Raw genomic sequence first — 135,220 nt, 5'->3', positions numbered from 1 at the left:
TCAGCGCCATCACCTCCTGGTGCCCCCCCCACAACCTGCCCTGGAGGAGGAGCGCGGGGGAGGTGCTGACCACCATCTCCCGACACGGCCTCAGCGTCAACGTGGTCAAATACATACACGGTGAATACAAATTGTGTGTGTGTGTGTGTGTGTGTGTGTGAAATGCAAGCAGATAACAATCAAAACAGGTCTTTCATGTGATCACATTAAAATTCTCCCTTCGATACGATAGAACACGGCCTAGTTGTTCCTACCAAGTCTTCTTTTTGACCCCCCCCCCCCTCCGTCTACAGAGAAGGAGTGCCTGGGCACGTGTGTGCAGAACATGCAGCAGTCAGACGACCTGTCGCCGCTGGAGATCGTGGAGATGTTCGTCGGCCTCTCGTGCTTCCTCAAGGACTCGAGCGGCGTGTCTCAGACGCTGCTGGACGACTTCCGGATGTGCCAGGGTTACGCCTTCCTCTGCGACCTCATGCTCAGGTACCACTCTGCCCCCCCCCCCCCTCCTTGTAGAAGACCTGCTGCTTATGCCACGTGACTGTTGACGCGATGCTCCTCTGTCCGCGTGTAGACTGGAGCAAGCCAAGGAGGACGAGTCCAAAGATGCGCTGAAGGACCTGGTCAACCTGGTCACCTGTCTGACCACGTACGGGGTGACGGAGCTGAAACCCGCCGGCCTGACCACCGGAGCCCCCTTCCTGCTGCCCGGCTTCGTGCTCCCGCAGCCCTCTGGGAAAGGTGGGCACCAATAGATGTAAAATATTTCAAGGATTTTTAATCTTTCCCATATCAAAAACAAGCATTGCATTGTAGGGGAATAATATTGATTATGAGCTATTTGTATTTGTGAGATGACTTTATAAACGTTTATGTCTTACTTCACTGCTTCTGACCGTTTAGATTTTGCTTTGGGTGACTTTTTTTGTTGTGGTGAAACACACATGATGAAATGTTTCCTCTTGTCAGATTCAAACGCGTCAAGCAGCCGGTGGCCTTTGACCCCGTTAACACTGACACCAGCCCCCTCGTGACAACACACACACACACAGCCGACCTCTACCCACCCCCTCACCCCCCCACACACACACACACACACACACACACTTGTGTTTACCCCATAACGACACCTCCAGCCGTGTGCAGTCATTACCAGAAGCCGTCGTGGTGCGAGGGTCCGTTTACTCGCCCAATTAGCCCGCCGCGTTGGTCCAGCGTGTGCGTGGTGCTGCAGGTCAGCGACACGGTTTCTGTGCGTGTCTGTGAGTCACAGTTTGTGCAATGTGTTTGTTATTCAACCCCTGAAATCAAGGTCAGATTGTGTGTGTGTGTGTGTGTGTGTGTGTGTATTTTCATTTGTGGATAACAAGCTTTAATTCAGCTCAAACCATCACCTCAAACATTTAATGTGATTCTCTGCTGGAATAATAAAATCAAATATATATATATATATTTTTAAATATTGAGAGAAATCTGAAGGAGCAACAAACACATCTCGTGCCCCCCCCCCCCCCCTCTGATCAAACCGTCCCATCTGCTCTCTGCCCCCCCCCCAGGCCACACGGTGCGTAACATCCAGGCCTTCTCGGTGCTTCAGAACGCCTTCCTGCGCACCAAAACCAGCCGCCTGGCCTCCATGCTGCTGGAGGCCATCGGGAACATCTACTCGGCCGAGCCGGCCAACTACTTCATCCTGGAGTCGCAGCACACGCTGTCGCAGTTCGCCGAGCGCGTGGCCAAGCTGCCCGACTCCCAGGCCAAGTACTTTGAGCTGCTGGAGTTTGTGGTGTTCAGCCTGAACTACGTGCCGTGCAAGGAGCTGTTCAGCGTCAGCGTGCTGCTCAAGTCCAGCACGTCGCACGCCTGCGGCATCACGGCCGTGCGCACGCTGCTGAAGCTTTCCAGGCACGACGCCGTGTTCAGCGACGTGCTGCGGGAGGTGGGCCTGCTGGAGGTGCTGGTCAACCTGCTGCACAAGTACGCCGCCTTGCTCAAGGACCCGGCCACGCAGCAGCCGCACAATAATGAGCAAGGTGAGGCTTTTTTTTTTTTTAAATCTATCTGTTCGTAGCGCTCTTCAAGTTAAGTGCAGATTGACAAACTGTTCATTCTTTAAGGACAGATGAAATCACAAAATGAATTCCACAAATAATTCTGTGACGTCGTCTCCCTCCTCCTCAGCGGACTGTAAGAACAACGCGGTGGCGGAGGAGCAGAAGCAGCTGGCGTGGCTGGTGATGGAGACGCTGACTGTGCTCCTGCAGGGCTCCAACACCACCAACACTAATGCAGGTAGAGCATGTGCACACTATGCCATACGCAAGATCGATGGTGTGGGGCGGGGGGGGGGGGTCTTAAATCCAGGTGTAGGGTCACTCTCTTATTTCAATCTGGAGGGGCCGTTAGTTCTGGGAAGTTCAGGGTTTCAGGCCAAAGACAAGATCGCAGGTTACAGTTTAAATAAGCAGATTGAATTGTTGGATCCCGAGAAACCAACTAATCTTTATTACGTCATCAATTTCACTCCACGGCGACCACGTGATGATCGATATCAGTTTGACCCGTTCACCGTTATCAAATCCCTCTTCATTCTGTAGTCTGCTTCGACCCTTTGGGGAGTTTGTGTCGTCATCGGACTGTTTTTAAAGGGTTACTTTGGCTTGATCAAAGCTGGGCGGGGGTAGACCAGCCAGCGGCGTGCTGTGAGGGGCAAGAGCTCCGTTTGGTGCCTGTTTGACGTTTGCAACGCTTCCTCCCAGCTCTGTTCCGGGAGTTCGGCGGCGCCCGCTGCGTTCACAACATCGTGAAGTACCGGCAGTGCCGGGAGCACGCCCTGCTCATCATCCAGCAGCTGGTGCTGTCGCCCAGCGGGGACGACGACATGGGCACGCTGCTGGGCCTCATGCACTCCGCCCCCCCCAGCGAGCTGCAGCTGAAGACCGACATCCTGCGGGTAACGCACTCAGTCCTTCCATCCTTGTTCACTCATTCACGTGATCTCACACACAATGCAGGTCAATGTCCTGAATATTCCCTGCAAGTTTATTGGCTTCAAGATGCAACGTTATCCATCATTACTGTAGCGACGTTTTTGATTTATTTTTTTACTCGAGTTTTATAGTATTTTGACATTGTGATGTGTAGCTAAGAAAACATGATGTCTGCACCAACAAAAACCTTCATTCAGTTTCAGTAAGAACAGCACGGAGGAAGGAAAATTGGTGTAATTCAAAGAAATAAACGGGCATTTGAAGCTTTGCATACAGTAATCCCAGGAGTGCTAAATCTAAGGTGCACACACACACACACACAGGTTTAGAGGATGGCTGCTCATTTTCTGCAGCATAATTGCATTTTCAACTTCTCCCCTTTCCTTCCCAGGGGTTTTGATTCTCACGCCTTCCGGAGGCTTCGGCCGGATTAAAGCGCCGGCTCTTCGCTCCCTCGTGTCACTAATCACACATTTCAATTATCACAAAAAAAACTCAAGCGAGCTTACATCAAATCCAGTTGTACTAACAATCCCGTCTCCCTGGCTTGTCATCGGGTTTATGTGGACTAACAGACCTCCACATTAAGCCGATTGGCCTCGTAGAGCTGCACATGTGACGCGCTGAGATGCTGCATCGGATTCTCGAGGCCTCGGCACCCAAAACCTACGTTTTACCAGCACTTAGTTGCTGCCTGCTGGTAATTTCCCAGCTGGGAGGACAGTGAGAGGAAGTATTTAACATTCTGTGATTGGTTTAAAATAAGGACAATAAAACCCCACTGTGCTGAGTGTGGCAGTATTTTAATGCAGCAGGAAACCGCTGGCTCAGCTGGAAAGCACCTCATTGTTTAGACTTCTCTTTTATTCCTTCTTCTTCCACTCGTGCTTCGTCTCATCTGAAAGCGCCACGATCATTTTAACGCTCAATATAGTGTATGTAGAAAGAATATTTCAATGTAGACGTGATCGAAAGGAGGAGAAATGCATGTTTAGAGTTATACATTCTTACATAAATCATAACTCCAGGTCCATGTTAGTAGCTCTGTGCATTCTTCAAGCTCAATGACCTGCAACCAGGGTCCTAAGGTGGCATCTGAGCCACCTTAAATCAGCATTGTTTATTTATAAATCATCACAGTGGCACAATGTACCTTGAGATACCACTATATAAACACTGTAGCATATTAAACTGCCATCTTCAAGTTTAACAAATTACCAATCTTCTCATTGAGTCCTATTTGTGTCTGCGTCATGAAATAAGTCCGTTTTTTATTTCTATTTTTTCTGAATGTTGCCGATCGAGAGGAGGTCCCATTATTCCAACAGGAGGCGTTTAAAGCTGCGTTGAAGTAAAAACAAAGCCGGGTGGTGTTGAGCTTCACACACGCCGCCAAATTAAAAACTTTGCCTGTCAAAGTCCTCCTTTGCTCTCAGGCTTCTCTCTTTTTTTCTTCTTCTTTTTTTTAGGTCCCAAAACTCGTATCTAGGTCACAGTTTGAGGTTTTTGTTTAAGTTCTCTTTGCAAATGCAAATCATAAAAAGTGGAATAATTTTGAGGGGAAGAAAATAAATCCAGTCAGTCGCAGAGACAAAGAAATTCCCCAAAGGGGACTCGTAGATGTGACTGGATGAGGAGACCAAGAACACATGAAACCCAAATGTCAAATAGTCAATGGAGAAAAGATGAAACCATCTATAATGAGACTTCAAATATATTTTATGAAAAAGGCTTCATCTGTTTTAGGTCTTTGTAAACAGCTCATTATCTTTTATTTCAAATTATTTACATTTCAATGTTGTTTAGTTGGTTCATTTGATGCTATTCTATTTGATTATTTTGAAATCCCTCCTCAGGCTCTGTTGGCGGTTCTGCGCGAGAGCCACCGGACCCGCACGGTGTTCCGCAAGGTGGGCGGCTTCGTGTACCTGACGTCCCTGCTGGTCGCCATGGAGCGCTCGCTGTGCCAGCCGCCGCGCCACGGCTGGGAGCGGGTCAACCAGAACCAGGTCTTTGAGCTGCTGCACACCGTCATCTGCACGCTCACCGCCGCCATGCGCTACGAGCCCGCCAACTCGCACTTCTTCCGCACGGAGATCCAGTACGAGAAGCTGGCCGACGCCGTGAGGTGGGCGCTCTCTTTGAACGTATATTTAATATTCCACATATGAGCTAAATATGGAGGACACATTCTTGATGCTTTAAGGTCTAGTGCAGATTGTTGTTTCTTTAGTGATAGTTTACCTGTAGACTATGCAGCATAGAGAAAGAACACATGACCGGCACCACAATGAGTGACTATCAGGACTTTCCAGCTGCGGTGAAAGTCCGAATTGAGCGTTTCCTGTCCTCCCTTTGTCTCCCCCCCCCACCGGCAGGCTGCTGGGCTGCTTCTCGGACACCAAGAAGCTGGGCCCCACCGGAGTCTTCCCCTCCAACGCGCAGCCCTTCCAGAGGCTGCTGGAGGACGAGGCCGTCCCCGGGGGCTGCGCGGGGGACAGCGTCTGTCCCACGCTCAAGCACTGCAGCAAGCTCTTCATCTACCTGTACAAGATGGCCACCGACTCGTTCGACAGGTCAGAGGGTTGCGCTCGGCGCAGGGTGACAGATGGCTGCCATGGTGGAGGCAAATATTTACAGCAGCAGTATATCTGGGGTCTTTACTCAGCTGAGACCTGCAGTAATACATAATATAATGCACCATAAATCAAAAGGGCCACAAGCATCTCTTTGCAGGCACTCGGGACACTTTTCTAAATATAGGTGCACTTAAACGTCGACAGCAGTGAGTCACTCCTCCTCCTGTAGATCATTCGTCACACGAGATAAAACTTACTGCTTCTTATTCACCTGACATTCTTCCCAGTGCAGTGACGATCAATACCAGAATGGGATGGATAGCCAACGTGGTACTAAAGCAGACAAAGCTGCTTCACACCCTGCTTCCATACACTGTGGGAGCAGTCAGGTGAAGGTGTAGAAGCTCAGGTCCACAGCTGGTCCAACTCAGTCGACCTCCTCACCCTCACGTATGAGCTTTGACAATGTAACGGCATCGCCGCCCCCCCACTGGGCTTCTGATTAATTCCTTCGGTCACGGCGAGAGGTGATTCACTAACTGCTACAAAACAATGAATGCAGCATTATTGAATCAGCTGATCAGAATCTTTCTCTGATTGATTGACTGCAGGTAGGAAGCAGCCTTCATCTCTTACCGCCCTGCGCTCTCTTCACTGCGTCCGTGCCTGCAGGTCGCGATCGAACAAGTTTATTAACGGAGTCTCCACGACCGCCTGCCGTATTCCAGTTGAAGGCGGCGGCGGCGGTCGTCGTGACAACACCGAGAGCCCGGCTTGTGTAGCTCGAGCTGCATGTTGTTGTCCTGCAGCTCTGATCGTGTTTCTCCTTTCAGCTTTCCACTAACAGCCTCTTTCCTTCTTTCTGTCTTTTCTTCTTCCTCCTCTAACCTCTGATGCCGCTCCTCCTCGGCCTGGTCCGTGTGTCTGTGTGTGTCTGTGTGTGTCTGTGTGTGCGTGTGCGTGTGTGTGCGTGTGTGTGTGTGTGCGTGTGTGTGCGCGGCCATGCAGTCGTGCGGAGCAGGTCCCTCCCTGCCTGACTCATGAGACCTCGCTGCCCTCGCCGTGGGGCACGCCAGCACTCGCCAGGAAGAGGTAGCTACAGCGCTCTGCCACTTTCCTCAGCCCCCCTCCCCCCCCACCCCCCCCCCAAGTGACACTTCGATGATCCACAACACTATTCTTAGAAATAACCTAAATGCTTTATTCCTTACCTTTTGATATATTTTTAAGAATCTGTTCTATGTTTAGCATTTAATGTATAGCATGTCAATAATACAAATAATAACAGGCAAAGTTGAGAATATTCAAAGTACATGAAATAAGAGCTGAAACTCTTAGTCGGTATATTGATGATTCCCCTAATGCTGCTCTCTGCGTTATTGGCAGAGCGATCGATAATGTAGTAAAAGTCCTTTGGTTTGATAAACTGGGACCGAATGAAGCTTTGAATTGTTCTGCAAATATTAAGTGAATAATCATTTCAGTTCTATTCCTCTAATGGAAACTATAAATTAACCTCAGTTGGCTACAAACTTTAAAAGAGGTCCAATATATCCTAATCCTTAATTCTGCTCCGATATGATCTCATAAACTGACCCGTCTCTCAGGAAGAACCGTGAACAGAACCCGTTTCTTTCCCATCGCCTTCCTCCTCCCCTTCCTTTTCTTCTCTTTCCTCTAAGCTGAAGTTTCTCACCCTTAAACTCAGACTCTTAGAATTTCCCTTAAAAGGGGGAAGCTGTTTGGACGTTTTGAAGCTGCCCCCCCCCCTCCCTGCCCCCCCCCCCCCCCCTCGGGGAGCTGCACTGACTGTCGAGGTGAAAGTGCTGCTAAACCAAACCTGAATATTCATGAGGTGGAATAATGGGACAATTATCGATAATCAAAGCTCTTCTTTGTGGATTTAATTGCTTTTTCTGAACAACACAGTCTTTACTGCACTGCTGCCATTCAACAACTTAAAGTTGTTATTTTGTTGGAATTGTAAACAGGTTTTCTGCACCTCGCCATGCGAGGAAGACGCCACGCTTAGATGCTCACGGTTCAAATTCAAATGAAAGCGTCTCTTATGATTTTAATCTCTATTCCAGGTGATGCATCAACATGTCAGCGTGTCACAACTATCGCAAAAAAAGTAGCGGCTTATAGTCCGGATTATCAGCATGCTTATAAATACTGTGTGTTGTTTGAATCGAGACTCCGTGCTCGTATTCCACCAGCAGCCAATCACCAGTCAGCAGGTCTGTGGTCGCTAACCCGCTCCTTTCTGCACAAAAAGTCAAATGTAATTGTCCTGCTTGTACTAAAAAGACCAACAAGCGAAGAACCCCCCCCCCCCCCCCCTGTATGCTGACCAGTCTTTTCCCAGATCTCCTCTCGGTGCTTTAGATCAAACCGACTGACGGCTCCTTCTCTTTCACGAGGCCGTCTTCAAAGTGTTAAATACGACGCGTACACAGATTGAGACTCATTATAAGAATGTTCCTACGGAGCTTTGAACGTTTCTGATCATCTGAATAATTAACGGCCATCGTTGCATATTTTACTGGGATGTAGTCTTGCTGTTGTTGTTCCCGTTATTAGTAAATCAGCCGGGTTTATCGTGGGATAACAAACAAAAGCTCGGTGCAGGTCCAACGTTCTGTCTGTGCTTCTCTCCCAGACAAGGCTACTACGGCACGTCGGGCCCCCCCGCCCCAGTCAAAGCCCTCACTGACCTGAAGCTCCACCTGGCCAACGCCTCCCACCCGGCTTCCTCCTCCTCCTCCTCCTCCTCGTCCTCGTCGGACACGGTGGTCATCCACCCGGGCGCCGTCCTGGCCATCCTGGACCTGCTGCCCTCCGTCAGCTCCGACAGCCAGCCGGAGGTGAGGGAACGCAGCTTCCCACGAGTAGTGGATTCCTCAATGTGCTGGATGCGTAACTCGAGTGTATGATGTCTGTGTGTGTGTGTGCCCCCCCCCCCCTCCTGTCCAGCACGCCCTGGACCTGCAGCTGGCGGTGGCCAACATCCTCCAGCTGCTGGTGAACAGCGAGAGGAACCAGCAGGTGCTGTGCGAGGCCTGCCTCCACCAGCGGCTGCTGCAGCGCTGCAGCCAGGCGCTGGGCGACGAGGACCACCCGCTGCACCCCCCGCTGCAGAGGATGTTCGAGAGGCTGGCGTCTCAGGCCGTGCAGCCCATGGCGCTCAGGTCCTCCTCCCTCCCCTCACTCCCAACTTTTAATGTTCTGATTACCAGGCCGCTTATGTGCTGATGCTAAAGATTTAAAACGTTTAATTTGACCCAATAGACGTTTTCTTTTGGATGCGTAATCCACTTTGACTGCGTGAGGAAGAGAGGCGCTACGTATGCAAACTACAATGAGCCGTTCTCATTTCCCACTTGACGGGTTAAGTGAGGATGGAGGGATGAGGGATGATGGGGGGGGGATTATATGATGTGCACACGGTAGTCTCTTTTTATATGTAAATCCCAAGCTGATGTTCTCCCTCCCCCCTTGTCATTGTGCTGGAGTTTAACATATCTGAGGCTGTCAATCTGTCACCGCCCCCCCCCCCTCCCCCCCACCTTCTCCCTCTTCTCCTTTCACTCTTCCTCCTCCTCTTCATCTCCTATTTCCGGTGTTGCTGTTTTTTTAAGCTGATCTCCAGTATGGTGTCACTTTGCATTCAACTCAGCCGGATCATTGACTTTTAAACAACTAAAACGCCTTGAACCACAGCTGATGATAATAGATGCACTTTTAAAATATAATTAAAAAAATACTGTTCTTTTGATCAACACATTGTTTTTCAAAGCTTATCGTTGCGTTTGAGTCTTATGGAAAGCTTCTACAAATTAACCGCATTAATGATGTAATTGACCTTGTAATGAATCCAGTTGGTTTTCCCAGCATGCTTTGTGGTTCCAGTGATTGTGGTCAAGCTTAGTTTAATTCCTGGGCTCAAGCAGTGCTTCCTCCTTAAAGCCACCGAGTGGGTTTTGAAGTAGTAATTAATCCAATAAATTCGGCCTAAACAAATAATTAAGAGTCCTGTAAATCTGCCGTGTTTAAATGAAAAAACTTCAGTGGCAAGTTTATATTTAGTATTCACTGAATCTCTAATGAAAGCCACGAAATTGCAGCTAGTGTGCAGATTAAAAACGTGCACATTCTTTTGCAGCCTTCTAGTTTTTTTTTTACAGAAAATAGAAACTATTGGAGATGAAATGTTGTTAGTGAAGACGAGGAAACTTTTTAACTGTTTTAACTCCTGCGTCCCGCTCGTCCCCCCCCTGCAGGGAGTTCCTGCGCCTGGGAAACCCTCTGAACTGCGGCGCCTGGGACAAGAAGCTGCTGAAGCAGTACCGGGTCCACAAGCCCAGCTCGCTGAGCTACGACGGCGAGATGAGAAGTAAGACGCCGCCGCCGCCGCCGTGCGTCACCGCTGCTCGTTGTCACAGCGCTTTGAAAAAAAGATGGACCACGCGGTCGGAAGTGTTCCATCATTTAGATGAATGTCACATCAAGTATTCAGTTCTCGGCTGAATGATGATTTCTCTTTTTTTTTCCCAATTATCTTATTGGTTAAATGTTTTTACTTGATAAACGTCACTTCAGAGGTTGAAATAGTAAAAACAGCTCATTTTCTAGCGAAATTTCAAAAAGCAGTGAAGCTTCTGTTAAAAACATTGAATCTGTGTCGGTTGGTAACGGCCAGGAGTCCAGTTTGTTTATGAAATCATCCTTTCATCGGGGGGGGGCGTTCCTCTCCTCCTGGGAGAAGGTTGGATTCCGTGTTAAAAGGCCATCAATCATCTCGCAATTGTGCTTTTTTTTTTTTTTTTTTTCCTCCGGTGAAAAGGCTGTGATTTTGGAGGATGAGCTTCCCGGTGCAGCTGAATTGCTTGTAGATCAGCGGCTGGGCTGCAGGTTTTTCTCAAAGCTTTGTTATTACAGTCTGACTTCAGTGGATTATTGTGCTCCTCAGCACAACTCCTTCAATGGTTAAAAAACATGAGGTGCAGTGGAACATTTTAACACTACGTCAGTAGAATGAAATAGATTATTTAAAAGGATTTTGTAGAGAACACAAAGTAGTCTTTTTGGCCTCTGATTGATCTCCAGCTGATGCTTAAACGAAGGTGGTCTTTCCGCCGCGAGTCTAATGCTAACAGTTTGTTTTCCTATTTACAGCCGTTAATGTTTGTAATTTGCGGGCTCCTCGCTGTGTCCTAATTGCTTATTGTGTCTCCTTCCGGCTGCCAAGAGGCGGCTAATTACTGTTCTCTACGTGCACGCTGCCGCTCGCTGCGTTAGTTCCTGCTCGCTGTGTTCCTCTCAGAGTCCCATCCTCGTCACCGTTAAACACAGGAGTCTGTATTCATTGTTCTGTCCGTGTGAGGCATTCACCACTAATACAGCGTTGATAATGATAATGATAATGAGATGTCTGACAGCATAGAAAGAAAGAAGAAGAACGAAGCCCTGATGGGTTTCGTAAGGGAAAACCATGTTCTAGTGATGGGTTTTCTAAGTAAGACAAATGCCTCTCTGCTTGATTTAGAGCATGAGGAAGTGTGCACCTCTGCCCCGTGTGGCCAGATGGAGTATTACAACAACAAGCCGTTTAATCATTTTATCATTTTCATCACAAGTTTTCTTTCTAACTTCGCTCTCTTTCCTCCATCATGTTCTATATGACCATAAATGATTGGATATGACCATGAATGATATCTACCGATAAACAACATTTCCTGAGGGTCTAATTTAATTGAACCTGTCCGTCCTGACCCCGCAGACAGCATGACCATGTCCATGGAGGGCTTCGGTCCCGACAGCGTCTTCGCCACGCCGGCGGAGGACAACGGCCAGTATCGCATCAGCCGCAGCCTGGTGCGCTCCGCCGAGGGCAGCACCGTCCCCCTCACCCGCGTCAAGTGCCTGGTGTCCATGACGACGCCCCACGACATCCGCCTGCACGGGTCGGCCGTCACGCCTTCGTTCGTGGAGTTCGACACCTCGCTGGAGGGCTTCGGGTGGGTCAAACGTTTGAGTGTTTTACACATCTGGTTCATTTACTGATTTATTTTTTTGACATTCTTTAGCCTTAGCCAGCCATAGAAAAGGGGCGGAGTCACATGCGCTCTACGTGCGGTTTTGAACTGCACATACATACTATCCTAGTTAGCTGGGGTTATTCCTCCCCACTGTTGAACACTATTGAATGTTTTCTCTTCTTTTTTTAAAAACCTCCTTGTGTTCCTGTCTCAGCAGGAGGCTTTTATTCGTCTCCAGTTGTGGAGCCGCGCATACAAATAGGCTCATTTTCCGCCTTTCATGTCGTACAACCCCCCCCCCCGCCCCCCCCGGCCCTTCTGCTGCACGCCGTCTCTTTGTGTGTCGGCGGCCCCGTGGACGTCGGGGGTCAGTGGAAATCTGGGACGGGGGGCTTTGGCAAGAAGCCTCGCGCGCTCAAAGCAACACGTACACGTGGGACCGTAGCTGTCACATGTGCTCATTAATATTCACACGGTTTGAGGAAAGAGGAGGAAGGTCGTAGTCCACGCCGTCTGTCGGGTCAGCAGCAAAGTGCCAAAGGTCACTTCCTGTGACTACCTGACTAGCATTGAATAACTCGTCTTTGATGGGTGTGTGTGTGAGTGTGTGTGTGTGAGTTATAGAGCCAGGCAACAAATAAACTGATCTGTTGCAACCTTTACTCTGCAAAGGAGAGAATTAATTCTATTTGGTCGCGTTGACAGATAAAATGTCCCTGAACTTTTTCCCCTTCAAAGGAAGTGGACGAGCGCGCTGGCATCAGGCGTCACACCAACATATTAAATACACCACGGCCCCCCCGGCATCGGGGGGGTTTGATGCATGTCCTGCGCCACCTGTCACCATTTTCGCCCCGCTCCACATACAGTTGTGTGGTTTCTCTTTGTTCTGCTTCCGCTGTCTGCGGCTAAGTTGTTGTTTGGTTTCAGGATGTGTGTGACATTTGAGGTCATGTTTTGGGGGGATATTTCTTTTTTTATTTGAGATCCCATTCCAAAGACTGAATTAATGAGAATGAGTGAGTCCACTGTGGTCACTTCCTTTCCTTTCAGCTCGGGTTAAAAAACAAATACTCCTGAAATGGAACAAAGAAACTCTTGTGAAAACATACTAGATTTTAATCCTTAATTAGTCTAATAAAACATCTTCAAAAACAGTTCAATCCCCTTTTGAGTCACTACTAGCAGGAACCCCCCCCCCCCCCCCCTTCCCCATCTGACTCGCCTCAGAATAGAACATGGAGTTTCTCCTGAAAACACGGCAAAGCAGCTCACAGGCGACGAGGCGCTGGCCCACTTTCTCCTCCCCGTAAACAGAGGACGCACACACACACACACACACACACTCCCCACAACCCCTCCTTCCTCTCCCATCTGTCACCATGAAATATTGATGCCCTCGCTGCTATTAGGAATCACACACAGGCTTGCACACATGTGCACATCTCCACTCTCTATCTTAACATGACGCACACACACACACACACGCACACGCAGTCGGCCTCCTCACGGGGGAAAGGAAAGAGTCTGCACAAGGGGCTGGTTGTGTTCACCTGGTCTAGGTGGACTTAACTTAAGGACATGGAGGCAGCAGCTGCAGCTGCAGCTCACAAAGGAACCGAGGCTCTGCCCTTGAACGTGACCTTGAGTTTATTGAATCCCTGGCAGATTCAGGCAGGCTGTCCTTGGCCCTGACCTGTGACCTCCTGTCCAGGTGGAGGAATAATAACGGCTCAATTTGGAGCTCAATCAGCGTCTCTTTCAGAAAGAAAGATCAACGATATGATTCATAAACTGTGTTGTGAAGCCATCAGCTGGGTTTGGGGAATGAAACTCATTAACATTAATGATAGAAAATGTCAGACGGGTTTTTATTATTTTAGGACAATGTCTTTGAATTAGTTTTGTCCAACTGAGAGAGTCCAAAACCTAAAAGGTTTTTACTTCCTCTGGTTTGAGGAAGTGGAACCAAAGACGTTTGTTTGATACAAGAAGAGGCAACGTGGACATTGTTTGTTTTTCTCTTTGTCTCTTCTTAACAGACTAATTGTTCCAGCTGTTATCGGGACTTTGTCCTCATGCTGAAGCGATGAAACTCAGAGCTTTTAACGGAAATAGTATCAGTGTTTAATGTGACGTTGCATAACTGTGCTCATTGCTCTGGATTATTGTTGTTGTTGTACTTTGGCTTTTCTTGAGAGAAATAAATAAGGCAAATGGCCGAAGCTTTGGAATGAACTTTGAGATGCATTGAGAAAGCGACACAAGAAGGGGGGGGGGGGTGGGTCTACGTTGTCATCACAGGGCTTCAGGCTTCCTGCTGTCCCCACGGCCCCCACGAATCCCCCAGAACCCCCTTCTTCCTCCCCGACGAAAGGAGCCGAGCGGCAGTGAGTCAGCAGAACGCCGCCTTCGCTGCCATTAGGTTTTTGGTCAAATGATTGTCATCCCCGTGAGTCCTTGGAAGAGCAGAGGACTTCTTCAAATGAAATAAAGCCCACTGAAGGCTTCTATATGGTCATTGCAATCGGTGCAGAGAAGCTGAAGCACAAAGGGACGCATTTTGAAAACGGGGCCACATGTAAGCGCTCGTCCTCCTACATATTTAATCCTCCAGCATCAGGCCCCTTCTCTGGCTCAGTTCATCTCTGGGGGGCCGGACTGATTGAGCAAACAGAGCACTACACATGGAATCCAGCCCCCCCCCCTCCCCCCTCCAAACCCCCCCAATAACACTCACCTGTCCCGTGTTGTGCCGTGCAGGTGCCTGTTTCTACCCAGCCTGGCGCCACACAACGCCGCCACCAGCAACACCAACGCCTCCGGGGTCAGCGACGGAGCGGTGCTGAGCGGGATGGGCACAGGTAAGGGGCGGAGGGGGCGGGGGGGGGACGGGACTGTCGGACAAAGAATCCATAAAGACTGGAAGGAAGACAAAGAAGTGTTTGGCGTTGATGGCAGCTCATTCACTGCTTAATATGGATAAAAAAAGGTTATTTCCCACTGAACTATAAAATGAGTTAAATATTATTACATTGTTTTTGCCCCTCAAAATTATCTTGGAGAAGGGAATGGGTAATAAAACCACCTCTTTACTCGAGTAATGAGCGAGGAAGAAAACCTAGTGTGAAAATGTCCTCCTGCTGAACATCACACACACACACACACACACACACAGTCTGGTGTTTTCTTCCTCCCGGCTTCCTTTTGTCTTCCCTCAGATCTCCTCTTGATTCTCACTTTCTTTCTTCTTCTCGGAGCCGTGTTTTGTTTTTTTGAACCTCTGATGATTCATTGGGATGTTTTTGTTTTTTTTATTATTTGTGTGCGTCAAAGAAAAAACACCTGAAACCCAAAGAAGCAAAAAAAAGACCTGGAGGCAGAAATCCCATTTAAAATGTGACGCTGTGGTTTGTTTCCTAGTCGGAGGCCTTGTTTAGTATTCATGAAGCAAAGCTCGTTTCTCCTCCCTTTAGTCTCCTTTTCTCCCATTCTCCTCCTGTCCTCTCTGCTTTCCCCCTGGTTTGTCCTTCTGTTTGTCTCTCCATCCTCTCCCTCTGAACTCATCCACCCCACTTCCCTCCTGTCGTCTCCAGCCAGTTGCACACTATTTATAGTCCTCGCTCTGTCCCCCCCTCTTCTCTTCTCTGACCTTTTCATTTCTCAGCTTGCCTCCCAACCCACAATCCCTTTCTTTGTCTCACCTCCTCCGCTCATTACATGTTCCTCCTTATTCCGTCTTTGCTTCTATTGTCACTTTTTTCCTCTCCTCCTTCCTTGCCTCGCTTCCTCTCCTTCCTCCCTTCCCTCCAGTATCTCCCTCCTATCTGAGCCATCATCAGGAAGCTCTTTCATCAATGTCTCCCTCAGCCAGCTCACCTTGTTTGTATGAGCCATTGACCAATAAACATAAAGAATAGATTAGTCTGTCTCTGCAGCATTAGAGGAACGAGCAGCAGTGTGTTGGATCATACGCCTTGTGGTTCTGAGCTCGTGTTTATTGCTTATTAAGGCGGTGTTCTTTTTAATTTGCTCCTCTCTGATAACCTGTTGAGTGGCGGCTTGAAGTCACAACGTAGAGCAGAAATAATAAAAAAAAAAAACCTTTATTGCAACTGTCTGCAAACGGCTAGTAGCAAGCGGCCTCACGTCCTGTGGCTACATCTGACCTCCTTTGTCCTCCACAGGGGAGCGCTTGTTCCCGCCTCCCTCCGGCCTGAGCTACTCCACCTGGTTCTGCGTGGAGCGCTTCAGCGCGGCCCCCCAGGCCCACCCGGTGCGGCTGCTGACGGTGGTCCGGCGGGCCACGTCCTCGGAGCAGCACTACGTCTGCCTGGCGGTGGTGCTGTCCGCCAAAGACCGCTCGCTCACCGTCTCCACCAAGGAGGAGCTGCTGCAGTCGCACTGTGAGTCCGGGGAGGAGTTTCCTCACCGAAGATTAATAAAAGTATTCAGAGGGACTCGACTAATGAAGGCATTGAAGAGAAAACGTGGCTTAACTAATTCAAAGAGTCATTTAGTATGTTTGTGAAAACACGACATACAAACACAAGTGTTCAGTCCGCTGCATCGTGTCCATTTTAATAATATCATGACGCGGTCTCTCGTGAGGCTTCATTCAGTCACCTGGTCGTCTTTTTTCTCTATTCTTGTACCCCCCCCCCCCCCCCCCCCTCACCACCAAGCAGCGGATGACTCCAGCGAGGACCCCTCCTTCTACGAGATCCTCCCCTGCTGCGCTCGCTTCCGCTGCGGCGAGCTGATCGCGGAGGGCCAGTGGCACCACCTGGTGCTGGTGATGAGCAAAGGCATGCTGAAGAACAGCATGGCCACGCTGTACCTCGACGGGCAGCTCGTCAACACCGTCAAGGTAACGCGTACGGAGCGGGGGAGGGGGGCGGGGGGGTACCTAAAGGATATCGAATGGGACATTTAATTTGTTTTGGCTGCACTAGATTGACTAAAATATTGAATCTGATGTGATGAAAATGAAGAGGTAAAAATAACCCTGCCTCCATATCCACCCGCTCCAGCTCCACTACGTCCACAGCGCCCCGGGCGGCTCGGGCTCCACCAACCCCCCCGTGCTGAGCACCGTCTACGGCTACGTGGGGACGCCGCCCGCCCAGCGCCAGCTCTCCAGCCTGGTGTGGCGTCTGGGCCCGAGTCACTTCCTGGAGGAGGTCCTGCCCGCCGCCAGCGTCGCCGCCATCTTCGAGCTGGGGCCCATCTACGTGGGCAGCTTCCAGGCCGTCTACCTGCCCTGTGAGTAGTGCCCCCCCCCCCCCCCTCCATCTTTACCTTCAAGCTTTCTCCTTTTCCGTCTCTTTCTAACCGTCTTTTGGTTGTCGCAGGCAAAGACTCGAAGGCGGAGGGGGCCCCGGCCTCCCTGGTGGCGCTGGTGCCGGAGGAGAAGGTGTCCTTCAGCCTGTACGCGCTCTCCGTCTCCACCCTCACCGTCGCCAAGATCCGGAAGGTCTACAACAAACTGGACAGCAAAGCCATCGCCAAGCAGGTCAGATTCTTTTATTCTACAGATGAATAATGAATCCCTGCTGATCACCGGGTCCGATCGCCGGGGTGCTGAAGACATTGACTCAATATGCGAGAATCAGTTCTGTTTATGAAGGACTGAAACATTAGCAGCTCATCCAGCCATGAATTATATAAATAGATCTTAAAGATCAAAACACAAGTGTGTGTGTGTGTGTGTGTGTGTGTTTTTGTGTGTGTTTTGAGTTCCTCCTCCGTCCTTATCTCTCTCCCCACCTGTCATGGTTATTTCCCAGCATGCACTGCTCTCTGCGCTGAGGCGGCAAAGAAGTGCCGAGGCAGCATTTCTGCTGCTGCAGGAAGGGAGAACGAGTCGCGTTCTCCTCTCTGGTTTCTCGTTAGGACGAGGCAAATGTCACATGACTGCGTGACCATTACTCGCTAAATGGTGTTCAGATGATCAGTATTAGTAGGGTTTCACGGTAGTGTGGCGTCTTTCTTTTCCTCCTGACTTAAATTCGGTCTATTTCCTTTTAAGCTTTCCAGAGAATTCCAGATGTTCGAAAAAAAGAATTGTGTGTTGTATTCGCTTACGGATGTGAAACTAAAAATAAATTTCACATGGGCGGGACCAGTGAAACAGTTGCATAATAACCTATAAAAAAATAACACCCCCTAAGTTTTTCCCCCTTCTTTCAGTGCGAGGGAGCTCGAGAGCATTGTGAAAACGTGCACGGTTATGAATCCACTGTGAAACGATGTCCCCAGCTGCTGTACTTTATAATATACATAATATATATATATATATACTTGTATACATTATAAGTCACTATGAGATTACATGTCGTTCCATTTAACTCCAGAAACAGGAACCGGGTCCTTTGGTTCAATGGAAAAACCCGTCTCTCTGTGTTCTTCGTAAGCCCCTCCCCCTCTCAACGGCTTGTCCTCCGTCCCTCTGCAGCTCACCGTGTCCTCGCATGAAAACGCCACCCCGGTCAAGCTGATTCACAACGCCGCGGGCCACCTCAACGGGCCGGCGAGGACCATTGGCGCCGCTGTCATCGGATATTTAGGTAAACACAGTGACTGGTGGGAATCGGGCGGCGGATGCTGCTGGGGGGGGACGACCGCCATGAATACCCTGCGTTTCTCCTCCCTTCAGGCGTCCGCGTGTTCGTGGCCAAACCCGTCGCCACCAACCTGCAGTATGTGGGCGGGGCGGCGGCCATCTTGGGCCTGGTCGCCATGGCGTCGGACGTGGAGGGGCTGTACGCCGCGGTCAAGGCTCTGGTGTGTGTTGTGAAAAGCAACCCGCTGGCCAGTAAGGAGATGGAGCGCATCCGAGGCTACCAGGTTTGACACCCCGGTCACATGACCAGTTCTGAGCACCTCATTGGCTCCGATGGAGTTTGCATTGAACCCTTGGGAGGGACTCACAGCGCTGACTCGTGGTCTCCTCCCCTCTGCAGCTGCTGGCCATGCTGCTGAAGAAGAAGCGCTCGCTGCTCAACAGCCACATCCTCCACCTCACCTTCTCCCTGGTGGGGACGGTCGACAGCGGCCACGAGACCTCCATCATCCCCAACTCCACCGCCTTCCAGGACCTGCTCTGTGACTTTGAGGTGAGGACACGTCCACGGAATGAGGGGGAGAAAAGAGGTGGAACCTTTTTAAGGAGTTTCCCTCTGCCAGGAGGCCACCTCCCCCCACGCAGTCGTCTTTTTTTGTTGTTGCCAAAAGCTACTCGGCGTCACCGAGGTCTCAACCTGCTCCTTCTGCTCCATCTGCTCCTCAGGTCTGGCTCCACGCTCCCTACGAGCTCCATCTGTCGCTCTTTGAGCATTTCATCGAACTGCTCACAGAGTCCAGGCAAGTGTCAGAAACGTTTTCCTCCCAGATTCTCCCTGACTACTGAAATGATTGAAAAGTGAATCACTGTAGTGTGTGTGTGTGTGTGTGTGTGTGTGTGTGTGTGTGTGTGTGTGTGTGTGCGCGCGCTGAAACAGCGAGGCGGCTAAGAACGCCAAACTGCTGAGGGAGTTCCAGCTGATCCCCAGACTGCTGCTGACCCTGAGGGACACGTCGCTGTCCCAGCCGACCGTGGCGGCCATCAGCAACGTGCTCAGCCTGCTGCTGCAGGGCTTCCCCAACCCGCACGACCTGCTGCGGTAAACACACACCACATGATCACACACACACCAGAGGATCACACACACCAGATGATCACACACCACATGATCACACACACCATACGATCCTCCAGCTCGGTGCAATAAGCTGCATTTGATAGACTTCATTGTTCGTTTAATGTCAAAGAAACGGGGGGGAAACGGAGAGAAGAATCCCGGGTGAAAAGAGTTTTTTGTTTTTTTTCTTACCTCACAGGTTCGGCCAGTTCATCTCCTCTACTTTGCCCACCTTTGCCGTGTGTGAAAAGTTTGTCGTGATGGAAATCAACAACGAGGAGAAGATCGATGGAGGTAACGATGAATTCACGACTAAAAGGCGCGATGAATCGTCTTTGGTTGGTTCCGCGCTCACTACGTGGAGTTGTCCGTTTCGTGTCTCCAGGTAATGACGAGGACTTCGGCGGCCTCCTGTCAGCCAGCCTCATCCTGCTGAGGAACCGCCTGCTGGACAACCTGCTCAGGCTGCTCTTCACCACCAAGGAGAAGTGCACCGTCAACGCCCAGTGAGTCAAGCGCTTCCACCGACAGCTCGTGCCATGTGACCCTCTGCACGGCCTGCAGCTGTGGATCAATGACAAGTATTGAACTTCTTCTCTTACTCGCAGGGCGTGCGAGGAGCTGGTGCGCACGCTGGGCTTCGATTGGCTGCTGATGTTCATGGAGGAGCACCTGCACTCCAGCACGGTCACGGCGGCTCTGTGGATCCTGGTGGTGCTGCTCTCCAACCAGACCATCCTCAACCGCTTCAAGGAGGGCCTGTGCGGAGGAGGCTGGCTGGACCACACCGACTCCGTCCTGACCAATAAGATCGGCACCGTGCTGGGTGAGTGCACAAGGCCCGCCCCCAACCCCCCCAACCCCCACACAGTAGCCACTATGAAATGAGATATTTTCAGGCAGTTTCCTTGACCGGATGTGTGCTTTGATCCAAGCTGAGATGTTTTTCATTCTATAAGTTGAACGTGACGATGTGTCCGTACTGTATGTCGTAATGCGGCTCAGCAGACGCCTCTCCTCACTCTGGCGCCGCTTTCCGTCGGAGTTGGCCCTCGTTCAGTAAACAGCGAGCGGCGCAGTTTGTGCGCCTCACAGCCAAGGGTTGGTCTTCTCGTTGTTTGCCTTCCTGCTGCCCCCCCACTTCCTGAGCTCAGTGGTTTTCAACCTGCCAAGTGAGGATCCTTTAGCTCTTCTCTCGTCTTAACCATTCTTCCTATTTCCTGCGGGTGGAGAACCACTGACCCGCTGAGTAGTGCCATGGCCTAACCGATCTACCTGCTGTAGCAGAACGTGTGCTCTTTAAACGAACTTTTTCCATTCAACCAAATCGAGTCCTTTTTTTAAATTCGTGCCGCTAGTCCTGCAGTTTAAATCCCGCCTGATTAGCTCCGTTAGATGATTCCAGCCTTCGGTCACAATTGGGACCGCCGCCTCGATGAAGCAGACATCCGAGTGCCCGCCCCGGCTCTTATCGCCCTGTGGATCCCCCCCCGCAGGCTTCAACGTGGGCCGCAGCGCCGGGGGGCGCTCCACCCTGAGGGAGATCAACCGGGAGGCGTGCCACTTCCCCGGGCTGCCGGTGCTGCAGACGCTGCTGCCCAAACACACCAACGTGCCGGAGCTCTACTTCCTGCTGATGGCGCTGTTCCTGCAGCAGCCCGTCACCGAGCTGCCGGACAGCCTGCAGGTACATGTTAGTATGCCCTCCTTCTTCTCCTTCTCCTTCCACCTGTGCATGCTTGTAGTGATACTCTGTGGAAGCCCTCACAGCCCAATGAGGGAAACGGATATGCAGAGGTTTGAAAAAAATGGGAGACTGGATAATCTTTCCTTTGAAAAATATTGAAAAACATCATTTTTTTCTGGATCTGGCAATTGTGAAGAAAACAGTTTTTCATCAGACTTCTGTCAGATTCCTGATGAAAAGCAATGAAGAATTTTTTTCTCATTTGCCTCACAGGGCTTCCATTTAGATTAGTAGATATTACATTTAAAGGCTGACTGTTACTTGTTTAGTTTTAGTTCTATACCTACTTTTATCCTGCATGGTGAACCACCAATCAGTAGAAAAGCATCTCTCCGCCTGCACTGTGTTCTGACTGCGTATTACCCCAGTGTCTGCTTGTCTCCTCAGTTTGACCTGGACTCCATCTGGACCTTCATCTTTGGCGTCCCGGCCTCCAGCGGGACGGTCGTGGGCTCCATCCACAACGTGTACACGGAGGCGGCCTTCCTGCTGCTGGCCATGCTGCGCAGCATGCTCAACCTGGTGAGGGTCGACTCGAGAACTAGACAGTTTGGACCCATTTGGAGAGAACAGTGGTGGCTTCTTCTTATGGCCCACTGCTGGAGCGTGACGTGCACCTAAAGAGAAGAATATAAAGTTCAGTCAGTGTGCCATCGGACCGCTTTACCCATAATTTGACTAATTAAATGCAACAGCTTTTCCCGAAAGCAGATTTCTCATGTTCATTAGTCCTTTTTCAGTAGTTCTTTATGTTTGATTTCACAGCTGGATTCTGCAAAAATGAGTCTTCTTAAGCTCCATTAATCCTCCGAAAATCACTCTGCACACCAGCTTTTTCCCGCCCTCGCTCATCCTCGCTCACTGGCGGCTTCCTCTGGGAATCTCACAGTGCTGAGAAGCTTCACTCCACAGCTTGACTCTTGTGCTTCTCTTTTTGTTCCTCCTCTCCAGCCGTGGCAGTCGGAGGAGGAGGGCTCCTGGCTGAGGGAGTACCCGGTCACCCTCATGCAGTTCTTCAGGTATCTTTACCACAACGTGCCCGACCTGGCCCCCATGTGGCACAGTGCCGAGTTCCTCTGCGCTCTGGCAGCGACCGTCTTCCCTTTCAACATCAGGCCCTACTCCGAGATGGTAAGCTGGAGCACCTTTACAAGCACAAATCTCTTGTGTCGGGACATTAAATCAAAGCACTTTCTGTCTGAAATTGGGTCTTAAAGGCAGAAAATCTCCTCAGCAGAGCAAGTAATCACAGGTATCGATCAGTAACCCGATAAACCTACTGCAGATATATCTGATTCTCTCTGATGGGGCAATAAAGACGATAACTTCTTGTCCCTTTGGAATGTGAGCTCGACTGCTGCAGTCTCAGGAACAAAGTGCACGATTCTGCACTTCTACTGAGAGAAAAATCTGTTTTTAGAATGTTTACTCATGGCGATAATTGCTTGTTAGGACAAAAACAAGCAAGGCTGCACTTTGGAATTGGAAAAATAAAGCTAGGTTTGTTTCCTCGTACAGAATGTTACGAGGCTGAGGTTTTCTCCCGTAAACAAACCCAACGTGTTCCAGGTCACGGATCTGGACGACGAGGCGGGGTCTCCCACCGAGGAGTTCAAGGCCTTCGCCGGGGACTCGGGAATGAACCGCAGCCAGTCGGAATACTGCAACGTGGGCTCCAAGACGTCGCTGACCAACCACCCGGCCAAGAAGTACGTCTTTGACTTCATGAGGGTGCTGATCATGGACAACCTGTGCACGACTCCGGCCAGCAAGCAGACGCCCGTCGTGGACCTGCTGCTGGAGGTGAGGACGCTGACCCGGTCACCCATCATCAGTCTGTCAATCCATACTGATGCCCGTTGTGTGTTCTCCTGGTACCAGGCCTCCCCGGAGCGCTCCACCAGGACTCAACAGAAGGAGTTTCAGTCCAACATCCTGGACGGCGTGATGGAGCATCTTCTAGCTGCTGACGTCCTTCTAGGTCAGAACCAGAACCTCAGACAGCAGCACCCAGATGCAGCTGCCTGTTTTCCAGTAGTCTTTGTTACGGATGAACAGCAGGTCGCTGATGTCTCCTCACCGGAGCGGCGAGCTGGTAGAGAAGTCAAATCTGCCTCCTAATTTAGAGGCTTTCAGCAGAGAGAGCAGCTGATGATGCAGAAAGCGGCCCGGATGAGCACGCCGCAGGGCAGCTTGGACCGATGTCTTAGTTGGCTGTGTGAGACGCTCCGATGCATCATCATGAGTCAGCAAATCACAGTCCGCATCTTCAGCTCCTTCAGCGCTTCACACGGGCCGCTTTGTTATATTTAGTCTGCAGTCTGTTTTGGTCCAAATATGAACACTACGATGATGTGATTTGGTGTGACATTACGGGTGTTAATGTCCGCCTCCCTCCCTCCAGGTGAAGATGCCTCTCTGCCCCTCAGCAGCGGGGGCAGTTATCAGATTCTGGTCAACAACGTCTTCTACTTCAGCCAGAGGGTGGTGGACAAGCTGTGGCAGGGCATGTTCAACAAGGACTCCAAGCTGGTGGTGGACTTCATCGTGCAGCTCATAGGACAGGTGAGAAAAAAAAAGAACACATTTATACGTCTCTCATTTGATTGACGAGGACATCAAGGTACTTTAACATATTAGTGGAAATAAAGGTGAGAACAGAGACTATTTTGAGTGAAAGTCATGTGACTGGACTTTGTATTCTACTTTTATACTCAATGCCTTCTGTGCCAGCGAGAAGATTAGCAGATTATGTTCTGAAATTAATTTTTTCCAACCATAATGCGCTTTTTGTTTGTCCCGGCGTGCCTAGTGGATCATGTACTTCATGCCAAGGCGTACAGAAGGAATGAGGAATGAGGCATTTAAATTAATATAAATTAATATAAATATCTCACGTTTACAACCTCAACTAAATCATTAACTCGTGAGGTATTAGACGTGCAGGTCGTTGTACTCGGACCTTTCTCATGAAACAAGGGATATGAATAATGTGGAAGGAGTAAGATGTTGATTCCACAGTTTGCTTCCTCTACTTCACGTTGTTGTTTTATTTTAAATATTGTTCCAGTTGAAGTGCTGCAGGATTCCAACAAAGCAACACTCACAGCCCTCTGGGGACTTGACCCAGTTCAGCCCCGGTTGCTCAAACTAATCTTCATTCTCTGCACTGAAATACTTCCACAGCAGCTTTATGTTCGACCCTCTAACCTCCTCCACCCGTTTGTGTCCCTCCCTCCAGTCCAAGAGGCGCTCGCAGGGTCTTTCCCTCGACGCCATCTACCACTGTCTGAACCGCACGGTGCTCTACCAGCTCTGCAGGCCCCACAAGACGGTGGCTCAGCAGGTGGCCCTGCTGGACGCCCTGCGGGTCCTCACCGTCAACCGCAACCTGGTGCTCGGCCCGGGAAACCACGACCAGGACTTTGTGGCCTGCCTGGCTCACTGCTTCATCTGCCTGCACAGCGGGAGGTAAAGGTCGCACGGGGGGGTCACGGGCCAACGAACGGTCCAGATCGGGACCTGCGGGGCTCTCGAGGTGCTCGGTTAAACGTCTTAGCCTGGCTGACCCAGCGCTTTAGTGCAGCCGCTCATCACCGCTTCGCTTGGGTTTTTGTCTCAATTTCCTTTATTTCTCATTGCAGTGAATGTTTGTGCAGCTAAAACAACAGAACTATTTCTGACACATTTTGCTCTGTTATTTTCTGGGACTGGGTAGTAAGCCATTGTACGTTAACAATAAAGGAACAAATAACACAGAATAAGACAAATCAAATCTACAAGAAAAACAGTAAATAACCCCTGAGATTTAAGTATTTTTGCTTTAGTAATGAGGAGGATCAACACATTATCATGTGTCTGCAGCAGCGTGGAGGGCTTCGGTCTGGAGGCGGAGGCCAGGATGACGACCTGGCACGTCATGATGCCCACGGAGAACGAGGCCGACGCCACGCACAGCCACGACGTCAGCGAGGGTAAGAGTGTGTGTGTGTGTGTGTGTGTGTGTGTGTGTGTGTGTGTGTGTGTGTGTGTGTGTGTGTGTGTGTGTGTGTGTGTGTGTGTGTGTGTGTGTGTGTGTGTGTGTGTGTGTGTGTGTGTGTGTGTGTGTGTGTGTGTGTGTGTGTGTGTGTATAAACGGTCACAAACAGCTTGTTTTATTTGCAATTCAAATAAATGTGAACAAACAGCTCTTCACTCATCTCAGTCACAGAAGGAATTGCTCGACAAGCGGCTCTCATATTGTTTTATTGGTAGAAACACCAAAGTAACATCAGAGAACCAGAGGCCACATTAAAATAATGCTGCTACGTTTCACTCTGATATTCTGTCACAACGCTTGTTTCCTTCTTCCAGTGTGCTAAACAAAGTCTGTGTGTGTGTGTTTGAGTGTTAACGCCAACCGAACCAAAAGCAAAAATGCGACATCGTAGCCGCCGGTACCCCTTCCGGTGTGTTTGACTTGAGGCGCATTACAAACGGCGGTCGTCCTCCCGCTGCAGGGCGCCAGCTGCTGCTGAAGGCGGTGAACCGGGTCTGGACGGAGCTGATGCACAGCAAGCGCCAGATGCTGGAGGACATATTCAAGGTGTCCCTGCCCTGCAACGACCGGGGCCACGTGGACATCGCCACGGCCCGGCCCGCCCTGGAGGAGCCGGCGCTGAAGAGCTGGCAGAACCACCTGGGTGAGGGAGACGCGCACACACACACACACACACACAGCCACAAACAGCCCTGTGTGACGGCTTGTTTTCCTCAGTCCACGAGAAGAAGTGCATCAGCCGCGGCGAGGCGGCGGCGCCGGCGACCCAGTCCAAGCTGTCCAGAGTCAGCAGCGGCTTCGGCCTGTCCAAGCTGACGGGCGTCCGGCGCAACAAGAGGGAGAACAGCCTGAACAAGAACAACCTGTCTGCACAGGTAGGTGCACGAGAGTCGCCGTGAGCGCAGCGCGGTGTCGGCCCGCTCGCTTACACGCTGTGCTTCTGGTCCACAGGAGACCTTCCAGTGGATGTTCACTCACATCGCCGTGGTTCGGGACCTGGTGGCCATGCAGTACAAAGAATATCAGGAGGTACTACGCTTCCACCGGTGCCCCAGGGACACAATCACAGTCAACTGACTCAGTTTAATACTGATGCTTCCATGTGACCTCCATCAGTAGAGAGAACATTTCTATGTAGCTGTTCTAAATGCTTTGGGTTCACCAGAACCTCCTTCAGCTCAGAGCCGAAGCAGGACTAAGGCAAACTGTTGGACCCTGCTGCAGTAAGATGAGGTTTTCTTTAGGGACACTACCGCTTCAGTCCACAGTGGGCGACAGAATCATCACAAGACGAAAGTTCCTTTGTTATTAGGTTGTTGTGTAACAATGCAGTCACGTTGGTGCAGGAACCAACACGCAGCACACAGGTTCATTGTCACAGGCAACAATATATATATATAGTATATATTTTTTTGACTTACCACTCTTCGGCCCCTGCGTCTCCCAGCGACAGCAGAACACCCTCAAGTACGTGACGGAGGACTGGGCCTCCATCGAGTACGAGCTGCTGCGGGAGCGGGGCCTGTGGGGGCCGCCCATTGGGTCCCACCTGGACAAGTTCGTGCTGGAGATGACGGAGGGGCCCTGCCGCATGAGGAAGAAGATGGTCCGCAACGACATGTTCTACATCCACTACCCGTACATCCCCGAGATGGAGCCCAACACCAACTCAGCGCAGGTATTCTGCACCGGAGTGAATCCAGAGTAACGTTATGAAGAAGAGAAGTAACGATATTCAGCACCAGTGTGGCACATTACATCACATGTCACTTAGCTGACTTACATTTTTAACCCATCGCACACAGTGTGCAGCCGTCCGTTACCAAGGAAACGGTGTAAAGTGAAAACATCTGTAGTTAAAATGCTTATTTTTATTTAATAGAAGCAATCAGTACAGACTTAATAATAAAGCTAAAGCCATCAATTGATCCCATAATAACAACCTGCTCACGAGACTCAGCAGAACCCTTCAAGGGAGAGAGTTGTGGCTCATAAATTGTCCGAGCATAATTAACTCCAGATTGGCCTGGAGGCCAAATCATAAGCATAATCATAATCTCAAGGCGCCGGGGGAATAGTCGCAGGTCGTCGCTTGTGCCTGAAGCTTAAAACCCATTAATCGCCTTCTGTGTGTTTCCACTGAGCAGCTGGGACACGTTTAGAATCCTGGTACCAGTTTGTCTCTACAGGACAGGCTTTAGCAATAAGTCGTTAAATGACATTTAAGGAGACCGGAAACCTCTCCGTTCTGTTTTGAAGGTGTTTGGTTTGATGTGAGTTTGCATGTGAACGTGTTCTTGGTGCCACACAGGATCTCACATTATTGATCATAAGGGACATTTTGTTATGCTTTTTACTTATGACGAAGTTCCCAGACACAATGTCTCTTGGTTACAGCTTAAAATTACAATGTAGCTCTGAAGTACCAGGCTCGGATTATATTAAATACAGAAATCCACAGTAATTAAAACTTGAATATTATTAACAAGGCTGTGTAGCGTAGATTCATATAATGATGCAGTATTTATGATTATATTGGGATGCTTTAAGCAAAAAGTATTCTAGTATAAGGTCTTAGTAAGGTATTAATCTTTAGGTAGAACCCATACACAGAGAAATGTCACATATAATTCATGTGTCTATATATAATCTGTATTCTGTCTGCCCACAGAAGCCTCTCCGGTACCGGCGGGCCATCAGCTACGACAGCAAGGAGTACTTTGTGCGCCTGCTGTCGGGGAACCCCGGCATGTACCAGCACTCGGTGGAGCACAGCACGGAGGGGGAGACCACGCGGCACGAGCCCGAGCACGGAGAGGACACCATCGCCAGAGTCAAAGGTGCCGACCCGGAACCCGGGAACCGCCCTCTGTTTCTGTTCACGCCTCCTCTCCCTCTAACGCCCCGCCCTCCACCGCTCCTCCCTTCCAGGCCTGGTGAAGGCCCCTCTGAAGAGGTCCCGCTCCACAGCGGACGGGGCGGACGAGGACAGCCAGGAGCAGCTCCAGGAGCAGCTGCTGGAGTCGGGGGGCCCCGAGGAGGAGCAGAGGACCGACAACACGTCCCTGCTGCGCCTCCTGGAGGAGGGGGAGAAGGTCAGCCCCGTCGGGACTCTTGCATCTCAGTGATCCCGATGTCTGAACTGGACGTGACGACGCGCTGCAGTAGTGTTCTCATGTGTTCTTCTTCTGCTTTCTCCCGCTCCAGATCCAGCACATGTACCGCTGTGCCCGGGTTCAGGGTCTGGACACCAGCGAGGGGCTGCTGCTCTTCGGCAAAGAGCACTTCTACGTCATCGACGGCTACACCATGACGGTCTCCAGGGAGATCAGGGACATCGACACGCTGTCCCCCAAGTAGGTGCAGGCGTCCGCTCTTCCCCTCCCTGGTTCAAAACAACAGAGAATGACCTCATGCCTCTGGGAGCTGCAGTGGGAGAGAGGAGTGATGTAATGCTGCTGATGGAGCAGGCGTTGTGCCTCTCAGGCAGAGATATGACGCGTCATTCTTATTTTAGGGAACTTGCTGCGTCTTTTCCTTTGAGACGAAGAAACAGCCAAGCGATGCAGCTTTGATTTCACTGTTTCGCCTCAAGTGTTAAATGGGCTCCAAACATGCCTCTTTCAGGGCTGAAACCAGTATAATAATGAATTGTATTACTTCCAAATACGTTAAATAATTATTCAATAGATGAATGAATAATTGAAGCATTGGTTTATAATGGAAGTTATCAGTCGACCTTCAACCTCAGCAGAGTTCGTTTTGGCCATTGAGATGATATCAACCAGCTTCGCTTGACTTGAATGTCAAGGTGTGAGGAAATAAAGCCCTTCTATCAAAGTGCTTTATGGGTGAAAGGTGGCGTGGAAGTGAGGCGGCGGTTGACGATGTCATCACTGTCTGTGTCCAGTTTGCACGAGGCCATCATCCCCAGAGGAGCCAGACAGGGACAGAGCCAACTGAAGAGAACCTGCAGCATCTTCGCCTACGAGGACATCAAGGAGGTGCACAAGAGACGCTACCTGCTGCAGGTATACACACACACATACACATACACACATGCAATGGGTTGACTCATATTATATTTCATCCTATTTCGCATGTTTTTGTGTCTACGGTTTAAATGTTTCCTGTTTTGAGACAGAACGTTGTTCCCATTTGTAACTTGCAGAGAGACCCTGGAACATTCCAGCTCTCATTAACCTCCTGGTTTCTTTACTATGAAATGTCCCGTATGTCGCCCCCTTTCAGCCCATGGCGGTGGAAGTGTTCTCAGCAGACGGGAGGAACTACCTGTTAGCCTTCCAGAAAGGAGTCCGCAACAAGGTTTACCAAAGGTACTTTCCAAATGAAATTATTCATGCTTTTCCCTTCGATGATTCGCAGCGAACCAACGGCGTGCTTTTGAATCCCTTCCAGGTTCTTGGCGGTGGTTCCGTCGCTGGCCGACAGCTCGGAGTCTGTTTCAGGCCAGAGGCCCAACACCAGCGTGGAACAAGGGTAATCTATTGGTTAATTCAATCTTCCTACTGCTGTGGCAATTAATCTGTGAACGACCTAGATAAGGACATTCTGACTAACTGAACCTCGGTCCTGGGGGGTCAGGTCTGGACTCCTCAGCACGCTGGTGGGGGAGAAGTCCGTGACTCAGAGATGGGAGGTAAGAACCTGAACTCACTGCTCGCCGGTTAAACGTCTCACAGCGCCGGTCCTGTCTGACCCGTTCTCTGCCTGCGCTCCAGAGAGGAGAGATCAGCAACTTCCAGTACCTGATGCACCTGAACACGTTGGCGGGTCGGTCCTACAACGACCTGATGCAGTACCCCGTCTTCCCCTGGATCCTGGCCGACTTTGACTCCGAGGTAACGCCGCGGGTTCCAGGCGAACGGAACACAACGACGTTGAGCTATGCCACTAACCCCCCCCCCCCCCCGTCTGTGTTTTCTGTCCCGTTGTGAAAGCAGGAGCTGGACCTGAACAACCCCAAGACGTTCCGTAACCTCGCCAAGCCCATGGGCGCTCAGACCGACGACCGGCTGACGCAGTACAAGAAGAGGTACAAGGACTGGGAAGACCCCACCGGTAAGGCCCCCCGCAGGAGGTCCAGCACCACGAGGCTTCAAAGACAGAACCGTTTAAATGTAGAAACACCAGCAGCCACAGTTCTGATCGGACCTCAGTGTCAGCGGGTGTGTTGTGTTCCGTGTCCCACCAGGTGAGACCCCGGCGTACCACTACGGCACCCACTACTCCTCCGCCATGATCGTGGCCTCCTACCTGGTCCGCATGGAGCCCTTCACGCAGATCTTCCTCAGACTTCAGGTTTGATCGCAACCCTCCTGCTGCCCCCCCCCCGCCAGACATTTCTCAAACGTCTCGAAATGAAAACAAGAGTTTCTGGAGCTCTGAGGAATAAAATGATAGTTATCCATTTTCTAGGTTCTCTGATTTTAGTTTTGCCAAGGAAATAGTTCTTTCAAAATAAAATCCTGGGTGGATAAAGAAAATAAGGTTTGTTGTTGTAATTATAATTATGGCCACAAGAGGCCGAATTGCACCACTGCCCCATGTTCTAAATGGGACTACAGCCATTCAGGTTCCTTTTTAAGTTGTAAACACAACGTACATCGGATGCACAAGTTGTGTAAATACAATTTTTTACGAGTTCTTTTATCATAAAAAATATGAAGGATAATGATAAATACTGGAGAAAAAAGTTTAATGAAACTGAAAAAATGCAATACCAAAATAACTTGGTTCTTTCGTTCAGCACAGTTACAGAAAGTATTACATCACATTTTATTTTATTATTTAGTCCAACTGCAGACGAAAATAGAACCCAGTGGAAAAGGATCTATATCTTATTGTGAAACCTTCTTCCTGTGTGGCCACCAGGGGGGCCACTTCGACCTGGCCGACAGGATGTTCCACAGCGTGCGTGAAGCCTGGCTCTCCGCCTCCAAACACAACATGGCCGACGTCAAGGAGCTCATCCCCGAGTTCTTCTATCTGCCCGAGTTCCTGCTCAACGCCAACAACTTCGACCTGGGTCAGTTTCCGGGGGGCGTGGCCGACGGCGCCGTCCTCCCCGAGCGCGCGAATGCTAATGTGAAATGTTGTATCCCGTCGCTCCGCCAGGCGCCAAGCAGAACGGCACCAAGCTGGGCGACTGCATCCTGCCCCCCTGGGCCAAGGGCGACCCTCGGGAGTTCATCAGGGTCCACAGAGACGTGAGGATCCGACCCGCTCGGGACGTTTTGGGGCTCTGAGATTTAGTCCGGACCACATTAACTTCTTCCCCCGCTGCTCCAGGCGCTGGAGTGCGACTACGTGTCGGCCCACCTGCACGAATGGATCGACCTGATCTTCGGGTACAAGCAGCAGGGCCCGCCGGCCGTGGAGTCGGTCAACGTCTTCCACCACCTGTTCTACGAGGGCCAGGTGGACATCTACAACATCAACGACCCGCTCAAAGAGACGGCCACCATCGGCTTCATCAACAACTTCGGACAGATCCCCAAGCAGGTCAGACGGGCTCCTGCAGGCTCCTTCGACGCCTTTAAACAGGGGTCCAACAGACTTATTCTGCCGTGTGTGTGTGTGTGTGTGTGTCTCAGCTGTTTAAGAAGCCCCACCCCCCTAAGCGTGTGCGCGGCAAGGCCAACGGCGACGCAGCGAGCGTCCCGCCGTGCTCCAACAGCGACAAGATCTTCTTCCACCACCTGGACAACCTCCGCCCGTCTCTGGCTCCGGTGAAAGGTACGGACCCTTTGCCCTTTGCCCTTTGCCCTCGCCACAGATTCCACATGTTGTTCCACGCCTTGTGTCCCCAGAGCTGAAGGAGCCCGTGGGTCAGATCATGTGCACCGACAAGGGGATCCTCGCGGTGGAGCTCAACAAGGTGCTGGTTCCGCCCGCCTGGAGCAAGACCTTCGCCTGGGGCTACGCCGACCTCAGCTGCCGCCTGGCCAACTACGAGTCTGAAAAGGTATCTACGGGGGCTCCAGAGAGTCGTTACAGGAAAACGCCTTCAAACCTCCTGTGTTAACAGACTTTTAACTGATGGATTTATTGCTCTCCCCACATTCCTGAATCCTCCCCTGCACCACGTGCGCGTGCCTTAATTCGGGTTGAAATGTCTGTCAGAGTTTAAAATGTGAACGTGGGCCCTCTCAGGCGCTGGTGGTGTACGAGTGCCTCTCGGAGTGGGGTCAGATCCTCTGCGCCCTCTGTCCCAACCTGAAGCTGGTCATCACCGGCGGCACCAGCACCGCCATCTGCGTGTGGGAGACGGGGTCGTCCAAGGAGCGGGCCAAGGCGCTGACGCTCAAGCAGGTACCAGTGGGGTCCATTCATTCAGGCCTGAGTGTCCCGCCCCCACGGCGCTCACCGCCCCCCCCTGCCTTCTGTCCCGCAGGCGCTGCTGGGCCACACGGACGCCGTGACCTGCCTGACGGCGTCGTCGGCCTACCACATCGTGGTCAGCGGCTCGCGGGACCGGACCTGCATCATCTGGGACCTCAACAAGCTCTCCTTCGTCACGCAGCTGCGGGGACACCGGGCGCCCGTCTCGGCGCTGTGCATCAACGAGCTGACGGTGAGTGAGGCCACGCCCCCCCCCCCCTCCCCCCTCCCCGAGCGAGGACGGCTCATGGTGGCCATGGAGCTAATGTGTGTGTGTGTGTGTGTGTGTGTGTGTGTGTGTGTGTGTGTGTGTGTGTGTGTGTGTGTGTGTGTGTGTGTGTGTGTGTGTGTGTGTGTGTGTGTGTGTGTGTGTGTGTGTGTGTGTGTGTGTGTGTGTGTGTGTGTGTGTGTGTGTGTGTGTATTCGCAGGGGGACATCGTGTCCTGCGCGGGGACGTACATCCACGTGTGGAGCATCAACGGCAGCCCCATCGCCAGCGCCAACACCTTCACGGGCCGCAGCCAGCAGATCCTGTGCTGCTGCGTGTCGGAGATGAACGAGTGGGACACGCAGAACGTCATCGTCACGGGGCACTCGGACGGCGTCGTCAGGGTAACCGCGGCGTTCTCCAGTCTTCAAAGTGGACTCTTTTCATTCAGTGTGCGTGAAGTTAAAATGGGATGAGAGAGAATCTCTGTTGTTCATCCTTCTGCCTTCAAACACTGTTGTAGTTTTGGAGAATGGAGTTCCTCCAAGTCCCAGAAACCCCTGCTCCAGAGCCGGTGGAGCCAGATGTGCCGGACTGCTGCGGCGAGGAGAAGATCGGTGAGTCCCCCCGAAAAAACAGAACTGCTGGTTTTTCATTTGACGTCACTGTGAGCGTAAAGCGGTCCCTGTGGGGGGGGGTCACAGAGGGCGCCGAGAACCACAACGGCGAGGACGCCAGCAGCGAGTCGGACGGAGACGAGCCGCAACCGGTGCAGGAGCCCAAAGCGCCGCGCAACCCGTCCACGGGCGGAGGCAGCCAGCCGGGCAGCGCCGCGCACCAACCCAAAGGTTCCTCCATCCTGCATGAAATGACTCCAGCTTTTCCACTTCTGAGAAGGGGAGAGTAAAGCTGTTCTCCCCCCCCCCCCCCCCCCCCCCCCCCCCCCCCAGGACCCCCGGGCCCCTCGGCGCGGCCCGGCGCCTCGTGGTCGATTGACAGCGGCTCTGACTCCTCCCACCGCTGGTCGGACTCCCTCAGCATCGACGAGAAGGACGGCTTCGTGTTCATCAACTACTCGGAGGGACAGATCAAGGTCCCCCACCCCCACCCGCACCACCCGGGCCAGCCCTCCGGCGCCGACGCTCGGACCTACAACCAGCTAAGGGCCGGTGAGTGGCGCCTCCGCCCGCAGCGGGCCAGCAGGGGGGGGTGAACCCACCCGGCCCGGTCTCTGTGCTGACCCGGTCTCTGTGTGCGTCCTCAGGCTACCGGTGGGAGCGCCAGCTGGTCTTCAGGAGCAAACTCACCATGCACACGGCGTTCGACCGCAAGGACAACGCTCAGCCGGCCGAGATCACGTCGCTCGCCATCTCAAAGTAAGACGCCCAGCGGCGCCGCAGCTCTATTTTTTTCTTCTTCCTGCGTGTTCGGGGGAGGTTTTCAGCCCAAACCGTGGTGTCTCCTCAGGGACCACAGCAAGATCCTGGTGGGCGACGGGCGCGGGCGCGTCTTCAGCTGGTCGGTGAGCGAGCAGCCGGGCCGCTCGGCGGCCGACCACTGGGTGAAGGACGAGGTGGTGGACAGCTGCTCCGCCTGCGCCGTCCGCTTCTCCCTCACCGAGCGGCGCCACCACTGCAGGAACTGTGGGCAGCTCTTCTGCCAGAAGTGAGATCCACAATAAGAAATGTCAAATATATCCTCCACATTTCTTCTTTCATGTCTGATAAAGTTTTCTAAGTTGGAAGCATATCAAATATTTTATTGTCTTGTTATCTGGTTATTCTCAGGAAGGGAGCTTTTGTTATTGGAAATGTTTCCTTTCCTCTGAGACACTGAATCAATGTTGTTTTGTAAAATGTCTCTTATCATTTGCAGGTCCCAACCATGTATTTGTAGATACTGTGACTATTTCATCTCAACCTTTGGCTTTACTACCAAGTGATTGTGTCTTATTGTGGTGCTTTGACGCTGTGGTTCCTTCAGGTGCAGCCGCTTCCAGTCCGAGATCAAGCGGCTCAAGATCTCCTCGCCGGTTCGGGTCTGCCAGAACTGTTGCTACAACCTTCAGCACGAGCGCAGCGCCGAGGACGGCTCCAGAAACTGAGCCCCCCCCCCCATCCACCCCCCCACCCCGTATGTAAACACATGAACTGTAACACACTGACAGAGAAGAACAACGAGGGAATGTATTTAAACCCGCTACACACCCCCCCCCCCCCCCCCCCCCCCTCACCCGCCTCCTCCCCCCGGAGGAGAAGAAGCTCAGAGCAAGACCCCCGCTTCAATCAAGCCAGCGAAGAAAAAAGAAAAAAGCTGAGAAACTTGTTGATATTGTAAATACTTCCGATGGCCTTTTAATTTCACCAGGAACAAAAACAGAACAAAAAAATATGAAACGGCTAAATGTGTAACGATCCGTTGCTGGCTTTAAACTAACAAACAAACAAACATGGCTGGTGGGTCCAGAAGGAAACATGAATGTCAGCAGTTAGTGGGTCTGGTTATGCAACATGATCCTTTTTTTTGTTGTTGTTGTTTACAAAGATTCTTTTGTGCGTTTTGCCCATAGTGTCATCACACACAGATTCATGATCACATTGTTTTTTTGCCAAAATGTATCAATTATGATTTTTTTTTTTTTTTTTAATCATGTGTTCTCTCTTTTATATGAATTCCCATTTTGGAGATTTTGTTTGTTGTTGTTGCTGCTGTCTTCAGACACGTCATCGCTCTACCTTTTTATTTCAAGGTTTAAACCATATCACTCCGAGAGAAGATGGTCACGGATGAGTTTCCTAATGTTGCACACCTTGTTTTCACACTAAAAAGGGACTGTGTGTGCATCCTGTTGTTGTTGTTGTTATTGTTGTTGTTGTTGGTTTCTGTTCACGCCTGCAGACCTTCACGCTGACCCTCTGGCATTGTTTCAGCTCCGTTTATCCTCAGTCCTTCATAGAAGAAGAAGAACAGAAGCTGACAAACGGAGCGCAGATGTAAATAATTATTCAAACCGTTCGGTCACAAAATTATGAAATTTGTAAAATTCCCTCAAACGGAAACGTCGTAGCTCAGATTTCCAGGTGATCCGGGATCTGTTTGTTAAATGTTAAATACATCTGTTTTTTATTTTTATTGATTTTGAGGTCGGCATCAAATCAGCATCATGGATCAATTTTTCATATTTCATCAGTAAAAGAATTGTGTTTTTCTGACTTCCCTGAAACCAATGAAATCAGTCGGAGTGAAAGCAACATGGGGGCTTCAGTGAAGAGCATCCAGATGTTTCTGTGGGACGGAACTGGTTCAATTTGTGCCAAAATCGGACTCTACGTTCCTTTGTCACTTTAAAACCGAAATGGGAGGAGGGAGACGATCGTGTGGTCTCTCGTTGTCCTCCATGTTGACCTCAGGGCGGTTTCATACGTCTCTCTCTGTTTTAAGGTGAATCACATGGTTCACCTCGCACAGAACGCGTGTTGTTGTGCTGCCGGGTGGAATATTTCGTTGTGGGTCCTTTGGGAAACACCTTCGCACTCAGGTTCCCAGAGACAACTGGTGTGTTTGTGTTGCTCTGCAGAGCCCTGAAAGGTGTAAAAAAAAAAAAAAAAACGCGTTTTAATATTCAGTCTCACAGCAACAATAAGGACGTGGCCCTGGTATCGTGGTGGTGTACTGTAACTCACGTGCAATCGTTGCCCTCAAACGGGCCCAGTGGGCTCGGATCAATCACCGGTTCCTTTGCTCCTTCGCCTGCACAAAGTCCAGAGGCAGCGCGGGATTTTATCCAATGCAGTTTTACGTTGTCATTTTTCTCAGAAAGGTGCATTTCGCGGCAGATGAACGGACTGTACAAAGTATTTATGCAATTATAACTGGTTTTAGACTTTTCTTTTTTTTTTTTAAATGATTATTGCGATTTCAGCAAGTTTTGTTACTTGTTGCATGTCATTAACACAGCTGACTTTCTGTGTCGGTGCATTGTTCATGTTCTCAGCATTACTTTTGGTCTCTATTTTCTTTTGTCTTTCTTTATTCTTTTTTTTTGTGTGTGTGTGTATAGAGCCGAAGATCATGTCCCCAAATCTGGGTGGACTTTTGTACACTTTGTGGGGAAAGAAATGATGACAAATGGAAGAAGAAGAAGAAGAAAGGTATAAAAAAAGAGAATGTGGGATTTGTTTTGGTGGTCTTTTATTAGACTGCGATACTAAAGTATCTGGTGTGCAATCTGTGATAGATGAATGTTCCTTGTATTTTTGTGTTCACTACATCCTACAAGAGTAAAGAAAAAACAGTAGAGTAACCCCCCCCCCTCCTTACAGAAACAAAATGTTACAATAATGCAATAGATTGGGTACTTATTCTTTTGATTTCATTTCAATAAATAATTGCTGTTTACCACCAAATAACTGACTCATTTTATTTAACATAAGTTGTCTGTTAATCGTTTGTAAATAATGATAAAGGAATCTCAAAAGAATTGACTACATATAAAGCACAAAAATTAGGCTCAAGTTTAGCTTTTCCAGAATTTTTTTAAAGTATCAAACAAAAATGTCCGTTGTGAGTAACATCTGATTAACTCCTAATGGAACCGTTATGGCTCATGTTTATTTTTATTAATCTGAAGTAGTCCAATTCTGTTATTTAAATGAATGCTTTAACTATCCATCGGTTTTCATCACCGGTCAACGTTATCAAAGTAATAAAAGAAAAATTGCAAATAGAAAACACTGAATTTGATATTGTGTTTTGTCCCTGGAATGGAACACGATTCATTTACAATTAAACCAATTCACTGCAGCATAAACCAGAGCTGATCGACCACGGGTGATTAGAGAGGGAGGGGGGAAGGGGGGGCGGGCTCCACCACAGCAGCAAACCTGTGTGAAGCTAGACAGAGAAACACAGACTGATACCGGAAGCTATGAGGTGTCGACTTCAAAATAAAATCCGCTTGTTGCGATAGTGGTGAATTTGTTGAAACTTGGATTGCCCGCCACGAAATTTCGAAGCGAGATAATCATTTGTTATCCATTCATGTATCTAATCTAAAGTTATAATTTGTAATGATAAACCGAAGGAATAACATCGATTTTTAGTGAGGGACTGTTCCTCACAATATGTGACTTATACACTTATAAAGTGTATGTTATTATCTTGATGTGCCAGCGTGGACGCAGTATTTCTGTAGTTGATCATATCGTATATTCAGCAAAAGCTGTCAGTTGAGAGATTTCCAATAGAGCACAATGTGAAATATGCTTCAACCACTGATGCACAGACATCCCACTAAAACTGTTCAACTTGATGTCTGCTTTTATATGTATTTTACATTACACTGCTTGACTCCTTGGTTACATCTCCCTCGTCCTTAATGTATATATCATGTGATCTATATTTCTTAGTGTGTGAGAATTTATACAAAATAAAAAACACCCACAATTCCATGTAAGCGATTTCAGTGCTTTTACTCTGAAAGTCTCCCCCCGGAAGCCACGTGCTCTTACTTTATAAAGCTGGGCTGCGGTGGGCGGCGCAGATGAGCGGGACTGCGGTGATAAACAAACACACGCAGCACAGGACGGGAGACGCTAATGCGGCGGTTCGACAGCACCGGCGGACTTTTAGGGAAGCGACACCGAGCGTTAAAGCCGAGGTCCGTGTCAGAATCCCCGGACTTGAATACACCCCCCTCCCCGCTCCTCCCCTCCTAGGAAAAACAAACAAAACAGGATTTGTTTCCCTCCCTCCCCGTCTCACCCCCCCGGACTCGGCTTATGTGACACATTACCGTCCCGGCTGAGAAGAACCGAGCGAAACATGACGGAGCTGAGGAAGCGAGGCGGAGGAGACCCGGACAGCACCGACAATGTCAGCGACAGGGTGAGCCCCCCCCCCCCCCCCAGCCGGTTAAAAACAAAAAAACAACCAAAAAAAAAACAAGTCGGTCCGGTTTTTCTGCTGTCGGCCGTTGGCGAACCGGCCGAGCTGTCAGTTAGCAGCGGAGCTAATTAAGCTAGTTAGTTAGCGCGCTAATTAAGCTAGCAGGTCGGCAAGTCCCACGGCTGCGTGCGGGGCTTCGGTCCCGGTGGGGGGGGGGGGGCGTCCGCCGTCCGCCGTCCACGTCTCGTCCGGGAATGCTGTCACACCATTTGACGTGTATTGTTTTCCTCCGCTGACCCCGCGAAACGATCCCGTCGGTTGTCGCTGCCAAGTCGGCGCGTCAGCCCGAACAAGTGGCGTGACAGGTGGGTTCGTGAGGTCCGGTCGAGACAGGTGCGAGGCTTCTGAGGCTTCTGAGGGGCCCTGTCGCTGCGCCGTGGGAGAGACTCGCGTGGAAATGAAGGCGTGGAATGACACCGATTTATTTTATCCTTATCCCCCCCCCCCCCCCCCCAAAACATGCTTTGATTGAAGCTGCGTGGATTTAAATGGCAATAAAAACGTGTATTTGAATACACTTGTGTGCTGGAGATTAGATTTCCACTCGGAACAAGCTCTTCAGACACCTTTTTTATAGGCTTTAACTCCATTTCCCTCCATCGCTCCTTTACTTTTTAAATACTTCTCTATGCTGTCTGTCTCCTTTTTGTAAAGTTTGTTTATTCATGGAGGTGCTTAATTAATTAAATGTATATATCTTAGGTCAATGTTTCTGAAGTTTGGATTGCTGTGTAAGGCCTTCACAGTGTCCATTTCATTGTCTTCAGATTGGACGTCTGATCGCGTTTTGTTGTTCTGAGCATTGATTGAGAGCCAATCGTTGATTCATCGGTCAATGTGCAAGATGTTTAATTAGTTTTTTTTTAACCAGCTTCTTAACCAGGAATAGAATTGCTTGACGCATCTATTAATCAGAGAAATGATCCATTATTTCAGGTTTTATGGTCAGTAGGTCGTGTCAGCTGCTGTATCTTCTGCCATCAGAACAACATCCGGACTGGAGGTGAAAGCCGTCCACCACCAGGACATTTGTCCCTGCATTCCAGCCTCTTGACTCACTTTCGACACTAAATGACGACAGGAATAAATGATGAACACATGACTTGAGGATGGAGGAGAGTAGTTGCGTCTCTTTGTTTGGACAGATGGACCCTTAATGAGGACATTGGAGTATTAAAAAGTCCTGTTTCCATTTCCTCCACAGAGCCGACTTTAGATTTCCTTATTCCTCAGAGTCCTCCCGTCAGTGGGACAGTCTCAAAGGTTAGAGTCCCCCCCCCCCCCCCCGCTGTGTAACGTGCGGTGGTTGAGCAATCCCCCGCCGGCCCACTGATTAACTCGCTGCATAATGTCTCTGAAACTGTGCCGAGGACTTCAGCAGCAACACCTGCCCTAACCTGCAGGTCACCTCGCAGCGTTGTCCCTCAGCTGTCTGTGAAGCGTGGGGGGGGCAGTTGTTTACGTCCATAGAAGGATGGGCCTTTAAATGTTTGAGGGGTGGAAGTCATCAGAAGGATCGCGTACTGATGTCTGTTAATTAGAGAAGGGACGGATTACATGACGATGTGACGCAAGATGTGACGCCCTCCTGTTTAAGGGGGTGCGTTTGTACGTGATGCCGCTGTGTTGGTGTCGCTTTCTCGTGTCCAATTAAATCTGTGGAAGTGAAAGCTCTCCATGAGGCAGCTGATGAACACGTGATTAAATCTCTCACACCATGTCTCGCATTCCTGTCACACATCATGTCCTCACATCGTTTAGTGTAACTGACAAATCAGCAGATGAGGCTCCTTGTTCAGACAAACCTTTTAATCAGCCTTTATTATGAATTTCTCAAACACAAATGATTGTTTTGGTGTTATCCTTAATTGGTTTGGCACGAGATGAATGCTGCAGATGTTTGTGGATAAGAAGTGACCGCAAACACTTTGGCAACCAGCAAGCTGCTGGAAAGCCGTGTGTAACCCAACCTCCGGCCTGTTAATCAGCTGCTAGTCCTCGTGGCTTCTGTTATGAACCTCTGTTGCCTTCTTTCTTCCTCTTTTAAACCAATGCAGTACAGTGTTGTACGTGAGCATCTTCTTCCTTTCTGATGCCTTCAAGGCTCTGCAGAGAGAAATGAACCCGCCAGCTAGAGCTGCTCTTCATTAGAAGCAGAGAGGAGTCGACCCCAGAGGGTTTCTTGTTGTTGTTGTTGTTGTTGTGTGTGTGTGTCGCCGGGACAGTCTTGCTGAAGACCCCACATGACAGCTGACCTTGGCGTCCGTCCCCGAAGCCTCAAGCAGCAGCAGCAGCAGCAGCCGGCGGCTTAGCGCTCTGCTGCTCACCGTCCTGCGCAGTTAGAAATGTCTTTGTGCAGCTCTTGGTGAGTAAAGGCCAGAGAAGATGAGGAGGATCGTCAAGAGCTGAGAACATGTTGCTCACAGGGAAACCAGCTGTGAACTTTTCACTTATTCCCAAAACGAGAGTGGAAGTGGCCAAACTCCAAATTCATTCGATTATGACAATTCTCTTTGGTCTGTTCGTGTTTGATAACGGCTGATTGAAGTCCATCCACCTTCAAACTGCCTGTCCTTCACACAGGGCCGCGGGGGGGCCTGGAGTCAATCCCAGCCAGCTTTGGGCGAGAACCCATGAAATCATCATTTGTAACCACTGTTCTATACTTTATTTTCCTTAAAAGAGCCCAAACCTGCGGTACCTTTAGTGTTAAATGGGTACGTCCCTCTGAAGGTGACGGCAGGCCTTCAGTCTGCATGTGGGTCGCTGTAATGAGCATCAGACTCAGGGACCGTCTTCCACCACGGAGATAACTGCTGTTCTTGTAGCTGGTTCCTCTCAATCCGTCTTCCTCCTGAAACGTGAGGCCGCTGTTTTCTGTCTAGGATTTAATGACTGCACAAAGAAGTGAGACTCTTTATCGACCCTGCTTCTATGTTTGAATAGAGGTTACCATATTGTATAATGCAGTTGGGGAATTGAACAGATGAGAGACCTGACGAGTGACCCCCCCCCCCCCCCCCCCCCACGACCCACTCTCTCCTCCTCCCGGCTAATTACGAGCAGAGACCTCGTTTCTAATAGAAAAGCGCTCTGATTTTTAACCCCGATGCTCCAGCCGGCCGTATTTAGCAACGCCATGAAAGGGAGAGAAATGTCCAGGAGCCTCTGGAGTGCAAAGAGGAGCTTAATCTCCCACGTTTGGTGTGTGTGTGGTTTTTAAAAATAGCCTCTTATGGGCAGGAAAGAAGCCGCTTCGTTACCTGATGATGCTCGCTGTATAAAGGATTAGTTTCGAGGATGTTTTGCTTTTCCTTCCTGGTTATCTGCTGCACTGGAGCCCTCTTCTAACCCCCGAGGACCTGCTTCAACAGTGTGAACCCAGACGGGACATTTATCATCTTCAAATGAAGAAAGTGAAATGTGTCTGAAGCCGATGGACGGAAGAGGACCTGTCAGCAGCGTTGAGGCAGATCCTGCGTCAGTGGACTGGCTCTAAATCCAGATTAAAGATGAATTAACCCCAATAAGACGTCTGGCTCGAGGGCAGCCGACTGTTAACCTGCCGACTCGGCCACTAATCCTTAAACCGCCTCCTTTTATGGCCTTTAAGGACGTGGTTGAGTTTAATTATGGGAATATTTGCATTTATGTCCAGATTCCTTTACAGCATGGCAGTATATTTCAGTGCAGGTCACTAGATCGCCAACAACGCACTTAAAGGGACCCGGAAACGAAGCACTCATTTGTGTGAATCTGCCACGTCCCACAATGCAACGCTCTCCAGGAGCCTCTTAGTAGCTTACTAATGATTGTTGCCTGTAGTTTATAAGTGCCACATTATTTCATTTAGACACTTATGAATTATATTGTCAGGCTTCCGCCGCCCTGATGCTTCCTCTTTCGTCAGCTGATATCAAAAGGCCAGAATTCAAAGCCTTTCATGGCTACGGTTTAATTTAATGTCTGCAGCGTGAAGAGGGGACACTTTCCCTACTTTTCCTCCAGAGAAAGCGGTCGTCATTATTCTTAACGTGGTTAGCTGGAAGGATTTCTCATCCAGCTGAGTGAAACTACCTTTTGACTTTGTACAAACCACGGGGATCTAAAGCGCTCTCGTGGTCGTCTCGTTGGGACGCATTGGGATGGTTTTGGATCAGTGGCGGCGGCCTCTTGTTCCACTTGAAGCTCAGCGAGACGGAGACGAGAGACTAAACTCCTCTGCTCGTTTTAGACCGGACTCTCATTTGACCACCTCAACATTCACCTGCTATTTGCATCCTGTGAACATCACATGCACGCTTCCCCCAGCTTAAGTGGATATTTGAATATCTGTGTGTGTGTGTGTGTGTGTGTGTGTGTGTGTGTCCGACAGGAGGCCGACGGCGAGGACCGGCTCGGCCTGCAAGGCGACGCGGAGGGAGAATGCGACGGCGACTCCAAGGCGGACACTCCAGACGTCCCTCTCTCCACAGCGGACTCGGACAACACTCCACAGTGCCTGAACAAAGCCCTGGAGGGCCTGCCGCCCAGGTAACCCAGGGTCTGCTGACCTTTGGTGAGGACTGAAATGTCTCAGATCGCAGGTGAAGTGGGCCAACGTGCTCCAGCGCTTCCATGCAGGCTGTGCCGGTCGGACCGGGCCTTGTGCCTCCTGTAAGGAGCGTGCACGAGGGTTTTTGTTGTTTTGACTCATTCCAGTGATTAACAGCAGCACAACGATCACATGTTTGTGGAACGTCAAGAGCGACTTGGTGTTGACTCTGCCGGTGAAGGGAGAAAGAAAAGCAGCTTCTCTCCGTTTGACACACCTAGAATTAATCATTGAACTATTGGAAATACCACATAGGGGTGTTTCTCATGGACCTGAAGATCCAGTTCTGGGAGAGAAGAGGGTGTGCTGGCAAACCGCTGTGTGAGAATTGTCGGTTTCATTGTGCCTGTGGGAAAAAAATACTGATATATTGTGTGTGTTTAATAGCTTTAATACAACACAACTGTTCTCTGGGGATACTTTTACTTGGATATGAATCATTAGGAGAAGTGAAAATGGTCATTTCAGAGCGCTGCTCATTTTGTGCAAAGCTTCGGGAAAAATAGAGCAAACACTGAGGAAAGAAATGATTAAAATAACTTTACTCTCTACGTGGAACACGTGAGGAACGAGGTCTCGAGAAGGGCCGGGGGGAGGGGGGTCACCAATAAGTGACGGACAGGACTCACAAGGAGGGGGAGAGAGTGACGCCTGGGTGCCATCTCTGCTGCAGAGGGACTGCGGGGGAGGGGAGGGAGGGGGGGAGGAAATAGATCATGAGAAGAGAGGCCGGCGGGGGAGATGTAGTAGAGGTGAGCGCAGGGATGACTCAGCAGAGGGGCTTGAAGGTGACGAGAGGAGGAAGAGCCCCCCCCCCCCCCCCCTCCCACTGCTGAGGAAGCAGCCTTTTTGTTTTCATGATGCAGCGGTTTCTCTCCTCCATTCATGCAGTGACTCGCTGCCCCGTTTGCCCCTTTCAGCCCTTTTTTCTCTTTTGTTTTGCCCCCCCCAGCAGCAGCAGCGTGACTCGTGTGTAAGAGAAGACCCTGATGGTTGTAGTTCACGTCTCTAAAGGCTTTATGACTCTATTCGGTCTTCTTTCCTTGCTTCTACCACCGTGTCCGTGCTTCCTGTCTCTCATCAGCTGCCCCTTTAACTGATTCAGCCCTGCATGTCATGGCTTTAGAGCTTTATTCAGTTGTATAACAGGAAACACACAGAGGGAGCCAGACGGTGAATCATACGTCTTGGGTCTCAAATGAAGTATTAATAAAATAATGAAATATAGATGCAATGAGAGGAAAGTAAGTGGAGGTTTCCTGTGTGCACAGATGGAAGAACTACTGGATACGAGGGGTCCTGTCTTTGGCCATGATCTCCGGCTTCTTCCTCATCATCTACATGGGACCCGTCACGCTGATACTAGTGGCAAGTCACGATGATTTTATAACCCTTGCTGTTGTTGTTGTTGTGATCCCCTTTGATGCACTGACTCTCTCCTCTTGTCGTATTTCTGCTCTGTGTGTCACGTAGGTCATGACCGTCCAGATCAAGTGCTTCCAAGAGATCATCACCATCGGCTACAGAGTGTACCACTCCTACGAGCTGCCCTGGTTCAGGACGCTCAGCTGGTGAGGAGGAGCTTGAGTCCACAGCAGCAGATGAGATGATTGTGAACGGTTTGCCCTTTTTTCGATTGTGTCATTGCGTCGTGGTACATTGTGAACACTCGTCCAAAAACGTTGGCCATCGCACCGTTCCAGAACCGGTCGAATTTCCTCTTTTTAATGAGGCAGTTAGTCCCTCGACTCTCCTCCAGGAGAACGCTGATTTCATCTGCAGGTATTTACTCTGAATGTGAAACATCCACCGAAGACCAGAGCGTGGTCCTCAGACACACACAAACACACACAGATATACACACACAGACAGATGCAGTGCAGCCGGGGGCAAAGATCGCTGTCGTGTTGGAAGTAGATGAAAGCTTATTTAAACTTCCCCCAAGGCTTGCCTCATCACACACCCACACACACACACACACACACACACACACAGGGGTCAATGTACAGCGAGTGTGAAACGCAGGAAAACATTTAGTGAGATACACATCCAACGTGTGTGTGTGTGTGTGTGTGTGTGTGTGTGTGACCAAAGTTCACACACAAGTCGAGCCTACGCTGTACCTGAGGAACTGGACCCCTGTGTGGTTCCTCGTCTTCGTAGGAGAACTCTCGGTGTTTCCTTGAAGCGACTGAGATGCATCGCGAGGAAACGAGTATCAAACGCGTTGTAACTGTCGTATTCAAAATGTACTTTTGAAGATTCCCCCTGAAACGAAACTCAAAGATCTCGCAGGAGCTCTTTACTCTTCAGCAAATGTGTCCCTTTGAAGAATAAAAGCCTTTTGTGAGCCACTATTTCTCTGCAAAGAAATCTAATGCCTTCCATTTGATTACCTCAGGTACTTCCTGATTTGCGTCAACTACTTCTTCTATGGGGAAACTGTTGCAGATTACTTCGGGGCTCTGGTGCAGAGGGAGGAACCCCTGCAGTTCCTGGCGCGCTATCACCGCTTCATCTCCTTCGCCTTGTACCTCGCAGGTGAGCCATCGGAACAACATTGTTCCATGAAACACTGACGTGAACCTTGTTGTCAGTGCAGAGACCCGTCGTGTGAAATAGCCTCAAACGCGTGGCCATATAAAGCTACAAAGGGGTCCATATGGAGCGGCTTTGTGGTGCTGGAGGGACGCTCCGTGAAAGGAGCCTCTGTTTCCTCCGTCTGAGTCGAACACAACTCTCCCTCAGTGCTGCTGACACCCCCCCCCCCCCCCCCCTCTCCTCTCCCTCCCCCTAACGACCCCACCCGTGACTGAAATATAAAGAAAAAGAAAGATCTGAATTGTTGAACTCTCTTCAGCCACCCCCCCCCCCCCCCCAGATGTTTGTGTGTGGAACAGAATAAGAGTTTAGTCCCGGGCATGCTGCCCCCTCCTGGCCCCCCAGGCACAAGACAGCAAACAAAGTGTTTGTGTGATTCATGTTGATTTTTTAATTTGTTTTTAATCTGCAGTATATTTTGTTTGACTGACAGCATGTTGTTTACTCTTTCACAGGTTTCTGCATGTTTGTGCTGAGTTTAGTGAAGAAACATTACCGCCTGCAGTTTTATATGGTGTGTATCAGCCAAGTAACCTCCTCCTCCTCCTCCTCCTCCTCCTCCTCCTCCTCATCTCTCTGCTTCTTACTCCCTGAAACGTCCTTCTGAGGATACTTCTTAAACTCGCCTGCTCTTCTGAGGTTGTCATTCACTCGCGTGTGAAACTATCATAGCACGATGTATTAAATATGAATCTACTAAGCTCTAATGTTATAAGACATCTTAGAATCATCTTATCACAATTCTACTGCCGATTGAACATCCCATATTTGGTAAAAATAAACTATTTTGAGTTGATTTGATAATGTCGTAGAGATTTGTGATAAAATCCGTAGGATGGCAGCTAACTAACGTTATAACACGTTCACTCTGGTAAAATGTAGTTTTTGGAGAGAATACAATAAGTATTATTTCAGATTGGATTATGACATAGCAGCATAATACATCACTAAAATATTAGCTTAATATGGGAATATAAAGAAATGTTGTGGTTGCTACAGCAATAATAAACAAGTTCAGCTGCTAAGTTTCATCAGGATCCGTTTTAGTTCTAGTAGCTGCATAGAACGCATCCATCTTCTGTGTTATATAATAATAGATTATATACAATAATAAATACTATAGTGAGTGAGGCCCTTCATCAGCTGGAATACTCATCACTTGTGTTACCATTTCCACTTCTAACACTTTTGTTGCATGCAAACTTCACAAAATGGTTTGTTTAAAAAAAAAAAAAAAAAAAAAAATACCCATCAAAATGTCACATTAATGCCTCCAACATTTGACAAACCACCACCTGCTGCCTGCTCCTGTCACACCTTTCCTGTCTGCGCCCCCCCCCCTCGTCCCTTCCATCCCGCTGTGGCTCCTGACTCGCAGGCGGCTACGTTCCCCTTCAGTGACACTGTGGTGTTTTTGTGTTGTTGTGTTTTTGCCATTCCAGTTTGCGTGGACCCATGTGACGCTGTTGATTGTGGTAACTCAGTCGCACCTTGTCATTCAGAACCTGTTTGAAGGAATGATCTGGTAAGCAGCACACGGACCTCCTTGTCTCTGACTCGTTGTGCCGCTTTTAGATTAGTGGTTTATTTGAGGTGGTGGGACACACACACACACACACACAGCTACAATCCATATAGACACTCACACTTATTTTAAGTTGTGGTTGGTTTCTCCTCTTGACTTTGTGGACGTTACTTTTATTTTCCAGGTTCATCGTCCCGATCTCCATCGTCATCTGCAATGACATCATGGCCTACCTGTTTGGCTTCTTCTTTGGGAGGACGCCGCTGATCAAGGTGAGCGTTGTTGACAGACACGTATTTCTTCTTCTATGGTGTGTACAGTGCGGGTTGTTTGAGTAGAAGGGAGAGAAGTCGTTTGTGTTGATGTGGGAGTGAGGCTTCACACACTTTGGTATCAAAGAGTTCATCACCTTCCTGTTCTGCACCAAAAAGATCGTCACGATTATGTTTGTAGCAATAATGAGATTTTTTGCGATATCCACATTTTAAGTCGTTCTTCCCAGAGCATCGCCTGGTTACAAAATGTATTTTACCAAATGCTTTGTATCTAAATTAATTTATTACTTCCTGCTCTTTAATACAAATATGCATCAAGATCAGATATAAAACATACAATGTTCCTTTGGCACCGTAGGAGGCTCCGGAGGATTTAGGGAGCGCTTGATTTCATGAGCAGGAGAGTTTCCTCTGAGCCGAGCACAAATTTATAACGTCTGTCGCAGCCAATAATGCGCCTTTATTTCCAGCAAGTCAAAGTCTGATTGCGATCAATATTTGATTAATGGCGGCGCGCTTCTGGACGTAATGAATATTTTTCCACCCTGAGACGGGCCGTATCAATACGGATGTCCTCTCAGGAGGTTCATTTTAAATCCCACTTTATTTCATTGAGAGGCTGATGTCACGATGTGAAAGACAGCCTCTGTTTTCCTCCTCCCCCTCCAGCTCTCCCCTAAGAAGACCTGGGAGGGCTTCATCGGAGGCTTCTTTGCCACGGTGGTCTTCGGCTTCATGGTGAGTGCTCCTTATTTCTCGAGTCCCTCTCATGTGATCACACGATGAGTCGTGTCTCTGACTAGTTTTGGGTTGTTGCCGTCGGCCAGTCAGAGGTTACGTAACCAGTCACATGGCCTCTGGCATCCTCCATTTAGATTTCTTTCATTTAATCAGGCTGCAGCATCTCCACACACACGCACCACCTTCACTGTGGTTATGGGAGGCTGCTGGTAGTGTCCCGGTCTTTTTTTACACGTGTGTTAGTCGCGATCGACTCTGCTGCTGCTCACATGTTGTTGTTGTTGTTGTTGTTTGTCCCTCAGCTGGCTTACCTGCTGTCTCAGTTCCAGTACTTTGTGTGTCCCGTGGGCTTCAACAGTGAGACCAACGGGTTCACAGTCGAGTGCGAGCCTTCGGACATCTTTGTGATGCGCGAGTACACTCTTCCTGCCGTGGTGCAGAACATACTGGCCTGGGTAAGTCTCTGGGCTCTTCATCCCCTTTTTGATCCAAAGACGATGAGCGTGTCTCGTCCGCTGGAACCACAGTGGCTGTATAGAGCGACGTTAAACCCAGCGTGTGCTCGTCTCTCTGTTAGGAGACGGTGAAGCTGTACCCCTTCCAGATCCACAGCGTCTTCCTCTCCTCCTTCGGCTCCCTCATCGGGCCTTTCGGCGGCTTCTTTGCCAGCGGCTTCAAGCGAGCCTTCAAAATCAAAGTAAGGAACGCGGCTCTTGTGAGCTTGTTGGTTTAAGTCTCGTTTGCAGGGGACTGCGGCACGTCGCCCTGTTGTGGTGTAACGACGTCTCTGCTCCCCTGCAGGACTTTGCCAACACCATCCCCGGCCACGGTGGCATCATGGACCGCTTCGACTGTCAGTACCTGATGGCCACCTTCACGCACGTCTACATCGGCAGCTTCATCCGGTAAGAGGAGATGTGTATGTTAATGCTACATCAAAGACTGTTACCCCACAGGAATTCTCTCAAATGTTTGTGTGTGTGTGTGTGTGTGTGTGTGTGTGTGTGTGTGTGTCCCATGGCCTCACGTGCACGTTGTGTTGCAGAGGGCCGAACCCCAGCAAGGTGCTGCAGCAGCTGTTGATGCTTCGGCCGGACCAGCAGCTCGGCATCTTCCACACGCTGCACTCGCAGCTGAGGGCCCGGGGCATGCTGCCCCCCCCCGCGGCCCAGGCCTGACGGGGTGAAGGGGTCACGCAGGGCTGACCAGTGTGTGTGTGTGTGTGTGTGTGTGTGTGTGTGTGTGTGTGTGTGAGTCTTTGTGTGCGTGATTTAGTGTCGGCATGTACACACAGACGCACACAGAGACACACACACACTCTTTGTGTGGCGCCGGCTCTTCAACCAACGACCAGCTGAACATCGACGTCTTTGAACCCGAGGCGACTACGTGGGGAATCCTCGTAGTGACACAAAAAAACTACACAATACCAACAACAACAACAGCTTCCCTTCTCCACCCGGAAACCCCCCCCCGAAAGCCAGCGGACTGAAGGAGAAACATGTGGCCGGGCTCTGAGGCTCTGAGGAGCCGCATGTGCACTTTCCCCTTTTTGTGTGCGTTTTTTAAACCAGCTTTTACCAGCGTGAGCGGGGGCCCCAAAGCGAGCGGGGGCCCCAAAGCGAGCGGGGGCCCCAAAGCGAGCGGGGGCCCCAAAGCGAGCGGGGGCCCCAAAGCGAGCGGGGGCCCCAAAGCGAGCGGGGGCCCGTTGAGACGTGTCCCTCCGCGGCGACGCAGCAGGTCGTCAGGAGGACACCGTTTTCTGTCCTTTGGCTCTATTCAACCAACCTCACTGCGTTACAAACACGTAGCGGCCGGCTTGTGGGTGTTTGGATCTGAACCAGCGCCTCCCGCCTGACTGCTCGCTGACGCAGAAACTAGCGCACAAGCACTCGCGTTAATGTACTGTACATAAATATAGTGACGATATTTAAGTGAACAAATGCATAACACATAATATAAGTACTGGTGTGACCTGCTGGGGACCCTTAGAAGCTATGAAAAAGATATGCAAACGTAGAGATGTAACTCATGGCTAGTTTGCCTTTAGCATGTGAACACTATAGATTTTTATCAAAGGAGTTGCTGCTGACTTGGAGGGTTTTTTTCATGTGAACTTACAGAACTTAAAGGAGTAGTTTGATGTTTGGAAAATGTGCTTTTCATTTATCATCATCGGTGATAATTGGTTGGCAGCAACGAGGCAGCGATCATTATTTAAATGATCAGACCTGGCTCATCTGTAAAATGACATGAATCCTCTCTGATGGTGAATCAGAGATAAAAATGTCATTCAGTCTTTGTTTGACCCCCCCCCCCAAGCTTCAATGGCGTTACTTTGGGAAGGAAATCTATGACTAAGATTCATTTATATATATATATATATTTTAACAAACAAGATCAGTTTGAGAGATTAATTATTAAGTTGATAAAGAAACTTTATTTATTCATATATTATGAAGTTGTAAATGTGCAAGGGAACATTTTTTTATTTTTTGTTTCTAATATAATACCCCGTCCCCAAATGCTTCCTGTATCGTACTCACAGGGCACAGCAGCAGTAGTTGGGTCTGTATGCAGATGAAGCTAAGCTAAGCTATGTTAGGCTAAGCTAAGCTAACATCTGGCTTGCTCTGCAGCGGTGTAGAAAACCCCGTTTCCCAAAATGCTGAACTATTCCTTTGAGAGAAATGTGCTTCCATTAACAATTTATCCAATGATTTCGGTTGCACTGTAGCGGGTGTGCGTGTGTGTGTGTGTGTGTGCGTGTGTGTGTGTGTGTGTGTGTGCGGCTGCATCAAACCACTCCGACGGCTCCCTCATCCTCGGACTTGATGTCTGTGAAAACTTGCTATTTTAAAAGTCTTCCTATGCATTAAATCACTGTTAAATTATTATATTTTGAATGTAGTTTTAAGATGTGATAAATACCATAAATACATGTGTGTTCACACATCTTTGAGTAGAGATCCAAACCTGATGGGCGGCGCTTTATGATGTAGTTTGATGGGTCTGGAGCCACCGAAGCACTGAGAAGGTTCCCTTCCTGCGTTTGTCCTCTTTGTTCTGATCATAGTTTTTATTTTAGGGTGTTTTTTTTTTTTCTTTGCTGGGACCAGCTGTACTGTACAAATATATATATATATCTCTAAACTACACAGACGGAAGCAATCTGACCAAAACACCAACAGCTGATGGCCAAATGATGTATGAGCATAAAACTATATATATAGTTTTATTTGGAGTGTTAAGTGTGCTGCTGGAATAATTAAAACTCTCAATGAAAGCATTTAAACGTTAAGTGGTTTGGTGATTAAATGCATTTAAAAAAAAAATGAAATAGTAAATTTTCCTCTTTAGTTTTCATTTCATGATTTAAATTTAAATCCTTTTCAGTTAATTATTTGTTTTACACTAAGAGATTAATGAATAATGATTCAAATAGTGGCTGATTATCAACTTATTGTTTCAGCTCCAGTAACATAACAAAATCACTATTGGTGAATTGTTAAATATTTGTATTAAGTGTATTATTCCATTGGTGCATTTGACTCGTTTAAAAGAACTGGTTCAAATTATTTTAGTCTCATTGTAAAGAACACAAACATCAACAAAGGAAAGAAAAGGGTTTTTTTCTTTTTTTTTGGTCGCTTGTCCGTCTGATTTCTCGTTTGTTAAGTTTCTGCTTTGAGCCGAAATGTTTTCTAGTGAAAATCGATCGCTTTTGGAGAGATAAAGATAGTGAGGAAATATTTTGTTATTAAAGGTGCAACACAAAGTCCTGTATAAACCACATATTGATCTCTATTTAGGGATTATTGCAAAGCTGTTTACTGAACTGAGGTGAATAAACTTTGTTTTCTTTAAAATCTTGTACTTTTGTTCACTGTCTTTTTATAATGGTTCTTTCACATTGATGAAATGACTTCGGATTTATTCACAAAACAAACCACAAAAAAGACCTTGTCAACACAAAACTGTCAAAGGGAAGATTCAGAAATGTCTTTAACATTTTCATCAAATTACAACGTTAACTTTTCAAATGAGCCGATGCTGATTACAAATCAGTTAAACACAAACTTCTGTCATTTCCTCTTCAACAGAATCCAAACGTGTTGAACCTTCTCACTCCGAAACATCTGGAGTTCAGCTTAAAAAGGACAATTTACCAGACAGTGAGCTCCGATCACATGATCAACTTTATTCTGATCTTAATGTGAGACGTGAATCCTGACTTTCAAACGTACGTATCCTACAGAATACACAATGTGTCACTAAAAGCAATGTAGAAAAGTCATGAAAGCGTAAACATAAAAAGGTCTGATTACATTCCAGTGAACTACGGAAGCCCTGAGAGGCAAAAAAGGGGGAAACCAGAGGATCAGATTACATTTCTCTATGAACTCTTTAGTAAAACAAAAAAAGATGCTCTTTACCTCTTGTGGGCAAAATAATTACAACTAAAAACTCTTTCCCGCCCTTTTTTCCACATTTTCAGAAGATAAAAAGATGTTAAAGCCTCTCAGGGACGAAGGACGTTTCTCAATGAAAATATCTTAACAGTGCAATTTTATGGCCATTGTGTTAAATGTTTAAAGTGCATTTACCCAACAGACTCTGTTCATCTACAACATTTAAATGTGCACAAACGAGACAAGCAAACGATTCTTAAAATACACTAAAAACCATTTAAATACTTCTGATCTTTGTGTATTTTTCTGCCACAAAGAGACTGACTATTGGACGGACTGTTCGTCTTAAACCATCATTATAAAAAGCCTGCTTTTCCTGTTAACTGATGGGACATAAAATACAGAAAATAGCTGTAATGAAATCTCACCGTTTGGTCCTTTCAAACCAAGATCTTTGATTATTTGCTGATCTTAACCAGCATTTCATTTTAACTTGGTCCCTTATCTCACTGCTTCTAAATGTTGAGAAGGAAGCCGGCTAAGTGACTAAAGTGTGGTACGGCGCCCTCCCCTCCTCCCCCTCGTCCTCTTCCCCCTCCTCCCACCCCTCCCCCCCCTCCCCGGCGCCCCTGGGCTCCGGCCCACCGGGGCAGAAGAGCAGGCGGAGCAGCGCCAGCCCGACGCGCACCAGCAGCCTCAGCAGCAGGAAGGCCAGCGGCACCGCCATCTCCATCAGGTGGAAGATGGCGGCGCTGAACCTGCTCAGGGCGCAGGTGAGGAAGAAGGTGCCCAGCGCCACGCAGGGGTACAGCGACAGCTTGGCCAGCATGAAGGCGTGCTCGCGCCCGCCGTACCTCACGTGCGGGTGCAGGCTCTCCCGCTCGCCGTGGAGCGCCGCCACCCAGATGGCCAGCTGGAAGACGCCGGCGAAGAAGATGATCACGCAGCTCACCTGCACGGCCTCCAGCTCGTTGCGCGAGTCGGGCGGGAACGCGTGCGTCAGCTGGTAGGCCAGCGGCAGCCCCCCCACGAACGCCAGCGAGAAGGTGTTGAGCAGGCCCATGAGGCGCGTGGTCCGCGTGACGTGGAGGAACAGCGAGTGGTGCACGAACCACAGGAGGCCCACGGTGGCGAAGGAGCCGAAGTAGGCGAGGTACTCGGGCCCGTAGGCCCGCAGCGCCGCCGTCAGGCTGCCGCCGAAGCGCTCCCGCACCGCCGCCGGGTCGGGCACGTTGTCCTCGCTGAGGGGGGGGGGGGGGAAGCAAACACGCCACCGGGTTTACACATGGGGGGGACGGCGGGGTCTCGAAAACCTGGGGGGGGGGGAACGCACCATATGTCCAGGATGAGAAGCGTCGCCACGATGGCGTAGACCCCGTCGCTGAAGGCCTCCACGCGCTCCTTGCTGAGCGGCTCGTCGGTCAGGTGGCTGTAAAACGGCGCCGAGTCCGGACTCTCCGGCGCCGCACCTGAAACGGTTTGGTGTTCACGGTGAGCGGTGCGCCTCCTCTGTGTCCCCCCCCCCCACCCACCCACGGGCAACTGAGGTCACATGATCTCACCGAACGCTTTGCTGCGACACCACTTCAGAGAGCGGGAGATGTACGGCAGGAAGATGACCACGGCCAGCAGCGCGTAGGACTGAGGGGACAAAAGGTTCATTAACGCGCGGCGAGGTCGGAGGGACTGAATCCGAAGAGTCACATGACCAGCGCGCCGCGTACCAGCTGGAAGAAGATGAAAGAGAAGACGCTGGCGAGGAAGCACATGATGGGGACCCGCATGATGACTTTGAGGATGTGGTGCTTGTAGAAGGTTCGGTTCTCCGAGATCTGGATCTGCTCGCTCAGCAGGAAGGGGCGGCTGAAGGCGTACAGCACGATGACGGCCTGCGGGGGAGGGGGGGGGGGGGGGGGCGGGGCGAGGAGGAGCGCAGGGCTGAGACGGAGAGCGCGGCGCGTTCAAAACGAATAGCAATGCCGGCCGGCGCTCACCTGGATGACGCCAATCACCATCACGCAGCCGCAGAATAGTAAGATCCCCAGGACGTTCTCGGGGAAGGACGCCATCAGGGAGAACTGGGGAGACACGGGGGGGCCGGAGTGAGCCGACCTCGGGGTCGTCCGCGCCGGGCCTTTTTTTTTAGGAACTCACCGTGTACGGCAGGAAGGTGATCAGCATCATGCAGGCCTGAAACCAGAGGCACAACTTCAGATTAGGAAGAAGGGGTTTCTTCATATTTGATGTTGTTATCACCATAAAGAATGGATGGATTTGCTTTGTTTTTTCCCCTCGTTTCTGGTTCAATAAATGTGAGGAATGATGCTGTGGGATTGCTGATAATCTATAAGAAAGTGATGGAAATAGAAGTAAAAAAAATATGAAGTCAAAAACAGTCCCCAAATATTGGGTTGAAAAATGGTCAAAATATGTAATGATGAAAAATGTAATGAAAAAAAAGTTTTTTAAAAATAATAACATTAAAAAAGGAAAAAAGTGTCAGGCAAAAAAAGTCAAATAAAAATATGTATTTTTTTTTCATTAGGTCAGAAAAATATTTTTTTTACAAAGTCAGAATACGTGATGACGAAAACATTTTTAAAACAAAAACTAAATGTTTGGGTTTTACAATCTGTAATTGTTAACCTTTGGACTTCTATTTCTATGAATGTTTTGATCACATGATTAAGACACATCCTGTCATATAATTATAATATTATTGTATATTTCTAACTGTTCTGATTTATAATCACAGTTATGAACAAGGCTTCAAATAAAGCTGCAACAGGTTGTTGAAGTACAACAGCACTGAAAATTGGATTTTCTTACTCTTAAAAAAAAACCTACAGATTACAACTATTTTGTTGAGTGTTAATTCTGATGTAATTCTGTAATATCAATTAGTGTCAATAAAAATGATCACTAGCAGCCTTCCATAAACACACAGTGATACTCACGAGGTTCAGCAGCGCGAGGCAATCATCGATGCGAACGATAACTTGAAACAACCTGCGGAATTCACCACCAAGAGATGAGCATGAGGGGAACCTAGTGGTCACAGTAATGGATGCTGATGATGGCGACGACGAGTCACCTGATGTGAGCGGCCCACGCGACAGTCACGATGAGGAACGTCATCAGGTAAACGGCTATCTTTGTGGTCAGCAGCAGCTGAAGACTCTCCCTCAGCTCCTGCAAGCACGTGCACAGGTGCACAGTCATTATCCCCACGACCCTGTTAGAACCGTCCCGGATCACACGTGCCTCACTGCGGCGGTGGTCTTCACCTCGTCGTGGCCCATCTTCGTGTGGGCGACGGGTAAAATCTGCGGGTGGAAACAAGCTGCTTCAGGAGTGACGTCAGAGGTTCGGACACTAAACATCTGCACAGAGCGCTGCTTTCAAACCAGTGAGCCTTGTTGTCCAAATGCTAAAGGGACAGTTAACCCTAAATTAACAAAGCACTCTTACCTGCAGTGCAATTTATCAATCTAGACTGTTAGTTCTGCAGATATTGGCTGTAGAAATGTCTGCCTCCCCTCTAATGTGAAGGCATACGTTATTGGAGATAGTTATCATCAGTTATTAAATGCATTAAAAAGCTCGTGTCTCCTTTTGGCTTCCTGCAAGATAACCAACGGTATCAAGTAGCCAAATGAAACGAGCATCAAGCCCGCGGCTGTCACCGATCCCCGATCAGCTGCGTATGTCCCACCATGACGGTGGCGATGATGGAGATGAGCGCGTCGCTGTAGGCCAGCAGCCGGTGGGAGGACTGCGTGCCGCCCTCCCGCTCGGCCGCGGCGACGCTGCCGGGGCGCGGGGAGGCGGCGCGGCTCCTCGCGGCCTCCTTCTCCATCTCCTCCTCGACGTGGTGCTCGATGATCTCGCAGTCGGCGGTGTCCCCCATCGTGGAAGACCCACGCAGCCGGGTGACTCGGGGCTGTTTGCAAACAAACCCGCGACAGGTGACTCGGGGTGGGGGCGGGGAAACCGGAAGCGGCCGCTGGGTTGTTTTCCGGTTTTCAGCAGAGATCGTTGGTTTGAGAGCAGCTGCCCACTCGGCGCTTAAAAACAGGAACCGTATTTTCTTTCTCCCTTTTCTTTGGAGTATTTTATTGTTTTTACTTTATTTTACTTCCATGTTAATTATATGTTGCGTCTTTAAAAAAAGGACCATGTGTAGGTTTGTTGAATGTTTGACACTTTGTTCACGTGACCATTCAAATTCAATTAAAAAAAAATAATACATATCAATATTTGTATCATTTTGTGTTTATTTTTGTCAGAGGGGAATTTTATTTATTTATTTATCTGAGTGTTATTTGGGAGTATTTTCAGTATTAGATACAGTAAAAAAAACACCATATGATTTCTTTCTACATCACGCGTGGGCTGTCCTGCTCCAGACGGTGTTTTCTTTCTTACCATATGTGAACCATCGCCTCAATATACGATCAATGACCACGTCCCCTCTTTTCCAAACGAGCCAAATAAACCCAAACCAGATGAGCCTAAACCATGAAGAAAAAGTCGTAAGTTAAGCTTTCAGAGTACGTCGCTGTGGCTCGTTGGTCTAGGGGTATGATTCTCGCTTAGGGTGCGAGAGGTCCCGGGTTCAAATCCCGGACGAGCCCAACTTTTTTACCAAACTTTGATTAATAAAGCGACTACATGCTTTTGCCACAAGACAACCATTAGTCAATAAATAACATGCCATCAAACGTAAAGGAGATGATGAGGATATTCATAAAAGCTCTTTCCTATTTGTTTTCCTGCCTATACGTGACGTTATTATTATTCCAAAAAGAACGGATAATTTGTCCCTTTCTGTTGTACTTCGGAATGTGGTAATATGGTAACTTTATTTATTAAAAGTGGAAGTTAACCTCTGACCCAGAAATAAAAGACACCGCAGCACCCACGTGGGCCGCTAGAGGGAGACACCGCCATTTTGAAAAAAAAAGAAAAAAAATAAAAGCCGGAGGATGAACTGTGACGTCACGACTGAGAATGACCCCCACCGCGTCCTCCCCGCTGCGCCGTCTGACGATATTTGAATGGGAGGACGGCCGAAACGTACCGGCGACACTTGTGTCACCCGTTTCTGTCACCTGTGTGTCTGTGACATCGCGTCCGAGCCACGAGGGAAGCTGTTGTTGAAGACCGGCTGACGTAAGGACCGATTTTTCTACCTCCCCCCCCGCCTCCCCCCGCGCGCGCACCCCCCCCCCCCCTTCCTTCCCCCCGAACACCATCACCCGGTAAGCTAATGTTAGCGGCTAGCATCACCTGGTCAGCTAATGTTAGCGGTTAGCATCACCTGGCCAGCTAACGCTAACAGAGAAACGGCCGCTACCGGACCAGTCGAGACGTGGTTTGACACCCGGGAGGCTCGGGGCCGGTTAGCGGCTCAAGGCTCTGCTAACTCCGCGTAGTTGGAGCAGGTCGGCACCAAAAGCCGGTGTTTTATTGTTTGTTTGTTTGTCCCGTGAGTGGAGTAAACGGGCAGGATGGAGGAAAGCAGTCACTGTGTCTGCCTCTTGCATTATTCAGTTCGAAGAAACTCTTCTACTTCTGCTAAGTTAAAGTTGCAGCAGCACACTGTGGCATCTCCTAGTCAAAGTAAAATAATGCACTTTTAATAAAATCAGATACGTGGGTCCTGGGATCTGTACAGGAATACACTGAATACATGTCATTTATTTCACAGTATTCCACCGTTACTTCTCTGCAGAATCAAAGTAAATGTGATGAGCATCCACGCGCTTTCTTTGATTATTTTGTCCCCAAAGTAGACATCTTGTCACTCATTATTGGAGCTGGAAAGGAATCACCGTAATCTTCCTTCTTGTTGTTATACTGAATCTAGAGGTGATCTATGGAGTAAGTAAGGTGATCAGCTGTGGTTCAGTGGTGGGAGAAGTACTCTGATCCTTTTAAGTATAAGTACTACTACAACACTATGAGAATACTCTAAAAGTAAGTCCTGCATCGAAAATCTTACTTGTGTTTCAACATGTTCTTCAAGTAAAAGTATTGATTGTGCAGTTAAAGAAGAGTAGATTCCCGTTTGTACTAAAGGTCGGATGCTTGTTACATTCCACCTTTTTGTTCTTCTGCTCCTCAAAATGCTATTTCATCTTAAACCATTCCTGTATGTTGTAATCGTGCAAAGAGGTGACTGTCATTAAACGTTTTGGCTGTTAAATTATGCAACGCCAGAAGTAGGTTGTACTTCTAGTCATCGTGGTCTATTCAGACCTCACCTTTCATTCTGACTAAGGTGATGAAATCCTGCTACAACTACAACATCAGCCGTATGAGTCATCAAACTATTCAAGTGTTTAATCCTTCTTTACAAAGCACAGGTCTTCATGCGTGGCCTGTGGCCTTCTGCGTCCTGACCTCTGACCTCTAACCTGGCCCCTGGGTAAAAGCGATGGGGCTGACCCAAACCGAACCCTTTAATTTGGTGGTGAATGGCGCTCTGTTGCTCACCCGGGATGAGTTTACGATGCGCCCGGTGGAGCGTCGCGGTCGCCCTCCTCCCCCCCCCCCCCCCCTCCTCTAATGACAGCTCAGGTGGATGAGATCAGCCCCGAGGCCCCGAGAAACAGTAATTACGCTCTGCGGGGAGGAGGGGGGGGGGGGGGTGAATGGCGATGAGTCGCCCGCCACGTCGCTCCGGGCCGCTATATGAAGCGACCCCCGCGTGGGACGGGACAGTCCGGCGTGATGAGAGGGCGCTTTGACACTCCAAGGGACCAGTGAGGGACGGCTGCTGGTTGTGTGTCTCCAACTCGGGGAAAGGTACGCTTTATGCTTCATGCTTTTAGAAGAACAGGAAGGAGAACACTTTGTGCTGGGGTCTGATTCTTCAAATGATAAGCCGCTGCTCTTGTTCTTATTTCTTTGTCTCGATAGTGAACTGATCTTTTGATATTTTGAAGGGTTGCCTGCACCTCTTGACCGGGTGGGCGGGGCTTCCAGCACCCGTGCAACAGGCAGCTGTCACTCACAGAGTCATCTCAGGGGAGCTGTTGAAAGATTTTTTTTTTTTAAATAATTTTTTGGGTCTCAAAAAGAGGACGTCTGCTTGGTCTTGTATTTGCTGATGTCCCCGTGTGACTCGCACGCTTTGGCGTCTCGTGCTAAAAACACAATCTTTAATGTACCCAACCCACATAGCTTTAGTTTTTTTTTTCCACCTCAAACACATCTGTAAAATGATGTTATTCATACTTATGGAAATAACTATGTAGTCATTTACAGACAATAGGTCTACATAGCTGTGTATAATCAATGCTTTTTTACCATGTTCATTAATATCTTGCTGTGGTTTAATATTAATATGAATGACATTTGTTAAGTGTGCAAAAAGCGTGGCAGGAACAGGCTGGTAAAAAGGGAACCTTACAGATGTTTTATTTATTACTATCATAGATGAATATTCCAGTATCTTATTTGTGGCATCAAAAAGTATCGAGTATCTAAATATTTTTCCAGGTATAGTACCCAAGTCAGAATGTTGGTATCGGGACAACGCTCGCCTCAATTAGTCTCCAGCTTTTCTTGTGTTTTATGGCAATAAAGTGGCTTTATTAAGTAGCCGTGCAGCCATGTCCCGGCGTCGCCTCCTCTTCGACCCTCCTGCCGCACTTCCATCACACGTTTTACTTCTAACCCTCTGAAGCTGCTGATAAGCGGGGCTCGTCTGGCTGAGGCGCGTTGACCCCGCGGCGTGTGACATAACCGCCGATAACGCGGGAGTGTTTGCTTTGCCCGATTCACCGTTTGCTCGCCGCCACTTTCTCTTGTTTTCCCGCCTTATCGCTGTTTGCTGTTCCCGGAGGCGCCGGCGCCCGTTTGTTCTCCGATTCGTCGACAGCAGCTTTGACGCAAAAGCAGGAAAAACGGGCCGCTTTCTAAGAACAGAGAGGACTTCGACCTGCCGAGGGCACCAAGAATGTCCCCTCTTTACTCAGCTGTCCCCCGGGGACACTCTCTTTTACAGTTATTGTCCTCGGAAAACGGAACAGGACAAACTAAACGATCACAAAAAGAGAAGCTCCCAACCAGCAGTTAAGTGTTGCTTTTGCAAACCTAAACGCTGACGCGTGCCTGTTGGACCCGGGCGGTTCCCCTGGCGTGGGACCACATTCTAAACCACTAACCCGCTTCTTTCCCAACACAAATACCTCCTTCTCCTTTATCGCATTTCACTCTGTTGTGAACGGCTGTTTTAATACTTTATCATGGTGCTTTTTGAGGTAAATGCCGGGCCAGTACTCTGCCTCTCATTCTGTGTGAGAATCAATAAATGAACGTAGAAGAAGAGGAGAGTGTGTTTTCGGGTCAGACGGCTTCAGAGTAACTTGTCAGTGGGGGCCGTTGAGGAGGACGTCTCTTCTTCATAATGTCGTGTGTCACATGTCCGATGTGAGATTAGAAGAGGGAGCCAACAGGAAGTGGACTTTCTCAATCAATGATCTGCCTCCGTGTAGATGGAGAGGAGTAACGTGGGTTTGGCTCGGCGCCGAGAGGACGACCCACAACATTTTAAGCTGCAGCTTCTGGTTCCTTTTCTTCACTGCTTCACTCTTTTCTTCTCACCATCTCCTATTTCTTTCCTGATCACCGGTCGTAACCTTTTGCTTTATCTCTCCTCCCTCCCCCCCCCCCCCCCCCCCCTCACAGTCCACTGCTCCCCTGAGGAGATCCCTGCCCCCCCCCCATCCACCGCGACTCCCATCACTGCCTCCGGGCGCCCTGTGGGCATCGCTGTGCTCGTCATCAGAAGAAGAAGAAGAAGGTGAGCCTTTCTTCACTCTGAGAGGAAGGAGGTCTGTTTATTCAGCTTTGCATGCGGACCTGTGTCGGGGGAGGGGGGGCTCGAGAAGAATCAAGGCTCTGAGCGTGCAGGGCGGGAACGCGTGTGTGTGTGTGTGTGTGTGTGGTTTGCTTATGAAAGTTTGTGATGGGAGGGAGAAGCTGTGAAGCAGAACGGCAGAACGCTGACGTTCGATCCTCTGAAGCACAAAGCGTATTTGAAATGACTGTGTGGGTGTCGTCTGACGAGGGTGCGCTGTACTTTTTAATTGTGTTTCCCTCTGGTTTCCTCCTGTCTGTGCGTTGAGGCCACACACTGAGGGGCCTCTCGGTGGACTGCGGGGGGGGGGGGGAGGGGAGGGGGCTTTGATTGACGGTTAAGGAATAACCTTCTTAACAAGCCTCTGAGTGAGTATTTGTGTAATTCTCCCTCCGCAGACCAGCGTCGTCCAGCCGCCGGAGGAGCCATGTCCACCCGGCCCCCGCGTGGCCGTGCCACTGCGTCCGCCCCCCCCCCACCGCGGCCCCTGCTGACGTTTGTCTTGGCCGCGGCGGCGCTCCTCTGCCCCGCGGGCCGAGTGACGTGTCAGACGCCGGGTCAGACGCAGTCGCCCGCCCAGGTGCTCCAGGACCTGCTGTCCCGCTACGGGGACAATAGCACCATCTCGGTGCCCCAGCTGCGCTCCCTGCTGGCCCTTATCAGCCACGGCCAGGGTGAAGGTGAAGGTGAAGGCGGCATCGTGTCGGAGACGCCCGCCATCAACATGACTCTCAAATCAAACAGCTCCAAGGTGAGAAGAGAGAAATCACGAGAAGCAACCAAAAAAACGGAATGAATCAATAGAAATACTTCCGTGGTGACAACATGTGAATATTGGCTCATATGTTTAGTTGTGCACCTTTTGCTTTCCTGAGTTACTAAACGCTGCCTCTGTTTGGTTGGTATTGGCTGACTCATCTTTATGATCTGGAACAAACCTGAAATACGTGAGGAGCAGCATTTCTTTATTTTAATTCCCCGGCTCCTCTAGGCCGTCCTTGTCTGCAGGCTGACCTCTGATGGGGCAGCTCGTGTACTTAGATACGGCCTCAATACGGCTCCTCCAACTGGGGGGTGTAAATCCAGCTGTAGTCCTGCCTGAGTGAACCGCTGATAGCAGGACAGCAGAAATATTTGGCATATTTCCTGTGCTTAGTGTCACTCGCCGCTCCGCTTCAGATCTGTTGGAAAGTCCTTCAACGAGGCGGAGGTCACGTGGTGTTCCAATGTGTTGAGTCACATTGTTGCATTCCGTGACGTCACGGACCGGTTTATAGAATAATTCTTTTGAATGTTTCGTTTGTTTCTCCGGGTTGGAACACTTTGGTTGAGCATCGCGTCCAGTTGTGTGTTGAAATCTGAACGATTTAGAAAGAGTTGATTATAAATAAGCCGAGTCGTGTTTGATCGGTGGCCCGTTTTCTCCCACATGACGTCATGGCGATGACCCACGCGTTGCTCCTGCGTGCAGTGCCTCCCCGCCGCCACGCTGGCCCTCTACAGCATCAGCGAGCAGTCGCGCCTAGACGGGCAGGGCCTGCGGGAGCTCTGCCCCACCATGCTGCAGCAGCTGGACGCCGGCACCTGCAGGGCGCACAAAGAGGAGGAGTCGATCGCCGAGCCCTCCCCCAGGCCCACGGGCGCCGAGGGTCAGCGCACACACACACACACACACGCGCTGTAAATGTTCCCGTGGAATGTGTCATCTTCTCTTCACACAATGAACAAACCGTAAATGTCTCATTTCCGTTTCCGTTTTTTTTTTTTTATATTTTAGTGGGGCTTTTAACTGTATCTATATTGTATGGGAGAGGAAGGTTGAGTGTACTTTTTGATCTACTGATGTAATAACGTAGTTTTCCAAACACATCGTCCCTTCTGTCCACACTTTTGTTCCCCACTCTTTCCTGTTTTTTCAGGCTAACACCAGGGAGACCTTGAAAAAACATTTTGGGCAGTGAATATGTGTCTTGTTGCCTAGAGACCGTGATATCACGATGTCCCCGGAGGAGATGGAAGCCAAAATAAGCGCGCTCAGCTAGCCAGGGCTCAGGTTGCGTTTTTAAGTTTGTCCTTAAAAAAAAAAAACCTCCACAATCTGACCTCCGTCAGCACATCTGGTGCGTAGCGGGGATCCAGGAAGGCTCCCCCCCCCCCCCGTCAGCCCTCAGAGCCCCGGGGGCCATGCTGGCGTCTCCGTCCAGTATTAAATCCACCCGTCTTCCTCCTTACTGACCCGCCACGACCCCAGCGCCTGGCGTGCAGCTCCTCCTTCGCTTTGTCCCTTCATTGCGGTCGTTCTGTTATGATCAAATATCATTTCCTCCTCCTTCTGCAGCGAGGAGCTGAAAAACTGCTCCTGCTTTCACCCCTTTTAACCAAGTTTATGGGTTCAAAACGTACATATTTTTCTATTTAACAATAACAACAGAGTTCACCACATCCACGAGAATATGTTTATTAAACCAACAGAGCTCACTTAAATCAACGTACAGACTCACTCGTACATGTGTTTGTTTTTAGTACAGCTGATGATACATTCTGTGATTATTTAAAATGTGCTTTTAGGGACAAATGTTTGATGTCCGATGACCTCACAATATGTCCTAACGTCCCGCCTCCCTCTCTCATCCAACCCGTCCGTCACTCAAAAAAAAAAAAAACCCCATCCAGTGTGGGGCTTTGCTTTCCTGAGTGTGACCGTGATCAATGCCTTCTCCCTCACCGGAGTCTTCATCATTCCCCTGCTGAAGACGCGCTACATGAAACACGCGCTCACCTTTTGCATCGCTCTTGCCGTCGGCACGCTGTTCTCCACCGCCGTCCTGCAGCTCCTGCCAGAGGTTTGCCATCCGTCGCCCTTCACAACCCACAGACCCCCCCCCCCCCCCCCCCCCTCCCCGTTCGCACATCCGGGGGCTCCTCGGGCCGTTTCCTCTCCTTCCTCGCCTTGGTGTTTCCTCTGGCGTCCTCGGCGGCTTCCTTCCTGCCTGCTCCCCCTGGCAGCGAGAGGTCAAGTCGGGCTACTGCGACCTGACAACCTGCTGCGTCGTCTGGGCTCGAGTCCGCACGTTTCCTGTCTTTTCGGAGTGACTGTCCCCGGGAAACGGGGCGCAGCGACCTTCAGAGTGGACCTGGGACGACCTGGTTGGCACCGGTTCCTTCTGCACCTGCTGCCAGGCTGTTCCAAGCTAATTCGTGTGTGTGTGTGTGAGATAATGTAAGCTCTCACTTTACCCTGATTGCTTCCCTCCCTGTTCAATCCGCATGGGGTTCAAGGACGCCTTCCCAAGAGGCCAATGAAAGCGTCGCTCCGAATCAACGGACCAATGAGCTCGTCGTCTCTGGTGTCGATGAAATCAATCAATCCATGAATCAATGAAAATGTTTTTTTGATCAGGCTGATTTCATTCAATTCTTACCTTTCTTTCCAGGGAGATAACTTGTTGGTGTTCTCTAATCTTCTTTTTACCCTCTGTGATAAAAAAAAAAAAAAAAATCAGTTCTGAACTAACTACTTCTGTCTTTCCCCCCCCCCCCCCCCTCTCTCTCTCTGGTCTCCCGTTGGTCAGTGTGGGGCTATGGGATCCTATCTGTGACACTGATCTCTCTGTGCTCGCTGGTCGGGGCGTGCGTGGTGCCCTTCATGAAGAAAACCTTTTACAAGCGGCTGCTGCTGTACTTCATAGCGCTGGCCATCGGCACGCTCTACTCCAACGCCCTGTTTCAGCTCATCCCAGAGGTAGCGTCCCTGCGTCCCTCAGAGTAAAGGTCTGGGGGGGCGGTTAGCAATGCGGCCTCCTGCGCTGTGAGGGTGCAGATGGAGCGTCCCCGCTTGTAGTCGATTCGAAGGTCGCCTGCTTCCAGGTGGGCCAGTGGGAGCCGTCCCTGTCTACAGCCAGTATCTCAGTATCTGTGATGGAAACTTAGAGCCACTCAGAGCCTAAAACAAGCCATTCACAGACCTCCAGCTGTCCACTTTCAAAAACATTTAGTTTATCAGATAAAACCTTGTTTAAAAAGAGCCGTCCGTCCGAATTGATGTGATGAAAGCTCCTAAAACCGCAACCTGACGCCGTCTTCTCCTCGTGCGATGGTAGGCCTTTGGATTTGACCCCATGGTGGATTTCTACGTGTCCAAATCTGCGATGGTGTTCGCCGGCTTCTACCTCTTCTTCTTCACCGAAAAGGTCCTCCGAGTGCTCCTCAAGCAGAAGAAAGGGGTGAGTCACTACACCATGTGTTGGTGGGGAAATGAGGAATATGTAGCTTTAAAATGCAAACTTCAGCTTTCGCTCTGAATACTTTTATATCAAAGCTTGAGAACAAATGACCCCAAAAAGGTGCTTAAAACCAGACTGAATCTTCAAAGGTCTCCTCAATGTATCAATAATATCCCTAAATAGGAAGATTCTGTATAATACTAATATAATTAGGATTATATTTGTAATGCAGGTTGCATGACCTATTTTTAAGCTCCTTAAAAGCATTAAAACATGGAGATAATATTGGGATTCTTACAACTGGGCCTCGGTGAGTTGAAAGGCTGTTTGATATTTAGAAGAAGTTGAAGACTTCTTTTGTCCTTGATGTAAAGCAAACATCCGCTTGTTCTCCTGCTCGTGTTGAGTCTCTGAGGCTCAACCTCGGATCTCGGATGTTTAAACACCTCCTGCAAATAAAAGACTTCAATCGTACTTTAAATATTTACTTTCAACCAAATTGCAACATAGAAGCATTTTATGAAATAGTTTAGTAAACGATTACAAACAAGAAGATCATTTCATCGATGTGATTTCTTCTCTAAAAAACATACTAATACTTTATTATGCTGCAGTAATCCCTCGACCTCGTGCAACGCGTGTGTCACGCTGTGCGTTTAACCCTTTCATCCGGTCCAACCAGTCTAACCAGCAGAGATACCTTCAAGTTCACAGCCGGGAACTTGAACGTCACCGGGAGGGAATCTTGGCGTTATGCAACGGTGTCATAATGCGCCGGCTGAACCATGTGACGCGTGTTTGGAGAGGATTTGCACTGTGTGTTCAGCTGCGGTTCAGCGGTTTGGTGTCACTTTGTCTTTTTCGCTTCCTCTCAGTGAAGTTCTGAAAGCATCTCTGGTGAAGGTGTGAGCTGCTGGTGGAGCGTCGCACTGGAGGCTTTGATCGGGTCGGGGGGGGGGTGTGGGACACTTGCGCCACCTTGTGGTCACTGTGCGCCGGGTCATGTGATCCTGCCAACCTAATTACAGACTGACACGCGTCAACCCGCTGATCCAATTACAGATTTGACCCCTATTTTGCACCTAAAATCCCTCCGTGTCGACTTCACAGCGTCCCTGTGTGTCATTCATGAATAACGTGTTGTACGTGTTCTATTTCCTCTCAGAACCACGGGCACAGCCATTACTCCCCCCCCGACGGGGAGGTGGAGGAGGGCGAGAAGGAGAAGCTGCAGCAGAACGGAGAAGCCAGCAGTCTGGCTCCGGGGAAGGTGGAGGAGGGGGAGGGCGAGCTCATGCTGAGTCCTGCTCAGGCACCACAGGTACAAAGGGGGGGGGGGGGGGGGCACATTATTTCAGTCTGTTTTTTTCTAACTCATCAACACAAAGGGACCCAGGAGGGGAAATGAATGTTATAACGACGGTATTACAGCCTGATGTGTCTCCTGCTTCACACGGTCCTTGACATGTGACCCTCACAGGACTCGCAGAGCCCGGACGGCGGGGGGCGGTCCGCCGGCTGCTATTGGCTGAAAGGAGCGACCTACGCCGACATCGGCACGCTGGCCTGGATGATCACGCTGAGCGACGGCCTGCACAACTTCATCGACGGCTTGGCCATCGGCGCCTCCTTCACCGCCTCCGTCTTCCAGGGCGTCAGCACCTCGGTGGCCATCCTGTGCGAGGAGTTCCCCCACGAGCTCGGTGAGTCAGCCGGACCCGTCTCCTCCCTAGCGGCCCCGTCTCCTCCCCAGCGGCCTCGTCTCCTCCCTAGCGGCCCCGTCTCCTCCCTAACGGCCTCCCTCTGCTTCCAGGAGACTTTGTGATCCTGCTGAACGCCGGCATGAGCATCCAGCAGGCGCTCTTCTTCAACTTCCTGTCGGCGTGCTGCTGTTACCTGGGCATGGGCTTCGGCATCCTGGCCGGCAACAGCTTCTCCCCGAACTGGATCTTCGCCCTGGCCGGGGGAATGTTCCTCTACATCGCGCTGGCTGACATGGTCAGTGTTTTCATCAGACGGTTTTGGTCATTTTTAATAAAGATTATATTGCGATGATGTCATTTGAGTCCTTGGTAAGCCCCTCCCACAGAAGGTGAGCAGGTGTTACACGTCTCTTAGACAAGACGTTCTTCACCTCTCTGTTGTTTATTTCTTTTTGTTTGGCTCTCTCAGTTCCCGGAGATGAACGAGGTGAGTCGGGAGGAAGAGGACGCCGGCGGCAGCAGCTTCCTGCTCACCTTCGCCATCCAGAACGCCGGCCTGCTGACGGGCTTCGGCATCATGCTGCTCCTCACCATGTACTCCGGACAGATACAGCTGGGCTAGCTGCTTGAACCCAGACTTTTTTTTTTCTGCTTGTGTAAACTGGACCCCCCCCCCCCCCCCCCCCCCCCCCTCCCCAAGAGGAGGAAACGCTTCTTGTTTTCCTCTCCTCTCCATCTTCCTCCCTGCGGCAGGTACGCACACCTTCCCTCTGTCCCAGGAGCCCCGGCGTGGCTCAGCCTGCAGAGACGAGCTCAGGACTTCTGAAGATGACGTGCCGGACTCGTCACCTGTCACTCAAACCTCTCCTCCGCTCTCCACACTACTGGTCGGCCATTTTGGTCTGCAGATCTTCTGGTTTTGTTTTTCCTTTTGTGTCACGTGAGAAGTACTTCCTCCTCCCCCCCGAAGCACAATCAGGTAACAGATGGACAGTGGAATCCTTCTTTCTCCAGACTTTGACCTCCCGCCCTCTTCCTCATGCTTTCATTAACGTACCAAAAACCAATCATTAGGAAACCCGAACTGGAATTTTAAATTAACTTCAATCTGACATCCAGCTGGATTTAACTGTTTTGTGTGTTGATGTTGTATATTGTTTTATACGGGATGGACATGAAATCTGACTTTTTGAAGGCCAAATAGGAGCATTGAGAAGGTGAAGGGCTACACGGAGACTGATCTCTAAAGAAGGATCAGATGCACGTGACGTCCTATTAGTGATATTTGTGGCTTCGTGCCGATCGGAAGCAGCAAAACGTCGTTGTTCCTCATGTAGTTTTTACCACCTGTGCCCTTCATCGACCTTTTGAATTTCTAGCTGCTTTTTTTTTTTTCCTTGTACTCTTGAGCTTAAAATTTAAATGTCTAGTTTCCACAAAACCCTGCAGGTTTTTTTTTTTCCCCCCTAAGAATCATCTTTTATTTTACAGTTCATAAAATGTTTGAACCAGATGAATCCTACACACATCTGGCCTGCTGTTCTGTGTTATAGGGACAGGAAACGTTATCTGTACTTTATCTGGAGCACAACGTGGCCAAAAGTATGTTCTAATGAGCGATGTGGTTCTGAAGGTTCTCCTCACAACGCTTCTGTCCACCTGGAGGATGAAAGAAATACAGATTTAGTATTTTGGTCATCGGTTAAACTTCTGTGCAATATAAAGCAAAAGTTCTGTTTTTTATCTGCTAGGGTGTAAAGTCAGGAACCTTTTTTGGGGGGGGGGGGCGGGGGGGTGGTGTGTTTCATGGTGGTCAGACAAAAACAACTAAAGGCTTCCTCAGGTAAAGTGGACCCGTCTCCCGCTCAGGTCGACGCACTTCTATTCAAATCAATTCTACCAAAACGTAATTATCCTACAATCATAAATAATCAATCAATACTTGATGCTGTTAAGTTAAAGCAGAGTGATTTATTTAACCGATGAAAGTTATTCTTTGAGTGAGGAGACTTATTGCTCTTTGATGTTTGATGACCTCGGGAAGCATCTGCATACTTTTGGCCAGTGAAAAGCGACCCGTTGTGACCTTTAGTCATTTTCTAAACTACAAAGACTGTAACGTGATGTTTAGGTTGAAACCGACATTATCACCATAGCAACGCTGTGCTGCTGTTGACGCTACAATGTTCGTCCGTCTTTACTGATGTCCTACAGCTGGGATTTCAGTAGATTCAATATTAGAATTTTTATAGGTTATATTTTATTAGAAATAGAAAAGAGGAGCCATGATTGGCTGAAGACTTAAATGTTGTGATTATTCCTGGATGGAGAAGTTCTGAACTTGTACCATGAGGTACAGTATTACTGCTGCTTGGAATTTATGATGTTTGGGAGATTATGTGTCCTTAGAGCCTTAGAATCTTTATGCTTTAACCCTAAAAAGAATGATCAGTTGCGGTTTACATCACAAGCCATGAAAGCAGACTAAAGTTTGTTTGTTTGTTGTTTACCTTTTGTTTCAGTATTTTGTTTTGGAGAAGTGGGACTTTTTATTTGCATTGAACATTTTAACTGTACGTTAAAAACAAGACAAATGACCAAACTTCTGGTCATAAACTCTATATTAATCTCAAAGGTTTTCAAAACGATGTTTGACTTTCTGGACATTTTGATAAATTATTGATCTTCTTTCAGACTTGATAATTAAAGAAAAAATGTAATCTATGGGAATCCTCATCATCTGTGTGTCATCAAAAGCCTTTTTTATAAATATTCTTTTCCAAGAAAATCATGTGTCAAGCGTCATAATTGTCTTTATTTATTCAACCTATTTATGTAACGTGTGACTTTTCTTCCTTCAGTTCTCTCATGTAGAAAAACTTCAATCGGTTTCTTCTAAACAGGAATAAAACACATTTAGGATTCTCTATCCGTGACCTTGTTTATCTCCATTTTTCATAGCCAGGCTTCTCAAACTGTCATGGGGGTTGTATTGTTTTCCACCCATCTTTTTGGAAATGAAATAGATAACTTGTTCAGTTATGTATATTTACTGTTGTCAGTAAATATTTAAGACAACTTTTACATATTGAAAAACAATGTATTCTATTGCTCAAGAGTTCGTAGCTAATGTCTGGTGTTGTGGAATATTTCCATAAAAGTTTGGGAGAAGAGAATAATTTGTTTCTAGGTTCATCTAGTAAAACACAGTCTTAATGAATGATCAAAGTTGCAAAAGTCCATTTATTGCTTGCAAGCAGGAGGTCAAATATACAAGCACGTATCACGATGCTCTGCCGTGATGGCGTCTCTGAGGAGTCAAAACGCTGAGCTTTTCTACACACATGTGAAGGCCATCCTCAGTATCAGGGACGACATTTTGCAAACCAAGTTGAGATAAAAACCATGGTTAAGAGGGGGGTAACAGTCCCTTTGTTGGAGCATTTGTGTGAAAGCATGTTTGACTGCCCTCCTTTACACAGCTGCAAAAGGCAACTTTTGAATCTCCCTTCTTTTCTCGCATTACTTCAATACAAACAATAAGCACTCTTTTTGCATAAGACTGTTATAACTTATTTTACCATTACACTGGTTCCTGGTTTGAAGCTGCGTGTGCTCAATATATATATATATATTCAGTAATAGAAAATACAAAACAATTAACGTTAAACATTAAATTAGATGGATTTTAAGCTAAGCCATATCTACATGTTGGATCACTTATAAATATTAGTGCTATAGGGTTTTTGCAAAGGGAAACCCTTTAACTGTATCTAAGTGCTCGAGTCTTAAGTAAACTTACTTAATTACCTTCCATCACGGCCAAAAAAAACACCGTGATCCCAATCAAGGTGTTTTGTATTGAATCGATGGATGCAATAAAACGGTTTTCCTGACAGACAACACAAAAGTTCTACATTTATGTTGTGATTTTCGTTTACAGTCCAGGTTCGTGTTGTCGTTGTGAACCACGCTGGTGCTGCGCTTGGTGTCCACCGGGGGGCAGTAAAGAATCAACACACCCCTACGTCACTTCCGGGTTCAACACCGGCGATCAGAATTTCTTTAGGAAACGAAACCGTCGGGAGCAGCGACGGCTCTGATGAGATGGCGTAGGACTTTCAGAGAGTTGTATTAACAGGTGAACATGTGTGTTAACTTATTACAGCTACGATGCCCTATGAAGTTCCATTTATTGCACGCGAGACACACGAGATGACGGTTAAAAAAAAAAAAAGTCGCCGGCCGGTTAGCCACGTTACGCTGACGTTAGCTTCCCTTCATTCATTAACGTGCCGTCAGGTCGGTTGAACTTGGTAAGTAGCCGGGAGCTAGCAGGTCGCCTTACCCAACTACGTAGCTTTTTATTTGCTGTTAAGTCCACTTATTGTGTGCGTTGTCACGATGGTGGCAGTTAGCCTCGGTGCTAAAGCGGTTAACAGGTGGCTACACAGCTTTTCGTTAACAGTGTTAACGTTAGCATTCAACTAGCTGTCCTAGCTAACCTAACGTGAATATATAGCTGCTATTGCTGCTAACTCTGCTTTTAGTTGCTGATCTGTCGCTAAGACGTCACGTAACGTCAAAGGAGAAAAGTCTCTACAGGTTGTGAATTGCTGCCACAGGTATGTGACCATAGCAAAACATTAGACCGGATTAGATGACATTGGTTGTCACTGCACACATTCACAGAGACTACAGCCACCAGCAGGGAGGTAATGTGCAGAATAATGACGAGTAAAGGGTTTGACCTTAGAATATAGCCATGGGCTCTAAAGATTTGTCTTACTGAGGATGGACTTTCACTGCAACATTAATGATGTATGCAACGTGTTCCTTTTGTTCAACACCTGCGCTGAAAGGACCAACACACAGAAACAAATGTGTTTTACTGAAGTTCTTTTGCGCTGCTGTGATCTGGCAGAGAATCCAGAAGCGGGAGAAGCCATGGCCATGGCCCTCGTGCCGCTGGACGAGCTGCAGGTGACGGAGCCGGGCCCCCCGGGGAAGGAGCACACGCTGCCTGCGCTGGTGAGTCTGATTTCAAACACAAAGTGCGATGAGACACTGTCGAAAGCGCGTCATCATGGCGGCTGTTTTCTGCTCCAACGCCAGCACCCGGACAGGAAGGAGGAGCGCTGTTTTTTGCCTTACAAATCGCCGCCGGAAAGCGGCTCCCCCGCCGAGGCGGAGGAGTTCCTTGAACACGCCAAGTTCATCACGGAGGACCTGGAGTGGCTGCTCGCGCTGCCCCACGACAAGTTCTGGTGTCAGGTGGGAGGGGCTTGATGTGCAAACACCCCTCCGGGCTGCTGGAAAGCAAACCAACGACGTCTCTCCTTCGTCCAGGTGGTGTTCGACGAGTCCCTGCAGAGGTGCCTCGACTCGTACCTGCACCACGCTCCGCGCGGCCTCGACCTCGCCGCCCCGGCCTCCTCCCCGGCGGTGGTCGCCGCGCAGCGCGGCGTCCACAGGGCGGTCTTCTTGGCCTTCCTCCGCATGGCCACGCACAAAGAGTCCAAGGTAGGAGCAGCGTCCCAATGTGTGACCTACAGGATCGGTACAGTCAAGGAGTCACAGGCAGGGCTGTTTTGAAGCGGTTGCTTTGTGCTCCTCTTTCACAGGAGAACTTCATCACCCCGGCTGTGTTTGGAGAAATTATCTATGAGAACTTCCTGTTTGACATTCCCAAAATCCTGGATCTGTGCGTGCTCTTTGGAAAGGGCAACAGTCAGCTGCTGCACAAGATGATCGGTGAGCTTTTTATAATCACTCGAGTATTTTGCTGACTTGGATGCAATATATTGTGATTGAAATGTGTAATGAATATTGGGAGTTTTTAATCTTTATTGGCACTCTTTGTTAACTTTTTATTTTTTATTTTTTAGACAACATCTTTACGCAGCAGCCGTCTTACTACATCGACTTGGATGAGACGGTTCCCACTGTGTTGCAGGTGAGATCACATTTTAAGTGTCCATTTAAACGCACACAGATGATGCGTCTTGTTGGTGGTAAAAGTCTTTTCTCACCAGCCTGCAGGTAATAGTTTCCCTCATCTCTGCCTCCTCCAGGTGTTCGACACCATCCTGGATAAGTGTGGTCTCTACTGTGAGGGAGCCACGGCCATGGAGCCCATGAAGCTGAGCTCACACAAACAGCCCACTGCCATGACCATGAGCCAGCAGGTCAGACACACACACACACACACACACACACACACAGGACGCGCTGTAGATTTCTCTGGAATAAAACCCAATGCCGCGCCGTGTTTTCTTTCCTCCCCTCTCTGCGTCCCAGGACCTTGTGGACCTTGTTCTGTACCTGTGTGACTCCACCACCACCATCCACGCCTTCCTGGACATCTTCCCCGCCGCCTGCTCCAGCTTCCACTCCCACGGCTTCCTCGGCAGGTACATGCCCCCCCCCCCCCACACCTTTCGGATAAGAGCTTCCAGGGTTCACGTTTGTTTTTGTCTCCCGGCAGACTGAGCTCGTTCTATGAGAGCGCCGTGCCCGACCTGGAGAAGGCGCTGAGGAAGAGAAACTTTGACGATAAGCGGTGAGCGTCTGATGAATGTGACGCTTAAGAACAAAAGGGCCAAAAGACTGAGACCCCCATCCCTCCTTTTAGAGTTCAGGAGGACCTGTGGAAGAGGCTGTCCCACTCCTGCCGGGAGATAGTGGAGATGGCTCACCTGCTGCTGCACCACACCTGCCTCCAGCCCATCCTGGAGGGGTGAGGCGTCCACGCTGCCAAACGTGCATCTGGTCAGAATCCGCCCCCACCCTCACGCGGGCTCATTGTGCCTTTGTGTTGCTTTCAGGGGGGAAAACACGCAAACGTTTGCAGAGGAACTCCTTCTGCTTTTCACATCGTTTTTACCTGAGAAAAGGTAAAGTTACGAGAGGGTCGGCGCTGAGGCTCTGGGGGGGGAGGGGAGGGCGTGGCCTCTGAATTCTCAGGTCTGCGTTTGTTTTGTTCGTCTCAGGTTCTTGTCGGACTACGACGAGCAGTTCCCCATCGCGGACGACATCAGCCTCCTGCAGCAGGCCCTCCCCGTCATGTATCCTCAACCCGCTCAGAGCCGGGAGCTTAACCCCCCCCCAGAGGAATCTTATCTTATTAAAGAAAGGACTCCTTTGGCTTCATCCCCTCAGCAGCAGACTGTGATTTCTATTGTGGGGGGGTCGTTTCATTTCCTTCACCGCCCGCCTCCCTCAGGGATGAGACCAGGACGTCCTACCTGCTGCAGGGGGTGCAGAGTGCCTGGGACAGCGTGGGGAGGCGGAGTCGGCACCGGGGGGCAGCGGCCCGCGCTGAAGGTGCTGCCTCCGCCTCCTCCGGCTTAGAGCTGCAGGAGGCTCGACCGCCACAAGGAGCAGAGGCCACGCCGGATGCCCCCGGGAAGGGAAACAACGTGAGTTCTGTGACCTTTGATCAGGTCCTTGAGAAGCTGAAACATGTTTGTTTTGAATGTCTAGAGCTGTAGTTACATTATTAACATTATTTATGGCTAAAAAAAAGGAAGCAGCAGCAAACAAAAACAACCTTGGTTTTCACGCAAAGCCGTTGGACACGTCGAAGGCGTCTTCAGTAGATCCCAAACATGCGTAAAGTTGAGGTTACACTGGTGAGTCTCAACAGGAGGTGTGTGTGTGTGTGTGTGTGTGTGTGTGTGTGTGTGTGTGTGTGTGGGGTCAGGTGAGCGAGGCCGAGCAGGAGTCCCTGCTGTCGTGCATCAGGGACCTGCTGCCCGATCTGGGCGAAGGCTTCCTGCTGGCCTGCCTGCGCGAGTACAACTACAGCTCCGAGCTGGTCATCAACAACATCCTGGAGGGGCGGCTCACGCCCGGCCTGGACAGAATGGACCGGGCGGCGCCGAGGTGACCACCGACTCTTGTGATGTTTGTTTATTTCCTGTCATAAAATGTGACAGACATGCAGAACTTTATTAGAAAACCTCCATTTAATGTAAAGAAAAGTCACCTGTTGTTCTTCCGTCCCTTCAGGCCAGTGAAGGAGGAGCTTCCAGATGTTCTGGACGTCCGATCCAACGTGTTTGACGATGACGAGTTTGACGTTTTCCGCAGAGACCAGGTGGACATGTCTCGCGTCTGGAAGGGCAGGAGGTAGGAGCCCGGGCCTCCTCCCATGTTCCATGTCCGCAGCAAACGGCTCGACAAAAGAACCCATTTGTGACTCTGGCAGGAAAGGCGAGAACGCGAGAGAGATGCTGAACGACAAGCAGCACATCGCGGAGCAGAAGGCCCGGTACCTGGCCTACGAGACGGTGGTGGACGAGGTGGTCCTCGAGCCGGGGGAAGACGGCGAGGCGTACGACCCGAACTACGACGACGAGTACGACGACACGTACGACGAGAGCCAAGTGGGAGCCAACGACCTGGATGGAGACAGTCTGCTGAGCAGGAGGTAGATTCGTCGGCCTTAAACACAGGGTTACAGCAGAGGACGCTTTTCTCTATAAAATAATCCAATTTGACAAGATGCTTCTTCACTTAAAACTAAAGTTATTCTGGTTGTGGATGCTGATCTCTCATCGTTGTGTTTTCAGACCTTTCACGGTTCCCCAGATCCTGAGAAAAGTAAACAAACCAGAGCTGGAAGAAGAGGGTGAAGATGACGAAGAGGAAGAGACACTACAGGTACTGATCCCACATTATTATCTAAACGTCTTCAGCAGTAACAGATTCCGATTATGATGTTTGGTCCTTTCTTTTTTCCCCCCACGTGTCCCAGAACAACGTGAACAGGGACCAGTTCGTCCAGGACCCGGCGCTGCTGAGGGAGCGGGCCGAGGCCAGAAGAGCCGCCATGCATCAGAGGAGAGGGTGAGGCTCGGCTGCACCTGGCTCTCCATCCAGGACGTCTACTCACGATGGACACCTTTCCCAGCTGGTTCCGCGGGTAGTAAATGTGTTTTGGTTTTTTTTTTCCCCCGCTCTCAGGTTCCGCCCGGAGCCGCGTCCCAGCAACGTGGTGGGCCAACCCAAGGGCCAGGGCCAGAAGCAGGAGACGGTCCTGGACCGGCGCAAGAAGGAGGCCGCCAAGGGCCGCGGCGCCAACCACAACCGCCGCAACATGGCCGACCGCAAGAGGAACAAAGGCATGATCCCGTCGTGACCTGCTGCCCACTGAGGAGCAACAGCACCCACCACCGGTACCCGGTACCTGGTACCCGGGTCGAGGCGGCGCCTTTGTCCCCAGAGTCAGAAGCCACAGAAGGTTTTGAGTTGTTGATGAAAAGTTGCTTTGATTTGCAGACGAGACCGAACTTCTGCTTTTAGTGATCGGGCCCAAAAGAGGACAAAGAATCAGAACTTTTTATTTTATTGCCAAGTAACAAATCAGTTTATTATTAAGATGTTTCTTTGACATCATCAAACAGACAACATAGGGAAAAAAAGGAAGCAACATCCAGGTTTTTTTTTTAGGTTTTTTTGGAGAGACTTGTGGTTCTTTCTGTAGCTGGAAGAACAATAAACTGACCTGGACATCAGCGCAGACTTGTTGCTCTCTACTCGTCGCGTACGAGTAACGCGTGGCGTTCAGGTGCACGTCGGCCTCCCGGTTCACGCCGCCGCCGCGCTTGTAAGCGATAAATAGCGCGTGCTGCACCGAGGCCTTTACAAAACCTCCAACACGTTGCCATGCACAGACTATTTTCTATGAAGAGAACAGATCTATCGGAGCATTTTGTAACAAAATTAATTTAAAAAAGCACATGAAATTGCTTTTTTGAAGTGAATGTTGCAAAATAAAAACGTGAGTACAACCACACTGGGTTTGACATCCTTTGAGTTTTAAGTCGTCATTGACAAAAATAGCTTCTTCTTTCACAGTACGACGTGTTTGAGACTTGGCTGCACAATTAAATTAAGTCCAATTTGCTTTCTTGCCGGAAGTTAAAAGAATCTAAATATATCCCTCATGTCTATCAATATGAAGCACACATTTCACTGCACCAGGTTATGAGATGAGCTTCTGTTGCATTATTGGAACACATCGACCCTTTTTATAAAACCCAAAAAAAAGCAGACAATGAAATGTTTAAAACTGCAACTAATTCAGCTACTTTAACACCTAAAGTATAAATAAGGAACGTCTGTAGGTTCTGTCGGATAAGGCAAGTTAAGGACAAGTTTAAAAACTAGCTCGGCTCCTTTTTAAATACTAAACCTCCACAACCAGCAGGAAATGGCAAGCAGAGTGTGGACAGGAGATAAATGTTAACAAGTTGGTTATTGACATCATTTGGACCTAAAGGGACCCTTAAAGCTTTGACTGTCCACACAGGAACATGTGACTCAGGTGAATAAAGTGCACAGTAACACGATCCCAGGAAGAAGTACTGCTTTACACACAGTACTCGCGCGGTACCTCACAGTATTGCATTGCTACCACTGTGAGACCCGGCGGAGGGTCAGAGGTCAGAATCCACGTTTGCACCAAAGGTCCAGTTCGCTGGTCGGAGCCGCGGAGGACAGAGGACGGCCGCTAACCGTCCCTGAGGACGCGTCCTGCGGGGCCTCGAGGAGACGAGACGTTCTGATGAAACCGGGCTTCTCGTCACCGGTGAGGTCACAAGGCGCCACGGGACTCGCCGAGGATGCTGCGCTTGCAGAGAGGACAGGTGTGACGCTGCAGCAGCCACGGGTCCACGCAGTCTCTGTGGTACTCGTGACGACACGGCAGCACCCGCAGACACTGAGACGACAACACGGGACACAGCCGGGGGACAGACGTTTTTACCCCTTAGAGGCTGGAATATGTCACATGACCTGTGTGTGTGTGAGAGAGAGAGAGAGAGACCTGGTTGTTGTTGAACGGCTCCAGGCAGACTGCACAGTTGTCCGTCTCCACCGGCTGGGACGGGTCGCACCACGGTTTGGGCTGGCGGTAGGTTTTGGTCTTCAGGGACAACATTGTCTTGAGGACGTCCTGTTTAGGAAGCAGCTGAGGAACGAACCACTTTGAGATTGTGTCCACAGCAAAAGGACTTCACAGGCGTAACATGAGTTGTTCAACATAAACATATACAGTGAGAAACATCTGTATTTACAAGCCAATACAGTATAACATCAATCGGAACTAAATCAGCTAATACATGAAAAAAAAACCTGCACTTCTTCAAAAGTATTTGTATCAAAGTACTATATATTTAGAATGGCCAATGCAGAATAATACGTTCTATTGGATGATTTTTTGCTGCAGCTGGTAAGAATTGAGCTTATTTTCACTACTTCACATTCTACTGGGTAGTTTGTGTATTCTCCACGATCAATAAACTTAAATCCAATGAACAACAATACATCATTTTATTGATAATCTGAACTTGCAACGGAGTAAAAAGTTCAAAAATGAAATCTTTAAGCTGCGGTGTCACCACTACAGAGGCAGGTTACCTCCACGTCTTCGTTCTGCTGCTCCTGGTTCTGCCTGCGAGCCTGAACAATGACCCCGGTGCTGAGGACCAGAGCCACCAGCAGGACGGTGTCCCACAGCTGCTGCAGGTACTTCTGCAGATACACGGGGGAAGAGAACAGTACGTCATCATCATCATCATCAATGAAGTTCTGATTCAGATACTGCCGTGCTTTCGCCCCTCCCACCTGGACCTGGGAGTTGGTCTCTCCCGTGCAGATGAGCCCCTGCCACTCTCCGTAGCGGCCCCCTCTCGAGCGGCCGCAGCTGGACCACAGCGTGAGCGTGGCTCCCTGCCCGGACACACAGCAGCATGCTCAGCGTCAGCCTGTCATCTGTTCACTCACCACTGGGGGGGGCTCTCACCAGGTTGTCCTGCAGGATCGTCTTGTAGGTGATCTTGGCTGTGGCTTGGAGGCCTCTGCAGAGAGGGAAAGGTCACTTGGTGCAGGTTCACGTTGTATTGGAGGGGAAAAGGTGGATGTGAAAGTAGTGAATAGTAAAGCGCTGTGTACCTGAGCAGAGCTCCGATCAGCTTGGTGACATTTTCCGACGTCTGGATCACGATGATGGGCTTCGACAGCACCTGGGACAGATCCATCTGCAACAGCAACGGGTGTTTGGGTCAGAAATATTGTTTTCTCTGTGTTTGTGAAACGAAAGGAGCTGGAGACCGTTTGGGGAGATTTGACCTCGCGGACAGTGTTCTGGTTGAGAGCCAGGATGATGAGTGCAGACGCTCCGAGGACCAGCGCTCGCTTCATCTTTAGCAGAGGGAGGGAGGGGGGGGGGTGTTAAGTTAAGGAACAACATTCACAAACCGCTTTACGGCGGGTTCAATGACTCACTTTATTGACCATCGCGTCTGCGAAGGACTCCTGGTTCCCGGTGGAGGCTTTTTTTTTGTCCTCCACCTCCAGGGGCACCAGCCCGATCCACAGCTCCTGCTCCTTGGTGTCGTCCTCTCCTTCTCCTCCGCTCACCTGCGTCTCCTCGTCCACCTGGACCTGAGGACGAAAGACAAGCTCGACACTCCTTCACTTCAAAAATACTTTAATAAAAAGCTAAATGTGAAAATGACATCTGCGGTTTCCATTAATGACATGTTTGGCATCAAGATGTATATTTTAATATCGTACAGGGGGATCACCTCGTGCAGAACTCTGGGTGAATTATTGGTCTGAAAGAATCGAGGCTAATACTGTGGGCATTTTCTAGATTACAGTAAATGACAGTATTAGTGGTCGCCCTGGTGCTGTCACAGCTCCCATCGTTTTGCCCATAGCGTTGGATTTGATCAACAATCCAGACCAGCAACCGTCCCACGTTGACCCCGAACGACTCACCAGGACCAGCTCTCCCTCAAGCTCGGCCCGGTCCTCGCAGCTCCTGCTGCCGCCGCCGCCGGACTCCACCACCTCCCCCTGGAGCACCGCGCCGACAGCGGGCCGCTGCTCCAGGAAAACCTCCACCAGAGCGACCCGCTCCGCCGCCAGCAGCAGCCCGGGCCACCGCAGCAGGACGAGCGGCAACGTCACCCACAGACGGCCGCAGCAGCGGGCCGGAGCCATGGTGCGATGGAGGAGAGACGGCGTGAGAACGTCAGCCGTTAACCGGCATCTCGCCGCGTCCTGTGGAAGTTGTTTTGTGCCCCAGATGTCTGGCTGTTCCTCGGGATTAACCCCCGCGGAGAATGTAAACAAGAAGCGGGCAGCTTCCGGTCCTAACCGGAAGTAGCGGGATGGCCGTCATCTTGTGTACAAAACGCATTACCAGAAAATTATATAATATCATTTTATAAATAAAATACGTCATTTAAGGAGAAAATACTTCGCAATTATATTGATATACAACACTCGAGCATAGTATGCGATTATTACGTGAACTCAATGTTGCAGTTTTGTCATCGTTGAGATCTACAATCAAAGACTAACGGATCAACGTGAGAGAGTTAACGTCCCGCGCTTCCTGCTTCGCTTTACAGACCCGCTGTAAGCACGAACCCGTTAGAATGCTGCTTCAACGTCTGTTAACACGACGGGGACTTCATTTACACCGTCATATTCTTTCTGATGGATTATTTTTTTCAAAGTGCACTACAGTTAGAGTTTTAGCTCCTGGAGAAACACCAGGTTGACGTCACTCTGTGCACCTTAAGCCACACTTTGCTGCCGACAGGTGGCGCTTTGCTGCCAAAGCGCCACCTGCCGGCAGCAAAGTGTGGCTTAAGGTGCACAGAGTGACGCTTGAGCTTCGCCCCACAAAATGAATGAAACATGAATAAAATGACAGGCTGATCAAATGTCATCAATTACTATAACATGCTCTGCCCATGTCGTGTTTAATAGTGACACAAAACACTGCAGAGATGCTGTTGCGTAAGAAGTTAGTTATAAGGGGGCGGGGCCTCGGTCCGGCTCCTCCTTTTCCCACACTAGTCACGCCCCCGTCATGTAATTCTAGCCGAGTCAGCCCGGTAAAAAGCCGCTGCGAGTGTCGTGTTTACCTTTCCCCCCTCTTTCTCTCTGTCTCCATTTATTCACCTGCAGCCACGTGACAGCGAGGAAAACCGACGCGCTGCGGCCGCGGATGAGCATCAACGGCGAGGAGGAGAATCCGCCCCCCCTCCCGCGGCGACGGTGCCGTTAATTTGACTTTGAAGGAGCTCCGTCCCTCATCGGTCCCTCATCCGTCCCTCATCCGTCCCACACCGGTCCCTCATCCTGCGGCCGCAGCCATGAGCGGAAGAGCCGGAGACCTCAGTCCCAAACAGGCTGAAGCCCTGCAGCAGGTACGGCGAGCTGCTCCGACCCTCCTAGTGAGCTCCAAACCAGGATTCTCTTATGTCATCATCTGTTTGGTAGCGCTCTCTAAGTGAGGCAGCCTCCATAACAGAGGATTAAAAGCTGTATTTCATATAATTGTCAAATAATTCGTTATGAGCCGTGACTGTCGTATTCGTTTTCTTCGTTGTGAATAATAACGATTAATATAAAAATAATAATGGCTTTAAAACCATCACGATGATGTTTTGATAACTTGCTATATACCCTATAAGAGAATAAAAAAACTTAATAAACCCCTTTGTGGAGGATTTCCCTCTCAAACCAACGGCGTATTTTCCACTGAGAATTAACTGAAACAGAGATTCAGTTCTTGAATTAAACGTCATGTTAGTTTATTATAATGTGACATTTTGACATTTCTCAGACTTTCTGCAGATTACTAATCGATGACTCAGTGTTTTTGTTCTCATAAAAAGACGTACTATCAATCAAAGCTAAAGCAGCAGAGGGCAGAGTTCCTGAGGACTTGATTCTTGGTGACAAACTATATTTCAGATGTTCTCTTCTTTAGAGACATTAATTAAGCCTCATCTTAATCTTCTATTAATAAAACCTCTTTTTCGGTGTTATTGCGTTACGTATATTTAGACTACTTTCTATTTAAGCCATTGTAAAGGATTTATTGGCCATTATTATGTGTCATTGCACCCTATAAAACGTTTATTATCACTATATGATACTATTTATTAAGGTTGTACTTTAAGTCCCTGTCCCTCAGTCACGTGTTCATCGATCACGTCCACCTTGCTGGTCTCATGAATCATGTTTTGGACTCTCCACGCCGGTTCTGAAGGTTTGCCGTTCACAAAGCACTAGAGCGGACATCGACCCCCCCATCCAGCCCCTCCGGGAGGAATTTAAGTGTCACAACAATCTCACTAATGATTGAATGGGAGCGATTCCACATCCGGTGGCAGCTGTTGAAGAAGCACATTAGTGCCCGTAATTGTGTAATAACTAAAAATTCACTGGCTGCAGCCTCGTTTGTACTATTTTCTTCTTTTTTTTCGCCAACTGTGATCATATCAAACTGAAGTTTGTTGGTTCAACAACACAAGCTTTGTATGTAAACTTGAGTCAAGCCAAATGATGACTACCAAGAAAATGGTAGATTTCTTCTGCAGCCCCGATGCTGTAGTGGAGTGTCCCCCCCCCCCCCCCACCTGTGCAAAAAACTGCTGTTGAATTTCTCCCAATGCTCCCAGTGCGTGCAAATAATTGGTCACAACGTCACATGTTTCAAACAGAGAAGTGCTGTGCATCTTTAAAGATGAGGGTGAACATTTCCCTGAAGCTCGTATCTTCATCCCGTCTCTCTTCTTCTCTCCTTCTCTCTGGCTGCAGTTTCGAGAGAGGATACAAGACGTTCTTCCTCAACTTCCTGCGCAGCATGACCACTTCCTCTTACGCTGGCTCAGAGGTGAGTTTAGAAACTTTACGTTTTTTTTCCCAACCTGCGCTCTCCCCCCACCCCCCCACCCAAAAAAAACCCGAGCGTCCTGTGTCTTCTCCTTCAGGCTAAGGTTTTAAAATGCTCAGTGTTCACCTGCGTCTTGCTGCCGCTGTGGAAAGCAGAAGCGTCTCTGGTTTGTTTCACGAGGGGATGTGATGCAAAGCATGGCGACACTCTGCGGCGGTTGAGAAAGTCTCACATTGTCCTTCCGCCCAAAGCCACAAGTGGACGACGGAGCGACAGATTATTCAGATTCATATCCTCTTATTCTATCCTTTTTGTGGGGGGGGCGCCTGGCAGCTTGTCGTCTCATTATTTTTTAATTGGTTAATCCAGTTTTAAATCCTCTGATCGGTTATTTCGGTCCACGCTGCGTTCATTTAAATGTTTATTTCAATGGGGATTATTGGTCTGAAGCAACGTGAAACACTGAAAAATGTGTGATATGATAAGAAACAATTCAACACTTTCAGTTTTTCCTCACACGTTCATCTTTGGGCCAGTAAGAGCAGAAAAACTGGTTTTGAACTGGATTCTATTTGGTATGAAAGATGAAAAAGAATCCCCCCGGGTTGAGTTTGAGGTGAATTATGAGGAGGCCTTGTTGGGATTAGCTCTGCCACCGAGGTCCAGCGCTTTGTTTTCCGGACTAATCCAGAGCTGACCGCATTAAAGGCGGATTAAAGACGCATTAAAGAGGCATGGCGGCGGCCCGTCGGACACTCTGAACCCGTCTGATGGAACCCGTCATGCAGGAGAGCGACTTGCTCTCTGTGACGAGGCCTCGCTGAAGGTCACAAACAAACAAGGAGGCTTCTCTAGAGGAAACCACAGGTCCCAGTCCTCCGCCCTGCCGTGGGAACGATGGGCTTGGTGCAGTTAATTGATTTGGAGCCCCCGCGGGGGCACTAATGATCCACCACGTACTAATCTAGATCGGAACAAATGGGTCGACCCGCATTCCCCTCCGCATGTGATCCTAACAACAACAAATAACGTCTTTTACAGGAGAACCGGAGCGCTTTAATAACCACCGACGTCACGGGGCGCAGTGAAAAGGAGCCTTATAGGTCAGGGTGAAGCCCTTTGGTAGACCCCCCCCCCCCAAGAATGTATTATGTCACTTATCAGTTTACGACCTACATGCCCAGAGGAGCAGTTTTATATACACAGAGATATGGAAACGTGAAATATGAGCGTGATGGATCCAGTTGGAACTAGTTCTTGTGAAGAGGAGTCTTGTGCTAAAGGCCATTCGTCATAATCATCATCATCGTCATCATCATCATCATCATCTCCTTCTCCTACTGGGCGTGCTCAGCGCTTATCTCTCATGAGCTCCACTTAAGGAGGAGCATGCAGGCTCTACTGCAGCACTTAAGGGGGGGGGGGGGGGGGGATGTGGGTGGAGCCGAAGCGGCGGCCGTCACTCAAAGTGACCACGCCCCCCCAAACCTTCTCCCTATCAGTCGGGCAACAAGACGCAGCGTTTTGGCCCACGTGCGCTTTTAATCTTTATAAGTTTAAGAGCCCTGTACCGGTGTGAGATAAACCCTCCTCTATCTGCCACCGCATGGACCCTCAAGATAACCCTTAATAGTCCCTCATCCCAGAAGGATCACTGGTTCTGCTATAAAATATTCAGTTGATTGGAGCATAACGCTGACGAGTAACAGAACCCACCCTGTGCTTGTGTAACTAAGTGTGCGTCCTGCTGAAGGTTCAAGTGTAATCCGCTGTGTGTGACTTTACAGCAGCACACGTAATCACCTTCAGACTGCGAGTCCACCGCGTGGTCTTCGTAGGCCGCACCACGGGGCTCTAGTACAAGTACAGAGATTCATCATTTAAAGAGATTTATCTTTCATTTTTACATCCTTTGTATATTTTAATGTGTTCTTAAAGTGTTGCCCCCCCCCCTCTTGTCTAATTGTTGACATTGATTCACACACGTTGTTTCCGTTGACATTTATTCTCTTGTCTTCTTCACACCATCCAACAAGGACTTAATATGCAAAAAATATTTTTTTAAAACTTCTCGTTCAGTTGCACCAATTTGGCACCAAGATTTTGGACTTACTCCAAAAAAAAACAATCCCAGCAGTCATTGATGCTCATTCTGTGTGTGTAGGCTGCACGGCTGAAAGGTTTCTTACTTTTGGGGGTCGGAACTTGGAAATTTCAGTTGGAAAACGAATCGTAACCTCTGAGTGGTTTGGGACGCAGCATTAGCCCCGCCCCCTTGTGTGATATAACATATATCTGGTTTTAATATATATATATATAATATATATATACACATAATATTTACAACATGAACTGTAGAATATAGCATAGCTAGATGTAGCATGTTAGCAGAGGGTACATTTTGGTCCAAAACCACATCTGGTGCATCATCCTCTTTTTCCCTTTCTCTTTCTCTCTCTCTCTCTTTCAGCCAGAAACTTCAACCTCCAGAAGTCTGAGGCGATGCTCCGAAAGGTAACCCGTTCGGCTTCTCGGGGGAAGTTCAAGTTCAACCTGCACGCTCTCGTAGTAATCCTCCATGAGCCTCGTACCGGGTGGAATGCCGAGGAACGAGTGACTAATGTGTGCTGAATGAGCAGAGCAGACTCAGGAGTGGCTGCAGATCAGAGAGGAGACGTTTGGAGACTGAGTCATCATGGCCTGACCAGATAATAAAGAGAATAAAGTATCTTATTACATTCATGTATTATATCCATTATCTAAAGCTCGTACTCGCAAGTCACACTAGTTGTATTTTTTTCAAAAGGCGCCGCCTGCAGCGCTCCGGTTCCTTCACACATTCGTGGTGTTCACATGACAACGCCTTTAATCTGCTGCTACCTGATTCCAGGCCTCCACAGTCCAGTGTGTGTGTGTGTGTGTGTGTGAGAGGAAACCCGTTTGTGTCCTCCCTTCCATTACTGACACACCCGCTTACTGTCCGGTGGTCCAATCGATTTGTTCCTCCTTGGATCGGACCGGCTGGAACCAGTAGACAGACGCATGTTAAACCGCGTGGGAGGGACCTGAAACATCTCCCCCCCCCCACGTTGGTTTGTGTGTTTGAGGTTGTAAGCGTGTGCTGGCATGTATGCGACCCGTCTGAAGCCTCCTAAAGGGGCCTTCAGCAGGGCGGCCTACCTGCCGGGCTCTTGTTGCGTGCTGGTGATGGCGTGAGAAGCCGGTCGCGTTGAGCTCAACGCGCTCCTCCCCCTCTTGTCTTCCAGCATTTGGAGTTCAGGAAGCAGATGAAAGTCGACACAATACTCGCCGACTGGCGCCCCCCAGAGGTGAGGAGACACTCGACCCGGCGACGCGCGGTTGTTAGCGTTGTGTCCTTAAGCCGAGTTGTGCATTCGTTTTTTTTTTTTTTCCCCGCCGCGCAGGTGATCGAGAAGTACCTGTCGGGAGGGATGTGCGGCTACGACCGCGAGGGCAGCCCCGTGTGGTACGACGTCATCGGGCCGGTGGACCCCAAAGGCCTCTTCCTGTCCGCCTCCAAGCAAGACTTCATCAAGTCCAAGATCCGGGACTGCGAGGCGCTGCAGGAGGAGTGTTCCCTGCAGTCCCAGCGGGTAAGAGGGGCGGGTTCTGCTTTTTCCCGCGAAACACGGTGAGAAGGAAGCTCTTTGATTGAAGTGAGATGAGAGACAGCAGCACACACGGCCTCTTGTGAAATGATGCAAACACGTCGGACACTTTGTGTTTTCCACAAATGAAGCAAGTATTTTTCCTGTCTGCATTATCCGATTTAAATTTACCGCCTCAAGAGAAACTTCCCTGATGACTTAGTTGTTATTTTGCTGATATTTTGTTGTTTCTTCAGGTCCATTTTAACTCTATGAACATTGTTTCCATGTCATGGATTCATCACTCGGTTCATTTCATCACACTTTACTATTATTGGTTGACAGAACAAACGCCACATTAAAACCAGCCAACCAATAATGGCCAGCTCCCTTTTCCACATTTATCTGATATGTCTTTAAACATCATTGTTCAATCTCACCATGAAATGATTAAATGAACTTGTCTTTTCCAGCTTGAGAGGAACGTGGAGTCAATCACCATGATCTACGACGTAGAAGGTCTGGGTCTGAAGCACCTGTGGAAGCCTGCTATAGAGACCTATGGAGAGGTAAACACACACACACACACACACACACACACACACACACGCCTCTGAAGAACCAATCAGAGAAGCCGAACCCTTTCAGAGTCCGTGTTCCTCTGTGTCACCAGATCCTCCAGATGTTTGAGGAGAACTACCCAGAAGGCCTGAAGAGGCTGTTTGTCATTAAAGGTGTTCTGCGTCGTATCGCTGTGTCCTGCTTCAGAAGAGCCGCATCCAATCCTTTCAGGTCAAAGGTCGTCACCTCTTACCTTTTCCTCCCGCAGCACCCAAACTCTTCCCCGTGGCCTTCAACCTGGTCAAGCACTTCCTGAGCGAGAACACGAGACAGAAGATCTACATCCTCGGGGGTGAGACGCGCTCACTTTGCAGAACGCTCCGTCACGAGTCCGCAGCACTGTGACCTCTGACCTCTCCGCTGTTGTCGCCGCAGCTAACTGGCAGGAGGTTCTACTGAAGTACATCGACGCGGAGGAGCTGCCGGTCATCTACGGCGGCAAACTGACGGACCCCGACGGAGACCCTCGCTGCCGGACCAAGGTGGGTCAGTGAGAGCCCGCCGCTCACCCGCGGGTGCTGCTTGTGTAGGTGCTGACAGGTGGGCCGACGAGGAGCTGGTGTGGTGCAGATGCTGCATGTCCATCATTCAATGAGATGCAGTCGTGATTCCTGCAGCAGCCGATCGGCCCTCCTGTAACGAAGCAGTTTGCAGCTTTCGGCTTGGCTTTTGATTGACAGGCGGTCTGGCTCCGATACGCGGCTTTTAGAGTCGCCTGGAATAGGTTTCATGCGAGTTCCCCCGCCCCCCCCCCAAAGAGCTGCGCTTTGCCTCCACCCAGAAAGGCGCAGGGGCATGAGAAGGAACCGACGCGGGCATTGGTGGGACGAACAGACGGCTTTCTGGGTAAATTGCCTCCCAGCTGCATCGCCGCTGCGTAGGAAAGGCTTCAGCTCTGAGCTTCAGTAGCCACCTTCTTAGTCAATGGGGGGGAGAAACCTGACGGTGCGTTTGTTTCTGTAGATAAATAATGTGGCCCTGGAAAGATGAGCAACGGGGAGCGAGGGACCCAAGACTCAAGGACTTGAGACGCTGCGCCTCCTCTCTGTGGCTCTCTGGTTCTGCCGCGTGTCCTTTGATCTTTTGGTTTGGTCGTAGCGGCGGAGTCATGTGACACAAGCTGCCGTTTGGGGAGATTAAATCCCTTTCTTCAGCCGGTAGTTAGTCTAGATTAGCATGAAATGCTCCCGTTAGCCTGTGATGTCGTAAGAGGATGTGGTTTTGTTTTAGGGTGCAGCAGGAATTCAATAAAACCTTCTGACATCTGCTCTAGAATCTGTGGCGCCTCCTGCGTCCCACGTGTGAGGTTATTCTCACACTTTCACTTGCAGCTTTTGTCAAATCCGCACGATTTATGTGATTAAAAAAAGAAAAGAAGAAATGCCGGATGAAGACGTTTTCTCTGACGGACAAAAATAATTGTGGGTTCCATTTTTTCTTTCTTCTTTCTGCATCTTTTTGTCTGTGACCAGTTTCCCAATAACTGTTCTGTAACTATCAGATTGGTTTCACTTTGACTTCCCTTTTATAATAACGGCCATCAGGCCTGAAGCAGCAGCTTCACGTTGTTTCTAACACTGAGCTCACTGAGGTCACGGCCCCCTGCTGGCTGCTTCCTGTACTGCACTGGGAACACTGGGTTGGTTTCATGTGAATCTGAATAAACGTTGGAACAGCGAGAACCTTTTATTTATTTATTCATGTACAAAAGTCTGTAGAATGACCAGCATTCATTCAGAGGCACAGTAAGTCACGGCGTTTCTCTCTTCCCTCCACTCTCCTTCCCCCCAGACTTTCAACATTTCCCTAAAACCACCCGTCTGACCCCCCCCCCCTCCCTCCGTGTCTCTAACTCCGCTCCATGCATGTCCTCGGCCGCAGATACACCACGTCGGCCCGGTTCCCCCCTCCTACTACGTGCGGGACCACGTGAAGGTGGACTACGAGCGGTGCATGACCGTCAGCCGGGGCTCCTCCCAGCAGCTGGACTACGAGATCCTGTTCCCGGGCTGCGTCCTCAGGTCGCACTTATCACGATATGACGTGAACTGACGCGGTGAACGCGGCTCCCGCGCTCACCGCGTTTGTTTTTTCCCGCCCCGTCAGGTGGCAGTTTGCCACGGAGGGGGCGGACATCGGCTTCGGGGTGTTCCTGAAGGCCAAGAAGGGCGAGTGGAAGAAAGCCTCCCAGATGCATGAAGTGGTGCTCAGCCAGCGTTACAACTCCCACTTGGTGCCCGAGGACGGATCCCTGACCTGCGAGCGCCCGGGAGTCTGTGAGTAGCCCGACGCTCGCGAGGCTTCCGCCGACCCGGACCCGCCAGGTCGGAGTAGAGTCACCTTCTTCTTCTATGTTGTGTCCCCCCCCCCCACAGACGTCCTGAGGTTCGACAACACCTACAGCATCTTCCAGGCCAAGAGGATCAGCTTCTCCGTCGAGGTCCTGCTGCCGGACCACATGCAGCCCCCGCAGACCAACGGGGCGGGCAAAGACCACGAGCCGGCTGCAGGCGGCGACGGGCGACCGTGACCCGAGGGCCGGACACGCGGAGGTGGGGGGGGGGGAGGGCGCAGGGCGTCGGCAGCGTTTGGACGCCGCTGAGCGTGGCCTGAGAGACTCCAGTTGGACGGGACCCACGTGTGCTGTGCGAGGACGGAGGGACACCCACAGCGTGACCCGTAGCGGGGGGGGGGGGGGGGGGGGGGTCGTTTGTGGCGTCCACACACTTCTGTCCACATGGACCCGCTTCTGTTGGAGCGTTTCATAGTTGCTAGGAGACGTGAGAACGCAGATAGCAAGTGCATCATCTCAACCAATCGGAGGCAAGAGGCTCGTGGCTACTTTGGCCACCGATAGCACAGCACTGGTGCACTGTGGGAAATGTAGGCGCAGGTTGAGGAGGAAGAAGACTGTAAGGAGGCCAAAAGAATACAGCCTCTCTACTTCTCAATGGGGAAGGAGTGCAAAGGTTGATCTTCTAAACGCTTCCTTGTGTGTCAATCGGTGTCGGTTTCACATCGTGTTCTAAAAAGCTACCGAGACAATCGGGTCGGTCGTCCCACAGCGTCTCATGATGCGTCCCAAAGGGAACCGGACGATTAGACGCGGTACAAGAGACACGTTCACCTGGGAAACAGTTTAAATACAGATGTATGAATATGAATATTTACCAAGAGTATCAGCATCAGTTCATTTATGTAAAGTTTGACTCTTCTCTGCTTGATTAGAATCAATGGAAGTTCACATGGAAACTCTTGTATCATTGTTGCTTAACATTAACATTTGTTGCTCATTGGATGTGTCTCTGATTGTCTCATAAACATTACATAAAACATGTATTTCTTCAAAGCTAATTTATTACCAGAGAATAAAAAATATTTCTTAATTACACGTATTTATCAAATATAGGATATAAAGTATTACATTATATTCATGTTGACTTGTTTGCAGTGAACATTAATGAATATATTTGACTCTCAGACGATAACTGGATGTAAATGATGTCAGAATGGAGGATTATTCTCATTATTAATTAAGATGAGTAAATAAAAGGTGTTGACACTTTGCTGGATGTGTCTTTTTTTATTCTTGTCCACCGATGGAAACAGTCAGAGGGGCTTCTGGTTCCTCACTGAGTGAAATGAGCTGGAAGTAAATCTGAAGGAAAGCAGCTCTACAAATGATGACCTTATGAAAAGTGATGCATTGATAAAAATTAAACTACCCAACAGGATGTAAAGAGTTTAAATGAACACAATCATCAACATCTAACAGTAAAATGCTGCATTAATGAAGCAGAAATATTGATCCACAAACTTCATGTAAAACAGACAGGAAACATTTTACTGCACAATGAGGATCTTTCTTGAAGTACATTTGACAGATGATACCTTTACATCAGTAAGGTTTTAAGGGACATGTACTTTTACTGGAGTATTTTCACAGTTCAGTACGAGTACTTTTACTGCAGTAAAGGATGTGAATACTTCCTTCACTGCTGCTCTACAATATCTACAGAACGTTGACGTCAACAGACCAGATCATCACAGCTGAGATTTTCCTCATTAAAATCATTCATTATCATTTTATTGTGTTTGTCCAGATGTCAGGACACATGTTCTCTGAAAGTGGAACAAAGTCCTTCTTGTAACAGAGTGATAATCTTTGCTTCATCAGGAATAGACAATAATATGTAGGTGCAGCTCAGCAGTGTTGGTGCACAGTGTCCCTCACCTCTTGTACGTACTTCTACATCTCATCAACCAACACCAACCCAGAATTAAACAATGAGAGGAGCACAGCATGAGGAATGGAACACAAAGGTGTGGATGAGAATAAAGGATTTTATTCAGTAGAACTCTGGAAACACAACATTAAAGATGCTACAGTTAAACAGCAAATACAGGAAAATGATTTGTGTATTTTTATCATTTGATGAACGATTGCTAAAATAACATCTTCTGAAGGAAGAAAACCATTTATTTATGAAACTGAACATTTTACTATAAAACTAAAGCCTTTTTAATGCAAACCTAACCTTGTTGAAAAACTAGTTTTAGATTTCAAAATAAAATGATCCCAGTAAATCTACTCGTCTGTACTTGAAGGATATTTACAACAAACAAAAAAACCATTCAGAACATTCTGTTTATTTATGCTTTAGTTTCTCTTCTTTCTTTAATTTGAAAATATTTACAGAATACAACAACAAACTATAATCAACCTACTGATGAGTCACTTTGACCTCACCACCTTCACTGAACATCACAGAGAAACATCAGTTCAACAGATCTTGATTTCAGCAGTTTTAGCATCACCAGATTCTCCAATATTAAACCATGGGAAGAGTTTCTCAGTGAAAGTGTCTCTGTGAGTGTAGATGTGAGTCTTGTCTTCAGGGTCGTAGAAGGACACGTCCCCCCTGTCATAGTCCAGCTGGACTCTGATCCTCTGGAGACTCTTCTTCACTCTGACAGTCTGACCACCTCCATCAGTGTATTTTCCACCATCATGATCTAAACACCAGCATCCATCTTTTGGTGAAACACCCGTCTCTCCCTTCCTGTCAAGTGACTCTTTAACCAAACCTACATACCATAGAGGATGGTCTCCCACCTCCACCTCCCAGCTGTGTTTCCCTGAGCTGAAGCCCTCAGAGCCCAGAACTTCTGCATAGTTAGTGAATCTCTCTGGATTATCAGGAAGCTGCTGCTTTGTGGCTCCATGTCTCACACTGGTCAGATCATCAGACAGAGAGAGATTATTCTTTGCAGTGTTTGGGTCCAGAATGACAGGACTGAAGTGGACCTGGTCCTTCATCTTCTCCCAGACTCTGAAGGACAGGTTGCCCAGATGTTTGGCCACATCTATCAGAGCTCCTGAGAGCAGCTGTGGATCTGTCAGTGAGCTCTGGACTCTGGCTCTGGTCTGAGTGGCTTTATAACTGCTGAGGAACGACACCTTGTGTTTCTGCAGGTCTTCTTCAACAGCAGAGATGCTGTCTGACAGAGAGGAGATCTGCTCCTCAATCATCTTCATCTCTCTGCTGATGGTCTTCTCCTTCTGCTCCTCTTCCTCCCTCAGAGCTGCCAGTCTGGACTCCTCTTCCTCTTTCAGGAACTGGTGGAGCTTCTTGAACTCTGCTCTGATCTTCCTCTCTGTGGACACCAGCTGCTTCTTGGAGAATTGAATCACTTTATTGTATGTTTTCTTCACTTGTTGGTGTTTTTTCTTCTTGTCCTGCAGAGACTCCAAGTCAGGTCTCAGCTGGTCCTTCAGGTTCCTCACTGCTTGTTCTAGAGGAACCACCTTGTGACTCTGGTGGAGAGAGAACTCACAGACAGGACACACAGCTTTCTGCTCGTCCACACAGAACCAATAAGGGACTTCTGGATGGTCTTCACACACCACCTCCACCTTCTTCTCTCCTCTTTCCGTCTCAGTTGATCCAGTTTTCTGTCTCCCAGCAAAGGAGTCAGCGAGTCCCTTCAGCGATAAGTTCACTGCTGGTTCATCCGTTGAGGACTTAGTTTTACAAATGGGACAGTTCTTGTTTCCAGCTTGTTCCCAGAATCGCTGCAGGCAGCTTGAACAGAAGCTGTGGCTGCAGCTCAGAGACACGGGATCTCTGAAGGTCTCTGAACAAACATGGCAGCTCAGGGAACTTTCAAAAAGAACAGTATTTTCCGCCATTTGCTCTAAATTATTAAATCTGAGTCCCTCTGAATAACAGATCTGGATGGTTCTTGTGTTTAGTAGAGATATCTCACCCTGTGATGCGTCTCTGGCTCCGTTCAGCAACGAGGAAGCAAATCAGCTTTAAGTTTCACTTCCTCTCCTTTTATTGTGTAAGTAGCTGACATTTCCTTTAGTCACCAGCAGGTGGTGATGTTTGATTTATACTCAGATTTGACAACAACTTTCCACAAGGAATGAGGGAGAACTGTTAATTTAGAAAAAAAGATTTATTTAAAGGTAAAAAAAAGGTAATTTCAGGAAAATTGTAAATAAAATGAAATACAAAAACCTTAGTAGGTGTCATGTGATATTAATTTAAACTTGCTAGTATCTTAGTATTATCAGTATAGTATCTTAATTTTATATTTATGGAAACACCAGGTTAGTGACTTCATGTAGTTAAAGTTTCTGTTTTTATATGTAATCATAGCTTTGTGGATTTGGCCTTATTCATCAATGCTGTTCCAAAGTGAATCATTTTATTGTTCTTTTCCTCTTTGATTTTGTTTCCTGTTATTTAACTTGTGCACTTGTTAAAGTCTGTAGTTGAAAGAGCGTCTACTCCATGTAAAACATGATGATGAAGATGATGATCAGGAGGAGGATGTTGACAGTGATGATGATGATGATGAAGATGCCCCGTGTTGTCGGTGCAGAACGTGGCCCTCACGTAGCTCAGAGAACACGAGGAGCATCGTTGACCATCAGCACCAAGACTGAGTGGATCTTCACTGAGCCTGCAGGTCGCTTTGAGGAAGAGCAGTCGGGTCCAAGTGACCGATGAGAGGCAGCAGAGAGAGAAGGAGCTCCAGCAGGGGGCGCAGTCACACAACGTGAGGCACAGACACACACAGACGGCCCAGTGAGGCTTCTGATGCAGACGCACAACCAGTTGACTTTAGTGTCCAACCTGCAGCAGGTCATCAGCGTAGAAGAAGAGCCAGTAGAAGGAAGTAGAGTGAGGCTCCTTCTCTGGTCTCTGGAGGTCAGTGAGAGCTCTGCTGCTTCCCCTCACATCTTTAGTCACATGAAGCAGGACTGAGATCCACTGGAGCCACTGTGTTCCTCTGAAGCTCCTCCATCTTCTCCCTCCACACAATGCAACATATACAACTATTATTGTGTTTAAAAGTATCGGATCAGATAAAATGTGTTGTGTTTATAATACTTCTACAAATACAAATATGTAATAAACAACAAATCGACATCTTTTGCCAAGATGGACAATCAATGTGAGTAATCACCTCACGCGGCACAACAAGAAGCGTCACATGATCACCTGCATCAGCGGAACAGGGCGGAGTATTGGGACCAGACCTGGAGGCACAGAGGACGTGTGTTTGTGCGCTAACACACACGCACACACACACACACACACACACACACACTGTGTGTTCAGGGTGGGAAACATGAATCTCTGAGTTCAAGTGATTCTACACCTCGATTTAAGTAAATTATATATACAGGAGTTTCATTTGCATTGTCTCAATACAGGTGTGTTTCACAAAGCACAAGGTGGTTGATGCATTAAGGTGTGACCTCCTACAGGTGTGTTTGTTCATGAATGTGAATCCTTTCTTTTTACAGTAGAGTCACTGTTACAGCAGGGCGAGCAGCAATATGCAGCAATAGAAAGGAAGCAGTTACAGACACAACATTTCTTTACACACTTTCCAACAGTCATGAGAGTGTTTTTGGACCTTTTTCAATGTCCCAGTAGAATATTTGGTGTTTGTTCCTGCAGTTGGTAAAGCTTCATATATCTTGACTGTAATAACTGTGTAACTACTCTTGTGTGTATAAACAGGCATCATTTTACACACTTTTATTCTTCTACTTTAAGCTTCAAGCATCCACACTTAGAAATTTCATTCATGACTTTCTAAAATTGTATTATTATTTCTCGTTCACACTTTATTCATTTTTCTAGTCATGGTGAAGCAATACATTCATTCAGATGTTTTCAACTCACCAAACCTGTTCTTCAGGAAAATGACTTTCAGGGCGTTGAGGCCCAGAAACCTGTTTTATTTCCCTGTGGCCACATGTTGAGTCTCATCCACAGTTCACTTATGAACAGTCCACACTGAGAGTCTGCACTTTGTTTCTGGGACCTTTAGACACGTTTGTTGCACTCAGCCTTTATTCCAGACTATTTATGAAATATACGATATAAAGTATTAAATTCATGTCGACTTGTTTGCAGTGAACGTTAATGAACATATTTGACTCTCAGACGATAACTGGATGTAAATGTTGTCAGAATGGAGGATTATTCTCATTATTTATAATAGTAACAGTACTGAGGGACCTGGTTAATCCTGAGGAAAGATAAATCAGGACCTTACCGTTCAAACTGTGTTGATGAATATCTTTTCTCACACGATAAAGAATCAATGAACTCAAATGAACGTTCAGATGAGTGAATAAAAGGAGTCTTTTTTATTCACGTCCCCCGTTGGAAACAGTCAGAGGGGCTTCTGTGTGAACTGTCTGTTCCCTTTGAGCCTCGTCAGTTTGATGGTTGAGCAACGAGCCGGAGAGGAAGAACTGGAACGTGGGGTTCATGAGGTGAGGTCTCCAGCTTCAGCTTCAAGGCTTCATCACCTCATCCAGCCTCACTCAGCACACTGCAGCAGGAGAGCAGACGTTAAGGGACACGTGTGTAACGTGGGTGAACAATATTATTAAATAGTTCCCCTCATTCAGCCATTTTAAACTGACAGCTCAAATCCAGCCTCGGATTCCATCAACACTCCTCAGGACTTCTCCTAACCACCTTTCCTTGACCCTGTGACGTTTTCCACAGAGGTCAAGGAATAGTGTTTAGGAGGTCATTCAAATCCAGACTTCCTTTTTGCTTAGGAAACTTAAGAGACTTCATGTAACCACCAAACCACCAGATCCTTATCGCCGCCCTTCAGGAACTTGGTGTCACAGGATCCGCGCTGTCTCTTCTAACATCTTCTGAAGGAAGAAAACCATTTATTCATGAAACTGAACATTTTACTATAAAACTAAAGCCTTTTTAATGCAAACTTAACGTTTTTATTTTCAAAATAAAATGATCCCAGTAAATCTACTCGTCTGTACTTGAAGGATATTTACAACAAAAACAAATAACATTCAGAACATTCTGTTTATTTATGCTTTAGTTTCTCTTCTTTCTTTAATTTGAAAATATTTACAGAATACAACAACAAACTGTATTAAACGTGCTGATGAGTCACTTTGACCTCACCACCTTCACTGAACATCACAGAGAAACATCAGTTCAACAGATCTTGATTTCAGTAGTTTTATCATCATCAGACTCTCCAATACTAAACCATGAGAAGAGTTTCTCAGTGAAAGTGTCTCTGTGAGTGTAGATGCAAGTCTTGTCTTTAGAGTTGTAGAAGGACACCTTCCCCATGTCATAGTCCAGCTGGACTCTGATCCTCTGGAGACTCTTCTTCACTCTGAGAATCTGACCAGCTCCATTAAAGTATTTACCACTGCGATGACCTAAATACCAGACTCCATCTTTCAGTGTAAAGTCTCTCGGTCCCTTCCTGTTAACTGACTCTTTAACCAAACCTACAAACCAGTAAGGATGGTCTCCCACCTCCACCTCCCAGCTGTGTTTCCCTGAGCTGAAGCCCTCAGAGCCCAGAACTTCTACATACTTAGTGAATCTCTCTGGATTATCAGGAAGCTGCTGGTTTGTGTCTCCATATCTCACACTGGTCAGATCATCAGACAGATAGAGACTGTATTCTGCAGTGTTTGGGTCCAGAATGACAGGACTGAAGTGGACCAGGTCCTTCATCTTCTCCCAGACTCTGAAGGACAGGTTGCCCAGGTGTTTGGCCACATCTATCAGAGCTCCTGAGAGCAGCTGTGGATCTGTCAGTGAGCTCTGGACTCTGGCTCTGGTCTGAGTGGCTTTATAACTGCTGAGGAACGACACCTTGTGTTTCTGCAGGTCTTCTTCAACAGCAGAGATGCTGTCTGACAGAGAGGAGATCTGCTCCTCAATCATCTTCATCTCTCTGCTGATGGTCTTCTCCTTCTGCTCCTCTTCCTCCCTCAGAGCTGCCAGTCTGGACTCCTCTTCCTCTCTCAGGAACTGGTGGAGCTTGTTGAACTCTGCTCTGATCTTCCTCTCTGTGGACACCAGCTGCTTCTTGGAAAGTTCAATCACTTCATTGTATGTTTCCTTCACTTGTTGGTGTTTGTTCTTCTTGTCCTGCAGAGACTCCAAGTCAGGTCTCAGCTGGTCCTTCAGGTTCCTGACTGCTTGTTCTAGAGGAACCACCTTGTGACTCTGGTGGAGAGAGAACTCACAGACAGGACACACAGCTTTCTGCTCGTCCTCACAGAACCAATAAGGGACTTCTGGATGGTCTTCACACACCACCTCCACCTTCTTCTCTCCTCTTTCTGTCTCAGTTGATCCAGTCTTCTGTCTCTCAGCAAAGGAGTCAGCGAGTCCCTTCAGCGTTAAGTTCACTGCTGGTTCATCCGTTGAGGACTTAGTTTTACAAATGGGACAGTTCTTGTTTCCAGCTTGTTCCCAGAATCGCTGCAGGCAGCTTGAACAGAAGCTGTGGCTGCAGCTCAGAGACACGGGATCTCTGAAGGTCTCTGAACAAACATGGCAGCTCAGGTAACTTTCAAAAAGAACAGTATTTTCCGCCATTTGGTCTGAATTATCAAATCTGAGTCCCTCTGGATTACAGATCTGGATGGTTCTTGTGTTTAGTAGAGATATCTCACCCTGTGATGCGTCTCTGGCTCCGTTCAGCAACGAGGAAGCAAATCAGCTTTAAGTTTCACTTTCTCTCCTTTTATTGTGTAAGTAGCTGACATTTCCTTTAGTCACCAGCAGGTGGAGATGTTTGATTTATAATCAGATTTGACAACAACTTTCCACAAGGAATGAGGGAGAACTGTTAATTTAGAAAAAAAGATTCATTTAAGGGTAAAAAAAAGATACATTTTAGGAAAATTGTAAATAAAATGCAATCAAAAAACCTTAGTAGGTGTCATGTGATATTTCTGCAAAGTTGCTAGTATCTTAGTATCATCAGTATAGTATCTCAATTTTATATTCATGGAAACACCAGGTTAGTGACTTCATGTAGTTAAAGTTTCTGTTTTTTTTGGCTTTATTCATCAATGCTGTTCCAAAGTGAATCATTTCATTGCTCTTTTGCTCTTTGATTTTTGTTTCCTGTTATTTAACTTGTGCACTTGTTAAAGTCTGTAGTTGAAAGAGCGTCTACTCCATGTAAAACATGATGATGAAGATGATGATCAGGAGGAGGATGTTGATGATGTGGCTCTAGGAGGAGGTTGACAGTGATGACGATGATGAAGATGCCCCGTGTTGTCGGTGCAGAACGTGGCCCTCACGTAGCTCAGAGAACACGAGGAGCATCGTTGACCATCAGCACCAAGACTGAGTGGAGCTTCACTGAGCCTGCAGGTCGCTTTGAGGAAGAGCCGTCGGGTCCAAGTGACCGATGAGAGGCAGCAGAGAGAGAAGGAGCTCCAGCAGGGGGCGCAGTCACACAACGTGAGGCACAGACACACACAGACGGCCCAGTGAGGCTTCTGATGCAGACGCACAACCAGTTGACTTTAGTGTCCAACCTGCAGCAGGTCATCAGCGTAGAAGAAGAGCCAGTAGAAGGAAGTAGAGTGAGGCTCCTTCTCTGGTCTCTGGAGGTCAGTGAGAGCTCTGCTGCTTCCCCTCACATCTTTAGTCACATGAAGCAGGACTGAGATCCACTGGAGCCACTGTGTTCCTCTGAAGCTCCTCCCTCTTCTTCCTCCACACAAGGCAGCATATACAACTATTATTGTGTTTAAAAGTATCAAATCAGATGAAATGTGTTGTGTTTATAATACTTCTACAAATACAAATACGTGATAAAAAACTAATCTACATTTTTTGCCGAGATGGACAGTCAATGTGAGTAATCACCTCACGCGGCACAACAAGCGTCACATGATCACCTGCATCAGCGGAACAGGGCGGAGTATTGGGACCAGACCTGGAGGCACAAAGGACGTGTGTTTGTGGCTAACACACACAAACAGACACACACACACACACACACAAACACACTGTGTGTTCAGGGTGGGAAACATGAATCTCTGAGTTCAAGTGATTCTACACCTCGATTTAAGTAAATTATATATACAGGAGTTTCATTTGCATTGTCTCAATACAGGTGTGTTTCACAAAGCACAAGGTGGTTGATGCATTAAGGTGTGACCTCCTACAGGTGTGTTTGTTCATGAATGTGAATCCTTTCTTTTTACAGTATAGTTACTGTTACAGCAGGGCGAGCAGCAACGTGCAGCAATAGAAAGGAAGCAGTTACAGACACAACATTTCTTTACACACTTTCCAACAGTCATGAGAGTGTTTTTGGACCTTTTTAAATGTCCCAGTAGAATATTTGGTGTCTGTTCCTGCAGTTGGTAAAGCTTCATTCATCTTGACTGTAATAACTGTGTAACTACTCTTGTGTGTATAAACAGGCATCATTTTACACACTTTTATTCTTCTACTTTAAGCTTCAAGCATCCACACTTTAAAATTTCATTCATCACTTTCTAAAATTCTATTATTATTTCTCGTTCACACTTTATTCATTTTTCTAGTCATGGTGAAGCAATACATTCATTCAGATGTTTTCAACTCACCAAACCTGTTCTTCAGGGAAATGACTTTCAGGGCGTTGAGGCCCAGAAACCTGTTTTATTTCCCTGTGGCCACATGTTGAGTCTCATCCACAGTTCACTTATGAACAGTCCACACTGAGAGTCTGCACTTTGTTTCTGGGACCTTTAGACACGTTTGTTGCACTCAGCCTTTATTCCAGACTATTTATCAAATATACGATATAAAGTAATAAATTCATGTCGACTTGTTTGCAGTGAACGTTAATGAACATATTTGACTCTCAGACGATAACTGGATGTAAATGTTGTCAGAATGGAGGATTATTCTCATTATTTATAATAGTAACAGTACTGAGGGACCTGGTTAATCCTGAGGAAAGATAAATCAGGACCTTACTGTTCAAACTGTGTTGATGAATATCTTTTCTCACACGATAAAGAATCAATGAACTCAAATGAACGTTCAGATGAGTGAATAAAAGGAGTCTTTTTTATTCACGTCCCCCGTTGGAAACAGTCAGAGGGGCTTCTGTGTGAACTGTCTGTTCCCTTTGAGCCTCGTCAGTTTGATGGTTGAGCAACGAGCCGGAGAGGAAGAACTGGAACGTGGGGTTCATGAGGTGAGGTCTCCAGCTTCAGCTTCAAGGCTTCATCACCTCATCCAGCCTCACTCAGCACACTGCAGCAGGAGAGCAGACGTTAAGGGACACGTGTGTAACGTGGGTGAACAATATTATTAAATAGTTCCCCTCATTCAGCCATTTTAAACTGACAGCTCATATCCAGCCTCGGATTCCATCAACACTCCTCAGGACTTCTCCTAACCACCTTTCCTTGACCCTGTGACGTTTTCCACAGAGGTCAAGGAATAGTGGTTAGGAGGTCATTCAAATCCAGACTTCCTTTTTGCTTAAGAAACTTAAGAGACTTCATGTAACCACCAAACCACCAGATCCTTATCGCCGCCCTTCAGGAACTTGGTGTCACAGGTTCCGCGCTCTCTCTTCTCTCATCCTACCTTGATGGTCGCACCTACCGGGTAACTTGGGGAGGATCAGTGTCGGAACCTTGTCCCCTTACTACTGGAGTTCCTCAGGGCTCCGTCCTGGGTCCCCTCCTCTTCTCAATTTACACCAACTCCCTTGGCTCCGTCATTCACTCGCACGGTTTTTCCTATCACAGCTATGCCGACGACACCCAACTAATTCTCTACTTCCCCGACTCGGACACTCAGGTGGCGGCACGGATCTCTGCATGTCTGACTGACATCTCCCAGTGGATGTCCGCTCATCGCCTGAAGATCAACCCCGACAAGACCGAACTACTTTTATTCCATGGAAAAACCTCGCCCACTCAGGACCTGACCGTTAACTTCGGCGACTCTGTGTTAACGCCCACTCAGAGTGCCAGGAACCTCGGCGTGACACTTGACTCCCAACTCTCCCTGACTGCCAACATCGCAGCGACGACACGATCCTGTAGATACACGCTCTACAACATCAGGAGAATACGACCCCTTCTCACTCAGAAGGCGGCGCAGGTACTGATCCAGGCTCTAGTCATCTCCCGCCTTGACTACTGTAACTCTCTGCTGGCGGGTCTCCCAGGTACCGCCATACGACCACTGCAGCTCATCCAGAATGCAGCAGCTCGACTGGTCTTCAACCTTCCGAAATACTCCCACACCACACCGCTTCTCCGTTCTCTTCACTGGTTACCAGTGGCCGCCCGCATCCAGTTCAAAACATTGGTACTGACGTACCATGCTGTGAATGGATCGGGACCAGTCTACATCCAGGACATGGTGAAACCCTACATCCCAACCCGCACACTCCGATCTGCATCTGCCAAGCGGCTTGTTCCTCCCTCACTGAGAGAAAAGCACTCGACGAGATCGCGACTCTTTGCTGTCCTGCTCCCAGATGGTGGAATGAGCTCTCCGATGACATCAGGACCACAGAGAGCCTCTACATCTTCCGTCGAAAACTCAAGACACACCTTTTTAGACTCTACCTTGACTAAAACACTAGCAAACCGTAGCACTAACAAATGATAGCACTTAAATTGTACTTATAATGGCACTTTTCTATAATATGTTTTGAAACTGCTTATTTGATGAAAAATGTACTTTCTTGTAAATTGTTCTTCTGAGTTTGTATCTATGTGGAAATGCTCTTATTGTACGTCGCTTTGGATAAAAGCGTCAGCTAAATGACATGTAATGTAATGTAATGTATAACAGACAGGAAACATTTTACTGCACAATGAGGATCTGTAACGCACCACAAGAGACCAGAGTGAACTCAAGCGCAGAGCGCAGTTTTATTAACTGGGTACAGACAAGGATCAGGCGTGGTGGTGTCCGGTGAACAGGCAGGGGTCGAAAAGCCAGGCAAGCAGGGAACAGACTGAGGCACCGTCAGGGAGCAGTCGAGGTCGTAGCCGGAGGTCAGGCGGAGGGTCGAGAGCCGGGAGCGTGGAGGTAGGCAGAGGTACCGGTGGGGGTCAGGCAGGCGTGAACGAGGTCTGGGACAAAGAAGAGGTCAAATAGCAGGTAGGCAGAAACAGGATATCGCGAGAACGCTCAGAATGTGATGGCAACATGCACAACACTTCGCACCGGCCTCTGAGGCTTCGGCAGCTTAAATGGCCAGCCTCTCCTGATTAGAGACGAGCCACAGGTGCGTAGGTGGGAGTGGCCGTGCCGGCTCTGTGGGCTGATCCTGAGTGGCACAAACCACTGTAACGTGCAGCAGAGGGGTGACTGAGATCCCGAGCTTCGGACCTTAGTATTCCGGAGACGGGGAACGTCTGTTTGAGACAGGATCTTTCTTGAAGTACATTTTACAAATGATACCTTTACATCAGTAAGGTTTTAAGGGACATGTACTTTTACTGGAGTATTTTCACAGTTCAGTACAAATACTTTTACTGCAGTAAAGGATGTGAATACTTCCTTCACTGCTGCTCTACAATATCTACAGAACGTTGACGTCAACAGACCAGATCATCACAGCTGAGATTTTCCTCATTCCAATAATTTATTATCATTTTATTGTGTTTGTCCAGATGTCAGGACACATGTTCTCTGAAAGTGGAACAAAGTCCTTCTTGTAACAGAGTGATAATCTTTGCTTCATCAGGAATAGACAATAATATGTAGGTGCAGCTCAGCAGTGTTGGTGCACAGTGTCCCTCACCTCTTGTACGTACTTCTACATCTCATCAACCAACACCAACCCAGAATGAAACAATGAGAGGAGCACAGCATGATGAATGGAACACAAAGGTGTGGATGAGAATAAAGGACTTTATTCAGTAGAACTCTGGAAACACAACATTAAAGATGCTACAGTTAAACAGCCAATACAGGAAAATGATTTGTGTATTTTTATCATTTGATGAACAATTGCTAAAATAACATCTTCTGAAGGAAGAAAACCATTTATTCATGAAACTGAACATTTTACTATAAAACTAAAGCTTTTTTATTGCAAATTTAACCTAGTTTTAGATTTCAAAATAAAATGATCCCAGTAAATCTACTCATCTGTACTTGAAGGATATTTACACCAAAAAAAACAAACATTCAGAACATTATGTTTATTTATGCTTTAGTTTCTCTTCTTTCTTTAATTTGAAACTATTTACAGAATACAACAACAAACTATAATAAACCTACTGATGAGTCGCTTTGACCTCACCACCTTCACTGAACATCACAGAGAAACATCAGTTCAACAGATCTTGATTTCTGCAGTTTTAGCATCATCAGACTCTCCAATATAAAAATATGGGAAGAGTTTCTCAGTGAAAATGTCTCTGTGAGTGCAGATGGGAGTCGTGTCTTCAGGGTCGTAGAAGGACACGTCCCCCATGTCATAGTCCAGCTGGACTCTGATCCTCTGGAGACTCTTCTTCACTTTGACAGTCTGACCAGCTCCATTAGTGTATTCTCCATCGCCATGATCTAAACACCAGAATCCATCTTTTGGTGAAAAACCTCTCTCTCTCTTCCTGTCAACTGACTCTTTAACCAAACCTACATACCATAGAGGATGGTCTCCCACCTCCACCTCCCAGCTGTGTTTCCCTGAGCTGAAGCCCTCAGAGCCCAGAACATCTGCATACCAAGTGAATCTCTCTGGATTATCAGGAAGCTGCTGCTCTGTGTCTCCATGTCTCACACTGGTCAGATCATCAGACAGATTGAGACTGTATTCTGCAGTGTTTGGGTCCAGAATGACAGGACTGAAGTGGACCTGGTCCTTCATCTTCTCCCAGACTCTAAAGGACAGGTTGCCCAGGTGTTTGGCCACATCTGTCAGAGCTCCTGAGACCAGCTGTGGATCTGTCAGTGAGCTCTGGACTCTGGCTCTGGTCTGAGTGGCTTTATAACTGCTGAGGAACGACACCTTGTGTTTCTGCAGGTCTTCTTCAACAGCAGAGATGCTGTCTGACAGAGAGGAGATCTGCTCCTCAATCATCTTCATCTCTCTGCTGATGGTCTTCTCCTTCTGCTCCTCTTCCTCCCTCAGAGCTGCCAGTCTGGACTCCTCTTCCTCTCTCAGGAACTGGTGGAGCTTGTTGAACTCTGCTCTGATCTTCCTCTCTGTGGACACCAGCTGCTTCTTGGAGAGTTCAATCACTTCATTGTATGTTTCCTTCACTTGTTGGTGTTTGTTCTTCTTGTCCTGCAGAGACTTCAAGTCAGGTCTCAACTGGTCCTTCAGGTTCCTGACTGCTTGTTCTAGAGGAACCACCTTGTGACTCTGGTGGAGAGAGAACTCACAGACAGGACACACAGCTTTCTGCTCGTCCTCACAGAACCAATAAGGGACTTCTGGATGGTCTTCACACACCACCTCCTCTTTCTCCTTCTCTGGTTCCGTCTCAGTTGATCCAGTTTTCTGTCTCTCAGCAAAGGAGTCAGCGAGTCCCTTCAGCGTTAAGTTCACTGCTGGTTCATCCGTTGAGGACTTAGTTTTACAAATGGGACAGTTCTTGTTTCCAGCTTGTTCCCAGAATCGCTGCAGGCAGCTTGAACAGAAGCTTTGGCTGCAGCTCAAAGACACGGGATATCTGAAGGTCTCTGAACAAACATGGCAGCTCAGGTAACTTTCCAAAAGAACTTTATTTTCCGCCATTTGGTCTGAATGATCAAATCTGAGTCTCTTTGAATTGGACATGTCGTTGGTTCTTGTGTTTAGTAGAGATATCTCACCCTGTGATGCGTCTCTGGCTCCGTTCAGCAACGAGGAAGCAAATCAGCGTTAAGTTTCATTTTCTCTCCTTTTATAGGGTAGGTAACTGACATTTCCTTTAGTCACCAGCAGGACGTAAAAAGGCGTGTCGTCCACAAATTCCGATTTTTTTTTATGTGTTGAACAATTTTTGGTCTCGTGATGGAACATTTCTCACGCAAAACCACACCAATGGTCAAGTTCTACCGTGATTTTTTTGACGTAAAATACAAGCAGTAGTTAAATATAACGTGTTTGAAGTGAGTTATTCTAGATTCTATTCTATGCGTATCACCCTTTATTTTATGAATGCATTTTGGATTTTGGATAGAAAACCTACAATAATTTAAAACATTCTAAACCTTCACAATCACAACGGTCGGCGATGAACACAATAACGTGATGACGTGTCGTGCGTCATGCGGAAGTGGTTCTGATTGCGGAAGTGTAGCTACAGATGCTGTAGGCGCAGCTCACCGAGGCGTTTTGTTCTGGGACAGCATCTTGGTTCTTGGTGTTTAGATCCAGATTCATGTAGGTCCGTGGGAGCTCCGGGTTACAGCTCATTCAGGTAAGAACCAGGGGGAAGCTGCTCCGTGGCCGTCGGCTGCTTAACGTTTTAAACCGACACCCGTGCAGTGCTAAGTTAGCACAGCTAACGCGACGTCCTCTGATCGCCTTGGTGACACAGGGCTAAGTTAGAAATCATCACCATTAGAGGGAGAAAAAAAAACCATAATTTGTATGACAGCCACAGCATGTCAGCAGCACACAAGGTCTCTAAAATGTGAGAGTAAAGTATCTCGCTAAAAATGTCCCAATTCCGAGTTCTGTCCAATCTGCCAGTGGACATTTTTATGACTTAAACACGTCGGTTTTTCCAGCTGATTCTGACACGAAATGAAGTTGTACTTTTCAGATTCTAAAGACAATATAAAGAAGTGTTAAGATCTTTTACTTACTGAAGAGTACTAACATGCATTCAAAATGTTGCTTAAATAAAAGCTTGTACCCTCAAATTGTGGCATAATGACAGTATCAAACATATTAAGTAGTCATTGTGTAGTAACATCTCCCTAATTGTGATTCTTCAATTGTGCTAATCTGAACTCCTTTATATCATTTTGGGTAATTTACTTTTTCTAATGAGACCATTGTATTCAGTACAGTGAGTGGGTAAATGTACTTAAATGTACTTCTTTACACCCCACCACTAACAGTAAGTGTGGCACTACTCCGGCGTGTCGAGTCCTTTCTGATCTACCGTTGACCCTGAAAGGAACTCGCAATGTATGTGAAAGCAGCCTTCACTGCCTCGGCCTTCTATCAGAGCCTCTACAACAGGTCTCTCTCTTGACTCACGGCGAGTTTCCAGTCGGGCCAAGAAGCCGTCGCTGCACAATCGATACAAGCAATGCTGACCATTAGTCAGCATTGCTTGATGAGGCCTTCTCACGCGTCTCTATAAGTCATTTCCTGCCCTGAAAACCGGGCGTGAAGAAAGGGACGCGGCTTCTTTCATGCTAGTTCATACGGGGTGAGGTGGCGTCTCTCATGTCATGTTCAAGTCTTATATCATCACATCATAGCAATATTCCATCTGAAATATAGTACTTATGGTTTGGTCTCTTCTTTATATTAATTATATTACCCTTTAACAAAGTGTTGGTTAAAGAACCATTCGTACTGATTTCTCATTTCTCATACATTCGTCTTTAAATGTTAGGAATTGGGTCTTTGGTTGAAGTTGACAACAAAGAAAATGCTTTTATTATTAACAATTGTTCCACAGAACTCAAAGTTCTTACAGGGAAATTCTGAGCAGAGTAGCTGTCACCATGCAAAAGGTTTTAAAAATAGAAGAATAAACCTCAACAACAAAAAACATTTCCTCCCTGGGCCCCTTATGCTTTGTAGCTGCTGTAGTAACATAGTAATTATTTTCTCAAACTATATTATTTATGGAATGAATTAGAGATTTTGAATTGTTATAATTTTAGTGATTTGAGCACCTATTTGAATTGTTTTGATTTGGCAGCATTTTGGAGATACAGAAACTCAGCAGTTGATCCCTGAAATTAAACCTTTAACCTTTAAAAATAATCTCAGGCATTTTTCACAGAAATGTATTCTAGCGCTTGAAAACGACGACATCAACAGACTCCTCAGACTCCTCTGACCACAGCCGCCCCCCCCGTCTCGTCTCCCCAGAGATTCTGGCCGAGGCGCCGTCATGGCCGACCACAACGACACCAGCCTGCCGCCGGAGGAGCGCGTCCGCGCTCTGACCAAGAAGGGCAGCTCGGTGGAGGTCAACGAGGACGTGCCGCCGCGCCGCTACTTCCGCTCCGGGATGGAGATGATCCGCATGGCTCACATCTACGCCGACGAGGGCAACATCGAGCACGCCTTCGTCCTCTACAACAAATACATCACGTAGGTGGTCGGCTGGATGGTATTTGGTGCATTTGTTGTTCTTTGCTGCAGTCGGTTCGGCTGGTTTGAGGGTTTTTGACATCGAGATGTTGTTGGTTGAAATGTTAAGTGGAGAAGAAGCATGCAACACAGTTAAAACAAAGAAGAAGAATTGATCTTTGTTACTATTCCTCTAATCAAGCAGTCAGTCATAAGATTTGTCTTTTCTTCTCTTTTCATCAAGTCTCTTTATAGAAAAACTTCCCAGGCATCGGGACTACAAGACGGCCAACATTCCCGAGAAGAAGGACACACTAAAGGTGAGGACACCCTGCGTTCCTACTCTCCGGGGGCGACCTGTTTCGTTCGTTTGTTCATTTGAAAGAGACAGGATTTTTTCTGTCGTCTCCAGAAACTGAAGGATGTCGCGTTTCCTCAAGCGGAGATTCTGAAAAAGGCCCTTCTGCGGAAATTTGAGCAAGACTACGCACAGCACCTCGTCAGGAAGGTGAATGTGTTCATTTACGCTGTTTGTTGTGCAGACCCTACATGAGATGAATGAATGAGGTCAAAGATGAAACCGGGTACCACGGAGGTCAAATGCATCCGTTATGTAAGAGAAGAGCAGTAAAGGATAACCATGTGCTTGGTGCTCAGAGGGCGGAGCAGGAGGCGCAGGCGCGCGAGCAGTCCAAGCGCCGCGCGCTGGACGCCGAGCGGGAGCGCGTGGCCGAGATGACGCGGCGGCAGCGGGAGCAGGAGCAGTTCAGCGCCTTCGAGGAGATGATCCGCCGCCAGGAGCTGGAGAAGGAGCGCCAGCGCGTGCTGCAGGAGTTCGCCGCTCCCGCCGCGCCCGCCGCCGACGCGCCGCTCCTCCCGGGCATCCGGGGACCCCCCCCGCAGGGGCCCCAGGCCGCCCCGCAGAGCCCGGGGGAACCGCCCGGCGACGGCGACGACCGCCGGCTCGACCGCCCCCCCCCCGCCACCGCCGCCATGCCCACCTTCGACCGCTCGCTGAAGCCCGGCTCGCTGGTCAGCCCCGGGAACAACAGTGAGTTAAGCTTCTAATTACTACTTTAAAGTATTTGCACCCTGTGAGCGGGTTCTTACCCCCTCCTGACCCACTTCGCCTCCTGGTTCACGTCGCTCCTCGTTCACGTCGCTCCTCGTTGTTTTTTTTTTTTTTGTTGCAGCCACCATGGAGGACGCGCTGCGGCAGCTGGCCGTCCCGGCCGAGCTGTGCCGCAGCTTCCTGAGGCTCGCCGAGGCCAACACCAGCCGAGCCGTGGAGACGTGCGGCATCCTGTGTGGCAAACTGGTGAGACCCCCGTCCCCCTACCCTCCCCCCCCGCCCCTTCCTTCCTCCCTGCATAGATTACAGGAGGCAACAGATAGTTTACAAGATGCTTTTCTCCTGGTGTTGAATCGATGACCCGAGGTGGTGGGAGGAAGAAACCCCTCCTTGTCCCTGGGAAACAAAGGATCAGGACTCATAAGGAATGTGTATTCTGAAACTGAGACGTCAGCTGACCTCCCTCCCCAGAGGGGGAGAACATAATCTGTCACTTCTCTGACTAACTCCACGCTCCTGACACCGTTTTTTTGTGCATGACTCAGCGTTTTCTTTCTTTTTCCATTTGCACCTCAGCGATCTGATCCGTCACCTCTGGTCCCGATGGAGGCCTCGGACGCTTAAAGCGTGACGTCTTTTGTTTCTGTGTTTTGCTTCAGACCAGAAACGCGTTCACCGTGACCCACGTCATCGTACCCAAGCAGTGTGGAGGACCCGACTACTGCGACACCGAAAACGAGGAGGAGCTCTTCCTCATACAGGACCAGTACGATCTCATCACCCTGGGCTGGATACACGTGAGTAAAAACGTCATCAAAACGTCCGTTTGTGTGTATGTGCAAAATGTCACACAAACAAACAACCCTTCTAGCCGTAGTGAATGAGGACAGTGTTCTTCTTCTGTGGTGCGTTGGCACAGCGCCATCCTCCAAAGCTTTTGCGGCCTCCTCAACTTCTCTCTTGATTTATTCCTTCCGTAGAGTTTATGATGTGAATCTCTGGTTTCAAGTCAGCCGGACGTTCATTAAGTGCAACGTAGTACGTTCAGAGTCGAACAGACCATGGCGTACGCTTTGGGGCGGGGCTTACTGTGACTGACAGGTGTCCGTGGCGTCACTCCCGTGCCCCCCAGACACGGTCATCAGATGCGTCCACGTCCACCCACACAGTCAAGTTGCTTCTTTTGGACGTTGTGCAGATTGAAACATCATTAATAATAATAATAATAATTCCTCAGACTCACCCCACGCAGACGGCCTTCTTGTCCAGCGTCGACCTCCACACGCACTGCTCCTACCAGATGATGCTGCCGGAGGCCATCGCCATCGTCTGCTCGCCCAAGTTCAACGAGTGAGTGGCAGGGCTTTCATCTGGCGCCCCCCTCCCCCCGCCCCACGTTTCCCCCCCCCCGCGCTCAGGCCTTTTGGTTTGTGTTTTCTTCCCCAGAATCGGCTACTTCCGGCTGACGGATCGAGGAACCCACGAGATCTCCACGTGCAAACAGAAAGGCTTCCACCCGCACAGCAAAGACCCCCCCCTGTTCACGGTGAGTCCGCCGCCTTCCAATGCAGGTTCGAATCAGCAGGTGTTTATTTTAGACGACCTCATCGCCCCAAATCACAGACGAAGCATATTTTAGACAAAAAACACAACATTCAATTGTGGACGTATTGGCTAATTTCATTTATTTCCCCCCCCCCCCCCCCCCCCCCCTCCAGCACGCGGGTCACATCAACATCACCGACGACGCGGTGTCCGTCATGGACCTGCGGTGAATTTCCTTCGTTCCGTTTCCTTCACCGGAAACACTTGGGTTTTTTTTCCCCCGAGCGGGACGTTTTACTGGAGAAAACCCTCGTTGGGGACGGTACGGAGCGACCTCCGACCCCGGGGTCGACTCTCTCTCTCTCTCTACAGACTCCAGTTGTCCTCCAAGGGACAACGGCAGCGTGAACCTTTTTTTTATTTTTTATTTTGCTCCGTAAGAAAAGAAATATCACATTATTGCACTTTCCGAGCAAACCCCTTCCATCCAAACCTCCGGCTCTTCGACCCCTCTGTTTGTGTCTCCTCGTTCTCTCCCTTAATAAAAAAAAAACAACTGTGTGTTCGTCAGCATGTGGTGACCCAAATGTCTGTTCATCAGAGGTCCACAGATGAAAGTGCCAAGGGAACGCTGTGTGAAGTCAGTGTGTGTTAGGTGTGTGTGTGTGTGTGTGTGTGTGTGTGTGTGTGTGTGTGTGTGTGTGTGTGTGTGTGTGTGTGTGTGTGTCATGAGCTGATGGGAGAAATGAAGGCCAGTTGTAAACTCAGGTTTTCAGGCAGCCTCGCTGCTCTGTGATGTTTATTTATGAGCAACAGCCTTCATCTACAAAGAGCTTTGTGTGTTCCAGCTAATGATGATTCCACCTTTTACATGTTTTTACCTCCTTGTTCTTTGTTTGTGTTAAGGTGGGGGTGGGGGGGGGGGATGAATGTACCTTCTGCTCCCGACAACACTAACGACCCGAGGCCGGATCACGCCTCGGCTCTTTGTTCGCTCCCTTCCGCTTGTTAGAAGTGAACAACTAGCCGTAACTTCAATGATTTAATGCTCAAGTTGAAATAAAACTCATTGTAGATTAATTCATTCTGCATGGTTGGGTTTGTTGTGTTTGTCCAGGAAAGGGTTCGGACTCACGGCTTAGTTACAGAGTCAAATGTCACTTACAGAATATGAAGAATAGTTGACGCTGCAGGCAGAAGGGGTCCGCTCCCTCCCGGGTGACGCTGTTCTGGTGTTTCCTGTGTACCAGCCGAGTAGCCAGGTCATTTTGTCAGGTCTTAAGCCTAAAAATGTTTTGAGTGTAATAGAATTCAAGATGGAAGCCAGAACGGTTTGTATGAATAAGCGTTTGTAACACGATAGACTGTCAAATTAAAGCAGGTTTCAAAACCAACCTGCTTGTTGCAGGCAGCTCGTAGAATCAAAGCGGAATGTCTCAGTGGGATGTATGTTATGCTGTGTGAGCTGGATTTAACAAACTTTCCATCACATTCAATTACTTCACATTAAAGCCTGGCAAAAATAATTCCATTTGCTATTGATGAAAACTGCACAAACAAGCACAATTTGGTCTGTGTACATATATATGCATATATACATATATATGTACACAGACCATGTATTTCTTTATGTGTATATACACTCACCGGCCACTTTATTAGGTACACCTGTCCAACTGCTCGGTAACACTTAATTTCTAAGCAGCCAATCACATGGCGGCAACTCAGTGCATTTAGGCATGTAGACATTGTCAAGACAATCTCCTGCAGTTCAAACCGAGCATCAGTATGGGGAAGAAAGGTGATTTGAGTGACTTTGAACGTGGCATGATTGTTGGTGCCAGAAGGGCTGGTCTGAGTATTTCACAAACTGCTAATCTACTGGGATTTTCACGCACAACCATCTCTAGGGTTTACAGAGAATGGTCCGAAAAAGAAAAAACATCCAGTGAGCGGCAGTTCTGTGGGCGGAAATGCCTTGTTGATGCCAGAGGTCAGAGGAGAATGGCCAGACTGGTTCGAGCTGATAGAAGGGCAACAGTGACTCAAATAACCACCCGTTACAACCAAGGTGGGCATAAGAGCATCTCTGAACGCACAGTACGTCCAACTTTGAGGCAGATGGGCTACAGCAGCAGAAGACCACACCGGGTGCCACTCCTTTCAGCTAAGAACAGGAAACTGAGGCTACAATTTGCACAAGCTCATCGAAATTGGACAATAGAAGATTGGAAAAACGTTGCCTGGTCTGATGAGTCTCGATTTCTGCTGCGACATTCGGATGGTAGGGTCAGAATTTGGCGTCTACAACATGAAAGCATGGATCCATCCTGCCTTGTATCAACGGTTCAGGCTGGTGGTGGTGGTGTCATGGTGTGGGGAATATTTTCTTGGCACTCTTTGGGCCCCTTGGTACCAATTGAGCATCGTTGCAACGCCACAGCCTACCTGAGTATTGTTGCTGACCATGTCCATCCCTTTATGACCACAATGTACCCAACTTCTGATGGCTACTTTCAGCAGGATAATGCGCCATGTCATAAAGCTGGAATCATCTCAGACTGGTTTCTTGAACATGACAATGAGTTCGCTGTACTCAAATGGCCTCCACAATCACCAGATCTCAATCCAATAGAGCATCTTTGGGATGTGGTGGAACGGGAGATTCGCATCATGGATGTGCAGCCGACAAATCTGCGGCAACTGTGTGATGCCATCATGTTAATATGGACCAAACTCCCTGAGGAATGCTTCCAGCACCTTGTTGAATCTATGCCACGAAGAATTGAGGCAGTTCTGAAGGCAAAAGGGGGTCCAACCCGTTACTAGCATGGGGTACCTAATAAAGTGGCCGGTGAGTGTATGTACATATACATATATCTATACACAGACTGTATATTTCTTTGCCTAAAAGGTTTTCATATACATATATACATTACACATTTTACTTTTATTTCATGTCATTTGTTGACCTCATCATTTTTTTACTCATTTTGTTCTTTTGAAAATAAGGCAAGATATGCTATCTTGAAAAATGTCAAAAAATATAAGTCAAAAATGTTTTTAAAGAAAAGTCTAAATATGTTAGGTTGTTAGGTCAAAGTAGTAGAGGGCAGTGGAATATACAGAATAAATAGTAATAAATGCAATACTCTTTAAGAGGACGTTCAAATAGGTTAAAATCATCAAACATATACTATCTAAGAATAAATACAATGCAAGGCTGTAAACAAACAAAATTTCCGCACACGTCATATGAGCCAATGGTATTTATAAGAAAGTTTTACTAAAAGAAAAAAAAATGTCGTTGCTGGTTATGCGTCCTCCCGGCAGGGGGCGGCAGAGGGCCGCTCTTATAAGCAGTTTGCCCTTAAATACGCTGACGTAGAAGAACGTAAACAGGAAGTAACAACCAGGCGAACGCGAACAGTGTTGTTGACGTTACTGCGTCGTGTTTTACCTCAATAATATTTGAGATCTACACAAACAGTCAAAATGGGGAAACGCCAGCATCAAAAAGATAAAATGTAAGCACCCTCTGTAAAGACGATACACTCATCACGTACTTGTTGTTGTTAGCTTAGCTAATTAGCTATCGCTAACGAGCTAGCTAGCAAACGTTAGCTAACCTATAACCGTTAGTAGCTTATTTGTTGTATTAGTTTAGTTATTCACTTTAACGTTAGGTTAAAGTTCAATTAAGTCCAATCCTTTATCTTTCCACCTATTTCTGTGTTTTTTTCCCACCTTTTAGGTACATCACATGTTCAGAGTACACACACTTTTATGGAGGAAAGCGAACAGGTGAGTTTAATTTTATTCAACGTTATTTCAACGCGACCTGTTCTTAACAACAACACAAGAGTCATAACGTTAGTTATGAAGTTATAGCAGCTTTTGTCTTTTATATGTTATACTCATACCCGGTGCTGAATGAAGTGCTTAAACCGTTTACTACAGTACTTACAAGTATAAGAACAAACGTAACTGTTAGCTAATGTATCCCGAGATAATAGTTAATAATGCATCCATATGTTCAGCAAATATTCTTTTCTATTGATTGATCGTTAAGTCTATGAAACGTTTTAAAATATCCATGACCACCTCGAAGAGCCAAACAAGAAATCTTTTGTCCAACAACAAATCGAATAAAGACCCCCAAAATATTTATTTTTTCAAAGACGTTAATCAGAGAAAAGCAGGAAATGATGTCGTATTTAGGAATATCCCATTTTAACCAAGACAATAAGCAAAGAATTGGGGAAAAAATATCAGAAAGGTCTTTTGTTCCGTTCTCCTTCTCTGTTAATAACTGTGTGACTGTGGGTGTCTAAAACCTCATGTTGGGAGCCACTGTATTTGCATTAGTTTTAGCTTTTAGATTATGACAATAGTTACTACCTACACTAAATTTAGTAGAAGCTCGTCAAACCGTTACAACCCAGAATTTCCACCACTGCTTTCTAGGAATAAACCTGTGCTGTTTTCAAATGTTTTTAAATATAATGTGGTCTTATGGAATTGAACCCCGTTTTACGTTTTGTTCTTCCATGTTTTGCTTTTAGAAATCCCACAAGCAGACTTCAGACGGCTTCCATTTGACCACTGCAGGTAAGAAGAGACCTTCAGATACAACCTTTTACAATATGGCCACGCTGGTCTCCCAGTAGTGGAGGTTCCTTTGTAGCAATAAATATATTGACACAAGCTGGAATTTTCTAATAAAATCTGTTTTCTATGAAACATTTCAGCCTGTCCCTGCAGCCGTTTGAGTATCCTGTCTGTACTGAGGAGGGAGTGGTCTTTGACCTGCTGTAAGTAGATGGTTCTAGTAAAAACTATTGGCCTGTCAAGCACTAGGATTGTTATATTTCAGATTAAGGTATCTGTCAGTAACTGGTGTCACACTGAGGGCAATAAACAGCAAAATGTTAAAGATCAATTATGAGATGAGGATCAGGGAGGTTTGTTTTTTTCGTGTGCTGTGATTACTGTGATTACTTCGACCGTTTTAAACAAAGATTTCTTCTTTTGTACCTTGTGTTTAGGAGCATTGTGCCGTGGATCAAGAGGTATGGTACTAATCCGATCTCTGGAGAGGTGAGCGAACAACACTCATCAAACTTAATAGTTTGAGTTTTAACCTTCATATTAGAACTATCAGAGAGAAAAACAGCTTCCATCTTCTTAAATGTGACTATTTGTTGCTTATGATTTATTAAATTAATTCAAAGAGTTCATCTTATTAATTTGTTTCAGTCCTACAGAAAAGTTTTGACATTAAATTTTCCAAATATTTTATACTTGTCTTTCGAAACACTAACTTTAGAGGCCACGCTATTTAGTATTTACCAGAAGTATTTGTTCAGAGTTGTTAACATTTTGTTATAATTGAAAAGCTGAATGTAAAATATTTCTTTTTAGGTAAAATAAATCTCCATTCTTTTGTTTTTAAGTTTTTCCTTCTTTCCCACAGAAAATGGAAATAAAGTCCCTGATTAAACTCAACATGGCCAAGAACAACGATGGTAAAAAGATATTCATGTTGTCAATTCACTGTGAGTCCAGTGAGTCATTACGGCATCAGTTTCATTATTTGAATCACTGTAATCAGCCAGTTGTTAAAAAGCTGCTTTTATAATGCTTCCCTTCTGTTTGTGAGGGAAGGACTGAAAAAAGGCCTAAAGGATTGTTTTGGGGGGGTCAGAACCCACTAAAGCAGGTGTTTTTCTTTTCCTTCCAGGGAAGTATCACTGCCCTGTTCTGTACAACGTCTTCACAAACAACTCCCACTTCGTGGCCAACAAGGTCACCGGCAACGTTTTCTCTTATGAGGTTTGTGCACATGATGCTTTTTCCTGCTTTGATCCTCACTCAAATGGTTTGTCACACAGATCCAAGTCTATTTTTACACACACACACACACACAGATGTTATTGATTTGATGTCAGTGTGATACACAGCAGATGCTCAGCCCACATGGTCTCCCATGATCCTGCCTTACGTCACACTGAATTGGAACAAAAACAGGAGGACGAGTTCCTCTGATTCCATCAATCACACAACTCTTAAATCTCTGTTCCCACGCAGGCTGTTGACCAACTGAACATCAAGACCAAAAGTTTCAAAGATCTGCTGAGCGACGAACCCTTCACCAGGAAGGACCTCATCGTCCTCCAGGTGGCTTGTTGCTTTGTTTTGGCTTCAAAGCACATTATATATACGTGTAAATTAAACTTTAACATTTGTTTTTTTCCTTTGCAGGATCCCACAAACCTGGATAAATTCAATGTTTCCAACTTCTTCCACGTAAAAAACAACCTGAAGCTGTTGGATCCAGGTGGGTGGGTTGTAATGGGGGGCGTCTGCCCTTCTCTACAGAAGTCTAATCAACCAGGGTCCAACTTCTTCATGTAATGTGAACGTTAAACTGCTGCCTTCTTCTCGCTCCGCTTTCCATGGCACCTTTCAGATGAGGAGAAGGCCAAGCTGGACCCGGCGTACCACCTGAAGACCACCAACCTGGAGACCAGGGAGACCTTAGCCGAGCTGTACAAAGACTACAAGGGGGATAAGCTCCTGGCTTCCACCATGAAGGAGCCGGTAGCCAAAAAGACGGACAAACTGAACGCTGTAAGCAACAACATCAAAAAGTTATTTAAAAATCCATTGTGGTACAAGAGGAGGAGCGAGAAAGAAAGGCGTCATTCTGTTACATTACAGATGCTTCCAGAATATTTAGCATGTTTCAATACATCGTATGACAGGAAGTAGTATGTCCCAACACTGTATTCTCCACACCTCCAGTATTCTAAACGTAACCAAAAAAGTGCTCATTTCATAGCAGCTTTAGACATCTTTTCTTTTTTTGTGAAAGAAATGATTCAGTTCTTCAGCATTTCAAGACGGTTTTCATTAGGGGAGGACGTGTAGTGCACACTCTGCACACCGGAGGGAGCCAAACACACAGTAATGCAAACTACAAACCACTGCATCCAGGAGCAGAACAAAGGACGCCAGAGGTGCTGAGAGGAAGATGAAATAATGTGTTTACTCCTTACATCATGGGAGCCGACGTGAATACCGCGTGAAGCGTTGGCCTCGGGGAGGAAATGGAACAAAACAAAGGCCTTTTCAATATGCAGCTGGTTTATATTCCTTCCCGTAAACTACCTTGTTGCATGTCTGCTCTCCGTCGTTAGTTATCAAGTTTAACTTTAGTCGAAAGGTAATTTGTGTCCTCAGTCAACTGGTGACGAAGGAGTCTTGATTCATATTAAAAGGCATCGGCTCCTCTGCATCGAATGTAGGTCAGACGGAGCGCACGCGGTAAAAGTCGTCTGGGCTTTTGTGCATTTCCACAAGAACTAGAGCAGAAGAACGCTAAACCAGGACCGGAGAGTAGACGCAAGCTTTCAAAATTCATTTCCCTTTTCCTTCATTTCTCTCCAATAAGTCGTCCATTCTCATGTAATTTAACCCCAGAGAACCGTGACCGTATAATCTCCTTCTGCATATACCATTACTACAGCGCTCTCTTAAAACCAAAATAAGCATTTTCTGTAGCCGGTCTTCTGGGGGGGGGGGGGGGGTCACTGCAGGTCTAAAAAGAATATAAGCAGTGCGAGACAAAAACAAGTGTCAGTTAGTTAATTAAAGGACTTGATAATCAATGATCCGGAGCCTCTCTGACACACAAACGCACACACACTGTGGTGCAAAATCATGTGGGAGGAGATGCCCTTCACCTGCATCCAAAGAAACGTTAGCTCGCCAGTTTTGGGGTAACAAACTCACAGTGAATCGCTTCCTCTCCCTTTGAGTGGGAGAGAAACCCCTAATATCTACACATCGGATGTCTTCTGGAGACCGGCCCGACATCACAAAAGAATACATGGACCGGAGAAGAAGTCTTTTATTTTAATTTAATTTTTAAAGCAGCCAATGGTTTGTCTTCTTCTCCTCAGGCCCACTACTCCACAGGAAGGGTTTCCGCCTCGTTCACCTCCACGGCCATGACGCCCTCCACAGAGCAGCAAGCAGGCAAGTGAGCTCAATGTAGCCGCGTTTTATCTTTCTAGGCATCCTGAGCTGTGTTGTCTTTGTAGTTTGTGGTGTTGCATGCAAGGAAAGTGTCTATATGACGTACTCTTTGTGTCAAACGGTCATCAAACAAAGCTGTTTGGATTTAACGGTGGTTAATGGGAGAATAAAGGTTGAATAAATCTAAACAACGAGCTGCTCTTCTGAGGGTTTGAAAGGTCAGAGATCGTACTGGCTGCAAAGCATCAGGCGGAGACTCATAAACAATCCAAAAAAAGTTAGGATTCCTCCCCTAAATAACATCGCCTCCCTCGCGTGACCCTGAACGTTCCCTAAAGGGCTTTTAAAAACTCTGGATTTGTATCTTTTCTCGTCTCAGACGCCATCGCGGACGACACCGTGCGCTACCGCTACGTGAAGAAGAAAGGCTACGTCCGTCTGCACACCAACAAGGGGGACCTGAACCTCGAGCTGCACTGTGATAAGGTGCACACACACACACACACACACACACGGTTTTGTTTAAAGTGTGTGTAGCGGTGCAGGAATGATCTTTTGGGTGTAGAGATATCTAATATCTTTTTTAACTTTAGCTTGATTGGCCTGAGTTGGTCAAGTTGTATTCATGCCGACACGTCAAAACCCCCTGAAATCATCTTCTTGGGGAGACGCTCCACTCAGGCTGCCAAACTTTACATCTGCGCCTCCTTTCAAAAACAAAAAGGAGAAAGAGAGGAGCCGTTTAGTCGAGGCGTGAGTTCCAGGATCTCCTTTCTGCCCGGTAACCGGGCGCTTCCTCGTTCAACCTGCATCTCATTGGCTTATGCGCTGTCAAATGATGAGAGGGGGAAGGGGGGGGGGGTTATAGTGGTTAGACAACCCGCCCTCCGTGCCCCTCGTCCTCCTCCTCCTCCTCCTCACTGGTGTCTGCACAACTTTGCAGCTGTATTTGTGGCCTGCTGTTTAGGAATTAATGAGTGCTTCAGTGTCTCTTAAACCCTCCGTGACGCATCCACAGCTCGCTCGTCCACCCGTGGGTGGGTGTTTTTTATTTTTGGATGCCTCTTATGCACCTGGGCGTGTTTGTGTTTACGATGGAATTCAAACATTCTCGGGCTCACACACACACACACACACACACGCACACGCACCAGAGAAGCCTGCATCATGAGCGCCTGCAGGGCGGCAGCGATCTGACTGGTAGATGCTGCTTAAAAATAAAAAGGAGCATTGAAATTAAAGCAGGAGGTGCAGTTTGTGTGTTTTGGCAGGCGGTTCAATCCATTTCCTTCGTCCACTGGTTTAAAACAATAAGCCTCTTTGTACCGCAGGGCTCAGAAAATCTGGGATTTATAACGAGCCGGGCGTGGAGCGGCAGAGTTGAGGCGTGGCGGGGGCCGGGGGGGTCGGGGATGAGACCAGTGGAGCTCGGACAAACCGTAGCAAAGGGCCTCTGAATGAAAACAGCCTCTTTTTTTTAATGAATCCATTGGGTGACTCTAAGAAACCAAAGAAACCATCGACTGTTGATGCAGAGGAGAAAAGTCCACACACACATTGACGCTAATAACAGTGGACTCATTGAAGGAGCCTCCCCCCCCCCCCCTCCCCCCTCCCTCCCACCTCGTGTCTGTGGGTGTTTTTGTAAAGATTTACAGGATGTGCAAACGTTTTTTAGGGGTTTTAATGACCCAGAATTTACCTTCAGCTTTTTTATTTATTATGTGAACAAACAGCCTGCTGGTGTGTGTGTGTGTGTGTGTGTGTGTGTGTCCGTATGTGAAGGCGAATCGGCGGCAGCAAAAGGGTCGACGAAGGCTTCAAACAAACTACTTTTCTTAACGATACCTTTTTCCCTCCAGGTTCCCAAAGCGGGAGAGAATTTCATCCGTCTGTGTAAAAAAGGCTACTACGACGGGACGGTGTTCCACAGGTCCATCAAGAACTTCATGGTAAGAGCTTTGACCGGGTCACAAGCACGTTGGTTTTATGGATGGATGTCATGGTGTAGTGGGGTTTATCATTATGAATTTGTGTTTGCTGAAACAGACAAACAAACAAAAAAAGGAATCCGGGTAAAGCACATCGCTTTGATGCAGTTTGACATTGAAGTGAAAGGACACACACACACACACACATTGAAGTGCTGACTCTATGATTCAGAAAGATGTTTATGGAATTTAAGCCCTAACGAAACCGCAAGGAACTTTTAGTGTTGATCTTGGCGGCGCCTTTGGACAAAAGCTGTGTTGTATCCAACAGGGTTGCAGTGAGACCCCCAATCCCCCCCCCCCAACATGTCGTTTAAAACAAGAGGCCCATAGAAATGCCCTCCACCACATAAACAATAATAGGAAACGTTGAGGAACAATGGAGTCACTGACGTAAAGGCCTCCAAGTTGGAAAATCAATCAAAGTCTCGTGCGCCAACTTTGAACATTTTCCTTTTAAAGTAACGGGAGAAAAGCTGTTTAATGAGCTGCAGCCTGCGTCAAACCAAACTAACACATTCTTTGTGTTTCCAGATTCAAGGAGGAGACCCGACCGGCACCGGCACAGGTACAGCTCCCACAACGCTGCTGAAATATTTATCCTCCCTTTTTGGAACCTTTTGGTGTAAATGTACCTTGGAACAGAAGTTGAGAGTGTTGCTAAATATAGTCCGTGCAGGCAAATGGAAGGACACACACACACACACACACACGCGGGCCGCTCGCTGTAGCACGGACGCTTGGTTTAACGAACCCAGACGATGGTTTTAAGCATCGAGGTGAAAAGTGAAACCTGCAGCTCACGTCGCGTCGGTCAGCGGAGGACCTGCTCGGCTTCCTCTTTGTTTTTAATTAACGGAGTGCATGCGTGTTGATTTACGGGGTAACTCTTCGGTGAAAATGAGTTTCCCCTCTTCACCCCCCCCCCAGAACCCCCTCCCTCGCTTGTGATCCGCTCCTTTCTCCACGAAATGTCAGCGACTTGATAAATTATGCAGAAATGTCACCAGGGAAAAGTTGACTGATATGTGAACACACGGCACATGCTGCACACACACATGCATGTGCACACACACACACACATGCATGTGCACACACACACATGCATGTGCACACACACACATGCTGCACACGCACACACAGACACATGCTACACGCACACGCACACGCACACGCACACACATAGACACATGCACAGACGCACACAGACACATGCAGAGACACCCCACTTCCCCCCCCCCCCTTGGGGCGACCGATCCTCTCCTCCTGCGGAGCTTCCTGTTGCCTCATCGTTATTAATGAATGATTCACAGCCGAGGCGTTCAAGGACAAACCGAGTTTCTGCTTCTCCAGTGGTGTCCAGGAATATGTGCACCGTTATTTATACTAATAATATAATTGGATGGGTTTAATCGTTTGGAACATTGTTGAAATGTGTTGGAGCAGAAAATGAAAAGTTACACAAACTTTTACGCCGCAAAACTTGCTTGTTGCTTTTTTGGGATTGAATCCCAGAGGAGCATTTTAGATGAAGCGTCACTACTTCTGCTTGAAGGTGCTGACATAATAATTCCTTTAAAGGGACATGGGCCCCTACCGACGTTAAATCACTTCCTCCACAGTGAGACCAGCGTCCTTTTTACCCCTTTTTGTTCTCTTATCTTTCTTCCTAATGATGACGCAGACAAAACAAGCTCCGCCTCCTTTTTCTACAGTGACATCACCGGCACTTTTCCCAAAAGGGCCGTTAGTCCGAGCCTCACTTCTAGAAACTCACCTGGTGTACAAATGTCACTCGACGGCTTCCAGTGAAGACGATGCTGCAGGAATGATGAGCTGTGTCTCTTTTATGTCCCCAGGAGGAGAGTCCTTCTGGGGGAAACCTTTCAAGGACGAGTTCAAGCCCAACCTGTCTCACGCCGGGCGGGGCGTCCTCAGCATGGCCAACTCGGGCCCCAACACCAACAAGTCCCAGTTGTAAGAAACGATGCTTTTTAAACGCGCTGCAGACGGACCGAGGACAGAGGGCGGGGTCAATGTCCCGAGGACAGAGGGCGGGGTCAATGTCCCGAGGACAGAGGGCGGGGTCAATGTCCCGAGGACAGAGGGCGGGGTCAATGTCCCGAGGACAGAGGGCGGGTCAATGTCCCGAGGACAGAGGGCGGGTCAATGTCCCGAGGACAGAGGGCGGGGTCAATGTCCCGAGGCCCAACAGGCGAATAAGATGCAACGCTGTCAGCGGGAAATATCAGATTTTAATAGATATTGCAAAAGTGTTGCAAATTGAATACATAAGTTTATTTTTGATAAGTTATACAACTAAAATGAACTTTTAAAGTAATTTTTTTTTAAATGAAGCGTTTCACTATTCAAAGAGACTTAACTGGTGATGACCTTCATCAGTAAACAAGACGAGTCCTTTTGTCCCACCAGCAGAACCAGACTGTCAAACTAAAGGGAGTTTTTCCAAAGGGACTAAAAGTCCGTCTCAGATCTCACTTTGTTAAATGACATGAAATGTTTCATACTAACCGCCTTTTTGTTGTCGCGCAGCTTCATCACGTTCCGGTCGTGCATCTACCTGGACAGGAAGCACACGGTGTTTGGAAGGTGAGTGTGTGTGTGTGTGTGTGTGTGTGTGTGTGTGTCAGCAGAATGTTTTGAAAGGTGACAATCCCAAAGACTCCCTTTTAGTGCTCACTGACATTCCCACAAAGAGGCGTCTCACCGCCACATGTCCCTTCTGTCTCCCGTCTGTCTGATGCAGATTTCTGCCATGTTTTTGTGACTAATGTGGACATGAATATAATGTATAGTAAATATATCTGCACATCAATACACTTGTGTTGTGCATGAGTTGTTATAGTATAACAGCTCTGTTTAAAAGCACATGTCATTGGTTAAATGGTACAAATGAAGTCCTTCATAAGAGTGTTTTTGCAGGATTGTTGGTGGATTTGAGGCCCTCACAGCCATGGAGAACGTGGAGAGTGATCCCAAGTCAGACAAACCAAAGGTAGGAATTTGTCATTTTTTAAATTTCGCTTCATCCCCCCCCTCGTTCACACTGAAAAGCTTTGTCCCCAAAACGCCTGCATTCAACCTGAAAGCATCCTGGATTCTCATTGGTTGATGTGCTTTGCTCTACAGTCGGAGATCAAGATCATCACTGCGACCGTGTTCGTGGACCCGTACGAAGAGGCTGACGTTCAGGTCCGTTTGAAGTGTGTTTTTACTGCCAATGGCTGTGTGCACTTGCAGTGAACAGTACTCCAGCTCTTCTCAAGTGTGAAATGGATTCTGCAACGTGAAGTTCAAACATCCAAGTGCAGTAATTATGAGGAAAATCCATCTTTGATAAGATTGTTAAATATAAATCAAAGCAAATGGAAACAAATATCCTGCACTAGAAGTCCAATATCTCCTGACGTATTGATTTCCAAACGTTACCCTCAAGTTATTTTGCAGGATGATGGATTGATTTATAAGAGTTATACCACATAGCACTCTGTTGCTCTGTGGTATATAGCAACAGATTGAGAAGGCCGATCTGGGCCTAATGCCCTAAAATGAGAGCTGGAGATTCCTACGTCATTCACTGCAGAGCACAAGAGGCCTTCTGGTCTGCAGAGGTTTGTGGTTTGTACGATTTGGTGCTTTTTCTATTTTCAGATCGCAGCGGAGCGAGAAACGGAGGTGCAGAAGCAGGAGGAGGAGAAGCTGCAGACCAGCGCGGCCCGGCAGAAAGCGAAGGAGGAGCAGGCGCCCAAAACGTTCAAAGCCGGCGTGGGGAAATACATCAACCCGGCCACGACGTGAGGACACACACACACACACACACACTGTAGCGACGCTTATTAAAAGCAAAAACACAAAAATGTTGTATGTTTATTCCACTTTCCAGGCAGAATTTGGATTAAAAAGTCGAGCAGGTTGAGCGTGAGGATCAGGATAGTAAAGAATGAATAGATGATAAAACATGATTATATAGTGACACAGAACGAGCACAAACAAAATGTGCAACGTTTCCAATCATGTGGAAGATTACTGATCTGCCCACAGGAACAATTCCCCTTTATTATCTCCACCATTTCCACCAGGTTTGTTGTGTTGTGATTTCTGTCTTTGGCACATTATCCTGTTTCTACGGGTCCTTGATGTTCAAAATGAACCTTTTCTTTGCCCCATTATATCCCTCAAAGGGATTCTTTTTTTTGTGGGGGGGTTATAGTTTAAGGTGCATTAGCTTAATTAAAAATGTTAATTTAGTTTAGTTAAATGTTTGACTATTAACGTTAATGTCCCCACAGAAAGTGCAAATGTATCATTATTGGTCCGATCCGAATAGAAGGGACTCAAATCTCTGTAAGAGGAGCCGTATTGATGACAGTCGATCAATGAGGTGACAAATGATGAGAGCAGCTCATCGGTGATTCAGTTCGATTCCACACACACACAAAGTCGTGTGTTTATATCCGACGACGTCATTTACAAAGAGAGAATAAAGGCCTCTCAGACCGTAACCTGCAAGAAGGACAAAGGAATCCAAAAGGAAGTCGTTCACGGCTTGTTTTGTTCCTCCAGAAAACGTTCGGCGGCTGAAGACGGCGCGGCGTCCACCAGCGGAGCGGCGCCCAAGAAATCCAAGTCCAAGAGCAGCTTCGGAGACTTCAGCTCCTGGTAGAAACGACGCCGTCTGCTTCTTTCGCCTTTTTTATTTTTAATTTCATAGTTGATTTCATCCTTAAATGTGTCGTCTCTCTTGTCGTGTTGTGAAACGATTAAAGTTACTTTTTACTTAAATACGGGTTCATTTTCTCATTTGATGCGTCTGGTGTCAAAGGCACTGTTCGCTTATGAAGAGGAAAGTCGACGTAATTAATCTGGAACCAGCAGATGGATTTGAGTTTGACGGTTTGATCAATAATAATTCATCTATTTGTGGACGTAATGAAACTGCAGAAGATTCTACTTTGACTTCAATGGATCCACAATCACTGAAGTTATTATTAGTCATTAGTTATTGTATCGGTCGAGCCCGGAGAGCGTGCACGTGGTCGTGCACGTTTTGCGCCCTCGTGTCACATGACACATGGCGCTAAATAATAAGTATTGTTTGTTAAATGATTCCCCCCCCACCCAAATGTCTCCCATCACGTCGGTGGTTCCACTGCTCAAAGGTGAGATTCATCACACAAAGTTGCATTTACTAAAAATGATGTGATATCAAAGGAATCTCCTTAATTAACCCAATTTAAAGTTAGTTGAAGACAAACACAAAACAAACCTATTGAAGTAACAATGTTTTAAATGCGATAGTAAATTCTCGACTTTGGGTAAAAAAATAATAATTCTGAAACTGATGGAAAGTGTATAATTGTTGTTAAAGAACGTCAGCGTGTAAATGGCGCCGCTGGAGGGGTGCGTTGGATTGTAACCACCTGCTGACGGCGGGTTTCTCCCTGGTGGACGCTGAGATGCTGCCAGATGTTGGACGCGTCCAGCAGGTTGTCAAAGGGGGGCCTTTTTGAGCTGCTTTATCTCCTCGGACACGAAGGAGCTGCACAGGAGGTTTCTGTCTGAAGGAGTAAAGGCTGGAGTGACTCATTACATTACATTACCTTATTATTATTATTACATGGAATGACTCAGCCCTCATTTACTTCAACACAAATGTTACAAGAAACAAAGATAAATGATTTAATCCGACCAGTAAATGAATGTCGGTTTGTGATTTAAAGTCTGGACTCTGATAGTAAAATATCAGATTTGTATCATTCTCCACAGGTGGATGTGGTTGTGTGGAGTCGTGCTAAGCTAAGCTAAGCTAAGCTAAGCGGCCTGCTTCTGTCTTCCTATCCAACTCTCATTGCGAAGCCGCTAACGGGACCTGACACGAAATGTCAAACCCTTCCCACAGGGTTCGATGCCGGATGAGAAGGCGCTTCGCCCTGTAGGAACTTCTAGTTTCTGTTGAGCCGAGAGAACTTTGATGCTGAAACACAATCATCACACTTTGGGTCCACCAGGTACACGCAGGTGAGACATGAAGTCTTTGCCTCTGGTTTTATCTCCTATTTAAAAAAAAAAATGAATCTCACAGTGCAAACCTAAATGTTAACGCAGTCTGCTCAGACCATCATCATCATCATCGTCCTCATCCTCATCATTTCCTGTCCTCCCTTTGAGGAGAGAAGAAGGGACTCAGCTGTCAGCTTCTTGTTTTGTAGACATTCCAGTCACATCAATAATAGAATATGTATTTTTGTACTGACCCCGATGCCGGATTATTCACACATTGGATTAAAAAACTCAATTACTGCTACAAACTGAACATCTCTTTAGTCTCTTTAGTCGATATAAAGGTTTGGTTCAAACCGCTTTATTAAACGCCACATTTTCCATTCGGTCTTTATGAAAAACCCGAACACAATCATTTCTCTGAGCGGCGTGTTTGAACGCACACACCTGTCTTCCACATAGATGAACCCACCGGAGCCCAAACAACCCCCCCCCCCCCCCCCCCCCGGCCTCACCATGGACCCTTTTCCCCTCTCATTTAGCAGGACAGGCCTCCATTTTACTTGCATCCACCATTTCATTGAAACTGCTCTGGAGGCAAAGGTTCCTTTTTACTTCTTGCTGCTTGCGGGGGGGCAAAGGGTTCATTCATCTACAGAATGAAAGAATTCATGACGTCACACGGCCCCGAAAGAGAGACACGCACTCACGGGTTCTGGAACCGATTCAGAACTTCTCACTGACCTTCACTTATTCAGGCTCATGGGGAAATACGTGCAGAACCTCTGATCTACCTTCATGTGCCCTTACAGATCTCTCACTTCCATTATAACGTTTTATAACCCATTACCTATGAATTCCAAAAGCCTTCTGATGAGTTACTGCAAAAAAATCCAGCAATTTTCCAGATATATTTCACTGGCTTTTCTTTAAAAGCATCTGAATGCTTCAAACATAATTCACCTTTTGCACACATGAGTCACAAGGAGATCAAACACAAGGATCCCCATTAGGTAAAGAGGAAGGAAAACGATGCAAACAACAAAGCAGCAAAATTACCCAAAAGAGAAAACCTTCAAAAAGGCTTCAAGACCTGAACAAAAGGATGAGAAATAAAATCTAGAAATACATTTTTAAACCTGTGTTTAATATATTTAAAGTGCAGCTGCACACACAATATTATCACCTTCTTTGAAAGACATGGACTCATTTACCTGTAGATTCACAGCGACATCATTTATTTATGTTTGTGTCAACGTGATGTTTGTAAAATCAACATTAATTCTCCTTTTTATGGGGTCTGGTCTTTAAACAGATAGAGACGTCTGTCTCGTAGCTGCTTTGTCTGATCCCCACACATGCAACATGTGACTGGTCCTTTACGATGACATCACTCATCTCCCCCCTCATTGGACGGAGAGGGGGGCGCGGGGGGGGGGGTGCGGGTGCTGTAGCCGTGGCGACGGTGGATGCTGAGCGCCTCCTGGACTTTGCGTAGGCAGAGTCTGAATGAGGATGACATCACTCGGGGAGACAGGAGAATAACAACGTCTCCTTCAGCTGCTTCTCCGCCCAACTAGAAATGTCCTCAGGAGACAAAGACGCCTGGATATGGACCTCCATTCCCTGCTGAGACCAACTGTCCAAGTCAAACACCTTTTTAGTGTCTCTCCAAGAATCAAATGGATAAGCTTTAATTGTTTTGGTATATAATTATAGTCTAATGTTAGATCATCTAAAACCGAAGCATCAAAAGCATAAAAAGTATATGTACATTTAATACACATACATTGACAAAGTGTCACAATAAAACAAAAAATGAGAAACTATTATCTGCTGCTATATTTAAAACCTAAAACACAATAACACGATTATAACACAATGTTATTATTAAACTAAAGCTGTGTGTCGTTGTGCTTTTTCACTCCTTTGTGCTTCGGCGTGTTGTGACATTTCTGCCGTTTACCCAGGTGACGACGTGGGGACCGACGCTGTGTAACTTCATATTTGTTTGGATGCTGTGTGCGTCTCGTCCCCCCCGTCCCCCCACCGTCCCCCCTCCGTCCCCCCCTCACTCTGCCTCTGACTCACCGCTCCAGGGACCAGGGCCCCTCCTTCTGATGACATCAGAGGGCTTGAAATAGCTGCAGCATTAAAGCTTCTAGTCATGGGAGCCTGTTGCGAGGCCTGCAACCCGGGCAACCACTTAACAGCTGAGGGGGGGGGGCACAGAGGGAGAGGAGGGAGAAAAGGACAGGACAATCAATGGAGACACGAATGCAACAAGTCAAAGGGAGTCATTGAGAGTCGATGCTGGAGCAGAAGATATGTTTCTTTCCTCCCGTCTTTGATGTTTAATCTAAATCTTTACAATATGAATCCTATTGTGTATGAGACTGTAAAGGAGCAACCTGTCAATCACATGTAGCCCCGCCTTCAATCACACCTTGCGGTATTTGACTTTAAAAGGAACATAATCTACTGAATGAGATGAAGACTTGAATTGGGGGATTGAGGACATTAAACTCTTTTCCCGTAGACTTCTATAGGAGCACAAGTGTCGCCCCCTCGTGGACATTAGTGAGAGTGCATGTTAAAGATACTTTAGAAGCGGATGTTAATATATACTTTATTATTTTACTGATAATCCATCTGTACTTTTACATGGGTAAGATATTGAAAACAGGACTTTCACTTGTATTATTTTGATGCTTTTATATATCTGTACTTAAGCGAAGGCTCTGACTCACTCCTCCACTGCTACCCTCCCTCTCGCCTGGTTTCCCTCTCACCCAAACACTTAGTGTGCGTCCTTATCTGTCGACCTCCACAGAACCATGACACCACCCTCTCCCAGTGGGACCCTCCTGTGGGGGTGGGGGGGGGTGTAATGGAGATATGAGAGTAACACACCGGTACGTCTATCTGCAGCCATCACAACAAACCTGCTTCTTCTCTCTCTGCATACGGGGGGGTGGGGGGGCTCTGAAATATGCATGCACTAAAAATGCCAAGATGCTCTTGATAAAAGCATCCCTCCCTTTAGATGTCTCCAACCTGCATGAGGAGAGCTCACTTTCACACTGAATAGATGCTTTCCTTTCCTTTCCTATTTCATAAACACCATCAAAAATGCAATTAACAACATAGATTGGATTTTTATTTCCACCTTGCTATTCCTATTTTGTGTTTATGGTGGAAACAGGCGGTAAATGATGATTCACATAGTAATTAATTTATCGTAATTAACGCGCTAAAGTCCCGGCCCTAATTTTAAATTAAACAGTGACACTGTGAATCATTGTGAGTTCTGGTGTCTCTAGTGGAATCAAAGCTGACCTTCCTGATCCACATTTGGGATTTGATTCTCTCTCCTCAAGGTGCCGTGTGTCAAACGTGTTTATTTCTTCCGGGATTTATTCTCCACTCAGCCGAGGAGGACCCTCAGACTGGTTTAGCTCCATAGGGGAGTCGGTATGGATCCTCTCAATTCACACCGGGCATCAGCACACATGTCGAAAAAAGTGAAATAAGGATCACAGCATAAAAGTAGTGAAATCAACTAGGGCTTTATTAGAAATGCCATTATATGACTTTACTTGACCTGCAATTCTATTATAACGGTATGGAACGGTTGTGGATTCCAGCCTGAGAATCTATGAGAATTGAGGTTGGATTCAAAAGCATCAACAGGTGTGTGGTGGAACAGTGCAGGGAGATAACAGGAAGGCTGAAGTGTGGAGGATCCTCAGTTCAAACCTGCTCTCTCAGAAGGAGGGTTTGGTTGCAGTCAGGGCTTCAAACTGTAAACTTTGAAACAGTTTTGAGGTTTAGTAAACAATCCCAAGGTCTAATATGAGAAACGGACACAATGAGGCATGTACTTGAATAGCACAAGGGAACAACTGAAGGGCTGCAGGCTCCAACCTGGTGTCTGAGGTTGTGGGTTCTTGGCCCTTCATGCAGACATCACTTCTGCTTTGAAGGAGGTTTGAGTAGCAGTCTCAAGGTTACATTACAACATTTTAATTGGTACATGGTGAGGTAGTACAACACAAGAGCTGAGGAGCTACTGTCCTTACTCTATAGTTTGTGGGTTCAAGCCCAGTCTTGGGTTTGAGCCTTTGGCTTTACTTCAGGTTTGAGTAGCAATCTCAAGGTTAAATACAACAAACAAAGGGTTGGTTAGTGTGTGGTGAAGTAGCACAGCGGAAGAGCTGCTGACATAGGCCCCTGCACTGCTCTTGAAGGTTGTGGGTTCAAGCCCAGATGTGGAAATAGCATTTAAAAAGAGTTTTGAGGTTTAACTCACATGCTCAAGGTTAAATAGGAGAATCAAAGTTTGCAAAATGTGACCAGGACTGGTAGTGTAGGGGTGCAAGAAGGAGCCGAAAGCCTCTGTAAGCGCCGCCAGTGGGTTCAAATCCCGCACCTGCCAAGTCTTGAGCGCACTACCGCGGAGGTAGTAGTGGGGGCATTGTCCCCACTGGTTGTTTCAGAGAAGTGAACCCTGGGGTTTATGCAGAAACACAAGGCGTGGTCACTTGAGTTATGATGGCATTGTCAAGAATGATGAAGAATCTTTTGAATGATGATGAATTGCATGTTAATTAAGCTTATTTATTACTTATTAGCCACGCTACATAGCCTATAGGGTTCCACCTTTTTGACGGGAGAGAAGGCCGGATGAGTCAGTAAAGATGAGCAGATGTGTCTCATTCAGTGGTCACACTGACATGAAACTGATTACAGCCTCTGAGGGCATTTTTCAAGACAATCACATGTTTGTCTACTTCAGGGCATCCTGTGGACAACCTTAAACTGACAATCTGGCACAGGGTGTAGATTTGTTTACCCTTTTTAGTGCATCCACCCTCCAATTCTCTGTTACATTCAAATTCAACTCACTTGTGCCTTCACCAATGCAGGAAGGATGAATAGCATGGTTGATCCTCCAAGATGCACCAATCCGCCTCTGGGGCAATATACCACTATGAACCCAGATAAGGTTTAAAGTACAGAAATTTGGGGCATTTGGTATTAGTGACAGGGACGTGTAGGTTGCTCCATCTAAGATCATTCCAGGCATGTCATGGGAAAAAAAATATTGTGAAAAAAGTCAAAATATGTAGGGTCAAAAAAGAAAATATTTTTTTAAAATATTAGGAAAAACTTATTATAAAAAATATATGTAAGGTCAATATATATATAATAATATAATAATTTTTTTCACATGTATTTTTATTTTTGTTTAACCAATTCCAGCAGACAAGTGTAGAAAATGCATATTTAGAAATATAGTACTTTCAGAAATTCTGGTAGCCTATAGGTAAGTAGACCTTCTGTAAACTATGTTTTTTTAAGTAGACCAATACTTTCAAGTACATTCAGAACATTGGTTATTTTTCAGACGTGGACTTAGTTACCCTGGTCCTTAAACCAGTCATCTGGTGCAGTGTGGGTTGGGTGTGGGTCCTTGTACGTCCACGCTAGCTGCTAATTGTGTTGCGTTGAGGTGATACTTGAGGCTCGATGTGAATTCCTTGTTGCACAGCTTGCACACAACCACGCTCTTATCGACGCTTCCATCCGTGTGTTTATTATAATAAGATTTCCCATTCACGGGGCCACCCGACACGGTCTCGTCAGCTTCTTCCTTCATGTTCACTGTGGTTTGTTGTTGTCTGAAGTCATGAACGCTAGTTGGTGCTCCAGTATAATCGGTCCTCCGAAACTCATCCAGTGAGAAACGTTCCGCGGTGCAAAAAATAAGTGTAAAAATGCGTAAAAAATGTTTAATGTGTTATTTTTTGTGTAATTAATTAATCTTAATTCACATTGTAATTAATTAATTGTAATTAATGCGCTAAAGTCCAGGCCCTAAAATAAATATAATTAATGTCTGTTGTTACGAGAAGTTCAAAACAGAAGGAAAAGCAAAAAATGACAAAACCGCAGATTTATGTTCCAAGAACATAAAATCATATAATTCAACATAAAAAACACCATGAAACCTTTAAGTTGCCTCTTTTTCAGCAGCGTCTCCTCGGTTGAAGAGGAAGTCTGGTTTGTGGCGGCTGGAGTTCATTTCATCACCTTTTCACACTTTTCTGTCGAGACAACTTCCTTTTTTTTCAGCAACAATGTTTCATTTTCAATGAAGTGTGTGGTTTCTTTAAGGGTTTCACATCTTACCTGCAACGTACGACCTTTGCATGAGATCCTGTGCCAAAATGTTTTGTTTTCCGTAAAACCTGTGAAATAATGTAATATGCCTTCAGCTAAATATTTATTAGCATTTCCAACAAACCAACAACTTAATGCCATTGAAAATTTATTGTGACATCTGATAGTTTACATTAGAGTGAAAACAGACGTGTGACATGGCTTCACTAAGACAGAATGCAAAGCAATGGAGTCAAATAAAACCATGGAATAGTTTTGTTTTTCAAATTTAAGGAAGAAAAGAAAAAGGTATGACATATAGCCATTATAAATACAACATGCTTTGAACCTTAAACTGCAGTTCAACAGTACTGCCTTCAACCCTCCAGCTTCTTTTACAAAGGAACCCAAGCAGCAGGTTGCCAGTGTCGCAATAAAAGGAAACAACAATAAAAAGTAAACAGCTGCTTTGTTGAGTTCAGAGAATCCCAACATTCTACAGAAAGACAGTCATGCGCCACAGGATCAGTTTAGTTTTGGTAAAGCCCCCCCCCCCCTCTCCCACCCCCTTCAACCCAGCTCACATCGAAGGGAGAGTAAAGCGAGCCGCCATCTTGGAGGTCCTTCGGAGGCAGTCGGCTGTGAACAGTGAAGGTTCCACTCAGAAACCATTTCAGCGCCAATGAGCTCGGCATCTCTCCATCACGTCATAGCGTGAAGGAGGCTGCATCCCGATCAGCGGGAACCAATGCAGCTCCTGGAAGTGAGTTTAGGCCCGTTTGACCTCTCCGACCTAACAAAGCAATGGTGCATTTAGGCGCACTTTTTCTACTCGTAAAGAGGGAATTCAACGCAAGTCGCTTTGGATAAAAGCGTCAGCTAAAAGGACATGTAATGAAATGTGAAGGCCAAAGTTGAGGAAGCAAATCGCACCACGAGGTGGAGTCGGTGTTTTGGCGCTTCTTCCTCAGCAGGAAGTTGTTTTATTCTCTAAAAGCAGAAGGGCGTCGTGGTGAAATCGTTCTGAGCAACTACTGCTTTAAAAAGACCAGGAAAGTCCTTTTGGTCAGAGCGGTTCTCAAGTTGATGACCAGGAAACGAGGTGGTTGTGAAACACCGGCGGTTAACCGGCGCTGATGAACACATGAATACGAATATCAAAGCTAAGGCGCCTTGAACGCATCATTAAGAGAATCAGGAGAGCCGGCTCAAAGGATTTTGTTTCCCAAGTGGAAAGTTCCACCACTTCATCGCTGTTAAAAATGTGCCAAACTTTCAGCTCGTGTTTTTTTTTTTAACGGGTGGGCGGGACTAAAGGACAAAGACGCCGCATTAAAGGAGTGTTTTAAAATAGAACCGTTGACCCGTTTAGAGTCAGGAAATGCAAACGTCTAAAGGCAGCTGCCCAATAAGTGGGAGGCAGCGACTGGGCTTCAGTATCAAAACAATAAACCAAGAAACTTTTTTTTAAAATTTTTTTTATCAAAACCAGCACACAAATGGTTCAAGAAATACAATCAGGTGATCACAGCCAACGTTTCCAAAAGCTAAGGACCTCCGACATGGCGGACCCTCTGGACGTGGAGCCCGTGGGTCTCTTTCCCTGCGACGTGGTGGGAGAATCCAGCTCGTCCCTCAATGTCCACGTGGCTCCAAAGAGGCCCTCGAACGGGCCTCCAACGGGGCCTCTAACGGGCCCTCGCCCCACGAGCTGAACCAACAAGCCGACAACAGAAGAACCAAACGGGAACGAATCACTGCCAGGCGGAGCGGCGGGAGAGAAACCAGACGGCTGTGACCCGAAGAAACAAAGACGCCTCCGAAAGCAAAAAAAAAGAAGAAAAAAAAGGGAGGAGAACCAAAAAGAGAGAAAAGAATCTAAACATTCACCTGTGTGCGCACACACGTGGGCTAATACACATGTATGTACACACGCACACACGTGGGCTAATACACATGTATGTACACACGCACACACGTGGGCTAATACACATGTATGTACACACGCACACACACAGCCAGAGGTACGGTGAACAAAAGTGCTTCATGTTTGGGAAGTAAATGAACTAACCCAGTAGAAATACGTATAAAACCTTAAATATGTTACTCTATGTACAAAAACTGTAACACGGGCCAATGTCTCAGCTGTTTATGTCTTTTATATTTTATATTTTCAAGTAGGTATCACTGCTCACTATCAAGGGTTTGCATTGTCATCGTTGTTTAGGGTAAAAGGTCATGTGATCTGACTGACCTCGCCGGCAAAGTAATCAATCACTGCTTATT

At 47.8% G+C, this 135,220-nt stretch overlaps 12 protein-coding genes and 1 non-coding gene across 23 annotated transcripts in view; 8 read left to right on the top strand and 5 right to left on the bottom strand.

The window, feature by feature from the left end:
- wdfy3 (WD repeat and FYVE domain containing 3) overlaps positions 1-34,826 on the top strand; it is a 49,228-nt gene extending 14,402 nt beyond the window's left edge. For 2 of the 4 annotated variants that reach the window (XM_062562604.1, XM_037482197.2), the window contains exons 6-67: positions 1-120; positions 294-480; positions 572-738; positions 1,554-2,030; positions 2,179-2,289; positions 2,757-2,950; positions 4,844-5,115; positions 5,366-5,563; positions 6,575-6,658; positions 8,229-8,433; positions 8,543-8,757; positions 9,850-9,962; positions 11,349-11,586; positions 14,371-14,471; positions 15,795-16,013; positions 16,296-16,477; positions 16,641-16,872; positions 16,962-17,122; positions 18,065-18,176; positions 18,266-18,456; positions 18,573-18,725; positions 18,899-18,972; positions 19,110-19,271; positions 19,489-19,583; positions 19,675-19,795; positions 19,898-20,115; positions 20,786-20,982; positions 21,424-21,558; positions 21,988-22,167; positions 22,606-22,839; positions 22,918-23,017; positions 23,441-23,601; positions 24,278-24,507; positions 24,901-25,010; positions 25,536-25,718; positions 25,793-25,950; positions 26,027-26,104; positions 26,523-26,753; positions 27,747-27,915; positions 28,007-28,170; positions 28,283-28,431; positions 28,986-29,106; positions 29,327-29,412; positions 29,495-29,575; positions 29,681-29,735; positions 29,818-29,937; positions 30,040-30,157; positions 30,291-30,397; positions 30,971-31,124; positions 31,214-31,305; positions 31,388-31,600; positions 31,693-31,834; positions 31,909-32,063; positions 32,252-32,410; positions 32,493-32,672; positions 32,909-33,091; positions 33,211-33,304; positions 33,392-33,535; positions 33,638-33,856; positions 33,952-34,063; positions 34,155-34,352; positions 34,671-34,826. The exon at positions 1-120 is cut by the window's left edge and continues 73 nt beyond it. In XM_062562604.1, coding sequence (XP_062418588.1) covers positions 1-120; positions 294-480; positions 572-738; positions 1,554-2,030; positions 2,179-2,289; positions 2,757-2,950; positions 4,844-5,115; positions 5,366-5,563; positions 6,575-6,658; positions 8,229-8,433; positions 8,543-8,757; positions 9,850-9,962; positions 11,349-11,586; positions 14,371-14,471; positions 15,795-16,013; positions 16,296-16,477; positions 16,641-16,872; positions 16,962-17,122; positions 18,065-18,176; positions 18,266-18,456; positions 18,573-18,725; positions 18,899-18,972; positions 19,110-19,271; positions 19,489-19,583; positions 19,675-19,795; positions 19,898-20,115; positions 20,786-20,982; positions 21,424-21,558; positions 21,988-22,167; positions 22,606-22,839; positions 22,918-23,017; positions 23,441-23,601; positions 24,278-24,507; positions 24,901-25,010; positions 25,536-25,718; positions 25,793-25,950; positions 26,027-26,104; positions 26,523-26,753; positions 27,747-27,915; positions 28,007-28,170; positions 28,283-28,431; positions 28,986-29,106; positions 29,327-29,412; positions 29,495-29,575; positions 29,681-29,735; positions 29,818-29,937; positions 30,040-30,157; positions 30,291-30,397; positions 30,971-31,124; positions 31,214-31,305; positions 31,388-31,600; positions 31,693-31,834; positions 31,909-32,063; positions 32,252-32,410; positions 32,493-32,672; positions 32,909-33,091; positions 33,211-33,304; positions 33,392-33,535; positions 33,638-33,856; positions 33,952-34,063; positions 34,155-34,352; positions 34,671-34,791 — 9,935 coding nt within the window. In that variant the 3' untranslated portion in view covers positions 34,792-34,826. The remainder of the gene's footprint in view (positions 121-293; positions 481-571; positions 739-1,553; positions 2,031-2,178; positions 2,290-2,756; positions 2,951-4,843; positions 5,116-5,365; positions 5,564-6,574; positions 6,659-8,228; positions 8,434-8,542; positions 8,758-9,849; positions 9,963-11,348; positions 11,587-14,370; positions 14,472-15,794; positions 16,014-16,295; positions 16,478-16,640; positions 16,873-16,961; positions 17,123-18,064; positions 18,177-18,265; positions 18,457-18,572; positions 18,726-18,898; positions 18,973-19,109; positions 19,272-19,488; positions 19,584-19,674; positions 19,796-19,897; positions 20,116-20,785; positions 20,983-21,423; positions 21,559-21,987; positions 22,168-22,605; positions 22,840-22,917; positions 23,018-23,440; positions 23,602-24,277; positions 24,508-24,900; positions 25,011-25,535; positions 25,719-25,792; positions 25,951-26,026; positions 26,105-26,522; positions 26,754-27,746; positions 27,916-28,006; positions 28,171-28,282; positions 28,432-28,985; positions 29,107-29,326; positions 29,413-29,494; positions 29,576-29,680; positions 29,736-29,817; positions 29,938-30,039; positions 30,158-30,290; positions 30,398-30,970; positions 31,125-31,213; positions 31,306-31,387; positions 31,601-31,692; positions 31,835-31,908; positions 32,064-32,251; positions 32,411-32,492; positions 32,673-32,908; positions 33,092-33,210; positions 33,305-33,391; positions 33,536-33,637; positions 33,857-33,951; positions 34,064-34,154; positions 34,353-34,670) is intronic. The other 2 variants (XM_062562603.1, XM_062562605.1) reach the window with 2 other exon arrangements.
- Positions 34,827-38,226: 3,400 nt separating this feature from the next.
- On the top strand, positions 38,227-52,238 carry cds1 (CDP-diacylglycerol synthase (phosphatidate cytidylyltransferase) 1). The gene is made up of 13 exons (XM_037482290.2): positions 38,227-38,573; positions 43,009-43,166; positions 44,499-44,595; positions 44,701-44,798; positions 45,629-45,768; positions 46,284-46,342; positions 47,271-47,353; positions 47,538-47,625; positions 48,298-48,366; positions 48,672-48,824; positions 48,947-49,066; positions 49,171-49,274; positions 49,415-52,238. The coding sequence occupies exons 1-13, from the start codon at positions 38,511-38,513 to the stop codon at positions 49,545-49,547; spliced, it is 1,365 nt and encodes a 454-aa protein (XP_037338187.2). The 5' UTR covers positions 38,227-38,510; the 3' UTR covers positions 49,548-52,238.
- Positions 52,239-53,160: 922 nt separating this feature from the next.
- Positions 53,161-56,788, bottom strand: tmem175 (transmembrane protein 175). Its single transcript, XM_062562197.1, has 11 exons — positions 56,497-56,788; positions 56,069-56,107; positions 55,876-55,973; positions 55,739-55,790; positions 54,936-54,971; positions 54,776-54,859; positions 54,506-54,670; positions 54,344-54,422; positions 54,115-54,250; positions 53,387-54,022; positions 53,161-53,164 (listed from the first exon to the last, which is right to left on the bottom strand). The coding sequence occupies exons 1-11, from the start codon at positions 56,689-56,691 to the stop codon at positions 53,161-53,163; spliced, it is 1,524 nt and encodes a 507-aa protein (XP_062418181.1). The 5' UTR covers positions 56,692-56,788.
- A 487-nt stretch (positions 56,789-57,275) lies between these two features.
- slc39a14 (solute carrier family 39 member 14) lies at positions 57,276-70,506 on the top strand. 5 transcript variants are annotated; one of them, XM_062562627.1, is made up of 10 exons: positions 57,276-57,316; positions 61,482-61,596; positions 62,052-62,404; positions 63,125-63,302; positions 65,226-65,395; positions 65,754-65,876; positions 67,042-67,197; positions 67,357-67,579; positions 67,690-67,874; positions 68,049-70,506. In XM_062562627.1, the coding sequence occupies exons 1-10, from the start codon at positions 57,290-57,292 to the stop codon at positions 68,199-68,201; spliced, it is 1,683 nt and encodes a 560-aa protein (XP_062418611.1). In that variant the 5' UTR covers positions 57,276-57,289; the 3' UTR covers positions 68,202-70,506. The 5 variants fall into 5 exon arrangements, with proteins under 5 accessions (XP_062418611.1, XP_062418612.1, XP_062418613.1 ...); XM_062562628.1 differs by lacking the exon at positions 65,226-65,395 and adding an exon at positions 64,327-64,496; XM_062562629.1 differs by lacking the exon at positions 57,276-57,316 and adding an exon at positions 57,484-57,956.
- trnap-agg (transfer RNA proline (anticodon AGG)) lies at positions 57,347-57,418 on the top strand. Its single transcript has one exon. It is a non-coding gene; the product is annotated as a tRNA-Pro (tRNA).
- Positions 70,507-71,589: 1,083 nt separating the features above from the next.
- ascc2 (activating signal cointegrator 1 complex subunit 2) lies at positions 71,590-77,393 on the top strand. 2 transcript variants are annotated; one of them, XM_037482246.2, is made up of 19 exons: positions 71,590-71,720; positions 72,504-72,610; positions 72,695-72,853; positions 72,929-73,102; positions 73,204-73,333; positions 73,468-73,535; positions 73,654-73,767; positions 73,880-73,992; positions 74,067-74,141; positions 74,214-74,318; positions 74,407-74,475; positions 74,572-74,646; positions 74,805-75,000; positions 75,285-75,466; positions 75,593-75,712; positions 75,792-76,013; positions 76,156-76,246; positions 76,341-76,432; positions 76,550-77,393. In XM_037482246.2, the coding sequence occupies exons 2-19, from the start codon at positions 72,527-72,529 to the stop codon at positions 76,722-76,724; spliced, it is 2,244 nt and encodes a 747-aa protein (XP_037338143.2). In that variant the 5' UTR covers positions 71,590-71,720; positions 72,504-72,526; the 3' UTR covers positions 76,725-77,393. The 2 variants fall into 2 exon arrangements, with proteins under 2 accessions (XP_037338143.2, XP_037338144.2); XM_037482247.2 differs by lacking the exon at positions 71,590-71,720 and adding an exon at positions 71,727-71,895.
- On the bottom strand, positions 76,918-81,169 carry rnf215 (ring finger protein 215). The gene is made up of 9 exons (XM_037482367.2): positions 80,372-81,169; positions 79,874-80,032; positions 79,718-79,789; positions 79,541-79,626; positions 79,392-79,446; positions 79,214-79,318; positions 79,007-79,120; positions 78,414-78,557; positions 76,918-78,308 (listed from the first exon to the last, which is right to left on the bottom strand). Exons 1-9 carry the CDS (start codon positions 80,594-80,596, stop codon positions 78,183-78,185), a joined length of 1,086 nt encoding a protein of 361 aa, XP_037338264.2. The 5' UTR covers positions 80,597-81,169; the 3' UTR covers positions 76,918-78,182.
- A 287-nt stretch (positions 81,170-81,456) lies between these two features.
- LOC119224886 (SEC14-like protein 2) lies at positions 81,457-90,167 on the top strand. 2 transcript variants are annotated; one of them, XM_037482339.2, is made up of 12 exons: positions 81,457-81,816; positions 83,216-83,291; positions 85,762-85,805; positions 86,558-86,620; positions 86,717-86,905; positions 87,373-87,468; positions 87,573-87,633; positions 87,729-87,812; positions 87,896-88,002; positions 89,402-89,541; positions 89,627-89,796; positions 89,896-90,167. In XM_037482339.2, exons 1-12 carry the CDS (start codon positions 81,763-81,765, stop codon positions 90,048-90,050), a joined length of 1,239 nt encoding a protein of 412 aa, XP_037338236.2. In that variant the 5' UTR covers positions 81,457-81,762; the 3' UTR covers positions 90,051-90,167. The 2 variants fall into 2 exon arrangements, with proteins under 2 accessions (XP_037338236.2, XP_037338237.2); XM_037482340.2 differs by lacking the exon at positions 81,457-81,816 and adding an exon at positions 82,902-82,978.
- A 1,553-nt stretch (positions 90,168-91,720) lies between these two features.
- LOC119224875 (zinc-binding protein A33-like) lies at positions 91,721-93,998 on the bottom strand. The gene has a single exon (XM_037482323.2). It carries the CDS (start codon positions 93,711-93,713, stop codon positions 92,304-92,306), a length of 1,410 nt encoding a protein of 469 aa, XP_037338220.2. The 5' UTR covers positions 93,714-93,998; the 3' UTR covers positions 91,721-92,303.
- Positions 93,999-96,803: 2,805 nt separating this feature from the next.
- LOC134129100 (zinc-binding protein A33-like) lies at positions 96,804-98,660 on the bottom strand. Its single transcript, XM_062562632.1, has one exon. The coding sequence runs from the start codon at positions 98,440-98,442 to the stop codon at positions 97,033-97,035; it is 1,410 nt and encodes a 469-aa protein (XP_062418616.1). The 5' UTR covers positions 98,443-98,660; the 3' UTR covers positions 96,804-97,032.
- Positions 98,661-103,712: 5,052 nt separating this feature from the next.
- Positions 103,713-105,687, bottom strand: LOC119224859 (zinc-binding protein A33-like). Its single transcript, XM_037482307.2, has one exon. It carries the CDS (start codon positions 105,626-105,628, stop codon positions 104,177-104,179), a length of 1,452 nt encoding a protein of 483 aa, XP_037338204.2. The 5' UTR covers positions 105,629-105,687; the 3' UTR covers positions 103,713-104,176.
- A 410-nt stretch (positions 105,688-106,097) lies between these two features.
- Positions 106,098-112,264, top strand: LOC119224883 (STAM-binding protein-like A). 2 transcript variants are annotated; one of them, XM_037482334.2, is made up of 10 exons: positions 106,098-106,253; positions 107,805-108,118; positions 108,342-108,417; positions 108,510-108,605; positions 108,755-109,148; positions 109,291-109,415; positions 109,829-109,966; positions 110,407-110,519; positions 110,616-110,715; positions 110,888-112,264. In XM_037482334.2, the coding sequence occupies exons 2-10, from the start codon at positions 107,916-107,918 to the stop codon at positions 110,942-110,944; spliced, it is 1,302 nt and encodes a 433-aa protein (XP_037338231.2). In that variant the 5' UTR covers positions 106,098-106,253; positions 107,805-107,915; the 3' UTR covers positions 110,945-112,264. The 2 variants fall into 2 exon arrangements, with proteins under 2 accessions (XP_037338231.2, XP_037338232.2); XM_037482335.2 differs by having other exon boundaries at positions 107,894-108,118; positions 110,888-112,263.
- Positions 112,265-114,089: 1,825 nt separating this feature from the next.
- On the top strand, positions 114,090-125,541 carry ppil2 (peptidylprolyl isomerase (cyclophilin)-like 2). Its single transcript, XM_037482302.2, has 20 exons — positions 114,090-114,241; positions 114,469-114,518; positions 115,280-115,325; positions 115,466-115,528; positions 115,763-115,814; positions 116,191-116,242; positions 116,458-116,549; positions 116,805-116,894; positions 116,979-117,054; positions 117,187-117,347; positions 118,682-118,757; positions 119,137-119,243; positions 120,620-120,709; positions 121,283-121,316; positions 122,608-122,725; positions 123,302-123,358; positions 123,692-123,764; positions 123,899-123,961; positions 124,421-124,563; positions 125,333-125,541. Exons 1-20 carry the CDS (start codon positions 114,210-114,212, stop codon positions 125,430-125,432), a joined length of 1,575 nt encoding a protein of 524 aa, XP_037338199.2. The 5' UTR covers positions 114,090-114,209; the 3' UTR covers positions 125,433-125,541.
- The last annotated feature ends 9,679 nt before the right edge of the window (positions 125,542-135,220 follow it).

This window comes from Pungitius pungitius, chromosome 5, assembly GCF_949316345.1.
Source record: "Pungitius pungitius chromosome 5, fPunPun2.1, whole genome shotgun sequence".
Lineage (NCBI taxonomy): Eukaryota > Metazoa > Chordata > Actinopteri > Perciformes > Gasterosteidae > Pungitius > Pungitius pungitius.
Note: the sequence above shows the minus strand (reverse complement) of the source record. Positions and strands in the feature narration are given on the sequence as shown.

Coding starts and splice junctions, on each gene's coding strand:
- ascc2 (XM_037482246.2), top strand. CDS start 72,527: ATGGCCATGGCCCTCGTGCCGCTGGACGAGCTGCAGGTGACGGAGCCG. Junction 73,103..73,203: donor CCACGCACAAAGAGTCCAAG/GTAGGAGCAGCG, acceptor CCTCTTTCACAG/GAGAACTTCATCACCCCGGC. Junction 75,467..75,592: donor ATGGACCGGGCGGCGCCGAG/GTGACCACCGAC, acceptor CCGTCCCTTCAG/GCCAGTGAAGGAGGAGCTTC.
- slc39a14 (XM_062562627.1), top strand. CDS start 57,290: ATGAGCCTAAACCATGAAGAAAAAGTC. Junction 61,597..62,051: donor ATCAGAAGAAGAAGAAGAAG/GTGAGCCTTTCT, acceptor CTCCCTCCGCAG/ACCAGCGTCGTCCAGCCGCC. Junction 67,198..67,356: donor GTCCTGCTCAGGCACCACAG/GTACAAAGGGGG, acceptor TGACCCTCACAG/GACTCGCAGAGCCCGGACGG.
- ppil2 (XM_037482302.2), top strand. CDS start 114,210: ATGGGGAAACGCCAGCATCAAAAAGATAAAAT. Junction 123,962..124,420: donor ACGAAGAGGCTGACGTTCAG/GTCCGTTTGAAG, acceptor TTCTATTTTCAG/ATCGCAGCGGAGCGAGAAAC. Junction 124,564..125,332: donor TACATCAACCCGGCCACGAC/GTGAGGACACAC, acceptor TTGTTCCTCCAG/AAAACGTTCGGCGGCTGAAG.
- LOC134129100 (XM_062562632.1), bottom strand. CDS start 98,442: ATGGCGGAAAATACTGTTCTTTTTGAAAGTTACCTGAGCTGCCATGTT.
- tmem175 (XM_062562197.1), bottom strand. CDS start 56,691: ATGGGGGACACCGCCGACTGCGAGATCATCGAGCACCACGTCGAGGAG. Junction 56,108..56,496: donor CCATCATCGCCACCGTCATG/GTGGGACATACG, acceptor TTCCACCCGCAG/ATTTTACCCGTCGCCCACAC. Junction 55,791..55,875: donor GCGTGGGCCGCTCACATCAG/GTGACTCGTCGT, acceptor TGAATTCCGCAG/GTTGTTTCAAGTTATCGTTC.
- LOC119224886 (XM_037482339.2), top strand. CDS start 81,763: ATGAGCGGAAGAGCCGGAGACCTCAGTCCCAAACAGGCTGAAGCCCTG. Junction 86,621..86,716: donor CCGACTGGCGCCCCCCAGAG/GTGAGGAGACAC, acceptor CCCGCCGCGCAG/GTGATCGAGAAGTACCTGTC. Junction 86,906..87,372: donor GTTCCCTGCAGTCCCAGCGG/GTAAGAGGGGCG, acceptor TGTCTTTTCCAG/CTTGAGAGGAACGTGGAGTC.
- LOC119224883 (XM_037482334.2), top strand. CDS start 107,916: ATGGCCGACCACAACGACACCAGCCTGCCGCCGGAGGAGCGCGTCCGC. Junction 110,520..110,615: donor TGCTCGCCCAAGTTCAACGA/GTGAGTGGCAGG, acceptor TTTCTTCCCCAG/AATCGGCTACTTCCGGCTGA. Junction 110,716..110,887: donor AAGACCCCCCCCTGTTCACG/GTGAGTCCGCCG, acceptor CCCCCCCTCCAG/CACGCGGGTCACATCAACAT.
- LOC119224875 (XM_037482323.2), bottom strand. CDS start 93,713: ATGGCGGAAAATACTGTTCTTTTTGAAAGTTCCCTGAGCTGCCATGTT.
- cds1 (XM_037482290.2), top strand. CDS start 38,511: ATGACGGAGCTGAGGAAGCGAGGCGGAGGAGACCCGGACAGCACCGAC. Junction 43,167..44,498: donor CTGGAGGGCCTGCCGCCCAG/GTAACCCAGGGT, acceptor CTGTGTGCACAG/ATGGAAGAACTACTGGATAC. Junction 46,343..47,270: donor ACCGCCTGCAGTTTTATATG/GTGTGTATCAGC, acceptor TTGCCATTCCAG/TTTGCGTGGACCCATGTGAC.
- rnf215 (XM_037482367.2), bottom strand. CDS start 80,596: ATGGCTCCGGCCCGCTGCTGCGGCCGTCTGTGGGTGACGTTGCCGCTC. Junction 79,319..79,391: donor CGATCCTGCAGGACAACCTG/GTGAGAGCCCCC, acceptor GTGTCCGGGCAG/GGAGCCACGCTCACGCTGTG. Junction 79,121..79,213: donor AGACCAACTCCCAGGTCCAG/GTGGGAGGGGCG, acceptor GTGTATCTGCAG/AAGTACCTGCAGCAGCTGTG.
- LOC119224859 (XM_037482307.2), bottom strand. CDS start 105,628: ATGTCCAATTCAAAGAGACTCAGATTTGATCATTCAGACCAAATGGCG.